This window comes from Cyrtonyx montezumae, unplaced genomic scaffold, assembly GCF_038088225.1.
Source record: "Cyrtonyx montezumae isolate F1298 unplaced genomic scaffold, pur_monq_1.0 scaffold_8, whole genome shotgun sequence".
Taxonomy (NCBI): domain Eukaryota; kingdom Metazoa; phylum Chordata; class Aves; order Galliformes; family Odontophoridae; genus Cyrtonyx; species Cyrtonyx montezumae.
Window position 1 is genome coordinate 35,999,808 of NW_027072089.1, and position 101,543 is coordinate 36,101,350.

The 101,543-nt window shown below is 40.7% G+C and overlaps 4 protein-coding genes and 1 non-coding gene across 9 annotated transcripts; 4 read left to right on the top strand and 1 right to left on the bottom strand.

Annotated features, from left to right (window-relative positions):
• The first annotated feature begins 7,113 nt into the window (after nt 1-7,113).
• On the top strand, nt 7,114-8,311 carry MOS (MOS proto-oncogene, serine/threonine kinase). The gene has a single exon (XM_065752540.1). It carries the CDS (start codon nt 7,156-7,158, stop codon nt 8,260-8,262), a length of 1,107 nt encoding a protein of 368 aa, XP_065608612.1. The 5' UTR covers nt 7,114-7,155; the 3' UTR covers nt 8,263-8,311.
• A 14,341-nt stretch (nt 8,312-22,652) lies between these two features.
• Nucleotides 22,653-25,261, top strand: RPS20 (ribosomal protein S20). Its single transcript, XM_065753295.1, has 4 exons — nt 22,653-22,758; nt 24,103-24,202; nt 24,723-24,796; nt 25,036-25,261. Exons 1-4 carry the CDS (start codon nt 22,756-22,758, stop codon nt 25,216-25,218), a joined length of 360 nt encoding a protein of 119 aa, XP_065609367.1. The 5' UTR covers nt 22,653-22,755; the 3' UTR covers nt 25,219-25,261.
• On the top strand, nt 24,586-24,652 carry LOC136059549 (small nucleolar RNA U54). Its single transcript, XR_010623245.1, has one exon. It is a non-coding gene; the product is annotated as a small nucleolar RNA U54 (small nucleolar RNA).
• Nucleotides 25,262-26,718: 1,457 nt separating the features above from the next.
• On the top strand, nt 26,719-44,303 carry LOC136059241 (kinesin-like protein KIF20A). 4 transcript variants are annotated; one of them, XM_065753272.1, is made up of 18 exons: nt 26,719-26,855; nt 27,264-27,338; nt 28,978-29,157; nt 29,684-29,822; nt 29,918-30,102; nt 33,406-33,502; nt 33,946-34,140; nt 34,216-34,327; nt 36,011-36,082; nt 36,642-36,788; nt 37,431-37,596; nt 37,855-38,025; nt 38,487-38,626; nt 40,345-40,510; nt 41,273-41,390; nt 41,470-41,537; nt 43,110-43,229; nt 43,809-44,303. In XM_065753272.1, exons 1-18 carry the CDS (start codon nt 26,781-26,783, stop codon nt 44,079-44,081), a joined length of 2,499 nt encoding a protein of 832 aa, XP_065609344.1. In that variant the 5' UTR covers nt 26,719-26,780; the 3' UTR covers nt 44,082-44,303. The 4 variants fall into 4 exon arrangements, with proteins under 4 accessions (XP_065609344.1, XP_065609345.1, XP_065609342.1 ...); XM_065753273.1 differs by having other exon boundaries at nt 29,038-29,157; nt 33,949-34,140; XM_065753270.1 differs by having other exon boundaries at nt 26,734-26,855; nt 33,949-34,140.
• Nucleotides 44,304-47,094: 2,791 nt separating this feature from the next.
• On the bottom strand, nt 47,095-90,827 carry LYN (LYN proto-oncogene, Src family tyrosine kinase). 2 transcript variants are annotated; one of them, XM_065753283.1, is made up of 13 exons: nt 90,677-90,827; nt 70,843-70,979; nt 69,676-69,724; nt 69,475-69,580; nt 69,053-69,151; nt 68,847-68,950; nt 67,079-67,228; nt 65,731-65,883; nt 58,865-59,047; nt 58,125-58,201; nt 51,128-51,281; nt 49,220-49,351; nt 47,095-47,681 (listed from the first exon to the last, which is right to left on the bottom strand). In XM_065753283.1, exons 2-13 carry the CDS (start codon nt 70,972-70,974, stop codon nt 47,479-47,481), a joined length of 1,542 nt encoding a protein of 513 aa, XP_065609355.1. In that variant the 5' UTR covers nt 70,975-70,979; nt 90,677-90,827; the 3' UTR covers nt 47,095-47,478. The 2 variants fall into 2 exon arrangements, with proteins under 2 accessions (XP_065609355.1, XP_065609354.1); XM_065753282.1 differs by having other exon boundaries at nt 70,906-70,979; nt 90,677-90,754.
• Between the last annotated feature and the right edge of the window lie 10,716 nt (nt 90,828-101,543).

Genomic DNA, 101,543 nt, shown 5'->3' on the forward strand with positions numbered 1-101,543 from the left:
CCACTCTTTGTGCAACTTCGAAACTTCTAGTGAGGTTTGTTGGTTTTTTGTTTTGTTTTATTTTGTTTTGTTGTTTTTTTTTTTGTTGTTGTTGTTTTTTTTAATATATATATTTTTGTGTACTTGTTGCTTGTGCTTAATTTAGTAGTAAATTGTGGAATAGAGTGATTTATTGTTCATTTGGCAGTAGCGGTTTTTAAAAACCATATACTGACTGAAACATGAGCCAGAGCTGATTGCTTTATTAAGCTAATAATGAATGTTAAGAGTACATATTTTCAGGATCATTTGCCTAGTGAGCTAAACATGTATTATAGGCCAATATTTTTTAAAATAAAGCTTGGTCAACCTCTATGTTACACATATTACAAGATATAGCACTTTCAAAAAGAAAACCTAAACCTTTTAAGAAAGTTTCTTACAGGTTATGCTTTTTATTATAAAACCTTTTATTATAATTTGTTTCAAGTGCCATTAGATTACATATATGTAGGCCTTTGGTATAATGCTTTGTGTACAAAATGGTAGACATTGTAATTTTAAACAGGTACATTTTTACAGTGTTTTCTTATCAATTTGCTATATTGCACAGAACCAGTGTGTCTTTCTTAAGGGTTTTACAATGGTTTTTACTAGGTTTACATGTTTCAAACTACACTGTCTTCTACTGCCATTTTGAATATCGGTCAGGAAAAAAAAGAAAAAAAGAAAAAAAAAGAAAAAAAATAGAAAAAAATTAAGAGTTTGTCCTCACCAATTGTAAATCGTGTCCTCTGGAGTTCTGGATGGTAACTGTTGCAAAAATATTTAACACGCAGTATTTGATGCAGATTTTTTTACCATATGCTATCGACGCTATGCTGCTGTCTGAAGTCGACTTAGGGCCTGATCCTGCAGCCGTCAACGTCAAGGGGAGCAGGGCTGCATCCTTCGTTATGTCTGTCTCATACACTGGTTTAGCAGCTCATCCTGTATTCTTCTCAGTCTATAGATAAGCCTCCGAAATAAAACGTACTTACCTGGTATGTAGTAAACTGTATAGACTTAGCTGCCCATCCTGCATCTTCCCAGTGTACAATTAAAACCATAGGCATTAGCATTACACTCAGCGTACAGATAATGCCACAGTAGTTCAAAATGTGTTTGGATAGTCCCAAAGCTTTATGTAATAAGGGTGTCTTACTTTGTTGGAAGGCAGTGTCTTTTGATAACAGTTATCTAGCCCTGGAAGTGACACAGAACTATTGCTAATCATATGTAAACACTTTTCAGTATAAGCTTCAGTGGTACAGTTGAACCAGAGTGAATGTTTATCTTCTCAGAAACACTCCTGCAATATTGTTATATTGGATCATGCTGCTAATGTAACTTGGGATACAACTCCTCTCATGGTGCTACAAACCTCCCTGTCTCATTCAGATGTATTTTTACCCATAGAAAAAAAAAAAAAAGGACTATACTAGACCTATAGTTGTATGATATATTTTTATACTGTGACTTAATTTGTCATTAATGAACTTTGTACAACACCACAATGTATTCATATGCACTTGCAAAAGTAAAATGTTGGACATGCAAATTTAAACGCTGACAAGCCCAGCTCTCGTTCACAAAGATAGATGATTTAGTTAAAATTAAATGTGGGCTTTTTATATGGTGTGGAGTGAAGAACATACTATATATTACTAAAATCTTCTGAATTCAGACAAAAACTGGGAAAGAGTATATTGGGGAATGATGGCACACCCAAACCTGACTCGGATTGCTGAAATTATATTTTTTAGCTAGTGGGAAAAACGTTTGGACTCGAATGCTAAAATGTATTAATGATAAATTTTTTTTGAGACAAAAATAGAGAAAAAAAGAACACAGAAAACCCTGCATTCCAGACTGAATTTGTGTATGTTTCTTGCATTTAAAATTTGCTATCCTGTGATATGGGAAATTGAGTTGCTTATCATGTATATGTACTTTAAAATGTATTCACAAACTACTGTTGTATTTGTATAAAATATAGACAAAAAGATTGCGTATATATTTTTGTGTATAAGCTCTGTAAAATAGCAATCACATTATGAAGCTGCAGCAGAACTTCATTTTAAACATTCACATCCAAAGAAACAGACTATTTATTGTCCACATACCCTGATTATAAAATATACCTTGCTGCTATTAAACAATAGTGCTGCAGCTTCTTGTGGCCTACAGTGTTATGTTTGCTGTACAAAAATATGTGAACTCCACAAAATATATCAATAAAATTACAGAATGGTTTTAGTTAATGAAAAACTGATGCCTGGCATTTCAATAGATAACCTCAGTCTGCATGCTCGGGATCGCAACAAGTAATTTTACAGCCCGTTTTCCTGGGTGTAGTTGTTCTGTTTTTGCATAGGTGTAACTGTGTTTGTGGCTGATGACTGGAAAAAAAGAAAACAGTTTTTCAGAAAAGCTGAAAAGCATAAGTTACTGTGATTCATGGTTTTACCGAGGAACAGGTCGGGTGATGCTCCTGTGTCTGTGACAAGACAGCCTGAATGAAGAAAGCAATTGCCATCAAACTGCCCTGGAAACCCTGTGAGAAGCTGGAAGGTGAGTTTGGGGTTCTCGTGTGGGAGAAGCAGGGGAGTGATTCTCCCCATCGCTTCGGATGAACATGAGTAATAACAATTTGATTGTTGTAGCTTGTAGGATAAACTGTGAGACTGTGGCATGTGCTACGGGCGTAGTGTGTGGGCTGCCTCCCTGACATGCTTCCAGGAGAAACTTCGCTGTTAGATACCACACACCTCCTGTCTGCCTGTGGCACTGCTGTGGAAGTGGAATTAAAACTTTAATTTTTGGATTTCCTCCTGTTCACTGGTCTGAAAGAAGGGATCTTTCCAGAGTCATTGACTGTGTCGTGCACAGACACTTGTGCTTTCTTGTGACTCCCACCTGTTTCCTCCGAACTGACTTATCACTTCTGTGTCACAGGTTTCTAACTGGCTTGAGAGAGATGGTATGGTAAGAGTCAACAGCTCTACAGACCGAGGAAGAAGCGGTTCCTGCCTTCAACTGCTTCTTGTCCAAATTTGCTTGAAATGTGTAGAAGGAAGATGAAAACTTAACCCATAGTACACCACTGAACTGTCTGATACCCTGCAAAGTCCCAAGAGATCTCCACCCCATCTCACCCTGGTAGATGGTGTCATCCACCAGGACAGAATTAAGGTGTTCTCCTTCTAAACCGATACCCTCTGTGAGAAGTGGGAGGTGGTTGCATGGATGGTATCCGTGTTACAGTCAGATACCTCTTCCCAAAGTCTCTCCAGAGCTTTCCCTGTTAAATTCAGGAGATTCTTCCAAGACTTGGAGGAGTTGGGTGTAAGGTTGAAAACCCGCAACATGACAAGAACCTTTGTTCTTATGCCTGGCATGTCTTCAACTGGGAAGGGGACTTCTTGTACTTTCTTTTTGAAAATTTCTTATTTCTTGAGGGAGTAAATTCTTTCTTCTGTAGTAACAAAGTGGGGAAAAAGCCCAGGTATCCATCTCAATTCCTGGAATGCTAGAGCTAGGCAAAAGGGTGAAAGTTCAGGATTTTACCAATGTACTGAGGGGCTTTCAAGCTCAGTGAATTCTTTTTCACGTCTTGCATCTTCCTTTGGCAAGAAAAGAAACTATGTTTTGTTAAAAGGGACGTTCAGAAAGATGACCAGAGTTATACAAAACCTCAGCCATCCTTCCCTTCCTTCTCTCTCCTATAGAACTTCCATTGGACTCAACAAGAACTGAGCAACTACATGCTGTTGGCTTCCCTCCTTTGCAAATCAAAACATGGTATTATGCTGGATAGGAATTTGGTTTTCTGAAGTGGTGGTTGCTGTCGTTGGCACAGCAGGGGCATGCAATCCCAAACAGGCAGCAAGTAGGCCAGCAAGATAAGCTGGATTATAACATTTAGTCTGTGCTTACAAGTTTGAGAAACGCAGTGGAGGATTAAATGCTGCTTATCACTACTGGCTAGTGCCCTTGGCAAGTAGACAGCAATGCCTTACTTCCATTTGTTGAACAACAGAGAAGACAGTGATGTTGGAAAAGACAGCCCACAGTGGTGTGAAGTAACGAGTTCCTGGTCATGTGTTATATACCAGGTAATTCATCTGTGCTGCTTTTCACTGTTGCACTGCACAAAGAAGAAATATTTAGTGTCATTTCATATAAAGCAGTCAGAGCTCTGCTTGATGGGTAGATAATAAAGCAGAGTACCAAAACAGTTTCTGAAAATCAGTATATTGCCTAAGCTTTTGCTTATATATATGTACACAAGTGTGTGTGTATGTGTGTGTGTCTGTATGTGTACATGTATGCATGCATGGGAAAACCTGGAAAAGCTGAGGGATGTGTTTTGTATCACTTTGAAGAATTTAAGTGTAGAACTTTGGTGTTCTCCAAGTGCCAAGTGAATCACGCAGTTGGTAAACGCATCTCCTAGTTAATGCAGTGCTTGGTTTCCCAGACACACTGGAAGAGTTTCTTCCAATTAGTCCATTTATCTATGGGAGACAGCAGCTTATCTGCAGGGTGCACAGCCTCCTGTGAGGAAGGTGTTTGTCAGCTCTCCCTGTATAGCATTAGATAGAAATTTGGTAGAAGAGTTTTGCGGGCAGTGCCTTTGAATTTAAGGTCAGCTCTGCTTATTTTTATTAAATGAGTTCTTCAGTTGTGATGTTAACCCACTGCACCAGGGTCCCAGTTGTTATCCCTGCTCCATTTGCAAAGAGGCCATGGTGAATAGGCCATGAACCCTCCTCTGCTCTCCTTCAGGTGCCTCCAGGTAACACCTCAGAGCACTGCAGCAGGGACTGCCTTCGCTTGGTGCTCTGAAACACAGAGTAACCTTTCTGGGAAGAAAATAAAAAGTATCAAGCAACTGTTTGGCAGTGTGTGTTTGAAACTTGATCTCATTGCTTATAAACCAGGAATTAACCTTTTAAAATGTTTATTATTACGGCTTTATTCTAAAGAAGCGCTGTAAGATTGCATCACAGCTCCCACAGATGCACCTGTTCTTGGCTTTCCAGTTTACCTCCGAGCATTCGGATGAAAACTTGTCTGCATTTGTTACTACGAAACAGCCAAACTCTAAAGTACAAGCTGTATTCACTTCTGGTTCGTCCTTGCAGTCGCATAAGCGGTCAGCCGCGGCCTGTCCTCAGAGCAGGCTCTGTGTATGGACTGGCATCAAATGGCAATATTGCTTACACCTTGGTAGCAGAGTTGTCCTCTGTTTTGCCCACCTATGAACAGCAGTAGTAACTAACAGCACTGGCAGGTGGAGTTCTTGGGGTACAGCTGAGATACCCACAGGTGATGCTGAAGCACAGCCAGGGCTGGGAAGCTGCTGCAGCACCAGACGTACATTTTACTGTAGAAGCATGTCACAGATGTGTGGAGTATCAAGATCCTGACACAAGTTATTGGCACTGCCATGCATTACAGCCCTCAGGACACAGGCTGTATGCTTTGCTGTTGTTACTACTAGAAGTTCTTGTAACACATTTGTTCTTAATGACACTTAGCAGCAGCCAGAGCTCAAGTCATGCTGCAGTTCACCGCTGGTAAGCACTGGTTCACACAGCTTCCTTTTTCTTTACATTGCTGTGGATATCACAGCAACATGGGAACAGCATGGCTGAAGGCCTCCCTGGATGCCCAGTCTGGGTCCTCCTGTGGAAGGCACTGGGATGAGGAGGGCTACCAGCCCTGCACCCTGCTCCCAGGCAGGAACAACAGAGCTGAAGGTGGTTGGGAGGCATGGCAAGGACGTCCTGCAGTGGTTGTGTCTCAAGGGAAACAACTGGGCACATTGCTCATTGGAGCACAGGGAAATTTGTTCCGTGAAGGATAAAAGCTTTGCTGGTTTTAAATTAGCTATAACTGCATTTACAATCAAATAAATCAGATGGCCCCCCCGTTCCAGCCCTCAGCTTGAGAAAGTTCACCATACTATTCTGAGTGAGACCGCAGGCTAAGAAGTTAGGGAGAAGTCCTGATACTAACCCTCTTTTTTTTATTACTGTGTTCTGCATCTCATAGAATCACACTCCTCTAATCGCTGAGCAGGTCTGCGCACAGACCCTTCATTCACACCTTCTCCCACTGACTCCTCTTCCTCACCCAGCCTTCCCTGTTCAGCTTCTCCAGGACCTTAACACAGGAGAAAGAGATTGCAGCATGTATACTTTTCCCATAAGAAGAGATGAAATTCTTGAGGAATTAAAACCTTTATGGGTCACTTACCAAAAACGCATTTCTTCTGGTGGTTTTACACAGAGACACCTTCATGCTGGCATACAACCCCAGTGCTGCTGGGACCTGATGTCTGTACTGGTTGCTTCAGGGTGTATTTAAAGCTGCAGTGAAGTTCCTTGCTGGCATCCTCCACTGCCCCCAGGTGACCCAGCGTGACTGATGTCAGAGCAGGGCCCTATCCCTGTGAGAGCCTCTTGCATCCCTAGCTCTCCCGATCTCTATCTCAATAACAACTCCCACTGTACACTAGCACCTATTTATCTAAAGCTCCCCCAGCTGATTTGTTTCACATGGCTGGGTGTTAACCCAGGTTTTCCATCCTCATTCATCTCTTGTTGACATCCAGATGGAGGACCTGAAGGATAAGGAGATGGGAAATGGGGACAAAACTTTCCAAGGTATTTGTCTACCCCTCCTGTCACACGTGAGTTGCAGGTCCCTTTTAAACTCACTTTTAAATTGAGTTAAGCCTGCCATAAGCTTACCAAGTGCCAGTGCTTCCCATTTCAGCTATGTCCTCTGAGAATGACCGAGTTATCCAGTGAATCTGACAATCATCATTGTTGTTTACAACCCCAGCAAAAGTGTATTCACTTTATTTAGTACCACAGCATTTTGCTGGAGATATGCAATGAGCAAAGTATCTTTCTCATCCCTTGTGATTAAAAATCATGTGAAATGCATGTGAACTAATATATTTTAATTTAAAAGCCTTTACTTTCTAGAGTCTGACTTAAGGGTGGAAGAAGAATGTTCTCAGGTGGGCCTGATAATGGGGTCATTTCATTGAGACAGATGCAGATCATTTGGGAGCGGGAGGGGAAAGTTGTGCAGAGAGGATAAAAGAGCCTTTGGGAAATGCCACAAGGACGCTTTCCAGTCTCTTGTCCTAGTAACTGCTTCTGGCATCTTATTATGCCATCACCTATTCCTTTTAATAGCTTTATTCCTTTGGAGCTCTCCCCATCTGCAGACTTGAGACCTTGCAGCAGCCCTGTAGTTATCCCTGGCAAAGATGGGAAGGCCTTCCTAGGAGGGACCCCCTCACCCAGGACACGCCGCCTGCCCCCGCGCTTGTCCTGGTGCTCCATTGACTGGGATCGGCTCTGCCTCCTGCAGCCCCTGGGCTCTGGGGGCTTTGGGGCTGTCTACAAGGCCACCTACCATGGTGTGACTGTGGCTGTGAAGCAGGTAAAGAAGAGCAGCAAAAACCGGCTGGCGTCCCGACAGAGCTTCTGGGCTGAGCTGAACGTAGCCCGACTGCAGCATGATAATGTAGTGCGTGTGGTGGCTGCCAGCACGTGTGCCCCTGCCAGCCTGAACAGCCTGGGCACCATCATCATGGAATACGTGGGCAACGTCACCCTGCACCACGTCATCTACGGCACTAGAGATGTGTGGAGGCAGAGCGAGGAGGAGGAAGGAGGATGTGGGAGGAAGGCTCCGAGCATGGAGGAGGCTGTGTGCTACTCGTGTGACATTGTGACCGGCTTAGCCTTCCTTCACTCGCAGGGCATCGTGCACCTCGACCTGAAGCCTGCCAACATCCTCATCACTGAGCAGGGGGCGTGCAAGATCGGAGACTTTGGCTGCTCCCAGAGACTGGAGGACGGCATGTCCCAGAGCTACCATGTTTTCCAGCAAGGGGGCACCTACACCCACCGCGCCCCTGAGCTCCTCAAGGGCGAGAGAGTCACTGCCAAAGCAGACATCTACTCCTTCGCCATCACCCTCTGGCAGATTGTCATGCGGGAGCAGCCCTACCTGGGTGAGCGGCAGCATGTGCTCTATGCTGTGGTAGCCTACAACTTGCGCCCTTCTCTGGCAGCCGCCATCTTCCATGAGTCACCGGTGGGACAGAGGCTTCAGGGCATCATCAGCTGCTGCTGGAAGGCCAACGTAGAGGAGCGCCTCAGTGCAGCCCAGCTGCTCCCCAGCCTCACGGCCCTAAAGGGGAGCCTCTAGGGGAGCTCAAGGTTGCCTTCATCTTCTTTTCTTCCGCTTTTCCTTCGAAATAATGAATGTGGACTCTTTGACTTTGGTATTTTTTATATTAAAAAAAAATGTTTTGTTATAAGAAAATAAAGACATTGAACAAAATCTTTTTTTAAACAGTAGGAGGGGATAGAGGTGTGAGGATCAAGGTGTTGGTGAGAATATAGCTTTTTTTTGTGTCTCTTTTTAGTTGATCTCTGGTATGCCACCTCATGTAGAACGAAAACTGGGGACAAAGAGAAAAAGTCTTTTCAAGTACAAAAGAGTGCTGTTTCTGGATGGCGTTTTGTACGTAATATTTTCTGGTATTTCCAAATTTGAGACGTGTAGTTCTTTAGATTAACTAGGCCCATGCATCTGAGCTTTTTGTAAACCAATTCAGAGTGCTGATGTTTATTGTTGTCAATTCTTTCCCTGTTCTTATATCTAAGTGTATCGTTTCTAAAGTGGAAGGTGTAAAATATCTTATCTCCCTATGGGAAGAAGGGGCTTTCTTACATTGAATAGCCTCTGACTGACAAGAAGGTGAACGTATTAACAATCTGTTCTTTTTCCAACTTCTAGTCTTTCTGTGCTACCAGGTGTTTGTTGAAACTTGCTAGTTGATTGTGGACTGTTATCTGAAGAATTACTAGAGCATGTTGTGGGGAACAGAAAGTTCCTAGATCTTGCAGATAGAGGAAATTAAATATATATATGAACTGTCAGGGGGATGCATAGATGCAGAAACCTCAAACTGTGGAAAGAGGGCAAGAAATTACTTTCCCTTCTTAATACGTGGGTCAGTACCAGATAAGATACCAAAGGGACTGAAAAGGAAGATTGTTTAATGCAGTAACGATGATACTTTGCCAGTGCTTAAAATGTACATTGTTGAACAAACCTCTGCTCACGACTGCACTGTTTCTTATCTACTGCCTTTCCTAATCAGGTTGTAACGTGTCTGGGAAAGGAACTGCTCTAGGCTATGCTATAGACAGAGAGCTCTGGTTTTTGATTTATCAAAGCTAATCATGTAGATCTGTCTAGAGTTCAGCCCTTATCTGGAATTACAAAGATCTGGCTGCTGTAGCTGATATTGTCTTAGAAAGGAAGCACAGTTTGAGAATGACAGGAGAGCAGGGGAGATGATTTGATCCAATTGTTTTCTTTCTCTTTCCTTCTACTTTCTTCTATTCTGGGGGAAAAAAAAATCCCAGAGGAACTGAGCCATTTTTCATGGTTTCTGACACACATCTGTTCTCGGCCACATGAGATCCTGGAAATGAGCAACTACATGAATTTGAGATGATTCTGTAGGTCTTTATGGCGTTTGAGTTGGTCCTTGAAAATGAATGCTTTATAAAGCAGCGCTAAGCTTAACTCTTTCTTTCTTTCCTGTCCCTCCTAAGTGGAACTAAAAATGCCTGTTGGAATTGAGGAAATGTTGTAATTTCTTTTGTTTTCTCTGTTGAAATAATTATGCTATAAAGCCAGAACTTGTTTTTCATGTTGCATAACTTTTCCTAATGAATGGTTACTATCTTACAGGCGTTATCATAATAAGTCAGTTCCTCTCTAAAATGATTAGCTTAGGGCACATAAAATAAACTGTCAGATAAAACCATTGGTACATCTCATGTTAACTTCAAGCTGTAGACAGAAAGTTTACCCCAGTCTTCAAGAGCACCAATTACCAGTCACTAAGAACGCTGTTAAAAATAAAGTTTTCAGTAGTTTCTAGATGTTTGTGTGTTGTATTTAATGAGTTTGATGTCTCAGCTGACAAAATAAACTGCTAGGAACTTGGTGTTTTGTGCTCATTGATGTTATTGGATCTTGTTGAAAAACACAGTTCCTTTCAAATTGCCTTGACAGAAGAATGTGGTCAAGGCCTACTCCTAAAGCATAACTTACACTACAAGTGCCTCTGTCCTCTGCAATGGTGCGTGGGGACTGCTGAGTCACAGCCTGAACCACTGATTGAGCATGTGAAGGAAAGGCCAGGTCAGCTGCACACGAGAAGGCAATTCACCTGTGTGGCCAGAAGGCTCCACCCCTCTTAGACTTCATTTAAGGGCTGGCTCCCTATTGGAGGTCTTTCCTTTTGGAGTTCTTCCCCTGCAAGCCTAGATCCTTAGAGAAAGATCCTTCCTTTTGTCACATCTTGTTTCTGCTGCTCCTTTAAAAGTGGATTTTCTTTCAGGATTGAGTGAGAGCTCTGCACTGTACTTAATGTTTACGTACATTGTAATATGTTGTCATAACAATGTGGCTAGGTTGCTTTTTTTAATGGTCTTTTCCCAGAAGGAGTACAGAGACCTGTCAGAGCATGCAGAGATAGGCCTTCACTTCTCTAACCCATCTGAGATTAAGGAAAATTCAGACAAAACAGGTCACACACAAGTTCTTGTGCAGGCCCTGATTGAGTGCACCCACATATGCAGAGGGATCCAGCTGATGTCATTGTTAGGCCACTCCAATCTTGGAAGGCCGTGGCAAGTAAAAAAGGCTCTGGCAGGCTCACAGAAGGTAATGTCACTGCTATCTGCAAATCATCAAAATGGAGGATCTGGGAAACAGCTAATCAATCAAACTGCGCATCACTCCCAAAGTAAGTGGTGAAACAACGGATCCTGGAAACAACTCCAAGCATAGGAAGGAGAAGAAAGCAATTGGGTCAGTATGGATTTACTGAGTTCAGCTGGAGGTCATTCACCAGTGGTGTACCCTGAATGCTAGTACCGGAGATAGTACAGTTTAAAATTTCTATTTATAATGTGGATGATGGGTTGGTGTGTACCATCAGTAAGTTTGCAGGTAATACTAAGTTGGTAGGAGCAGTTGATATAGCAGATGGTTGTGCTGCTGCTGAGTGGGACCTTGCAGAGTTGGAGAAATCCATTGGTGGTGATCAGTGGAGGGAAATGTAAAGTCCAGCACCTGGGGAAGAAGAGGCCCAGACACCATTATAGGCTCTGGGCCGACTCTCTGGGAAGCAGCTTTTCAGGAAAGTACCCGTTGTTCCACGTGCCAACTTGACACCAAGTTGAACGTGAGCCAGCAATGCGCCCTTGTGGCAAAAGAGGCCAACAGCATCTTGGGCTGCACTGTGAAGAGCATTTCGAGCTCCTCCACAGCAGCACCAGATGTGATTATTCTGCTGTGCTCAGAGCTGGTGAGATGTGTTTGGGGTGCTGTGGGCAGTGCAGGACTCCAATGGGACAAGAACATGAGTATACTGGAACAACTGCAACAATAGACCATTAAGCTGATACAGGGTTTGGATGCTGAGAGCAGGGAACATTTAGCCTGATAAAGAGAAGAATCAAATAATGGTTTGGGTTGGAGGGGACCTTAGAGGTCATTCTGTTATATCCCCTTGCACCCTTTTGTAGTTTAAAACCATTTCCCCTTGTTCTCTTACTATATGCCCAAGTAAAAAGTTGGTCTCCCTCCTGTTTTGAATCTCTTTTTATGTTTGGAAAGATGCAATGAGGTCTCCTTGGAGCCTCATCTTCTCCAGACTGACCAAGCCCAGCTCCCTCAGCTTGTCTTCTTAAGAGAGGTGCTCCAGCACTCTGACCATCTCTGTGTCCCTTTTCTGGAGCCACTGCAACAGCTCCACATCCTTCTTGTGCTGGGGGCCCCAGGCCTGGACACAGTACTCCAAATGAAGCCTCATGAGGGCAGAGTAGAGGTGGCCAGTCATCCCACAAGGATCACTGAGTCCAACTGTTTGTTCCTCACAGGATCACTGGGAATTCAAACCATGCTCATGGTTATAAGTCAGAATAAATGTTAAGGGCTCCTCACCCTTAGCTTATTTTGTGCATTCCTGAAACTGATCACCAGCAGCTGATGAATCCAAACACAGTTTTTACTGAAGGCCTGGAGAATGTGCTACAACCAGGTAATTGTGGTTTATCAACACCTTTCTATAGTTTCTGAGCATGAAATGCTTATGAAGCTAGTGCTGACGATCCTTCCAATTCCAGTTTGCCCTCCAGCTATCTGCCAGCCGGTGTGCTCTGTTCAGGGAATGAGATTGATGATGCTAAGAGTGGGCCAGACCTCCTTAAGCAAGAGTGGACACATCATGTAGGCTGTGCTTTTTGGAAGGAACAGAGACTCATTTGTTCCGATTGGTAAATGCTAGATCTCTCATGTCTTACCATCAACTAAGTTCCACCATTTGATATAGATATTTTTCTTGGAGGCTAAAATATTCTCCTGTTGATTTAATAGCATAAGTTTTGGCACAGCAAAGTGCCATTTCTGGGATCCTGGGACTGCTATGCCATGCCACAGTGGCTATCTTCTTACTGTGAGCTCTTTTTGTTTATGTTCCCTGTTCATTAGTGGGACTCCAGCACAGGCTGCCTTCCTAGATTCCAGCTCTGCAGCACTGAGTTAACTAGACCAAATAAGCTGGGTTAGCTGCTGCCTCATAGCAGCCCTGGGTAGCCACAGCCTGCATGAAAACTTCAGCTAGTTCCCATCAACACCACAGTGCCTAACTCCCAAATCTGGCTGCCTTTACTCATAATAAGTATATACATATAATACTCAGACAGCTCATATTAAAAAGGATATTGTGAAATGCTTTCATTCTCTTGCACAGTCATCAGCAGCAGTAGAGCAGTAGCTTTAGACATATTAATCATATCAGAGCATTACATTTTGGGCTCCTTTGATCACTGTCAACAGATCATACAGATCATATTGTCTACTATGGGAATGCATGAACTAAATATTTTATTTCCAGCCTTTTTTTTTTTTTTTCTTCAGTAGTAAATGGCATCCTATCCTTTGCACCAAAATGACACACTCAGCACTGGTGAGGCCACACCTCAGGTACTGTGTTCAGTTTTGGGCCTCTCATTACAAGACACTGAAGCTCTGAAGCGTGTCCACAGAAGGGCAGTGACGCTGTGTGGGGTCTGGAGCACAGGTCTGATGGTGAACGGCTGAGGGAGCTGGGATTGTTCAGTCTGGAGAAGAGGAGGCTCAGGGGAGACCTCATAACTCAACTTGAAAGGACAACTTGAAAGGAGGTTGTGGTGAGGTGGAGGTCAGCCTCTTCTCCCTGGTAACAGCAATAGGATGAGAGGTAATGACGTCCAGTTGCACTGTGGGTGCTCAGGGCAGTGGTGGAGTCACTGTCCCTGGAAGCATTCAAGAAACATGTGGCTGTGGCACTGAGGGACATGGTGAGTGGGCATGGTGGGGATGTTGGACTAGTTATTGTTAGTGGACTTGTTTTCCTTAGTGTTTCTTTCCAACCTTAATGATTCTGATTCCACAACTTTATCTAAATTTATCTAATCTTAATCTTCACAACAGCCAATACTAGGGAGCACTGAAATGGTTTCAGATCAAAATTAAAGACTTTTGTCCACGATGAAAAGCAATTTCCATGTACTCTCTTGGGCTCTGTAAAGCTCCAAGATTTGACAAAGAAGTCAAGAAAAATGGGTAGAAACATGGGTACCATGCAATTGTAATGAACAGCTTATAGGAAGAATGAGAAAAGAAATAGGATGGGAGTAGAGTTTTATGTTTTACTCTTTTTTTTTTTGTGGGCGTGGGAGGGGGTGAGAGGTGGAAACATTACTGTTAAATTAAGCAGCAATGGTTATTTATTTCACTTTTACATACCTTCTGGCTTCCCATCAGTGGGTTGCCTCTGGAAGTCTGCTTTTGGTTTGTTCTGCTGTTTGCTTCTCTTTCCTTGGAGGCTTCTTCTGTGTCACCTTATTTCATGTTTCCTCCACACCCTCTTAACCTTCTTATCAGAGAACCCAAACACAAACAATTTCAGCAATCACGATCCAGTTACTTTAAACTCCCTATTTTTACATTCTACGATTATAATATAAACACAGGCACCTAGTTTTATTCTCTGCAGCAAAGAAAAAGAAAAGAGCTGTTTCACAGAACACCACAAATATTTGCACATTTAATGAGGCTTAAGTGGAAGCTTCAGTTTTTGACTTGTCTATCTTATTTTTTTTCCCACCACTTTTACCTACGTTTATAAATCCATCCTCTACAGCAAAGACAAAAACAGAGGTAGAAAACGAATGGCTATTTTTTAATATTAGCTATACTTTGGGTATTTTATGTATATTTTATTTTAGCTATTCATCTGCTACAAGTATCTTACACAGTGTTCAAAGAGCCTCTTTCTATGCTTCAGTTAGCCCAGCTGCCAAATATTTGTCTGCCTGTCAAACGAGCAGCCTTAAAACCATTTAAAGAAAGAAAACGGAACACACACACACAAAAAAAAAGCCTCCTGGCTTCTGTCCCAGTATGCCATCAGCTCAGGATGCCATGGGACAATTTGATAGCAGAGGCACCATTGGACCTGGACTTCCCAGCGCACGAGGCTGAGCTGCCGTGCTCCCTACTCAGGCTGAAGTTCAATAGCTCGAGTGTTCAGCAGAGCAGGGAGGTGACTGCATTTGCCTTTGCAGGGCACCTGGGATAATAGGGTAATTCATAACTTAATAAATATTCTACTGCACATGTGCCAGGCTACAAAGAGTGAAGTAGGCTGAATATTGGAAATGTAAATGTCCCTCTCTTTTTAAATTACTCTCCCCCAAAAGGGGCGGAAGGAAAGGCAGTTTTATTTTCAAGCCATGTGTTGTTTTCAGCCACTTCAAAAATGGTGAAAGGGTTTTGATTCACGTGCCACCGGTGCAACTGGTCCCAGAGACAAGTATGGAAAGCTGCACCTTAACGGGGGTGTTAAAACAGCTGACTGTAAATACGGGAAATGATACACTGGGCAGGCTGCATTTTCTTAGTGGCAGATAATAACATGTAATACAGAAAGTTTAGACGGTCTGATACCATACGCTTTGGCCACCTCCTTGTTTCTCTAATCCAATGATATGCAGACAACACGAAAGCCACACACAGAGAGTTCAAAGGAATGTATCAGACAGAGCTCAGGTCCCCTGAGCTTTTCTCTGCATAAAAAGTGACAGAACTTCTCCAGACCTCCAGACACCCACAGCTGTCATTCCCTGTGTATCCCTGGGGACTCAAGTGACTGCTCTAAGTCGTTTTCTGACTTAACAGGGAGAAAATGGATGTTCTTTACATTTAGTTACTCAATTCATTCAATGAATTCATGACTGTCAGAGGAAAATCAGTAATTGGTTATGAAAATATTTTTTCGCTCTGCATACTTTAATATTACGTATTTTATTTTACAAACTCGTGTGTTGAATTGCAAACAGTGTTTGTAAAAGTGCCGTAGTGGTAAAGATTAGTGCATTGAAACATCAGCCTATGGCAGTGCATGGATCAAATGATCAAATGATTGGATCTAAGAGTCTTGAAACAGTGTTTAAATTTGGGCAAGACCATAAACTCGGTTCAGACAGGTCACCGGAGACCGTGGGCCACAGCAGTCTGGTTCAGCTGAAAGCAGCACTGCCTTCCGCCCATCCCCACACTCCAAAACCCAACTAACCCCGATCATCAGAAAAAAAACAAAACTGACCAACTGGACTCCTTCTGCCTACCACTACCAAGCCCCGAGCTACGCGAGAGGTTTTCTTCTTTCTAACCCTGACGATTGCACTAATTAGCATGACAAGTTACTGCTATACTTCAAGGGGATAACTCGAATGGCTTAGCGGAGTATACAAGCACACCAATAATGGTGGATTCTTCACTGAGAAAGATATTTCTTTTATATTACAGAAAAGAGTAAGTCTAAAGAGTTCAATTTCTATATCAAAGATGTTATTATTATTTTTTTCCTTCAGGAAATGGGAGAAGCAGTCCCTGGATATTAGCATATACATTTGTGCCACCCAGAACAAAGTGATTGGCTTTACCTCACACCAAGAATATTTCACAAGAGTATATTTGAAGCAGTTTTTCCTCTGAACACATCAGGGACTTTCAAAAAGGAAATATACCTGCTGCAAGTTCATGGAAAGGGGGTCATTGATAGAATGAAGTACAGGCTGGGTGGTCTCAGAAATATCTTCGTACAGTCATAATTATTGAAAGATTATGTTGTAATGTAAGTATTTTATCCTTAAAATAAAAGCATGAGATCATAATGCTGGAAAATCTACAGGTATTGGTATTTATTTTATGTTTTAAGGGGGTATGGCTACAATACTCAAAACCACCTTCTATGTATAGCACAAAATTTAACTTGTGCTGCATAAAAATTGAATATATTTGACCACAGCCCTCTTATGTTATACTACCTGTTCCTCAGTTTTCAGCATACTGCTCCCCTTGATCCACAGATGGAAGACCTGTTGCTGGAGTTTTCACTCCACACGGGAGTGGTGATGTTTGGAACAGATGCGTGATTGATGGAAGGGAATCCACCCAAAGGGACCGGGACAAGCTGGAAAAGTGGGTCCACCCGAAATTCACCACCCGCTACTCTGCCCTCACGAGGCCCCTCTGGGGTACTGCGTCCTGGCCTTGGGCCTCCAGCACAAGAAGGATGTGGAGAGATGATCAGAGTGCTGGAGCACCTCTCCTATGAAGACAAGCTGAGGGAGCTGGGCTCGGTCAGTCTGGAAAAGATGAGGCTCCAAGGAGACCTCATTGCATCTTTCCAAACATAAAAAGAGATTCAAAACAGGAGGGAGACCAACTTTTTACTTGGGCATATAGTAAAAGGACAAGGGGAAATGGCTTAAAAACACAATAGGGGAGATTAGAATTAGTTGTTATGAGGAAATTCTTTACAGTGCCAGTGCACAGGCCCACGGGGAAGCTCTGGGTGCCCCATCCCTGGAGGTGCCCACGGCCAGGTAGGACACGGCCCTGGGCAGCCTGAGCTGGTGGGATTTTAGCAGCCCTGCCCAAGGAACTAGATTGTCTTTAATGTCCCTTCCAACCCAAACCATTCTATGAGTTGTGTGCACCCAAGTATAGTTGCTCTTAAAACCATTTAATGTATTGTTGCAGGGGAAAATATATTTTTTTACTTTCTAGTAATTTTAATAGTACATTTCCAGGGACACCAACAAAACTATATTCCTTACTTGTAATGATAATGTTTTACAGACCACATTTTCACTACAAGGCAAGTAGGAACTTCTGCTGTGTATTTAGGTGAAAGACATGTTTATTATAATAGAGTTCCCTTTGGCTACACTGAGTTCTTAACAGAACAGACTCCTCTATGGAACAACATTACAAACTCTACAGTTGTTCCTACCCCCCAGCTACAACCTCATAATGTCTAAGTAGTAGGCTGCAGCTGCCACTTTGCCACATTAGCTTTTGAGAAGTTAGCAAGCCCTTTGAAACCAAAACTTCTTAATCTCTGATGCCTCTTGGATCACTTTCATGTTACACTGTGGATCTGACCATCTGTTCTGAACAATCACAGTGTAATGATTTCCTCGGTAGCTACTAATTCTTGTCTCTAAAGCACAACTTTTACACCGAAGTACCCTGTTTAGCTCCAGATCCTAAGTTTTATGTTATTATTCCTGTTTCTGTCCGTTTTTGAATAATTTAACTTTGCTAATTCACACAGCATCAGGCCACAATAGAAGAAGTGTTACTGAATTGGCTTTAGTTTTCATTTACAGATGGGAGGGTTGGGAAGGGCATCTCTTCACAAGTCCCACAGAACTCAGCCTGACACCGGAATACAGCCTCAATGAAATTGTGATATACAACAGATCTGCTGATCTGACCGTGAAACAATTCCCTCCTACTCTGTCTCAACATGGAATTAGATTAGATTAATCTGGTCTTTGAGGGAAAAAATGTCATCGGTCACTTCATAACGGGATTCTAATACAAAAAACATCATGAGCAAAATGTGTGGTACATACATTGGTAAACATAATTACTACAAAAGCATCAATGCTTTCTTCCTCAAGGACAAAACCCAACCACGCAAATCCTCTGCCACCAGTAGCTTTCCACAGCCTTTGCAGGAGGCAGACATTAGGATGAAAAACAATTGCTATAGTCCTTCATTAGCACAAAAAGCATTGTGGGAGCTCGTACACACTGCACATGCTGCTAATTCCTCAGTCCTCTGAGTACAGAACCTGTTGAAAAGCCAGTGAGGCAAGCAGCAAACCAAGACCTGCACTGGAAGCCACTTCCAGTTCAGTCAGACCAGCTTGCTGAGGTTATGTCAGTATGAGGTGAAAAGGAGCAGCTCTTCATGACATGCTACAAACCATTGCAGTCTTCCTGCACGGACTGCTTTTTCACACAAACCGTGACAAACAGTGCCAAATGGTAGAGCCAGAAGCAGAATTGAAAAGATTTGTGTTGTTTGGAATTTTGTTTTTACACTTGACCTTTCCGCAGATTGATTTCTAAAATGAAAACTGAGTTCTGTTTCTGTGTCCACTAGATCTGCTTTTACTGGACTGGTGCTAGGAGTTTTCTGTACAGGAACGGCAGGGCTCCCTCCCTTGTGGTAAGGTGGCCTGGATAACAACAGATGGCATGGCAGGAATGCAAGTGTCAATAGTGCGTGTGAACAGAATACCCAAATCTGGCCGTTCTGAGAGGATGTTTGCCCAAAAACTGATAACACTAAGGGGAAATTGACAATAACAAAGTTTGCTTAAGGCAACGATCACCCAGATTAAACAGTAACCAGGGGATTAGCCAGAGAAAAGAAGTTAACTCGAAAGGAGGTATCCTCCCCATTGCACACTGCACCTCACTGCCAACCCACCCTAATACAGGGGTATGGGTGAGAGGATGGCCAGCCTGAGGCCACAGCTGAACCTATGCTTTCACCAGCACGTGGAGTGGCTGCGCAGGTATGCATGCCTGCATCTCCAGCTAGCACTTAGAAACTTCTTGCTCTCTTACTTCCATCCTGAGTGTTCAAAGACATGCTGTGGTGACATAACACAGATTCAGCGTGACCAGAAATGCTAAGTGTATTGGCTGGTAAGCATTTCTACTGCTATAATTTGTAACTGAAGAACAAGGCAACACAGGCTGACAGAGAAGCTTGAGGGAAGTCAGCTCAACGATACTGGAAGCCAACTACATTCTTTATCAGCAGTAAAGTACTTATCTGCAAGGAACGAGCTCGTGATAGTTATGAATCTCACATTGCCCATTTGAAAGTCCCATTATCATCATCAGTATTTATGGCAACATTTATCACCTGAAAAGGACTCCATCAAAGCACAATTGCTCTTTTTCCAAGTCATAGATCTAGATCACATTCTCCTCAAACAAGAAATTAAAGAAAAGAGTGCCTGACTCCTGCTACATTTTATGCCAAGCTTTATACCAGAAGTGACTGAAGAAATGGGTAGGCTAGGTATGATGTAGAATTCCAGCTGAGGGCTTGTGCTGAAGCATCTAGCTACCCACCTGCATACATCAGTCTTTAGAAAGCAAGGCTGTTGTCAGTTCTGGCAGGTTTTCTGGAAGAGTTCCAGTAGCTGATGCAGCTGTGGACACTGTAAACATATATATTCAGTCTACACCGGGATATTAACAGGTTCTATCTAAATGCCAAGCAAAGAACCCATACACTTCTCAGATAAGACATAATTAAATAACTTGAAGTCAAGACAAGAGCATCTACAGATATTTGCAAGTAAAACCAAGCAGATGCTGAAGGCTCTCCTAAAACCCTTGAAAATTGCTTTTATTGGATTACTGCACTGGTTGAAGTACCCCACAACCTACTGATGATTTCCTGAGAAGCCTCAAGTACGATCCTGTTTCACAGGTATTTTATGATCAGAAGTTCAAACAAAATCCCCAAGAATTTGTTCCATTTTCAAAGAACTTGGAGAAGGAAGTCATTTTCAAAGTAAACATGAATATATTTTGGCAATAAGTTCATCACCATTGAAAGTTAACAACTACAGGCTTAGGCAGGAGTAATCCAGGCCCTGCTTCCAGTGAGCTGCCAGCATCATATCATCACTATGAAAAACAACACAGCAAATTTAAGGAAGCTACTGTGCACACTGTCAAAAAGGGTAGGAAATTAGAGCAAATCTAGCCCAAAGGAGCAGTGCTGTTAACAAGCCAGTCTGCAAAACCTGCAGAGTACATCTGTCCTCTGAACCACCCTAAAGTGCAGTCAGACTTCAGAGATAGCACTCACCAGAAGGCAGCAGAAGCCTTCACTTCAAGAACAGTTGCTGTAGTCCTTTTAGAGGGTGTTGAGTGCCAGCACATGCTGCTTGTTCATGGACACCAGAGCTATGACCACCCTAGCACTGCCTGGGACATACAGGAACTCTCCTTAAAGATTCTTTCTGTCACACAAGCGAAGGAAGATAGAAGGTCAGCTGATGTCTAGACTAAGCCATTTAGATTTGTAGAATACTGGGACATCTTTTTAGGATAAAAGTCTATGATTTAGCCCCAGTCACAGAGAAAAAAAATCTGAGGCTAAACCTGGCAAGATTAAATTCAGCAGCAACAAACAGCTGAAAAATGGGATGACCATTCATCACAAGGATGTTCAAGTTAAATTAAGCAAAAGACAACAAATGATGTCAAGAAACCTATTCCCAACACACACATAGTTAATTAACAGGAGTAACTGATTTATTAATTTGCAAGCATCACTTGAGTTTATTGGGTTTTACTGTAAGAGAAATAAGTGTAGTACAATACGTGAATTAGGAGCCAAAAACCGCCAAATATTCAGGAGGCAAGCAAAAATTATTTTGATAATGGATATTTATTTTCCCACGAGAAGAGCAGGAAGGAGTAATTTCTATTCTTTTCTTCATTAATGTATTTCAGAGAAAGCAGAAACTTTTTATGAATTGCTGTTCTACTTTTTTTTTTTTTTTTGGAGAAAAGCAACTAATATCACACAGTTCTAACAATAACTAAGGAAAGCCTTAAACACAGGAACCGAAGGAAGACGTTTTTTAAATCAGCAGCTCCAGATAGCTCACATCCAAGAATTTTAAGAGCTGGCAAAGGAGACGTGTGTGCTGTTAATGTGGATTTTCCATAAGCTTTGACTTTGAGAAATAGGAAGCTCAGGAAAAAAAAAAGTCTAACAGAAAGCTGAGATTGTGCCTATATATATATATATATATATCTGTATATATTATATGCTCAACCTTGCAGTAATCCCAGGGGGAAAACATAAAACAAAAGAAAACTAAATAAAATGAATCCTTGGTATAGGAACAAAAACAAATGACAAAGTTTTACTTCAGTTGTACAGCTTAAAAATATGGAACATACATTTTAAAACTGAATGTATTTCTCATGTGATTACAGCACATGTCTGGTAGGCAATAGGAGCAGTGCTGGTGTAACACATCTATACATTGATTTATTCAGTATAGCACCAAGAAAGTGGCATAGCTGTACACATATACCATGTTGCTAGTAAATAAAAACCAAGGATACAGATCTGTGTTGAAAGTGAGGAACTGGTCACAAGTCTTTCTAATTCAGTCCCACTGGAATTAGTTGTGGGCACTAAGCTCTTTAATATTTTATCAGTTTATCATCAGGAAATAAAGTTCAGGACTAACATTCATCAAAGTTGCAATTAAACAGCACAGCAAGACAGCTGACTGAGAACCACTTGAATTACTGGAAAATTGTTTCAGCACGGTCAGTGTGTGGTTATGCACTTAAGAATGACAAATACAGAACACTTGTAGGATGGAAAACTTCCTCAGAAAATTGGAATAGCTGATAATGGGGTAAACGTGGATTCTTTATGCATAACTGGGTTCAGAATTGTCAATATAATTGTTGAAATGATCAGAAAACAAATGATCAGAAACAAAAGCTGCTTTTGCTGCAGGGAAGAAGAGAAACAGGACTGTCACCGGAGGTTTTTGAAGCAGGGACCTCCGCTGGCAAAGGACACAGCAGCCTTGCAGGGAGCTGTGACGGGGTGCTGTATTCTGTTCTAGTATTTATTGAAGCTGCTTTATCAGGACGGGAGTACTGAGTTCAAAACTGATGTATTAGCGAGAGACGGCGGCAAGCAAGTGCAGGTGCACAACAAGCCCACAGCTGAGCATCGCAGCGCAACACTGGCATACAGAAGTTATCTTTAGCAGAGGGTCGGACTAGATGATCCCTTCCATCTCCCACAGCTCTGTGATGACGAGGAGACGCACGCAGCGCGGACACGTGAAGACTCTAACCAACAAAACGATTTCAAGTGAACGAAATGCACGAAACCGGCGTCCTTCCTTCCCGCTGCTCAGGACTCGGGCGGCAGCAGCACCACACGGGCTGCAAGCATCCCCGCCCACCCCGCGAGCGGAGGAGCACTCCACACCACCGCCGTTCCCGCCCCTTCCGTGCGCCAGCCCCGAGGTGAAAGGTCCCGCAGCTCCCGGATGGAGGCGGTGCCGCCCGCCCTATATAAGCCGCCCGCCGCCTCAGCTCCCTCCTCTCGCCGCCTCCTCCTGGCTCACCGCTGTTCGCTGGGCTCGGCGCCCCGCCCGGGAATAAGTCGGCCAGGAAGGCCCCGCTGCCGCCATGGTGAGGCGGGGGGCGAAGGGCTGTGCCGGGGGGAGCGGGTCGAGGGGGGAGGGTGGGGTCTGCACCGCGTGGCTGTGAGCGGGCCCGGCCGGCCGCGTGCCGCCCGCTGTGCCCGAAGCGCGGCGTTGGGGCGGAGCGCTGTGCGGCGGCCGCGCGCATCCGGATCCGAGCGGGGCCGGGCCGGGGCAGCGCTGCGCCCGCCCTGAAAGTGGGCGCTTATGTGGGGAGGGTGGTCAGCTAGCGGGGCGCCGGTCGGAGAAACGCGGTGTCTGTCGCTTGCTTTAAAACGCTTCTTTCTTCGGTGCTTCCTCATTCTTTCGTAGTTTCGGGCTTGTCCACTTTAATACAGTTCTTTACAAACGTTTAATCGCGTGAAGCTCTTCAGATGAGTCGATCTTCCCGGCCAGGTGCGGCTTTTTGCTCCAAGTTGCAGCCGTTTGGCTGATACCCTTGCTACTTTATTTATGGTGGGGCTGTTGGAATGATAGAATTATACGGGTGTTTGGACACAAGGGCATCACAGAACCACACGGGTCGGAAGGTATCTCTGAGACCATCTGGCCTAGCTCTCTGCTAAGGCAAGATCCCTAGAGTAGGTCACACAGGAAAGCGTCCAGGTGAGTTTTGAGCAGTCTCCATGAGGAGACTGCACAGCCTCGGTGGACAGCCTGTTCCAGTGCTCCATTACTCTGGTGGTAACAAAGTTCTTCCTTCTGCTTGTATGAAACTTCCTGTGCTCCAGTTTTTGACCATAGCACCATTGCTGCACACCATAGTCATGCCCCCCACCAGCTTGGTTCCTGTGCTTTAGGTATTTACAGACAATAGTGAGATTCCCCCCAGAGGAATCTCAGACAGAGGTCTTCTGTGAGATGAACAGCCCCAGGTCTCAGCCTTTCCGTATAAGGGAGGTGCTTCAGGCCTCTGATTATCTTTGTAGCCTCCCACTGGGCTTTCTGCAGTAGTTCCCTGCTTTTCTTGAACTGAAGAGCTCACAGCTGCACACAGTACTGCCTCACCAGGGCACACCGGTAGGGAAGGAGGAGAGTTGGGCACAGTCAGTACCTGGACAAGCTGCTTTATACACAATCAAATTTGGCAGGGGTGTTCTCAAAGCTTTCCACCCTGAAAAGCAGTTACTCTTCACACTGCTCCTCCCAGCAATGACAGATCTGCTCATCCTTTGTTCCTGCTGTTTGGGCCATGCCATTGTACGTGCCCGATCATGTCAGGCAAATAACATAGTCCCAAAGCCAAGCTGTTCTTTACATTCTGTAAACATGTTTTCAGTAGTGTTAGTTGGTGTTGACTGTAGTGTTTGATATCTGAACTTTCACATTTTAGGCATTTAAAGATACTGGTAAGGCACCTGTGGAGCAAGAGGTAGCAATTCATCGCATTAGAATTACTTTGACCAGTCGCAATGTAAAATCACTTGAGAAAGGTGAGTGATACTTATTTTCTTTTCTTTAAATGAGAGCAGCAGTAAAAGAAAGCTTCTGTGCTTCTGTTTCTTGGGGGGATTTTAGATGTTACTGTTGATGTGTGAGAACTGAAAGGCTTTGGTTTCTTGTTTGATACTTTGTCATGCTTGTCATTAAGGGGTCAGTCAGAAGTTCAACGTTCAGTAAGGCATTACTTAATCTCATTTAGGAACTGACTTGGGCAGCATTTTAATCAAATGCTGTAAAAATTGTAGAAGCAGTGCTTGGTGCCTGATCTTTGGGTTGCTAGTGGCTCGAATGTGGGTTAAATGGTAATAACAGCTTCCTGCTGCTGTTGTGATTTTTGCTGACTGTGGGGTAAGTCATTTTGTTTTGATGTCGTTGGCTATGAGGATCAACTCATAAACCTGAATTGCAGTGATCATTTTATACGCTATTCTGAGCCAACATATCTTTTTAAAATCTTCACTTAAAGCAACGAACAAGATTCAAGTGCCTAAAACTGTTCTGTCTTTTCAGTCTGTGCTGACTTGATCAGAGGTGCTAAGGAGAAAAACCTGAAAGTGAAAGGACCTGTGCGCATGCCCACCAAGGTATTTAAACTTTCAGGACTGGAAAAACCATGTTGTTTTTCTGTAAATAAGCACCTAAAATGTATTAAAAAAAAAAAAAGCAGAAAAGCTGTACTGCTAAGTGGAGAGGGATCCTATAAACAGATAATGACTTACCAGTGTTCTTTAATGCCTGGACAACTGTCGTGTGACTGTTGAAAGCAGACAGGGCTTCTTGTGTGCATCAGCTTGATCACCCCGTGTTCATGGTTTTGCTCCAGACTCTGCGGATCACTACCAGGAAGACACCTTGTGGTGAAGGCTCCAAGACCTGGGATCGTTTCCAAATGCGCATCCATAAGCGACTCATTGACTTGCACAGCCCTTCTGAGATCGTGAAGCAGATCACTTCCATCAGCATTGAGCCAGGTGTAGAAGTGGAAGTTACTATTGCAGATGCCTAAATGGTAGTCTTCTACTTTGAATAAAGCTGGTTTACAGATTTTCCTCGCTGTCTGTTTCTGTATTTGTGCTGAGAGTCTTTGGTAGTTCTCTGATTTTCCTGAAGGACAGCAGAATTCATAACCTAAATGCTATGTGGTAAGAACACTTTCCTGGTGTTTTTATTTTTTCGGGAAGAATACATCAAGCATAAATGAGAGGAAGATGAAATTTGGGTGCCATAGTTTGATTAGAGATTGGTGGCTATATGGACATGCAGCACTTGAATCCTTCATGGGAAATATTAACGCAGATAGCCTTGAGCTCTTAAATAAGGCTTCTAATAGGTCTCCTGCATTTAAGGTGATACTGCCATTCTGGCTTTTCATCCAAGCATTAAGTAAATTTCAAAAAAAAGCAAAAGCAGAAATGAGGGCATGTGCTTGTGTGGAGCCTGATGCCTTGTTTGCCTTCTCCAAAATCTCAACCAGGGTGAAATCTTCAGCCACCTTTGACAGGGGACTTGGGTGTCCCTCAACTGCATACTTGTCATTACATTAACCTTCAAGCTTTAGAAGGATTCTCTGTATGGAAAGTTCCATACGAAGATGAGGAAGAACTTCTTTTCTGTGAGGATGATGGAGCACTGGAATGAGCTGCACAGGTGGCAGTTTCCTCTGGGTGTGTTTAAGACCTGCTTGAATGCTCTTCTGTGGGAACTGCTTCAGCAGGGGTTGGGTGACCTCTAGAAGTCCCTCCTAACCCCCGTGATTTTGTGATGGGCATCCCTAGATTCATCCCAACAAGTTGTAGGGGAGGGGAGAAGCCTCGTCCCATTTACACTTGGCTATGTACCTGCTGTTGGGAAGCTGGTAGGAGTAGCTTTGCCCTCAAGGAAGTGCATCAACAAGGGGTGAGAGGAAAAAAAAGTGGTGCATCTAAAGATCAGTTTCTGGCAATATATGAACAATGAGCTGCCTGACAAATATTTTCAGTCTTGTTATTAAGATCAGGTGTGTGCCGTTGGAGTGCTTTGAGAAGTGCAGCGAGGACGCGATGGCACCAGTCAGGGCAGAGGGGGTGGGCTGGGGCAGACAGCAGATGAGGCTGGTAGCTCTCATCCTTCATCCTAAGGCCCGACCTAGGGCAATCTCCACCTTCCAGATTCCTTTTTTAACGCCTCCAAACATACGGCGCGGTATCGAGCGGTCACGCAACAGCCGCCGTAAGTGAGTAGGTTTTGATGGAGATATTAACACAGCTGTACCTCACTCCCTCGGGGTCGCTCAGCCCCCAGCCCTCCCCCCGCTCCTGACAGAGCCCATCACACCCCCGGGGGCGGCGCCGTGCGTTCAAGTCCTGCGCTGTGCGGCAGCGCCCCCTGCTGGCCGGAGGGGGCGACGCCGAGCTGTGCCGGCACAGCCCCCGCCCGTCGGCCAATCAGCGCCCGCCGTCCCGCTGCCCAAAGCGCTCCCGCGCCCGCCTCGTTTTGCGGTCCTTCCTTTGCTGCGGAGCGGCTGAGGGAGCGCTCCTTGCTTTTCTTTCTGCGTGTTCCGCGAGAAAACGAGCTCCTTTGCGCGGAGCAATGGACGATGAGGGGAAGAGCCGCGTCTCCGCGGAGCTGTCCGACGCGTCGGAGGCGGATTCCTTCCTGGACCCGGTGGGTGAACCCTCATCCCGGAGCCAGCATTGCTGTGCGGTGCAGAGGAGCAGGAGATGCGGATCGGTTTTGTAGCGCACCTGCTGGATAAAGGAACAGGGTGGAAGAGCGCGCTGCAGCCGTGCTGACCGCGGTGTTGTCGGTTTTCACCTCCCGGCGCGTGCTTTTATAAAGAGCCGCGACCTTGGCATCCTAAAACAAACAAGCACCAAGTTAGAGGATGCCGCTTTAGGACGTGGGAACGTCAGGAAGCAAATAACAGCTCGGACTCTGGGCCTCGCAACGACAGAGAGGGAAGCAGTGAGAGCAGCAAACAGCACTTCAGAGATGTGTTGTGATGCGATTTGGGATGTGCTCTGTTTAAAAGGTGACCATCGTAACAGCGTATCTTTCTTTTTCTGTGAATAGGCCTACCAACCTTTGAAAGTTTTCTTGAGGGTGAGGCCCTTTTCTGTAGCAGAACTGGAAAACCACGAACCTCAGGTTAGTTGTAGGATTAAGAAATAAGTGTTTATTCTCTCCCGCAGAACTCCTAGTACTGTCAGCTGGGACTTCTTGTTTGTTTTTAAAGCCATGTACTTATTTCAAACAGAATTAATGGGTGCTTGCATAAATATGACCTTACCACCATTTTTAATCATGTACATACCTCTGTGAAACTCCAGGGGTACGTTATTTCAAAGCAGCTGTCACTCTTATCTCTGCCCATGACTCATGAAATGAAGGCATTTCATGAAAGCTATCAAGCATCTCTAGGAGTAATGCACGTATTTGACCCTTGAGTTGCTTGAGAATGGCCTGGTCCTGCTTGACCTTGCTGCTCTTCCCATCAACTTTTTCTTTAACTTCTTCAATTTATTCTGGCATTTTTAGTTGTTGCAGTGTTTTACGTGTTCACATATGCGTGTGTATAACCACACCAGGGTCATATTGCTCTTTCTCCACCCCTTTATTGTTAACACTGATGCAGATAATGCATTAAGCTGTCCCTGGAGGGTGAGGTCTCTGCTGTCTGTCTGTCAGCCCTGATTTTTGCAAAGCCCTGTGGGTTTCATTTAGACCTCTTGTTCCTGACCTGTTTGAAGAAGGGTTTAATATTTGCCCATCTTTGCTCCTTAAGATTTGCTACTTTATTTTATTGTTGTGTGTGTTCTAGTATTGAATCTGCTGGAAGGTTCAACTACTGTAGGGTTTCTACTCACAAGCTCCTATGGGGCGGGAGGCATTTGCTGCTGGTGTAGGACTTTTCTGTAGTTCATGAAGGGATTTAGTACGTGTGGCCTGCCTTCCAGACAATGTGAAGGGGATGTTAGAGAGTGTAGGAGGTTGGAGCCTGGTGCAGTAAGTGGCTGGTCTGAGTTCAGTACCCAGCTTCTTAGTGCTGGTAAACCAATTGAAAATGAGTTGTTAATTGAGACTCCTGGGGAAAAGCAGTATGGCCTAGGTGTGTGCTACAGTGGATAATTTATGTGGCCAGCTCTGGCCAACCTCTGAATGCAGATGCCAGGTTTAGCTACAAATGGTAATCCTTACTACTGATACTTCAAAACACTGCCAAGCTGTATTGATGGATGAGTGTAAGCTCCAATCACAAAATACCAGGGTTTAGAAAAGATGAGTTGAGGGTACAAAGGAGAAGATGCAGCAGGGAGGAGAGGACAGAGGGAAAGTGAAAGGAAAAAAGAGAGAAAGAGAGGAGGAAAGGAAAAAGAGAGAAGATGAGGAGGGAGGAGATGGAGGAAGAGAAAAGGAAATAAGACAAGGATGTGGAGGGGGAGGAGGGAGAAAGGCAGAAAATGAAGGAAGCGTGGGGGAAGTAAGGAGAAAAGGGAAAAGAGAAGAGGGAAGGTGAAAGGAGGGAGAGAGAGGTGGAGGGAGGAAGTGGGAGAAAGGAAGAAGGGAAGAAAAAGGGGGAGAGAGAAGGAGGAGGCAGGGAACTAGAAGTTGCTGGAAATAATCCAAGTAAAAATTTAAACCTCTCAGAAGGCTCCAGGCAATTGCCTTAATTTTATCTATGTTCTGGCCTTCATGTGAAGTAAATATCTCCATTGTTGTTACATACCTCAAGAGAGACTATCTGTGAACTTTGCAAGTGTTCATAGCTCTTTTTTTTCCTCTCCAGATAGGCTTCAACCTGAACAATTTAGTGGGATGTTTTAGTTCATATTTTCTTGTTTTTAAGGGTTGTGTAACTATTGAAGATCCCCAGACTGTAATTCTTCACGCACCCAAAGAATCTCCTGCAATGAAAAACTGTGAGAGAGGAATTGGTCACTCTGTACATAAATTCACCTTTTCTCAGGCAAGCAGGCCTTTTCTTATTTTTAGTTATTTTTAGTTGCATTTTTTCAATTTTTCAATTGCATTTTTCAATTGAAGACTTTCTATGATAACTGTGTAATTTCATTTTTTCTTCTTGGAATTACATTTGGTACTTTTTAACTTAGGAAACTGAACTGCTTACATTTAGGCAATTGTAACTGCTGATCTTGTCAATTACAGTTGGCACAGAGCAGGAGTGAGTTGTGCATTGCTAACAGAGCTGCTGAAAGTATCCATTGAACAGTATGTTTAATAGGGAGAATTCTCAGAGCCTAAGAAGTAAAAAAAAAAAAAACCTGTAAAAAAATAAAAATAAAAATGCAAGTCTGAGTACCTCTTTGAATTAAGCAGGAATCTTGTAAGAACCCAGCAGAAAATGCTGAATTCATTTTTAGGCAAGGCAGAAGACTCATCTGTTCTCTCATAGGTGTTACAATTCAGTACTGTTATATGTTGAACTTCTTTGTGTTTATTGCTTTTCTTTTTTTTTGATTCCCTTCTCCAAGGTCTTTGGGCCAGAAACTACTCAAAGCAAATTTTTTGAAGGCTCAACAAAAGAGATTGTAAGAGCATACATTAATGGAGTGAATGGACTGGTATTTACTTACGGAGTTACAAATGCAGGCAAGACATACACTATCCAAGGTATTATTTAAGTACTAAAAAGCATCCGTAACAACTAAGCCAGGACTCCACAAGAGGCTTGTACAGATACCTAAATTTTCCTTATCTATTTTAAGGAACTTCAAAAGACTTTGGTATTTTACCTCGCTCACTTGACATGATTTTTAACCACATAAGGGGCAGACAGTATCTGAAGATGAATTTTAAACCATGTTTGAGTAATGATGTTAAGAAACTGGAAGATGCACAAGTTAAACAAGAAGAAGCCATAAAAACCACTCTTCTGGCATCGCTGAAAGAGGTCAGTGACTGTGTGCTTCCTTATTACTGAGTGGAGTTTAAAAAATCCACAATAGAATAGTCTTGTAAATGTTTTACTGTTGGGTCTTCAGATTTATCTTCATTTACAGTATGGATTCTTTGCCAACTTTGGAGTAGTAAGGCAGCTGGCTGTGTTCAAGACCAAAGGTAAACTGGAAGAGCTTTCTGCAGAAGGCTGCTCACAGTTCAATGCAAGAAATGTAGCAAAGCCTTCCATCAGTTCTGACACTGATGACACCAGCCCTTGTAAAGTCTCTGAGAGATCCAACCTGTCTAAAACCTTCTTGTTGTTGCAAAGTGAATCTTCTTTTGGGTCATGTCTGCATACTGCAGGGCAGCTGTTCCAATTCCAGTCCTAGTTCAGAAGTGTTGATGGTGACTTCTCCTCAGGCAGAGCAAAGAGGAGTCTTCTTTTTTAGTGAAAGACTGTCTTCAGGCAGGTTAAAAGTTTGTAAGTCTGATTTATGTAGGTTTGTATAAAAAATAATTTTCTGATAGCAGCAAGTAAAATGAGATGCCACAGTCATTTTCCTAGAAGGATTACAGCCTACTTAGGGGATTTTATGCTTCTTGCTATATAACTCTGTTCCTCAAGTTGATCATAGAATGCTTTGAGGGTGGAAGAGACCTGTAAAGATATTAAATCCAGCACCAAGCCTATAGGCAGAACAGAGATGTTTCTACTATAGCAGCTAACGTGAGTGTGTTCTCTTATTTGCAGTGTAAGAAGCAGCTCCCACCTGAAAATGGGTGCCCTGGTATATTTGATTGCTCTATAATCCAATCATCAGTTTTCACAGGATGTCTGTTCCTTTTTTTTTTCTTATATCCTGATTTCTTACTTCTGGTAAATCAGAATTATAATTCCATATATTAATGCCAGAGTTCAGTCATTTCAGCTGGTTATGATTCAAAGCAAGTCTAAAAGAATTCTGAGAAGTTTAGAAGTAACAGTAGCCTGGGTTTTCTTTATTCAGTGGTCATTAATACCAACATTGTAACTCCAGTTATCTCTGAAAGAATATCCTTTTGTGACTCAATTCCTATGTAAAATTCCACTCTAAAATCTACTGCTTAAATTAAGTTCAACAAACTGAACTCGAGACAGTCTAGTTAACTTTTGAGGTAAGACCTCAGAAGAAAAGCCTAAAAGGTGCTAGAGATGGCATTTAAGAGAGTCTTAAAAGCTCTCCCAACTCTGTGTACACAAGTTTGGAGGGGGTGAGGAAAAACTGAGATTATCAGGATAGTGGGTGACCATTTTTAGCATCTATATGGAATCTATAAGCTTGCAAGAAGGAACAAGCAGGAATACGAGGTCTAGAACAGGAGGTCAGGTACTGCATTTGCAAGAGAACTTGATACTTCACAAACATTCTTTTCTGTTAAATCACCTTCTGACTTTGCTAATAGTTTAGTTACAGTAGATGATCTAGATGCTGATGCACTACTGTGAGAAACAAGCAAGACTCCACCATCAAGAAAGGAAGGTAAAAATGCATCTAGAAAATAATGCATGACAAGAACTTGCTTATGTGTTGTGATATGTCCTCACTGATAGCTCAGCTGTCCCCCCCCCCAGCTGCAGGCATGCTGCTTTGTAGCTTGTGAATAGCATTGCTGTTTGAATGCTCACTCAAGCTTGTAATCTGAGAGCAGATACGGTTTGGTGAGCTTGGTTTTGGTTTACATGGATTTCTGTAGGCTTTTTTCCCAGGCTCAGTTTACATGTCATGCAGAAAGAATCTGCTGTTGCTTTCATTCTCTGTTGAAACTGCTCTGAATTATTGTAATACACTTGTATTTAATGTTCTCCTCTTTGTTTGTTATGTGGTATTGGTGCAAAAAATATGCTTGGCATACTTCCACCCTCCTTGCTTCCCTTCCCTTTGTTTTTTTTCCCCACTGGATTAACTATTGCTTTTTATGGGATTAAAAGCTGCTTTACTTGCACTCCCATTTCCACCTGTCCTCTTGCTACTAATTATTAGTTTCTGTAACTGGCGAGCAATGCGAGTCCCAGTTCCTGCTTGTGTTCAGATAGTCTTCATGTTCTTTTCTGTGATCTTATGATCTGAATAATAATATATAATACAGCGTATAATTAACTTAACTTTGTTGAAATCTCATAGCAAAAATGTAGTCACCATAGAAAGCAATATCTATGCATATGACATTCGATTTTTTGATGTACACACATGTACCACACCATCAAGTCCCATATCCTGCTGTAGAATGTTGCTTTGTCCTTGATAAAGTGTCAGTGACTAGAGTCCCTTCTTGTAACTACTCAAGCAGTGTGAGCACACTGACTACACAGTCTTTGTAAGAAGATCTTCTAAAATAGATGGGAATGAAATAGTGTATTTATGTTTAAAATGCAAGATCCTGTGTTTTACTTGTCTGTAGGAATCCTACATTATATATACAAAGGGAGTTACACAGGCATCAGTAGGCATTCCATAATAAGCTTACCCCTGTGTTCTGATAGCTGGAACATTGCATTGCTTTTTTGCATCTGTTCCCTTCTTCTACTGTAAGGTGAACCTCTACGAGGCCTGGATTTTGGAAGTCGTTGTGAATGGTTTACTGAGAGTTTATACTAGTGTATAAGATAGAGGTGGGGCTGTCAGGAAGGGAGGTAGAGCCTGAAGATGTAGGAATCCCTAAGTAGTAGGGACTGCTGTTTTGTTACCCCTGTTGTCCTAGAGGTATTTTGATGCCTGTGTCTTGATAAGCCTTGGTCAGTTTTTAAATGAGTTTGTTGATGTGAAGAAATTCAGCAAGGGTATGTATTCAAACTGTACCATCACCTATACAGGACTTTTTTAATGGCCTTTCAAATTAGTTATAGGCTGTATTTTATCAGATCTTTGAGTCCTTTATGAAGATCTCACTTATGTGAGGTCTTAAAAACAAAGTTTGACTCAAACACTCACAGACATAATAGAAGTCTAATTTACTTATGTTTGTAAGTGACGTCTGCTGCTTTAATCTGTCCTCTGCCCCATGTCCTGCCCTCTGCCCCTTGAAGAGACTTGCTTCTCCAGTCTGGTTGGTTGACCAAAATACTGGTCAGACTTAAACAGCAGTTCATAAACGCATTCTGTGTTGTCAGCCCAGTATTTTTAAAAACATTTCATTTACAGCTTGAGTAAAGTTAGCTTAACAGTTTGTTACTTCAGTATTTAAACCATTTAAATACTAGAATTACTGTCATGTTTCACTTCTGCTAGTCTCATAATCTGTTCGTTTGGATGTAACAGTCTTTTATTTCCTCAAGGAGACAGAAAGCATCTCAAATGCTATTGCAAGCATGTGTCATGTGGAGTCAACTTCTTCCAAATGCACTTCAAAAAATCTGCCTTCTGATTCACTAGGTAAAGTGGAAAACTGATTTGGAAAGAATAGTTAGAAACTCTGGAACTTAGAAGTATAAGTGGGTAATTATTGGTGGATTTGAAAAGCTCGGTGTTAGTTACATCTTTACCAAATTTAAATAGCTGAACTCAGGAGGAAGAATAACAGAATAACCTTCTGTGGGAGGAGGGAGAACTCGTTCTGCAAAGCTTATGAGTGAAATACTGGAATATTTGCAATAGAGGGGGGGTAGCTTAGAACCTGTGTGTGTTCTGGGTTCAGTTGGCTGCTGTGAATATCCTTAGGGTACAGTCAGTTATCCAGTACTACATATCTCATTGTAAAACACATATAAATGCCACCTTATTGTAGAAGCTTCTATATATTACCTTGGCTGCTCAAACTATTTAAGGTCCATCAGTTTTGTTGTTTGACCACTGAACTAGTTTTCCTTTTTGGTTAGCAGAAAATTTTGTTCCAGTTGACGCATACTGGACCAATATACACCAAAGAACACAAGCATCTGTGTGGATTTCGTTTTGTGAGATCTATAATGAATATGTGTATGACCTCTTAAACATATTATCTACATTAAAAAATCAGAAGCGAAGAGTCTTAAGAATTTGTGAGGATCAAGGAGGAAACTCTTACATTAAAGGTAACAATGCTGTTTTATGACTTTGGCAGTTTCTTAGAATGTCTTTGATCAGAAGTATAAGGTCTCTTTTTGCAGACTTAAAGTGGATTAACATTCAGAGCACTGAAGAAGGCTGCAAAATACTAAAAATAGGAAACAAGAACCGAAGCTTTGCTTGCACTAGAATGAATGAGCAATCAAGCAGGAGGTTTGTTCCTCTAATTATAAGCATGCTCTGTCTCTTTTCTTTTAAGGAGAGGAGGAGGGGGAGGGAGGGGGAAACTTTGGAGTGCCTATTAATTGACCCAATCTTCAGTAATTTCTTAAGACTTTTGTTGATTACTCTGGTTCTGTTATGACATTCTGAAAGACAGCTTGGATAAGTGTGGAGAGGCTCTAGAACTGTAACAGTAGCAGGAGCTGAGATGCTATTCAATGCCTTTGACCAACCAAACCGATCACATCTTTTTTTGAGTGCCAACAGGCAAGTGTTAACCACTCTGAGCAGGGATGGCTGTGCAAGGGCTTTGAAGGGAAAAGATGGGTGTATAATTCCTGGAAACCTAGAGCCTGTCAATAGGAAATGCAAGAAGGAATGAGTCTTGCAGTGCATTTTGATGTTGCTAGGTTATCTAGATGCTGTTCTATTGCATTTTTGTCGCTGAGTTTACTCAGTCTCTTAAGAATTCAGACACCAGCTCTTAGTCTCTCTGTGAGAGAGGGATCAGGAAGAATCTGATTTGACTGAGTGGGAGAGAATGTATGAGAAAGGTGGTGTACTTGCTATTGACACTGTCTTCCTTTTTTTAAAGTCCTCTTGATAATTTGTTCTTCAACTGTGGAAGGGCATGCTGTATATTTAATTACTATAGTCATAGTGTTACTGAGCATGCCTCTTCTCTAAAAAGCAAATTATACAATTATGTTTTCTTTTAGCTAAAGACAGCTTCCTTCAAATTTAAAGTGGTGCTTCCATATGAATTTCACTCCAGATTAAAGTAGTGCAGAAAATAAATGAGTGCTTGTCTGCTGGAGTTTTGTGCCTAGAATATTATTATGTATTATTACTTTTGCTCCAGGGATTACCCTGACTTTCACTTAACTTGTTCCCAGACTTAGCTGCATGTACTTCTGGTTTGTGTTGCTGTTGTTGAGTATTTATTTATTTATTTATTTTTAAGAAACTTTACTCTTGAACTGTGGGTTGGTGATGAGGAGTAAAGCACTGCTTTAAATCTACCCTGGAGAATTTTTTCTTCTATAGTATGTGTTTCCTGATTTACTGGATAAACTGGGGGACAGAGCTTATACAGTTCTTCAATTTTCTCTTTGGTTTCAGATAACAGGTCTATTATTTTGTCTTTGTAGCCTGATGTCTAAAACAGAACAGCAGCAGCTTTTCAATTATTAGAAATCTGATCTTTCTGGAAATCGGAGAATAATTTTGACAGTCAATGAATAAGTGCATGCTATGAAGTAGGCAGAATTGCAGAACTATTGAACCTTTTTCCTCAACCTTTTCATTTCTAAGTTCATTCTTAAAATTTAATGAGTTCACATACTGTCTACATTTTGTACACTAAGTGGCTATGTGAGTATTCATCTTCTGATGAGTAAACTTCAGGGAACTAGCTTGTCCTTTCTGCAAGACAGCTTGTAGGTTTGATGTGGTATTTTTTCCCCTCTCCTTTTATTGGAAGAAATGAGAAGTCACAAAATACAACTCATATTGCTGCTCGTTGGGTGAATGCACTGCGAAGGTAACTAATGCAAATTGGTGGGGTTGTTTTTGGCACAGAATTTTCTGTAGCATACAGATATTACTTTGCTTCCCTGACTGCCTAATTCTTGTAATTCTAGTTTATTGAAAAGGTCTTCTTTTGTGTTCCAGTCACAGTATATTTTCAATCCGGCTGCTGATTCTAACTGATGAACATCAACCACATGTTCTTGGAGTTTCAGAGTAAGTAAATGCTTCAGCTGACAACCAGGATGCAGATACTTTAGGAAAAAGCTGATGAGGTGTAAGCATGCTCAAGTGGAGAACGTCCTTGTTGTTTTTTCATTTTAAAAATGAAAGAAATCATCCGAGACCTGAGAATGAAATCTGAACTGCCCTGATTGCATAAAACTGGCTGGGAACCTGATAGGTACCAGAGTAGAAATATTTCTTTGTATCTTACTCTAACGTTTAGCTGAAGGAACCTTTATTATAAGAATGCCTATGAAGTTCTAAATGAAACCTACCAGCAGACTTCTTTAAATGTGCTGAACAGAGCAGCAATCTCATTCAAGAATCTTCATACACACTGGGAAGATAGCTCAGTGCTGTTAACGCTTAATACTTTGCATAGTGCCTTCCAGATGAGATACCCAAGAACAACTCTCTCTGCAATCTAGATAGGCTGAAATGAGTCACATGTTTACACTTCTGAGATCTGAAGAAACAAGACTTACAATTCTGTTTTCATACTGTTTAGTAACATGCTTGTTTACGTGTTCTGGATAATTCTTTCGCTCAGGTTGACTTTCTGTGACCTAGCTGGATCAGAGAGGTGCAATAAAACACAAGCTTTTGGAGACAGACTAAAAGAAGCAGGGAACATTAATAATTCTCTTCACATCCTTGGAAAATGCATTGCAGCACTGAAACAGAATCAAAATCCGAAGTAAGTAACAAGTTGTAAGCAACATATGCTGAGTGTTAGGTGGAAAACCTAAGAATCCCTTTATGCTTCTGTGAAAGGTTCATGTGGTAAGAGGAAAATGTGAATTTTCAGGATCTTGTAAGCCTTCTGTATTCCACATATCACCAGAGTACCTGAAATTAACACTTTCTTTAAAACTGCATTGTGAGGGGGATAGGTAATTAGAAGGGAAAAAAGCCAATTAGCAGCGAAACTGCATTGCTTTTTCCTTATTGTTTGCATTTAAGCCATACACTTAGTGTGCAGAGCTTCTGTTTGTCCTCTTCCCTTCAACCTCCAAGTTATACAGGTGGACTCATTAGACAATCAACAGATTTTCTGTAATAAAAGACTGGAACAAGACAACAGCTGTTTTCTAACACTAAGCAACAGTGATACTGACAACTTATATTCACTACTTTTAAATACTTGATGAAGAGTTTATTAGATCTAGGTAAGACCTTGCTCTTTGAGGTGAAATAGGATGCTCATATTTGAAACTAAACTACTTCAAGTGCTTCCTTTAAAGAGAAACAGTTATGCCAATCTACAGTATTGTACAGGCCTTTTCACATATTTTTTTTTCTTCTGTTTCACAATTTCACTATTCTTCTTTTCCATGAGGATGAAGCCAAGCTATATTCCGTTCAGAGAGAGCAAATTGACTCGTCTGTTTCAGCCATTCTTCTGTGGAAAAGGCAAAGCTTGTATGATTGTAAATATCAATCAGCATGCTTCTATGTATGATGAAACGCTGCACGTAATGAAATTTTCAGCTATAGCCAAACAGGTAAGGGCACATCTATGTTTTTGCCTTTGTCTTTTTAACAGCTTTTCATGAAAATATGCCAAACCTTGGTATTATTTTAGGGGAAGGGAAAACATCTTTGTATACAACCCCACTATGTCTTTCTAGTAGATCTTCCCCATTTCTACTTTGTTACACTACTGAAGTGATGATGCATTTCTGCTACTTCTTCCTGCTATTCTGATATCTGCAGTATTGATGACATTGATAAATCAGTGTGTTCAACTGTGGGTTATCCAGGTTATCCAGACTGTCCTACCAAAGAGTTTGGGTTTCTTTCCACCAAAGTTAGTTGGAGGCGATGGCAAACCTATTGTACACTTTGATGCTAACACATCTGTGGATGACTTTCCTGACAGTAATGAAACCTCTGCAGAAGAGGAAGTGGACATCACCATTCTGAGTCATGAGGTAGATAAACATCAGTGGCCTCGGGTATAGTTTTCAGTAGATATTAGCTGTGATATTAGTAATGTCCTATAAGAGGTATACTGGAAGTTGTTTCAAACGAAAACTGTAAACTTGTGTTTAAAAAAGCAGTGTTATTTAGCTGCTCATGCTCTTCTGAGAACAGCAACAAGATGAGATGCAGCATTTTAGAAACAAAGCTATGCAATCTAATGGGAGTAAACTACTAGTTGATATCTGAATGCCAACAGATACCAACAGTAAATTTATTTTGATAGCATAAACAATTAAGATGGAAAAAAGTTCAAGAAGAAATTCAAATTTGAAAGCATTTAATCCTTGGTACAGCCTCCCAGAAAAGAGACATGCATAAAGGCCTTCTCTGAATGTCTTATCTGTATTAATACATGCAAATTGAAATGCATATCTAGCTTATTTTCTCAACTGAATTATGTTAACTTTAGGATCTCTTGAGAACTGCGGAGAACTTGAAAGAGAAGCTACTTGCAGAAAGGCAAAGTAAACTCCTTCTGGAGGTGAACATACGCAGAGAGATGGCAGAAGCAATGTTCCGACAGCTGCTGGAAACAGAGGAAGCCTGGAGGCAAGTCGTATTACAATCCTACTAGAGACTGAAACAATTCCACATTTATGAATACAGACACTTATGTGTACATATGTGCATGTGTATACGTAAGGTATGCACGCTTATGCTGTTCTGAGAAGGTAGGGCTGGCTGATTTCAAAACTTTGGATGGAAAGGGAAGAAGGAACTTCAAACTGTGTAATGAGTCAGCTTCTTTCTGTGTAGAATGAAAAAAACTAATGCTGCTTTCTGTTTAATTTTATTTTAATTTGTAATTACGAGAGATTGTCCTGTCTTGTTATTAATATTTAGCAGATTCTTATTTGAGCTTGAGACACGTGATCCCTGTCAAACAGGCACTTGGTCATTACATGCTAATATATATATATATATATATGCATGTGCTTCAGGTGATTTGAACTCCATCTCTTCAGACTCTCCTGGCTTCTTGCTCCTGGACGATTTACAAAGTTTTCTCATTGTAGCATCTTAATGCAGGCAGCCACAGTAATTTATTACTAACTTGGGGATTTCTTCAAGTGTTTTCAGATTGCTCAAGCTGAATTCACTTCCTCTTAGCTCTTCTCTCCTTGAAATCAGTTTCCTGCTGTTTGAGTTACTAACAAATGCTTACACAAAGTTAAGTTGCAAACTGCACTCTCTATGGTTTAACACTTGTGCTGACTTCAAAGTTATTGGGGACCTTTGGCCAAACGCAAAACTATTAGCAGTGTTTTTTATCTGTTAGACTGATGATGCTCTGCTTCTGCTGCACCAGTTTGTTTTATTTTTTAATGGTGGCAAGACTAATGAGTGCCTTCTGTAACCTGAAATAATAAAACATGGTGAGTTTGCCATTTATCTTTCATTAAAGAACAAACCATGGAAGATATCTGCCCCTTCTATCCAGCTTCCCCAGAAAAATGCTTTAAATACCAGTCATAATTGGGTGTAATGATATCTACCATTACATGCTGCTGGATTATTAAAATCTCTGTTTCACTGATCTTCCAATACATGACCTAAAGCCTCTAGTTTAAAATATTATGCAGGCATTTGACTTTCTAACAGTCATGGAAATGGTAGAGACTTCCAGGAGTAGTGTAGCTGCAGGTACATATGTGTCACTGATATATCAACAGAGTTCAACAGTTTGATTTCAGACTGAGTTTTTTTAACCTTATCATAAGGGTTATCAATCACTTGAGCATTTGCAATTCTAACTGGTTGTAGTTTGGAGGAGGGAAAGAGGAGTGTGGGGAAGGGGAGCTGTTATCTGTGTATGTGAGATAAAGTTTGTGTGATGTAGTTTGTGCTGAGATCTGTGGCTGTGTTTAACAGGCATATTTCTGTTGAAGAGAAGGGATCAGAATAGCCACGGCAGGGCTGAGTTCTGGGATTAAATGCACATTCTCCTATAGTGTTCTTTTTGAGGTACTCAAGTATTATGCCAATATACAACATATTATGTTTAAGTATTATGCCAATATACAACATATTAACATATACATATTATAACAATATACATATTATGCCAATATATACTCAAGTATATGATGCAAATCTATAGGATCTTTGAGAATTAAAATGACAAGAGGCAGAAAAGTACTTCTTGGTCTCTTATGTTCACTGTCTATGATTAGATAAATAACTGGTACTGCAATTTGGTCATGCGTGGTCAAGTTGTAATAGTTGGAATGCTAATATATTAAATAAGACTGATATTTCCTTCTCAGCAACCGCTTGGAAGATATGAAAGACAGTTATGAAGAAAAACTGGAGAGCAAATTTGAAATGTACAAAGAAGCCATCAAGAAGCATGCATACATGTGTGCGATGGAACAAATTGAAGACCATTATGTTCCCATAGAAGAATTTATTGCTGAACAAGAGAAAGTTGAGGTACGACTTGACTACTGCTAAAAAAAACAGCAACTGTGTGCTGATAAACTAACTATAAAATGTTCAGGAATTGTACGTTAACACTGAACATTCAAAGTAACTGCAGTAGTTCAGCCTTGCTATTCTGGTACCTAAGTCTAACCATAGGGATAGAGATTTTTGTCTAACATTACCTATCATGTATATCTAAATTTCCCAGTCTTTGAGAGCAAAGTCCAGTTAAATCCAAGTCATATTTATCTCTGTGATGCAATGATTACAGCACCTCGAGGGCCATTGTACACAAGTCTGGCTGTGTGAATATTCTTGGAATTGGAGGCTGTAGAGTAAAAAACTGGTCTTGAAAGGGCTGGTGGGGTGATTCAGTACAGGATAGCTGCTTTATTTATAATGGTTCTCTGGTCCGAAGTTCTAGTGATAAGAAACAATGATGAGAAATAAAACCTTATGCAGGAGAGAACTTAATCTGAATGTGCTCACAGCTAGGACTGGCCAATAGTTGGTGCCAGTGAGTTGCTATTCCTTTGCAAAGATCCTCAGATCTATGCAAGTATCCTGTGTAAATAACTTCCTCCTAGAAGTTCTTGTGATCAGAGTGACATTCCTTAACACAGTGATTTCTTATCCCCGATCATCACGGCTTCCACCCAAAATAATTTGTGAACTGTATATGTGTATGTAATATAATTAAATGACAGGGTGTAGTGCATGGAGTTGAGTGGAAATTTAGACAAATTCTGATATGTTCTCTTCTTTTTTCAGGATAGAGAGAATAAAATATTGCAATTGGAAAGGCAACTTCATGAACAGTCAGGAAGGCTGTTGACTCTGGGAAGTCCGTGTTCAGATATACTGACTACTGAAAACAGTGTGGAACCAGGTGGGAATCCAACCTGGATATTTGTCGTTCAAATTACTTTTTGTTTTATATATAAAAATCAAACTTCTTTTGTCTGTAGATCTTACAGACAAGATGATGAAGAGAGACAATGAAGTCCTACAGAAACAATGCATGGAGAAAGACGAGGTAGCTCTTGCTTACTCTTTAGCAAATCTGGGAGCAGCAGTCCTAAACTCTGACAGGGTTTCAAGACTTTAAGAACTGCACTGTAAGGGGGGAAAAAACATGAAAATTCCTGCATGTGGGTGTCAAGCTTACAAAAGAGCCCTTTATTTGGTTGTGGATGATTTGTGCCAGAGGCTGCCTGTGTTCTGACTTTAGTTTGTAGAGGTATCTACTACACTAAGTCATGTGGCAATCATAATGTGAGGTGGAAGTAGGGGAAAATGGGGACTTATGTTGGAATGCGTTGTAAAAATTGCCATGGCCTCAGTGCTCTCATTTTGGAAATGCTGCCTGCTCACGCACAGGGGAGTAGTTAAAGAATCTGGTGGCAGTTTAGATCTAGAGCCAAAATACTGCCTTGAACCAGCACGGAATTCCACCATTCACTTAGGTTTAGATAATGGGTGAGGTCTCTCTGTAAGCAAACAAGATTCCCCCCCAGTTCTGAATAGCATGTAGACATTGAAGTCACGGGCTTCAGTCTGTGTTATGGAGAACAATATTAGTTGTTTTCAGAAAGATATTTCTAGACTGCACATCACACATTTTTTGTAAGGCTGTAGCTAGTTTCCCATTTTTAAAGAAGATGGAGGGGAGGAAAATGATGAAGCTTGTTTCTTTCACTAATAACAAATAGGAGTAGGGTTTGGAGAAACAGTTCCAGCTGGTCCTCATATACCATGTAAATGGAAAGTGACCTTAAATCCATTCCTACTGAAAAAATATAGTCCAGAAATAACTCTTCCTTACCAAGTTTAATGTCTCATTCTGCATTCCCTGGCATTTGTTTTCACTCCTGGTTTTGAGAGCTGTGCAACATTTTCCTATGTCAATTTCAAATTTTGGTGCTAGGAAGGAAATCTGGCTTCAGTGCTTGATAAAAGCATCCAATACTGGCTCTTTAGTTGCCTTGCTGCCTGGCAGTAACTGGAATGAACGTAGTTCAAAGCAGCTACTTTGATTGCTGCCCTTCTGCTGCTTTGCCTCACAGTATCTGTGCATGTGTGAGTTATGGACTACTTTTGTTCCTTCCCAGTCACCTTGGTCTGTGTTTAACAGATTTTATTTAGCAACCTAGAAGTTTTTCCTGCAACCGTGTTGATGTCAATCTATATAATACGTATTCTCTCTGAAGACTGTCTCTAATCTGTCCATGTTCAAATCCATCTTCCCATCAGAAAGGAGAGGTTTTCTCTTTAACTGCACTCTAGAGTATGAGGCAAGAGAGAATTCTTCTAACTACCCTTACTGAGAAGGAGCAGATCCTTCTAGAAGTCTGTACTGCTGTTCTTCAGTCTGTGCAATCCGTTAGCTTTTGCACAATGGCATTTGGATACTCTATGTCTTTCATTAGAAATAATGGATTCTGAAGTGAGGATTTAGGAGTCTTCATCTTGGTTGCTTTGATCTTAGTTTGCACTATCCAGCATTAATCAGATACGCCTACCTTGTCTGTATCAGTTCTAGTCGTGAAGCAAACTTCTATGAAATATGGTGTCATTAAACTTGAGTGTGTATGGGTTCTATTTTCAGCTCATAAAATCTCTGAAGCTTAAAATACAGAAATTAAATGAAACGCTGCTAGAAGCTAATGAAGGCTACAGAAAAATGGCAGAAGAGAACAGCAGGCTGAAGCATACAGTCATGCTTAAGGTTTGTCAACCTTTTGAAAACAGCTCTAATATGGCTTGTTTATTTTTGTAGTTATATTGATTGCTTCTACATGCTCACACACGTAAAAGAACTGTTCAGTCTTACTAATTGTTTTAGAGCTTACAGCCCTCAAGTTTCACACCTTGGCTGTCTGGTGTTAGAAGGACTATGGTAATAGGGAAACTGAGTGTGTGCTGACAACTCTTGCTGATTGAAAGATGCCCAAACCTGTTGTCAAGCACAGGCAATACAACTAAGAACTCCTGCAGAATCCTCTCTAATCCTGAAGTGCCTTGCTGAAGGCAAGTGTTGGTGCAACAAGACCTGATGGTTTTGGCTTGAAAGCTGTCCTGCCCCTCCTGCAGAGGTGGCCGAGCTTCAGTGAGACACTAAGTAGGTCTGTTGGCCCAATGGTTTGAAATTCTCTTAATTACATAAAAGTGATCCAGAAGAAATGGGTGCTGAGTAGCCATTTGACATAGTAATCATAGGGTTGTCTCCTGAAAACATTACAATTGTCTGAATGTATGAAAAAGACTTTGGAGTGTTCATGTGGCTGATGAAGCCTTATGCTCATAGGACCAAGAAATGAATAGTCTCCAGAACTGGGCTAAACGTGTTCTTGAGCTTGAAGAAACAGTGTCTTCCCTACAGAAAGAACTCGATGATCGCAAAAAACTTTTCTCTACTGAGGACTCCAAACAGCAGAAACCCAGGAGAGGTTTGTTGTCCAACCTGAAATCCACAGTAGCAGGTGCTGCTAGTACACCTCTTGGTAGAGGCTGGGGGAAGCATGAAGAGGCTTCATCCTCAAGAAAACATGTACTGTTCACTCATAAAGCAAAGGAATAATATTAATTAATAAAATTTGCAGTTACTGGGCTCCTTTATCAATCTTATACTGTTGGTAGGTACTTTGTTTTCTACTCTTAGCTGTCATCTTCACTGATATTTTATTAAACATTTGTCAGTTAAGTTTCATTAAGTAGAATTTAGAGCTGTGTAAGTATGGACCCAAACTTCTGCTCTTATGGTTGATATGGGGCTGTTATTTGAGATGGATCAGTATTAAAAATCAGTGTATATTATAATTTTAAATTCTTATGTTACTGCTGTCAAGATCTTTGTACTAATATGTGATTCACACTAAGTGTTATATTCTTCATCTGTTGCTCGATGCCTTTATGAATTAAGTATTTTGCTTTTGTTATTGATTGCTAGAAATGAGATGGCTTTTAAGTTTATCTCAAGTAGCTAAAATAGCTTGCTTCTTCAAAAATACTGTAACTCTGACCTGAGAACTAGCCTTGTGGGACTAAACTGACCAAGTGGTTAAATGTAAGACCTCATAAAAGAGACAAAACAAGCTCCTATCTGGCTTGCTGTTTGTCAGCTAACTTGCTTTGTAAAGGAATTTGTTTTAATAGCATTTTAATTTCCACTAAGCATATACATTTAACTTGAAAACTCTATTATAAATAAAACTTTCAATTACTGCATTAAGCTTTGTTCATTTTATAAAGGTTACATTCAGTAAAGCTGAAGATTAGGAAAGATTGTAAACTGAGGTTGAACTGCCATAGTGATTGACACAGGACGGTCTCGAGTTTAAAGAATCATAGCTCTGGTTGTAACTTCCCTGTATCTACCAACTCAATGTAATAGCAGACTGGAGCGTGGTAGATTGGAAGATAGCTTTCATGCAGCCAATTTCAGTCTGTGAGAGTGACTTTTTTTGTAATTACTGAGAAAGTACTATGCTTATAGGAGTTAAGAATTGCTCTACAAAGAAGCAGACCATTTAACTTAATTGGGATAACTGATGTTTGTGCTGTTTCTCACGATGGAGGGGGACCCAGTTGGGAGTGAAACCTCCCCTTCACACTGGAGTCGCTAGGTGGTGCAGCCTTCCTGCATGACACAGCAGCCCGTCGCTGACGTGAATGCTCCTACAGGTTCTTTGGGGCAGGCTGGTCAAATACGGTGATAAGTGATTGCTCTGGTGAGTCTTCAGCCTGGCTGAAGAGATGGGACTTGAGCCAGTGCTGGTATCGTGTGCTGAACGGTTTCTGTTAAATATGGGTTATCAGGCTGCAGTAGTTCTAGAAGCCTACACTCCCTACCTGGTAGGATTTCTAAAATACTATTCTTCTCCCTCATAAGGTATTCCAGCTACTGAAAAACATTTTGGTGTTGTGCTACAATACACTGAGTGCTGATCCCTTGAATGAGAAGGTTAAGTACAGGTTGCCCTACGACCAGCAATTGTCAAACAGTAGATGTAATATTTCACATGACCTCATGCTGTGCCTTGACACTCTTGGCACTGGTCTGAGATTTTACATGAGCAGATTTGCTCACACTAGCAATAATCTCTTATTCTCTGAGCAAAGGTTGTCCCTATGCATGCTCTGACTTCCCAGAGTACTTCTGTTGACTATAGGAAATGGTTTGAAAAACAAAGTTGTGGTGTCTATTTTTTTGTTTCCCCTCCTTCCCTTAAATTAAAACAAACCCTTTAGTGAAGTTCTTACCAATTCTTATCTGTAACCTTTTCCACAGTGTCACAGAATGAACAGTTAACATTAAAGGATTTTGAGAAGCTGTTTTGAAGGACAACTGAAGACTAAATATCCTCCTGCTCTCCAAAAAGAAACACAAACAAAGATCCAGAAATGCTGAAGCAACCAGCCTTCTTCAGGCTGATATGAGGCAAGCAGAATCCACTAATATTTACCACTGTAAAATGAACTTGTTAACAGTAATGAACAGATGCTCCTCTGCTTCATGTGAAGCTGCTGCTATGGATAGACTATCACACATTTATTTTGTTCCAAATTACTGCTGTGCAACTTGTTTCAGACTAAGTGTTTATTAAAATTAAAAATCACAATATAATAGAAACAATATTTACATATTTGAATGCTAGTCTGCTGAAACATCATGGTTTGACTGAAGGAAACCAATGGAGAAAAAGCAATGATTGTTGATGCTGCTGAACTTCAGCTGCTGGCACACCAAAGCTTTATGAAAAGAGTCTGAAGCTTCTGCAGAGTACCATTTGCCCGAATAACTGGGGTGAGGTGAGGGGTGGCAAAGATGTCCTGGGTTTCAGTGGTGAGAGCCAGTGTCACCAACAGGAAAAAAAACCCAAACATCTGTACTGTAGGTGCACTGTAATTGCACTAGCTCATCTGTTTGGTTGTTTTGAGGAAAATATAAAAAGTTGTAATATATAGAGCATAGCAAACTGCATTTCCTTTCTAAGAGCTACAGATTTATATACGAGCAAAGTTATAGTGACTCTGCAATTTAACTTAATATCCCATTGCATCTTTCCACAAATTGGTTTGGGCTGTGCTTGAGCTGGTTTCAGCTTTAAAACAGCTTTAAGGTTAGTTGATTAAAGCAGCAAAAAATTAAGGAATATTCTTGAATAATCACAGATGATTAAAAATTAATCTTAAAGTATTCTCATGGGTAACAGTGACTTCAATGAATGTATCAACTTCCTTCACCATCCTGTGCTCTCCCATTGACTTCAGGTGATGATTTAGGCCTTGTGGGAAACTGTAGGTTGAATACAGAGCTGGGCACTGCCAAGTCTGCCTTCATGGATGCTCTTGCATTGCTTTGAGATGGATTTTAAGTTTCGTGAGTAATAGCAGTAAAACAATCATCTTCAGTATAAAGAGTTACATGCATAGCCCTTCCTTAAAAGAAAGCATTACGCCACTTAGAAAGTCTGACAAGAGGTGATGGTATTCCAACTGCCAGTGTGAAATAACAAGGACACAGCAACAATTTTAATCATATGCTGAGTTTGTCATGACTTCATCACGAAGGAGAACTTAAACATGACTTCTGCTTGTTCCTTTTGCTCTGGAAAACTGCTGATTGTGTATGCCTTTTATAAAGGGATCCTTGTAACGTATTCCGTGGCTTCGAGCCTAAGAAGGCTTTGAAGAACTGTGCAGGGTAAATGATTGCTTTCCTTCTGTGTCCCTTCCCACTCCAAAAGGCCTGCTCTGTTTGGGATATTCTGCAGCTGCAAAATGCAAAGCATTCAAAGAGAACTTGAACCAAAAACCAAAAAAGCACAATTATTTTGCTGCAGTTACTCTTTCAGCTTCCACACTTGGTTAAGATATCCAAACTTGAAGTAATTGGTTACAGCAGTCCGTCCAAGAAATAGTCTGTGCCAACAATCCATGTCAACAGGAAAAAAAAGTGTTCATGTTTTTTTTTATTATGGCTGCTGTTGATATTGCCCTTCTGTTGCTGTGTAGAAGTCATCAAGTACACTCTGTAGGTAATCAAATGTGGGCCTCTCTTCTGCTTTGTCTTTCCAGCATGTTTTCATGATATCATAAAGCTCAGCTGGACAGGTTTCCATACGTGGCATTCGGTACCCACGCTGAAGAGCAACCATCACATCTGAATTGCTCATACCTTTAAAAAAACAAAAAGAAAAGTTTTGGTGATCTGATTTCCTAGCTCCCAAAGAACCTATTCGCTATTTCACTTGACTTTTCTTTTATTTGCATCCCTCTAAAGAAAGATATTCACCCATTGAACCCAATGAGCTAAAACTGCTATATTCAACCAGGTACCTACCTATTAATTATTATTTATTAATGTCTTTACTTCCAGGTCTAACATGGCTGCTGTCTCTCTCCAGCATCAACTCCCTTTTGTTCCTATGATCCATCCTGCCACTGTTTTCTCTGCTTTCAGAGGTGCTGAGATCCACAGCCAGATGCTCACCCTGCTGTATCACTCTCCCCTCTGTGTCCCTGGGTGCAGAAGTTCCAGCCTGCTTGCTCCAGAACACAGCATAACTGCCTCAGCCCAGGTCCAGTCCCTCACGTTCATGCAACCTTCATGTGTTAAGAAGCTTTCAGATTTTTTTTTTCCTACATTGCCTTTTGCATAACTTGCTGATTGCAAGATAGTGGACATCACTGATACTGTTACATCTATAAGGCAATTTCCTCTCCCCTCTTCCTCATCCTATCTGTGCTGTGAAAAACATCAGCTGTGATGAGCCTTGTTTGGTTTCCCAATTATTGTTCTCCTTCTGAGAAAAGGAGAAAAGAACTACCAGCAGTGCAGCTTCTGTCTCATATACCTCTCAAGAACCAGACCTGTGAATGAGGCCTGCCAGCTGTATTCTCCTCCTCTTGTTTCCTTCTCATTTTCCTCCTTTCAAATCACTGAGTGATTTCAACACTTACTCTCAGAAGGCAGTCCTTCATAGGCCTGGGCCAGTGAGAGAACCACTTCCTGCCTTTCAGCTGTCCCTTCCTCTGTACAGCTTGTGCAACACAATGGAGTAACTGTGCCAGGACCACCTTCTCTAAGACATGGACTCTAAGCTTTCTGTGTTTCAGGGAATGCCATTTTTTTCCCCTTTCAGTGCCTGGAAGAAGCACCTGTGTTTTTCAGCCTGAGTTATTTGCCTCTATCAGTGAGAACTGCATCTATACTGAGAAGTGTAGTGCTGAGAACAGTGATCTGAGTCTGACAAATGGATCCGCAGTGTAAGACTTATTTATGATGCTCATAAAAATGTTTCCATACTTAAAAAAAGAAGAATTTTCCCATGATAGTATGGCAGTACAGCGTTTGTTCTATTGATTGATTTTTCTCTTCAACTAAACTAGAAATAAGAGAGATTTTACAGTGCTGAAGAGACAGCAGGCTTAGCTGCAGAATTAAGAATTGGTTTGGCTTTTGCATTTTCGTAGTGCAGGTTTCCAGGTGAACTTGTAGCTTTGCTCAGGGAAGGACAATTTTCAAGAGCAGTGTCTGGATACATGGGCATGTGCTAATGGGAAATGAAGCATTCCACCTACTTCGAACCTACTTGATGTTTTCCACACCACTGGTGTTGCTACTGTCAATGCCAGCTCTTTCCCTGGGTACTTTATTTGCCTTTTAACACTGAAGTGTAAATGCAGAGAAACAGTATAAACATATGTCCATACCTGGATAAGGAATCTTTCCATAGGTAACGATTTCATACAGGAGAATCCCAAATGACCACACATCGGACTTAATAGTGAAAGATCCATAGTTAATCGCCTCTGGTGCTGTCCATTTAATAGGGAACTTTGCTCCTAAAAAACAATGCATTTTCAGTTAGTCAAATGGAAATATAAATAGTCTCTGGAAAGTTTTAAGAGTCTTGTCTATGGTATCTTAGATCAGCAAAGTTACCAGCAACTCCTTCTGCCTAAGAGTTACCAAGACACATTGTCACGCTGTCTGTCCTTCATTAAAGGTGCAAATAAAGTGAAGAAAGTTATGTAGGTCTTTCTAAAAGTAACACCTCCCATTTACGTCCATGAAAACTACAACAGATAGAAGGAAAATAATAACACTGCTTGATAGAGGAAATTCTGATGAGCAAGAGCGCGCTGCCATGCTCCTGCAGAACTGTACCAGTAACATGAGCCAGTGTGTCATAGCTGCTACAGTGGTGGTGTTGCTAGAAAAATGTTGCCAATGTAGCCTATCTATCTTTCATTGGCCTGAGCAGGTGGAAGTTAGAAGGCATCAAATCTGGTCTACTCGGTGTGGTAGGACTGCACAGCCAAGATTGGCAGTGTGCTCCATGGTCTTCAAACTGGTATGAAACCTGGTGTTACTGTGTTGTAAGTGAAAAAAATTTGTCTTCTCTGGCCTTACTCCAGAAGTTTGAGCCTTCTGCTTAGTCAGCATCATGATGGAGGAGTCACAGTTGATGGTTTGTCTGAGTTCCAGTAAATCAGAAGGATCACCCCTCTCTTATCTCAAAAGACAGCACACATCACTTTATGTGCTGAGGGATGCATCTTGAACTTCTTAATCGATGGAGGATTCACAATTCACCACCACTTCATGGACTGACATTTTGAGACTGGCTTGTGTTGGTGACATCACAATTTGTCACTGGTAACGATGCGAACCAGGAAACTGTCACCTTCAGCCTCCTACTGGTTCAATAGGTCATGACACACTTGCATGTGCTCTTTTTGCTCCTATGTGAGCACTCATGGGATCCACATGGTGCAAAATTTGCAATATTCTGATGTTGTCACCATCATTCCCAATGCACTGAAGCTGATATCCATGCCGTGTGAAGATATGATGTAGCATCTGTTTAACAGTATGCTTCCCTTTCTCACCAGTCGTGCCCCTGCTGCAGTGCTACCTCCCAACCCAGCTTTGAACAATCACTCAGCCTTTGAGTGTCTCCCCGCCTGCTGGAGGAGCAGATAACAGAATCAGAATTGTTTGAGTTGGAAGAGACCCTTAAAGGCCATCTGGTCCAACTCTTTTACAATGAACAGGGACACCTACAGCTGTCGGTTTGCTCGGAGCCCCATCCAGCCTGACCTGCAATGTCTCCAGGGATGGGACATCCACTGCTTCTCTGGGCAACCGCAGCTCCGAAAGAGAACCAGTTTTGCAAAAGGTTCTCCCAGCCACTGCAACTACTGGGGCTGCTTCCTTTCCATGAGGGAAAGCTGGTGCATATGGCACTAACAACGTGAAGAGAAAATAATCCATCATTTTTCACCATTTAATTCAGTGCGATGGAAGCTGTGGATGTATAATTAATTTGTTCAACTTAGAAAAAAAAATGCGTGCAGCTAAGCACTCTTTCTTTCCTTTAAAATGAAGAAATTCTATATATATATGTGAGTTCGTGTGTGTGTGTGTATTTGTAAATAAAGTTTTCCACAAGCCTGGGGAGCACAGAAACAGAATTTGTTTCCGTATTCTTTTAACAAGTTTAAAGTGCTGCCACTAGGAAGTTGTTTTTTCTGTCCTTGGTGACTAATTATTTTTAGATGCAGTCTCACTAGCTCCCAGAGGCTGAAGTTTTAAGGGCAAACATATAAATATACCTTCTCTTGCTGTATATTCGTTGTCTTCGATGACTCTAGCTAGTCCAAAATCAGCAATCTTGCACATCAGTAAGTCTGAAACCAGAACATTAGCTGCTCTCAAATCTCGATGGATGTAATTTTTTCTTTCTATGTATGCCATCCCTTCTGCAATCTGTAACAAAAGGAACAAATACTTTGGTATTTCAACACCATACAGTACCCTCAGCAGCTTGGCCCCTCCTTCTTTCAATTACTCAGCAAAGTCACGTTCATTAATTCATTACCAGTAGAGAGACAGACGTTCTTTTAAAGTTTGATTAAGCAGCAATGCAAATAGTTAAAAAAAAAAAAGAAAACAAACAAACAAAAATCCACACCAACTTTCTCATCATTTGCTATCAGCCTGGGCAATTACAAAACAGTTACTGAGATAAGTCAAACAGCTTATGTTTATCTTCTGCAACATCAACTACTTGCTCACATGTGAGGAGTGTTTGGCATCAGCAAGCATTCAGATACAATCACAGGCAAATTTCATTTGTGTTTCATCAACCCAAGTTATTTTCCTAATCAAATTAAAAGTGATTAATGACCTCAAAATATACTTTGGGACGATTATTTCAGTGCTTGTCCAGACTGCTCTTTATAAATCCACTGAAGAAAAATGCACTGCTTTTCAGAAAAAGAAAAAGAAACTAAAACAAATAGTTTCTCAACTCAGAGCAGTAAATCTTACATGTAGTTAGTATTATGTCTAAAAGCTTGATAAGTTCTAGGAAAAAAGAAAAGCGTTCGGGAGTATTTCTCTTCCTTGTGAGACTGCTGTAGGCTTTTCCCAAGCAAGGCCTGCAGCCTAACCTGTGCTAAGGATCCTACCCCAGAATGACTGGAGGCAACAGGTCTTTGCCATCCACACAGCTTGGGGAACTCAAAAGCTCTTAAATTTCATATAATCACAGAATTGTTTTAGTTGGAAGGGACCCTTAAAATCATCTAGTTCCAACCCCCTGCTACAGGCAGGAACACCTCCCTCTGAACCAGGTTGCTCACAGCCCCATCCAGCCTGGCCTCGAATGCTTCCAGGGAGGGGTATCCACAACCTCACTGGGCAACCTGCTCCACTGTCTCGCCACTCTCACAGTAAAGAATACCTAATATCTAGTCCAAATCTACCCTCTTCTGGTTTAAACCAATTTCCACTCATCTAATTGCTACACGCCCTTATAAAAAGACCCTCCCCAGCTTTCCTGTAGGCCTCCTTCAAGTACTTCATTTGTTATTGAAGCAGTAGCAAACCAAGATTGCTTTTCCAGTCCTGGTCCCTACTGTACTCATACATGAGCTCCATGACACCACTTCTGCTTATCCATTGTCCAAAAGTCCCTGAGGGGTACAACATACGCACACACTGCTACCACTGACGACACTGAAACCACACTGTCTTCATTCCTCTTTTTCAGTTGAAGCAGAGGAAAATAGAGCCACTTTCCCTCCCAGCTTCCACTGCGATGGCTTTCTTACGTGCCAATAGTTGGCCACTTCTGCAGGGCAGGCTTTAATTTCACTGATAGAACACAAAGGGGTTCTCACACTAAACCAGGAAGTAACTCTGATGGTGAAGAGTGAAGAACATCTGCATTTCTTCTTTTCTAGAAATAAGTAAAAGGTATTTCATCATGAAGGAAGTAGCTACTTGTGAATAACTGCTGCAGCGTGTCCTGCTAGAGGCATAAGGACTGCTCACAAAATGGAAGAGCAGTGTTTGCTTCTCTCCTCCTAAGGCCTTGGGTCTGGGGAGGAAGGAGAGGCAAAAGTGAAGGTTTTGCTTTAAGATCTATTCTGAAATAGGACCAGCCAGCTTGGCAGGTAGAACTGAAACGCAAACAGGTGTGCCAACAGCAGTGTGAAAATACAGCAACCATCGTGAAGGAATTGACTTTCCTCATGCTTCCCTGCACAGATGCAACATCTGGACTGGCTGCTGGCTGGGGAATAAAGAACCACCTCATGAAAGAGAAGGTGGTGACGGTGGTGGTGAGTTCCACACCCAGCCAAGCAAAGCCATCAGAAAGCCTGTTCTGTTTCTCCTCTTTGTGCCAGAACAATTGAAGACATTATCTGATTAGTCGCAAACTAAGAATGTGATAGCGAACAATTAATTACATTTTCAGCAAATACAAATCATGCTTCTGTGAAATTCCAGGGCAACAGTTTTGACTGTATGCAATCAGAGAAATGCAAAGAAGCCATGGATGTACAAACTTTGTAGGAAAATAATAACGGGCAGGGAGTTCTGAATGACAGAAGGAGGGGAAGCACAGCGATGCAACAGCTGAATACAAACATCTGGGTCATGCTTAAGCCTTTCTGAGTGACAAATAATAAAACAAACATCAAAACCCAAAGCACAGCAAAATGACCCATACACAAGAGGACTTTCTTTGATGAAGGAGATGGGTGACAAAGGCCATGCGATAACTCCTTACAATAACTATTGGTTTTTCGTTGTTAAGATGTAGAGAAATTTATGGGAACCAAAGAAAGTGCTCTTTTCCCCTCCTTTAACAACCATTTGTACTTGTGCAGGATACTGGGCTCCATGTGGCTACTACTTAGCAGCAGCACAGGAAAGCTAACTCGGGCTTGCAGGATATTCTTTGTAGCCTTTAGGATTCCTTAATACTTCAGTCTCTCAATTCAAAGATGCACCATTTCAATCGCCATTCCAAGGTCTGTGATTCTCTTTTGCAAGATTTATTGCTAACAGTGCATGTTTCCTACGTTGTTTGCAGTTGTTCATTAATGCAGCACAAGAGTTCTAGTAACACCTGTAACAGATTCCACATGTAAAATCTTCATTCCCCTGCAGAACAGGGAAGTAAAATGTGGACAACCAAAAAAGCAATGAATCAGTATTCATTCATGACGGGCACTGGAACAGGCTGTCCAGAGAGGTTGTGGAGCCTCATTCTACAGAGACACTTAAGACCCATCAGGATGCCTACCTGTTTTAGCAGGACGGGTACCCACCCTGCTTTAGCACGGGGGTTGGACTCAATGATCTCTTGAAGCCCCTTCCACCCCCTACAATTCTGTGATTCTGTAACTCAAAGCTGTGCCCAGATTGTGTTTGGTTGCAAATGAAGTCAATCCCAGGAGAAAAAAAACCACAAGAACAAACAAACAAACAACACAAAGGGCATGACCTGCAGTTAGTAAACTGAGAAATGCTAGGATAAAGCATCTTGACCTTCTCCAGCTCTATCTCATCAGTGACTTTAAAACAGAACTCATCTAGAAGTGATTACCCTGAGATGCTTTGGGCACCCTTTTAAAAGGCTTTGCTTTGTATTAACTGTATTAACAGATGGGGCTTCTTTTTCTTTTCAGGACATGTACATGTGACAGCTACAGGTGGAAGCACACCCAGCAGAAGCCGGGGAGTGGAGAATAAATGCAGCCTCAAAATACCTTCCATGCTGCTGCTGCTGGGCTTTCACCTTTTGGTAAACAAGAGAAGAACATAACTTGGTTCAAAAGGTTCAATGAATTTGCTTCATACTGTTTTAGTTGACCTCATAAAACAGAGACGAGCAGGATTTCGATAACTGAAAGAAAAAACTTTCTCTGGGCAAGTTAGCTTTGGGGCAAGACAGAAAATAGCTAGTAAAATCTAGTGTGGCAGTCTGTCTGGTCATGCAATCACCAGGCTACTGCCCGTAAATGAGTTCGGTCTGCACGTTCTGGCTGCTGCATTAGCAAGATTTGGCAGCGTAGCTTGTGGACAAAGTGATGAAATCCACTGACGCTCCAGCTCAGAACTGGGAAGCAGCAGCTAGGAGCATTTCCTCAGCCCGCTCACTGAGCTGAGAAGCAGCAGGAAGTGGAAGTGCCTGTGAGCTGTGTCAGCTCATGGCGGTGGGGCGGAGGAAGCTGTGAGGACAGCCCATGAGGCCGCTGTGCTGCCCAGCTGCCGCGATGGGAGAGAGGTTCTCATGTTGGTTCCTGGCTTTGGTTCTGGCATACACTACAAATTCATGCTGAATTCTGCAGGTGATGCCACTGCCCTGTTCTGTATCAATTGTAGGCTGAAGGTTTGCCAAACTCAGCTTCTTTTAAAACGCTCATTACAGAGACTGCCAAGACATTTCTAGGGGCCAAATGTATTTTCACAAAGACTGTGAATTCAGGGAGCACAGCACTGTCCAGCTGTTGGCAATGGAACACCAGCCCACTGCACAGTGAAAAATCAGATTCAGAACTGGGTTCACATTTAGGGGCACTACATTGTTCAGCTGCCTGTTAGTCACACAGACACTTCATCCTCTTATCCTCAATCCTTCCTTATCCAACAAGGCCAGTGTAATGTGACAAAGGCCATTCCTCTAGATAAAAAGGCATCATATTAAGTGGAAACACGTCCTGTCCCTTTTCCTACTGCTGACTCACAAGTCCATTGCTGATGTATTTCTCCACAATGAGTAATGTCCTTTCAGAACTTTTTCTTGCAACAAACTTCCACGTGCACATACACGGATGCAAGCGAGCAAGCCAACTGCATAGCATGGCTGTGAGCATCTCAGCCTTGTGCAATACCACAGACTCACAAGGGGAGAAAAGACAATCTTCTCCTATCCCTTGTTATGTTTTCAGTCTCCCCAAGAAGCTGGGATAGGCTGGTAAAGTGCCTTACTGGAAAAGCACGGTCACAGAGCCACGCATGGCTCACGTGTGTGCCACCAAGGGAAAACATATTCCTGATCTCATTTTAGTTCACTGTGCTCTCTTTCCACGCCTCTTCTGAAACACAGCTCACAGAATTTCTTTCCCCTTAGGCTGTTCAGAGAGGTTAACATCACTGCTGTAAGAACAAACTAACAATCCTTTTAGACAAGCCGAAGTGCTACCAAAACTAACCACATACAGATGATGTTCTCATTTATATAATACAGCCTACATTCTTGTAGTGTGTGAGCTATGAGGAGTCTGCAGCAAAATTACCATTAGTAATAGGGCAACATAGTTTGAAAATACATTAGTCTGATTTTTGTCCTAAGGAACAGGCAACTGAACAGCCAGAATTAGACAGGACTAATGGAACATCTTTGTCGTTCAAAGTGAAATCCCTGGTCTGAGAACCAAATGCAGCCTGCAAATCTACCCCCTGCAGTCCTGTTTTTAGTTGGCAGTGTTAAAAGCCTCTAACAAACGTGCTCAAAATACCCACAGAGTCTTTCCATAGGAAAAATCCCTGTTCCAGTTGGATTTTGTCCCCTGTTCCCAAGTTTTGTTTGGGCTGCAGCTGGAAATCCTTTGAAAGTGTTTCCTGAACATCCCTTTAAAACAACTCTGCAACCCAGCGCATGGCTTGATCTCAGAAGTTTCTCTGAATAATCTACATCTTATGTGAAGAGAAGCACTACACATACCTCCTGCACTGTCTAAGGTCCTGCCCTCTGAGGCCAAGGGCAGGAAGGGGAATGTTATGGCAGATCAGGATGACCAGTCACCTCCATTTCAAACAACACTACCTTCATAGCTTCCTAAATGAACCCTGCCACAGTGGAAACGATTTACGCAAATTTTACGCAGTCGCCTTTTCTTATCCTCTGATTTGTTAAGCTTTTTTATGTTTGAATTTCTGAAAATGGTAAGTTCTTTTAGCCAGCACAACATCGTTGTGCTCCAACAAAAAGGTGTACTGCACAACCACGCATGCTGACCTTCAGTCTGCCCTCGTATCACTCACTGACCACAGATGTTCTGTGCCTTGAATTTTGCCCACTATTTTCAAAGCTACTTAATATTAATAGCTTACTATTTTTATTTTTTCAATATTTTACAGCCACTGTTGCTCATCTCTCCAAACCAGGACGTGGAATTAAATGAGTTTTCCACATATACAAAGCTTTCACCTCCACTAAATTCTCAAGGATGAATTACCTAAATAGTTCAGAATACTTAACATGTAGCTACAGAGAACCAGTAATTACAGTAAATGCAGCTCCTGTATTGAGTCTGTTACACAAAATATGTATTTGAGATATCAAATGCCTACATAAAAGTGTCATATAATATACAGTGATTTAACAATTGTATAATGATCTTATATTGAATGTTTTTGTATAACTCACTAATATTTTATTAAATCTTTTTAGGGCTTTCTCATCTTTCCTCATGACTTTGAGCAAGTTAGTATAGCAGTGTGTAACAGTCCGTAAACTATAATGCATTAAAAACAAACAAACAAACAAACAAACCACTGGTGAAAGAAAAACCTACCAGAAATGTCTTCATTACATATTAGTAACATGAAGTACAACTTTATGTAAATTGTGACTGTGAAAACCCACAATTCTTACCCTATTTTCTATATGCCCCCTGGACATCTGAAGTTTGTAACTGTCAGAGGCAGAACACCAGACTATAGGCACCTGACACAGACCTGGACATACAAGTAACTCTGGGCTATGATAGATACGAGTTAACGTGCCATTGCTGGTTCGTAAGTCAGCCTCTAGTACCTGAAACACCATTGGATTAGATTTTATTAATTTCACAGTCATTTATATAAGAATTTGAAACCAACAATACTCTGCAGAAGTGAACAGAGATGTTTGACTAATTGACCTAATTTAAGACAATAACACTTCTATTAATGAATCTTCTAAGTGCTGACTCTGTAGAACTTGCACTTAAACTTCCATCTCACAGCTGCTGTAAGTGAAAACTCCCTTCCCACAAAGGGAAGTGACTGTGAACCACAGCCATCTAGGCAGCTCACTGGCAGTACTGAAGAGGGAGGCCTACTGTCACATATTCCCATTGAAACACTTTTTTCCTCAGTTCCCTTATTTCAAATAACTCAATCTATTCAGACCAAAACATACTTGAAAATTACATTCTCTTCTAACGAAAAAAGAAAAAAAAATACAATAAATGATTTCCATCCCGAGTTTCAGTCTTGGAGACAAAACAGTCCCCCTCAATTTTTAGCATATGTCTTAACTCTTACCTGAGCAGAGAAGTCAATTAGCTTTGGAAGCATCAATTTACTTCCTTCATCACTCTTCAGAAAATCCAGCAAGCTTCCTGTTACAACAGAGAACGAGTAAGTCAGTGCAGCTTGCTATCAGAATAAACATCTCAGTGGGTACCCGATTTCCCAGGTTACAGATATTTTGTAGAGAATTGTTTTGATTTATTTTGAAGTTGATTGCAGTAAGATTGCCTCCTTACATAATCAATTAACAGTAAGAATCTCAGGCATCCAAGTTTTGCAATTTTCCTGGGTGTTGGAAACTACTAGAGTATACCTTCATTCAGTGGTGAATTTGACAATCACTCTATTATACGGGCTCTCAAGAAAGTTCTCTAGGAGAATCACACTTATCCTTTCAAAATCATAAAGAATAAGTTCCTGAATTTTAGCTGGTGTTTATGAAGTCATCATTAGTACTGCTTGAAAACAGAACAAAACAAATAAATTAAAAACCACTACTAAGATGATCTGAGAAGGAAACCTCACTTATCTTGTGTCGTGATGTTCTCCTACAGGTTGTCATTTTCTAGTAGTGCAACAAAACGTGCACACATCACTCACTTTATTACCCAAACACTTATCAATTCGAGGGCTACACAAGGCTATTTCTAACATTTTCATTGAGTGCCTCATTACGAAACCAGACACAAAAGTTAGATATTAGAACTCACAGGAAGCAGATTTATTTGACACTGATCCTATGTCATTCTCACCTTTTGCCATGAATTCTGTTATTATATAAATAGGTTCTTCTTTGGTCACTACAGCATAAAGCCTAACTAGCTTGTCATGCTGAAGTGTCTTCATGAGGTTGGCTTCCTCCAGAAAGGCTTGCACAGACATCGTTCCAGGCTTCAGAGTCTTCACAGCCACTTTTGTACTATTATGATAGTAACCTAAAAGGAGGAAGCATGTTCAGTCACCCTGTATGGCACAGCACCCTGACTTGTAGGAATCCACAATGCAGGTGAGGATAGATTTCACTAACAGCTACAAGCCAATGATCAGGTATAGCATGAGTATTTACACTAAAATTTTGTTTTGCTATCATGTTTTAGTAAAAACTAATCAATTCCCTACTTTTTGGCATTACTTATTTAAAAACACCTGAAGAAAAGTTACCTTACTTTGTGCCAAGTTTTCTTTTATGAGGAGCCCATGAGAAAATATTAAAACAGTTGAGATGTTTTATTCAATGTTCATATAAATTGCCTCAAACTCTAACAGAGGCAATGGACTGCTTACAGAATCATGGAATGTCTTTAAATGCCATGATTAGATCCATTTTATGCCTGCCTGTTTCATGCTTTTAATTTTTTCTTAAACCCTTGGTACTCAAAACTGAATGCTTTCGTGAAGTACAATCAAAAGAACATTCTCATGACCAACAAAGATATGCTGGCAGGACTGCAGCCCTGCAGTGTTCAGAGCCAGATTTAAAACACAGTAATTCCTTTCCAGCAAAGCATTGCCAAGAGCAGAAACGACTGTGGATGTTCCCTTTCTCCATTTAACAAACCTTCTGATGTAATGCTCAACTGATATACAACACAATACTAAATAAGAAAGTAGTAAATTATTTTCTGAGCCAAATACTCATTAGATGTTAAAACAGCATTTTAAAATAATCAGTAGAATAGCAATAATTGATCCTCAAGTTTATCTTGTAAAGCCTTTTACTTTGGAAAAGAAGACTAGAGAAAAAAATTGGGGGACAGAGGGGGATATAAATGCAATTTCTTCCTAATGTTCCAGCCTTTTGTCCCCTACTGCCCGTATTTCAACACTGCAAAAATGCATCTCGGAAGAGGCAAAGCTTCCATGACACAACAAAACAGCTGCACTTCTTTATTCAATGACAATCTGGATGGTATTCACAGGATCACAGAACTGTAGGGGTTGGAAGGGACCTCTAGAGATCATCGAGTCCAATGCCCCTGCCAAAGCAGCTCCCTAGCCCAGGTTGCACACCACACATTGAGCCCACCATTTCTTTATACTATATTTCTTTATATTCTTTATGGCTTAAGCAAAGCAAAGAATCAACTCCAAGATCTTAAATTGTTGCTCTAATCAATACATATTTTATCACCTTTTGAAAAGAGAGATCATTACCTGACAAAAGCAACTATATCTGTGACAAAATATTTTCCTGCAGGATTATTAAATGCATTTTTTCCAAGCACAGTGAGATCAAAGTATAACATAGACATGCCTCCATATGGTCTAATAATTAGAAATGACAATGACAGGTCAAATTCTGCCATTGAAGCTCAGATACTTTCCTTCCACCAAAAAAAAAAAAAAAAAAAAAAGTTAAATCTCTTTCAGCTCAAAAACCAGAAAGCTTCTTTATATAGCTTGTAATATCAAGCTTATAATTCCATATCCTGAATGAGAGCACTAGTTCCATTCTACCTTTGTGGAATAATCTGCTAAACATACTAGTTAATACCATTACTTCTGAAGTGATCTACACCCTTGACATTAACTACACAGAAGTATTTCACATTCACTAAAGAGGTCCATCAGATGATGCTGGTGCTTACAGAAAGTTCATGTTACTAACAACAAAAACCTCACCCAACACTGATGTTTTCTGCAGGAAAGCAGTCTATCCTGGTCCTATGGGGGTAACAGAAAGCAAAGAAGCATGAGGGCATTAGAGATGTTTGATTCTAGCCTGTCTCTCATTTGTTGCACCAGATATTGGGACACACACACAAATTCCAAAATGATAGGTAAGCAATTATGTTCTTACTCACAACTAAGACATCTGACAGGAAATTCACATTCTTTGCAAGTAATATTCAGATCCTGTGTGCGCTGTAAAAATATACTTGTGATGCCGATGAGATGTACACGCCAGTTTTCATAGTTCCTTTGGTACATCTTTGTGTTAATAACAGTATTTCTGCAGTATGGTTTACTCTGATTTTAATAGCAGTTGCATAAGAAAACATACCTCAACATGTTTATTATTTATATTCTAATTTGGGGTTTAAGAAATGAAGGTTTTGCAACTGAGATTCAAGCAAAATGTGTCTCATTAATAAAATACAATATAATGGCTCCATTTGTGTTAACTTTTCTCTTACCCCTACTCAAGAATTCTATGCATGGATTATTAATGTCACAGAGCATTATGGTTCACATCATATCAGTGCACACTAGGAACAAAAATGCATAAAACATAGGTTCTACTCTCACAGTGCTACTCTAGTTCATCCCTTCACTAAGGGAGCTGCCCAAATGCACTAACCTTCACAACTGAAAAGCTTTTCATGCCATGGCAGGAAGCGAGTCTCTCAGCAGTTCAGGCTTTTTTAAAACACTGTATGCGGTGCAAGCAATAACACACAAGTCCTGGACAGCCAGGTTGCCTCCAGATTCTTGCATGGGCTTAGTCAGACCAAGCTGTGATATGAATTCATGACAGTAATAAAGCATTTCTGACCGCATTTGACTGAAGATGAACAGTTTATCTTGTGAACAAGATGCAGCATTCTCCTTCTTCTGCCTTCACAGTAATTCCCTATTAGGTTACACAGTGAACAACCTGAGCTACAGAAATATGACAGCATTAGAAGCCAGATAATGTCTTGGGCCATCATAGTTCCAAGAGGTACATTTTATCCAGGATGCTGTCTGAGAAACAGCAGCTTCTTGACATCCTATTGCAATTTGGCTCATCACTCCTTCCTCAACAACTACAGGCACAGAAACATAGATTGGAAGGGACATGAAGAACCATCTAGTCCAACCCCCTGCCATGGGCGGGGGCACCGTCCATTAGACAAAGTTGCTCAAATCCCCATCCAGCCTGGCCTTGAACACTATTTTCATCTTAATTCCAAATCAAAAATAGGACATCCTCCCTTGACATGTGCTAGCTTCCTCCAAGACTGAAAAGTAAACCTGCAAAAGGTACAAGTCAACTTGTAACTAAGCTGAACTAAAAAGAAAAGATTACAAAAGAATTCACAAAATTCACATTACAGTAATGGTATTGTCTCTATCTTCCCATGTATCATTTAATCAGAGCATGGTTGAGGTTGGGCCATCATGCTCAACCCCTGCTCCACCAGGGACACCCAGAGCAGGGACCCAGGCCCACATCCAGGCAGCTACTGATGGTCCCCATGGAGAAGACCCCACACACAGCCTCTGGGCAGCCTGCACTGGTGCTTTGTCACCTGCACAGCACAGAAGTGCTCCTGGTATTCTGAGGCAACCTCCTATGTTCCAGTTTGTGCCCACTGCCTCCCATCCTGACACTGGGCAACACTGAAAGAAGCCTGGCTCTTTTTCCTTTGCACCCTCTCTTCTGGCATTTATGGACATTGGCAAGATTGCCTCCGAGACTCCTCTTCTACAGGTTGAAGAGTCCCAGCTCTATGAGCCTTTCCTCACAGAAGAAGTGCTTCAGTCCTTTCATCATCTTTGTGGCCCTTTGTTGGGCTCTCTCCAGTAGTTCCATCTCTCTCATATATTGGGAAGCCTAGAACTAGATACAGTTCCTTTGAATTGCATGCTCTTCCCCCTGAAACCAAAATTCTAGCTACCCTTTAGCAAGCAGAAATGTATGTGGTAATTAAGACATGGAGTGGTATTTCTCATTCATACAGTGGCCTAAAAATCACTTTGCTTCAGATGAACTATGTAACTGGGACGGTGTAACAAGTAGCTCACTTCTCAGCACCTCTACATAACACCCAATGCCTGTTGTTGGTCATCATCACAATAAACAGTTTATTGGCATTTTGTGGAGATCACCTATTATGTCTTTCTCAGCTTGAACTTTACCCATGCTCCTGATTTGAAAGGGTCTAGACCAAGCAAATCAGCTTCTCTTGCTTCAGAAAGGAAGCAGAGAAGAGGAAACACAATGAATCATTTCACAGTACATTAATTTTTCTCGCAGCACAGCAATTCAGATATAAGGGCTAGACCCAACTGAGGTGTCAAAATAAGGACACAAACAAGAGGAAGCACCTTGAAACAGAAACACCTTTTTAAAGTTTAATCCTTTTGTGTGTGTATGTAGAATTAGTCACTTCCCAAAATGATTTACATTTTCAAGTGGGTGATAATGTTTGGGCATGAAGTTTTCCACAGCACTTCAGTGTCACTTCATTATTTCTTGCCACGATTTATTAGGCAGAGAAAAATGGTACAATGGCAAACGCTTGTCTCAACTACCACAAAAATTGTTGTTCAAGCTAGAGGCTTTCTTAAGCCTTCTCTTATGAAGGCAGATAAAAGGCTGAACCCGGTTATGTCACATCATACAGATGTGTTGCTGGCATTTTTACATGATTTATACAAGAAGATTGCACCTACAATTCAATTAGACCTTTCTGATTGACTATAAACACATGTGGAACTTGCTACTGAAATAGCATCATTCTGTGCTTCGCTCTTCCTAAGGAAAGCACCTCTTCAAAACAATGACATTTCAAGACTTTGTGACTGGCCCAGGGGCTCCATGTACACTCGGTATTGATTACCTTAGAAGGAGGTATTTTAAGGATCCCAAAGGGTGTCGATGAGCTTTTGGAATAGCTGCTGTAGACACAGATGACATTAAGCAGCTGTCTGTTTTGCCTGGCCTATCGGAAGATCCATCTGTTGTGGGGTTGCTATGTGTGGAAGAACAACAGGTACCTACTGCTACAAAAAATGGAGGCTGACAGTAGATTACCGTGGCCTGAATGAAGTCACACCCCCATGGAGTACTGCTGTGCCAGACACACTACAACTCCAGTATGAAGTCAAAAGCAGCCAAGTGGTATGCCACCACTGACACTGCTAATGTCACTGCTAAAAATTATTCTGAATATATATTAAGCATGATGTAGTGATGTGGAATAAGGGGTGGAATGTCATGGTTTTATGATTTTTGGTATTGGTATTCCACATCATAACATTATGTGGTGCAGTGGGAGTTAAAGAATTAATGCTCCAGCTCTGTGGATCATCAATAGCTCCAGGTATACCTGTCTCAGAAGAGAAGAACTAAGTACCCCAGAGGACTTTGCGCTGTTTTGCATTTTTCTGTTTTCTGTTCAAAGGGAAAGATAAAAACTGTGTGTCACAAGACACAGTGTCTCTTCCCTTTGGGATCAACCCAGCAGTGGGTGCTCACTGCCATCTCGTCTTCACTGTTTAGCGTATGGCCTTTAGTTTATCGGACACTCTCTCTTGCTCATTTTATTTGATTTATTACTTCAATTCCAATTATATTGTATTATATTGTGTTATTTTGCATTCCAATATCTCACCTAGTAAATTAGCTTTCCTCCTCAGATCGTTGCTGCTGTTTTGTATTTAGCCCCATCTCCCTTTTCCCTTTCCCCCTTCCCCTTTCCCGGGGCGTGGGTCTGTGGGTTCCCTGCCCCAGTCATCGTGGAACTGGGTCAAACCAGCCCGTAAACCATGGACATCCTGTTAAGACTGCTGCACTCCTGTGGGTCAACAAATCACCCTTTGCATTTTCTAATAAGCTTTGGGATACACTTGTAAGTTTCTTATAAATGCCCTACCTATAGAATCTTGATTATACTGTTAACAAATTGTTGTATTAGTATTAAAACAGTTTTATTACTGTTTAAATATAACCTCTAAAAAAAAGTTTCATGGAAGAGTCAGGACAGTGAATTGACCTTAACAAGCAACTTAATTAAGACTTTGAAAGGAAGGTATATTAACTTGATTAAGTCAAGTACAATAGTAGCCATTAACCTGTGTGTGAGTAAAGAACAGCACACAGAACACGTAACATGAGACCAAAAGAATACTCAGATCCTCAAATAGGCAGCGTTTCAAAAGCAAGAGAATTAAATCATGATCAGACTGTGATTAGAGAACAGTTGTACCTCTTTGCTACAGGAAGTCAGTGAAGCTAAGAAAATGTTTTTAAACAACCAAGGCTAATTATGATTATTATAACTAACACTGTCATTTTTGCTGGATGCATGTTAACACTGATGGCTTGCAAATCTTATGATGCTTTCGTTATTGGAGACCTGCATGATAACCTCCAATATTAATCTCTAACCTTCTACCTATGAAAGTCACCTACTTCCTGAGCAACAAGTTCAGACAATCTTGGATTAAACAGCCCCTTTTTCTCATGCATTATGGTAGACCCATACACTATACTTCAGTCTTTCCTTTACCAGCAGATAATAAAAATTACACATAAATCACTAAAAGACAATATATATTTCTTTGCCACAATCTGATTTGACTTAAAGTTCTGAGAAGCCAATCAATTTTGAGAATTGGGAGTCACATCCAAGTAAAACCTTCTACTTTACACCGTAAAGCACAACCAAAAAAACCCAAATTGTATTAGACACCTTCAATTACAGTGCTTACTCCTAAGAATTTGTTCCATGCCTGTGTCAGATACCTTACCCTTCACAAATCCTCTCTCCTATTATTTTTCCTCGTGGAAGTTATATTCAAGGTCTGACAAGTACATCAGACCAAGCTTGTGTCCACTGTTATTCAGATTAATTCTTAAATGCTACTACTTTCAGCTGATGCACTCTTTCCAAAGAAATAAGCTTACCCATCCAGACTTCTCCAAACTGACCAGCTCCGAGTTTCTTCACTAATTTAATTGATTCCCGTGGAATTTCCCATGCATCTTTATCCCACGGCTTTTGAGGCTTTGGACTAATACAAGCTTTTTCCAATTTTCTGCATAAGCCATCTGATTGTTCTGTTTTCCAAAAGAAACACAAACTATAAAATCCATTACATTTCAGTGTCATACATATTTTTAGACAAAGACCATTTAATTTAGACGTGCATTAACCAGTTCAAAACTGTTTCAAAGCAGCTGAAGTTCACTGATGAAAGTATAACCTTTTCACACTTAATAATAATAAAACTTAAATAAATAATGTCACATAAATCTGGCTACCATTGTTGATTGTTTTACTGTTTGCTTTTTATTAATTAACAATTTGTAACAAATAAATTTAAGATTTTATTGATAACAGTACATTGATGAAGATTCACATTTGTGTCAGGCCTGGAACCTGTATTTGGAATTTGTCAAGTATTCTTACAGTATGTTTCAAATGTGTGTACACATAGGAATGCAAGCATAAGTAGGTCACAACTGCCTTTTTCTCCAGCCACGTACCAGCTATAACTTTAACACAAATGTAAAATAATTATCAGGTTTACAAGCTGTGCAGAAAAATTACCACATATATCTAACAACTTAAAGAAATGTCCCGGCCAGGTTCTCAGCATGGCTTTGAAAAACTGGTATGATTTACATCTTTCTTCTCTGTCTCCCCAATGACAAGACAAATATATATATCGAGCTACTCACCAAGAAGTTGCACAAAATAAAAAGCCATTTTTGTAGCTAAAATATAAGTGGAAACTCAATCCTACCCTCCTCTTTCTGTTAATAATAAAAGTAGGTGTAATTTTATTTCTTTGAAGTCAATGGAATTTTACCTCCTTCAAAACTTTACTGACAAAATAAACTAAGTCAATTTATAGGGGAAAAAACACTAACTCTCATCATATATAAAATGTCATTAAGTCTATTCCTATTTTGACTGATTATGAAAACAAATCTACTCCCAAAGATGGAACTTATTTGCTTCCAATGCAGTCAACCCTGACTATAGTTTCATATCATCATCACTATAATAAGACATTTTATAAAGCTGTTCTGTATTCTACAATTGCATGCAACAGAGCATGTATTAGGCCTGATTATATAGCAGTCTTACTATGGTTCCAACCATTTTTACTATACCTTCAATAACATGCATGTCCGAGTTATTTAGAAATAAAAGATGAAAAGTTTTGAAAGAAGAAATTATTTATTTTTCTTCACAGGAAATAATAGCTGTATTCTATTCAACAATCCACAAACACATTTAACTTACTTTGATAATGTTTGATCATATCATTGATGCTGGGAAAAGTTATTCTTGGAGAGATGTAAAATCCTCCATTGTCAAGACTCCTAATTTTGTAGTGCTTAATGACGTCACCATGTTGGGGATCATAGTCTCTTATGGACAGAGAATAGCTGCCTGAGGAGAAAAAAAAGAATGATTATTAAATACAGCAATTTTGGGTTGCTCATGCATGCAGTTGAGTTCAATAAAAATACCTATTTTATTTTATTTTCACTTCTCTCCTTCCTCAAAAAATCCTATTGCAAGCAACACGAAGAATTTAGTCAGTAGCTAGCTCTGAACTGGTCACCAAAGTGCCTATAGTCAGACTTTCTCTTTCAATCTTATTCAATAAATTTAAGAGTTCCATAATCCAGACATCCATGACTAATGTGCACTTCTGCATAAAGTCACACTGACTTGAGCAGAAACATCTGGGAAAGCAACTCAAGGGTCATCAAAACAGTGAGATAGAAACTAAAATTTGGAGATCAGCATGTTGGAAAAGGAACTAGCTAGATGTCATAGGCCAGCTAGAAAAAGGATTGTTAGGAAATGGCCTGAGGTGTGCAAGAGGACAAGAAAATCTTTTAATATTTAGGATCCTAACCTCAGCTAGGATTAAAGATGGGGCAGCATAGTATTGATCCTAAACTACAGAATTCTTAATTCATTTCTCTTACACAATTCTCATCATTCTTTTTCAAAGGACAAGAAACCACCTCAGTTCCTTCTCTTTCTTTCCACACGCATATACAATGACAGGAGACAGAAATAAATATTTAGCTGGTACTTTGCCTTACTTCCACCAGCCTCTGTTGAATCTAGATCCCTGTCTTTATTTGAGAGCACAGAGATAGTGATGTGGATCTGTTATGGAAAGCTTTCTAAGCAATCATCATAGAATCATTTAGGTTGGATCATCAGGTTCAACCACTAACCTAACCTAAGTCCCATCACTAAATCATGTCCCTCAGTGCCACGTCCACATTCCTCTCCAGGTATGGTGTCTCCACCACTACCCTAAGAAGCCAGTTCTGATGGTTGGCCACCTGCAGTGTTAAGGCCAAAAAAACCCTACCCCTCTGAAGAGGACAGACATATGATCCACTGAAGGGATTAGCATGTTTTCCTTCTGGATGATCTAGTGTTAGAGTATCCAATTAGGTCACACTGTTAGAATCAAGATATTGGAGCAGAACCATCTTATGCTCTTCTATAAATCTCAATTGAAACATCTGGAGAATTTACTAAACATTTTAGTACAAAGAGCTGTGTCTGTAGTAGAAATCTTTACTAAAATGTTTCTTTGTTTGTGTTTCAAATGATGCTACAAGGCAGAAGAGTAGACTCATATGTATTAACTATACTTTAAAACTTGTAGTGATAGGTACAGATATAAAAACAGAAGACTTAATAAAATACAGCTTCTACTATTTATAACTAAAATCGTCCTTTAACAAAAGAATCGTGAACACAATTAAGGTAAAAGATCTTTTCATTCATTGCTGTTTCTTATCAGTGTAATAAGTCATATGTACACACATCCACACACTTTTTCCCCCATTTCAACCTAATAATTTGTAGCTTTCACCTATTTCCCTGGTGATTTTCTCATTCTTCTTACTCCTAAGTAGCTGCAGTTAGTTCAAAATGGCCAGACAGGTATAATTCCACACCACTTGATGCTAATTTTTGTGACAGATTGCATATTTTTAATATCAATTTCAAAATCAGCCACCCCAAAGCCTACCTTTTAATGTTTCACTTTCTCTGATAAGGAATGCTCCAGGGCCATTTCCAGGAGCCAGGAGTTGCCTTTCAGCATCTTTTCGAGTTATGTCTTTGAAGAACCACCTGAAAAGTATTTCAGAGAGTTAGAATTTTCCCCCACCCACAAAGGATACAAGGGCAGGTTGAAAAAGAAGTCTGGCAGTGTTTAGACAGAGAAGAACTTACTCTTCTGTTTCCAAGGTGTTTACTTTTGCTACATAATTGCTGGGAATGAAACCTTCTTTCTTTGTTGTGAGAGATTTAGCTCTCCACCATTCTCCTAGCCTGAAAAACAGAAACAGAAGTAGTACACACAGGAAAGTCGTACAGGGTTGTTCAGTTTCTCTTGTGCCAAAGTGAGAAAAAACACCTATCTTCTTTATTCAGGCTTCACTTAAAAGCCATTAGCCCCATCAGATCTAAGTTTGGTTACCACTACCAAGGACAGCTGCCAAGCCGTATCCACATTTATATTTTCTCATATAAGGTATCTTCCTTAACATTAGCACACTCATATTATGAGTAGCATATCAAAAAATTATTAAGGGATTTTAAAAGCCCCCCCCCCAAAAAAAAAAAAAAACAACAGTTAAAACTATCATACTCACTCCTCAATAACTTTCATTTTTTCTCCTTTTTTGAAGGACAAGTCATCTTCATGAAGGCCATCGTAAGGGTACAGAGCAACTACAATGACTCCATGCTCTTCTGGTTCTACAAATACAGAAAGGCAAAGGAATATTCTCATCATTTCCATGAACTGACAATGACATAGCACATAGGCAGCAAGATTCCTTAGGAAAACATACCTTCTTTGGCAAATATCTGTCCTGGTAGAAGGTGTGCATCTGTATTTGCCTACAATAAAATATGCCTTTAATTAAGCAGTTTTAGATCTTTGAGATAATTCTACATTACAGTTACATATTATTCAGTTGCTTTGGTATTATCTTATGTCTTAGGAAGCATCTCACAGTCACTTTCAAAAGCAAATTACAACAAAGAAAATACAGTCAAACCCAACTAGACTTTGAATTGAGCAGCTCAGATCCCAGGAAGCTATTTAACAAGCTGTGGGAAAGTTCACATTTTGCAACTTCTGCTTAACAGGGTTTACACAGGCTAGTTTAACTGGACAGTTAGTATCACCTTGGCAGTGTGAGGAACAGTCATGCTAAAGAACTACAAACATCTATATTTTTAAAGTTCTGTGAGAGGAAAAAAAAAAAAACTAATTAAAAGCAATGCAAACAGTAATACACAATAAAAGGGTGCAATTAATATTCACAGAAAATATGGTCCCTGAATAAGGACAGTTAAATACTCCTTCAGAAGAAGAGGGAATGATGAGGTGTGAGTAAATCTGCAAAGTAGCAGACCTACTTACTAAGCATGGGAATCCCCTTCCCAGCACTCCTTCTTGCTAGATAGCACACAAAGGAACTTCCCTTAGCTTGTTCCTCTTTCACCACAGTACTGCCTACTTCCGAACAGCACCCATCCTGCTCCTCTCCCTTACATACACATGTTGTGCAAGGTCAAATATTGGCCCTCAGTGAAGAAAAGGGTCGAGTAGAACTGGTAAAGACTCTCATTTCAGCCTTTTTAAACAGAAGTAATCATCACCTGGACCTCACGGCAATTAATATCCAAAACCGATGTCTCTAAAGTTTCCTAGCATTCTTATACAAACATACCTACATTTAGGTCAAAAGTCTCCCAAGGATTACTGATTCCACGCAGAAAACAATGTAAATTACAACACATAAAACACTGTAACTTAGCAAACAGTAACTTTTTTTTTTTTTTTTTAAGTATGTACTCTTTGAGTGGGAACTGCACAACACTAAAAGCCGAGTTGCGGACTAATGATCGATTTGAATTTCTTCATGCATGTGTTTTGGATTGAAATTTAAGCTATGCCAGTCATGCTTTGATCTTGCTAGTGGAATTCTCCCCTGAGACTATCTACTTACTGGCCTTTGCTGTTTATTGGACGTTGGATCCCTCACATAAATAGTTCGTTCAGTTTTACGTACTGGTTGATTCTTCAAATCTAGCCCATCTCCATGCAGATTCTCTTTCCTTTTTGATTTTATACATCCCATATTTCCTGTTGGAATAAAAAAGGTATTAAACAAAACATTATGCCATAAACCAAGCAGTTTCCCATAGAGTCATCTGGTTTATGTAGCAAAAATTTACTTTCTTTTCATATGCAACAGTTCACTGGAAGAACAACTTCACGTTAGAACATATGCCAAAAGATTTTTTTTTTTTTTGTGATGCAAAGGGAAAAAAGAATGATTTATTGTCTCAATCAACAGAAGTAAATGTTTCAAAAATTTATTTCCCATTCCAACATTTTCAGATTTATCATCTCTTCTCCTGAACCAGCCAGCCCCTCTCCATCTCCATCTTTCTGATTCTTCCATGAACTTCAAAGTAAATATAAGAGCAAATATAATTACTGTAGTGAAAATCTGCTTCAGTATTTTAGAGAAGGCTGCTCTGAAGCTGTAAGAAACACTGCAGAGGCTCTAGTGTAGCAGATCTTCAGGAAACAAAGAAATAATCCAGTCTGAATGACGAGAACTGCAGCTGGAGTTAGCCATGCCTGTATCTCCCCACTTTATTTTGCATCTGCCAGTCTAGCAGGGAGCTCAGCTGGATTCAAATCCCTGTCTCACACCGGGCTGATGATTTGTGCAGTCCCAGCTCCAGGGCAGATATGCTGCTACTGTGACCTTCAGCAATGAATCTCCTTGTTCAGATAAGCCTGTTATAACAGTTTAAAACAGAAAGTAGGTGTATCAGTGATGAAAAATCACCACACAAGTATTTCTTCTCCAACACAAATGAGAAGGCTAATCCTTCTCTCAGGATGTGCATCCATGCTCAGTCAGATGAGATACAGCTGCCAGCATCTGCATGGCTGGAACCTGACTGCTAATCCCATGATGTAATTACAGAGCACTTCAGCAAGCACATATACAATGTTATCTCTATATTCCTTCCCCAGAGGATAGCAATTTTACTTACTCTTGAAAGAACCCAATAGGAACGTTTTTTCAAGCCTCTTCTTCCTTACTCTCTCCCTCCTTTCAGGTCAGTGCTCTGACTAGGTTCACGGTCATATTTTCTCTTGCAGGCACATACTCTCACTCCCCCTGCCCTAATTAATCATTAAAGCCAGTTCTTTGAAGAACAATGTAAAACATAATAAGAGCTCAGCACACATGAAGGGCTCAAATAAGCCAGCAGTGAACAAAATGCAGCTTGAGAAGGCAGAGCAGATTGCCGTGCCCTACACTACATCTTTCACCTCCATCCCTCTGAAGAAGAGGCTCCCCATCCTGTACACCAACATTCCCACAACCCATTCCTGTCTGAAGGCACTGGGGGGCACTTTCAGCCAGGAGCTTCCCTTAGAAGCACACATCTGTAATGCCTAATATTTGTTTGTGAAAAAGTCCACTGGAAGATTTTCCAAATGTTCAGTTCTGCGTGGGTTATGTGCAAGCTGTTCTGGAGGGGGGGGAGGGGGGGGGGGAATAAAAAGAGAGAGAGAGGAATTGTATTTCTTTTTAATAATTGTGGATGTGCAAATGATTTTTGTTCTACTGTAAAATGATCTACAGGGAATTTCTGTACACCCGTAAGCAAGTTGCTGTTTGCAAGCTCACACTAGACTGCTGGAAGCCCAGTGTTTAATTACTTGCTGTATCTGCAAGATGAGATACTTAGCCAACAAAGCGCTAACCTTTTTGCTCTTGAGTAATTCTGCTTCTACAGAACAAACTGCTGAAATTGAGGACATAAGATAATTTGATCCAAATTGCCTTTGTCTATTGCTGTAAGAAACTTGAAGATATATTTGGGAACTGCAACTCACCCAGCACCAATGTAAAGTCACAGGAAAGCATTTTTACTAAGGCTTTTTTTTTTTTTTTCCAGCTAAAAGCACATGAGCAGTGAGCTTTGTTGTGAGGTCCTGCTGCAAACTCAAGGTTAACATTTGTTCATGACAATAACAACAATGGAAGAGCAATATCAATGTGCAGGTGCTATCTAATCCCACTGCAGTACACTCAATATCATGTAAAATTGCACAAACAGCGTGTGAAATAACACGTGTGATGGCACCAGAGAAGATCCCATGCCTTATCACTTATCACAAAGAGCTGTTTTTTACCTCTGGGAGATGAAAACCCCTAGCCCACAGAGAACCTAGATATATCTACATGCACAAAACAGAATTAGCAAATAGCTCCAAGCTGGTGCTGAAGACAACACATGCTTCAATGGGGAGTTACTGTTTCCTTCCCTCCAGTACAGCTCCAAGGACTGAAAATTTAGTAACAGCAAGAGGGTAGTGATGCTTTATTTAAAGGTAAGACCTGCACTTCAAGCTGCTCCAAGCAGTGCACTTCAAGTCTGCTCCACGATGCAAACTGAAGCCTAGAAAGTGAGGCCAGCTGCTTCAGAAGTGGGATCCTGATCCAACCGAAATGCCAGTGTATATCCACCCTGAGACCTTTCAGCTTCTTTACTAAACAAGCCTCATAATTCTTGTAGAAGAAAGTTTGAAGATAATTAATTCTTGTAGAAGAAAGTAACAAGAGTGTTTAGTACTTAATATACATATCAATGCAGTTAAGCCTCTGCTCAGTGACTGAGTGCAGTATGTGAGCTAAAGGGTATATATATACTCAGTGCATGTCATCTGCATTGTCAGTATCATAAAGCACAGCATTATACATTTGTACTGAGATATGAAGATTTTCCCCAGGGTTTTGAGAGTGGTATTAATGTAAAGATTTGTAGAGCTAGTATTAATAGCAGGCACTGAAAGGAGAATTTCAATCAAAGCACATTAAATAATGAATTTCAAAAAAGTGCAACATAAAGACCAAAGTTAATCACAACCTTTGCCTATGCCCTAGCATATTTCCCACTCAACTAAACAGATATGAAACATAAAAGTGTTCGCAGAGTGCATCTTTTGTAGTCTACAGAGTACTCACAAGGAAATTCTGAAGGAGGAAAGTTAAATCATGCATAAATAAAATATTTTACTTAGTATCAAGTGTTTATTTGCATAGCTCTCTCTTCCTGTATCACAATGAATATCAAGGAAGTGTTTTGAGAAGATATAAAAGGAAAGCAAAAAAACAACGCAGGAGTACAGTATCATTACATACGACACTACGTTATTGTTCTTCAGAGATAAAAATAATTCAGACACCAGAGCAGATACTAACAGCCCCTGCTCAGGCATTTCCCACCCAATAGCTTTTCAATACAGAAAGCATCACTTTTCATCCACGCTTTTGATGCACTGTGCTGTCCACACTTCTAGATGCAAAAGACATAATTAAAATCAACTCCAAAGAGCAGAGCAGCTAAATTTAAAAACATTTTTAAAAGTGACAGATTCTTTCATAACAGAAAACATCATATCACAGGGCTGAAAGGTAAAGAATGAATACCCACAGCATGGTGACAGCAATCCAAGTTCAGGCATCCTTTGAAAACACAGAGAACTGTCCCTAGCAACACAGGGCCTCTTCACTGTCGTTTCACAGACAACAGTTTTGATGTCTACAGAGACATTTGCCTTAAAATTCCCCACCGAATCTCTTGTTATCATCCCTGTTTCATCTTGCTACAGCAGCACATGGGTCTTAATTTCAAAGCAGATTTTTGGAGTATCAAAAGCAGCACAACATTTCTTGAAGGTTAAAAGCTGCTCTCTACCCTAGAAGTGCTGTTGCTCTATCTGCCTTTTGCTGCTTCCAGCAGTCAGAGACTGTGACCACAGTCTGTCCATCGGCCACTGTTAGCATTTGAGGTTTCATTTCCTCCCAGTGTATAAAAGCTGATCTTACTTTTCTCTTTGGTCACAGTCAAAGCCATTGGCATCCTTGTGATTCACACAGTATTTACAGTGCGAATAGGAAATGGTTCCCTGGTAAGTTCGGGCCTTTCTTGAGTTAAGTCATGTAGCAATGTAAGCGATTCTCAAATCCTCACAGATTTTTCAATTCTTTAGAGCAGATTAAATAAATCTTTACCTGTGATAATAGCTTTCAGTAAACAACTGACATAGGTACTTTGTTGGGTTGGTTTTTCTTCTTCCAATAATAAAGTACTTTTCGAAGAATTTCAACTGTGACAGTGAGTACATGGACAACTAAGTTTTATTCAATAAATATTTGTTTATCCAAAGAACAGCTATCAAGTATGTAAATAGCAATTTTGTGTGTAGCTTTGTCTTTTAACACTTACATACATTTGTGCTTAAACAGAAACATAAAGTGAATTTGTATTCAATTGTAAGGTTCATCAGCATTAAACCTTTCAATAAAGCCACCGACTCCATTATGCATATATACAGAAGTGTGCCTTCGCAGTGCAAATGAGAGAGGGATGGTGCACTGAGAAGACAAATCAACAAAGACCCTCAAATTATTCTGATCTTAACACCACTTTCTGTCTTCGGAATTCCAAGTTAAAGAACTGGAAACAATTACTGTCACTATATAAAAACATTTTTAAAGCCAGAACATTAAAATAGCTTGGAGAGCAGAGGGGTAAATCTTTTCATTCATTTAAACACCTCTTTCAAAAATTGAAAAACACATCCCTTCCCCCTGCAGTTTTTCCCTAGTTTAATTCCTTTTTGTCTTAGTGTAGCCTTTAATGCCTGTCTTTTTTTTCCCTGCTATTTCACAAGTTCTGAAACCAGAAGGTAAGATTCTGATGTTTTCATCACATTTTCTGAATAATAAAGCTTGTGAGACTGCTCTGCATTATGTTCAAGGTCAAGGCCAAGGCAATGGAGTCTTGAGAAAAGAAAAACTCACTCAGGGTCTGAAAAACAAACTAACTTGGGTGTAAAACCACTCAGGAGGAAGAATTGTAAGCCAACCCTGTCCAAGGACAACACCAGCTTTCTCAGTACTGTCACCCAACTTCATATGTTGCTTCCTTCAACTGCTTAAGTTACCCATTCTAGGAAAATACATAATTCCTTAAACTTTGAGGATTGCTCTTAATTTATCTTAAACTTCTTTGCTGACTTGTTGCTGTAAATCTTGACTGCCTGGTAACTTTCATTAAATTAGACTATGGAGAGCAGGGAAAACCTGGGTGAGCTTTTATTTGTGGGCCTGTTTCACTTCCTACGTCTTGTTTTTGCACCAGAGACCAGTTAGGGGAACTTCAGCAGCTTGTTCTTCCCTTGCCTTTCTGCTGAAATGGCTATGTGCATCTCAGCCGCTCCTCACCTCATGTATTTTAAACTCTTTTTCATTCAGTACTTTTCTACTGTACCTCATCACCTCACCTCTGTGTCTCTCAGACTGAATCAATCCCTTAGATGACACAGGGACATGAGTCATGAAGTATGCCCTGAATGCCTATAAGAAAGAGCAAGAATAGCCTCCATCTACCCAGTGTTTAACTATGACAGGACTCTACTTTTATCTGTAATGTAAGAAACTGTACTCCAGCTGGCAGCATTTCTAAAAACAAATAAAAAATAAAAATAAAAATAAATCAGGGAGTCCCTAAACTTCTTTCATCTCTTTCTGGGAAAGGGTGAGACAAAACTAAAATAATATTTTGATATGCGCATATACAAAAAAAGGAAAAGACAACAAACAATTTAACTAACAGGGTAACCTTCAAAAAACAAATATCTCTGTAGTGTATGGGATATCCTCAAACATGTAAGTTAAACCAAAACATTTTCCAAGGGTGCACTTTTATAACAGCCATCTACTTTATTACCACAATTAGAGCGCTGTGCTAACAATTACTTTCTGGGAAAGGCAGCTCAATTGCATTACATAAGCTTTGAAACAAGGTTATAAAGCTCCGATTATAGAGAGGTTACTGCACGGTGGTGCATTCTCAGGGGCCAATAACGGCATTGAGCCTAAATGGCTCTTCACCTGCTCAAGTGATTGGGACGAAGTCACATCTCTCACTCTCTAGGTTTTAAGGACCAAGCCCTTGCAGTCTTTTCTATTTCCACCAGTCATCTCAGGAGCCTGTCTCCATTCCACATCAGCTTGAACTCATCCCTCCTAAGGGCAGGAGGCTGGAGCCGGTCATGTGCTCCAAGATGACTTTCAGCAATGCCTTGCAACAAACAGCACTTCTGTTTCTTCCAAAGGTAGAAATACATTCCCCAGGAAATTCCAGCAATGCATTTACTGTTTTCAAACTTTCATCACACTGGCCTTTTGTAATCACCTTGTGATCAGCTAGAACATCCAGGCTTGTCTCATTTTTCATAACGACAAACTCTCATGAGAGCAGGTTTTCCTATCTCCGGAAGCATGTCCTTACACCCTGGTATTAAATTTCTCCATGTTATTTTGCCACACTATTCTTTCTGCACAATATTCTCAGCTGTCTGCGTGTTTCTAATGCCTCTGAGTATCTCAAGTGTTCTTTTTTTTTTTTTAATATATATATTTTTTCATTAGCAATGAAAAACAGTCTCAAAGCAACACAAACACAAAACTAGACAGGAGTTTGGGGAAGTGCAGCAGACAGGCACCACGATAGTATTCAGCATCTTACTCAGTTCCTTCCTAAGTCATTATGAAAAAGAAAATTTGTCTTTGTTCATGCTCTTTTTTCTTCTTTTTTAACCATTTTCCTTTATCAGTATCAAGCATCACCCTAACACCTTAATATTTTCCAACATTTGCACTCCCATTACAGTTCCAGATCTATCACGTTTACTTCTGCAACATTTGTTTTTTCTGTCCTACACCAGTATTTCTGACCCTCCCCTTCAGAACCCAATTCCCCAAATGAGCACACAAATATCTCATCCTGACCACACCAATCTGGGCTGACAAAATAATTTACTGAACTTATTACATTTTTGACATCCATTCTTCCACTCTTTGGCGATGTTGTTCTGTTGTTCTTTTTTTCTTTTTTTCTTTTTTTCTTTTTTTTTTTTTCCCCATATTGGTCTGCATATTGAAATCAGCAGAAGGACTACATAACATTCCTAGTTTAAGCCAACTTCTTAAAGATTTCTTTCTTCTTCTTCTTTTTTAAATCAAAATTCAAGTTAGAATGGGGAAAAAATAAAACATGCTGCTATCTGACTATGGTGAAAGTGTACGGTGTATTAGACCATACAGAAAACAACCCCCCAGAGAGCAGATATAAGAACAGGAAACCTATGGTGTGACAAAATACCTGCAGTGGCTGTAATGATGTGTTTTGCTGCACAGAAGAGAAGCCTTTTATTCTATTTCCCTCCTCCTTTCTTTCTTTTTTTTCTTTTTTAACTTATAAATGCAGCATTGTAGCTATGTGGTGCCTAATATGAACTAACAAATTGCTTTAACAAACAGAAAGTATGTGATGTTAAGTCACATCTCAAACTTCCAAGCATGAAAAAGTCAAATATGGCTAAGTAGAAATTATGTGTGGTCAAGCTTTGCACTTCCCTCCACAACCACTGCAATAGTGTTTATTAAGTGCTTTGGCAAAACTGTTTTCAGTTCATGTAAAAAGTTTCCTACATTCAACTGATACTAATCCACAGTTCAGTCTTCCTTTGTTAAGTCTTTAAGCTACAGGGTTAAGATACATTCAGTCAGTGCTCAGCTCCTTGATCTTTATGGGAACTCATGAATGACACGGTAACAAATACAATGGTTGTCAGCATAATGAAAGACCTGAAAGCGGCAGTTCTAGCAGGGATAGAGGATGGGGTGGGGACTAAGCGAGGACCAAGGAAGAAGTGCTATCTCTTTTCTATGAATCCACCATAGCTTCCTCCTAAATGTCTTGGGTTAGTGTAAGAAATTTGCCTGTAGTTAAAAATAACTAAACAAGAGAAATCAAGAAGAAACACTGAAAATAACTAATGCCACTGTGGTAGCACAACAGTGTTATTATGCTTGTAAAAGGATAAAAATAAAATTCTGAAGTCAAACATTACTTTGAAATTATGTAGAATACGATTACACAAATTACTGATTCTTTTCCTTGTTTATTCAATTGAATAAAAATACCTAAGCACAAGAAAGTTAATCCACACTAGACCGTAATTTTGTTAACATTGCATAATAGACTTAATGTATTATGGAATCGTTCCAGGTTCATGTAGTCAGTACCTTTGGCACTGATTTTAAATCAAGTCTTATATTAAACTAACATCTGGTTTCTGACCTTATAACACTTGCTTCATTTTATTACGGTCATTTGCCTCAACTGCATCCTCGAGACTTTTGAATCAGTATCAACAATGAATTAATTCATTTTGCCAGCCTTCAGACAACCGCATCTTCCATTTCCTCAACTTCTCTTTCACTGAACTTTGCCTTTTGAAGATAGGGGGAAAGGTCAAACAACATCTTAATTTGTCATAACAGAATAAGTACTTTCATCAAATTCTTCAAAAGGGTCATATGAAACTGTACAGGGAAAGAAGAGTGCCAACATGTTAACTGTGTTAAATGGAAGGTTCATAAGTACTTAACAAATTTAAGTGTTGGGCAAACTATAAAAATATCAAACAAAATAAAATATAATTTTATGTATAATTTATAGATATATTTTCTTTTGAAAATATCATTTTCTTTACTAGTAAGTAACCTCTACTAATGAGAAACAGCAATATTGTTTAAGCAAATCTCCATTTCCAAATGAAAATTTGGCCAAACTACTACACCACAGAGAATCAAAAAGTTTCCTAAGTATTCGGAAGTGTTACACTCACTTGAGCAAACTCAAAAGATCATGTCCACATGGCAATCTGAGCATGTCTGTGATTCACGTACATTTTGTTCATCTTTAAATTCATCACTTTGGCCAAAGGTTTAGTAGTCCAGTATTTCCCCCAAGCCTTACAGATGTCAGTGATTACAAGTAGTAGGAGGATCCTTCTCCTCTCCATTGTAAATGACTACTACAGTCACTGCAGCATAGGAAAATGGGACACCACCCACAAAATTAATAAGGTTCTGGGGCAAAGTCCAGAGATAGTCTCTACATGTAGACAACATAGAAATCTGTGGATACAAGGTGACAAAACTGAAGGACAGAGAGACAATGTTTTAACAATTTCTTTACAGAACACTGTTCAAATAGTTGCAGCATACCACACACGTCTCAGCTCTTTCACTGTTGTGGGTCTTGCCAATTTGCAGACCTGTGTCCTGCTCCTTGCTCTGGTACTACTTACCTACCTCCTTGCTCTCTCCTCCCTCACATCTACACTTTGTCTCCCAAACAAGGCATAATTTGAGGTGTACAACAAAGATTTCTGCATCTCACACACTCAGTGGTTTTACTCTGATACTGTTGAACATACCTGTCAATTTACTTGAAGACAAAAGTGTAGCCACATGAATTATACCAGGCAACCAGTTGCTCTGTATGAGCTTCTTTGCAGTATCAAATGTCTGCATTTACTATGTAATACATGAGAGAGAAATTAGTGAGCTTCTCCCATTTTCACTGAGTTTCAGAATAACACACTGGACAAAGCGAGCAGCTTGTTTACATTTAATGAAGTGCATCAGAATTTGTCTGTCTCCTAAATATCATCATCAGGCTGTGCTCCAGGTAGCTCTTCAGCAGAAATCTGTCATTCCGTCTGCACCCTCCAGAAGCTGCATTGAAAGATATATTTGCCTTCCTTCATCCCTTCTTAATAAGGTAGTTCTTATTACTCAGCCACAACACAACATGCGTGGACAAACGTATGAACAAGATATCGGTTAGGGAGATCCATCAATAGCTGCTATGACTAAGGGGAGGTGGTGGTTACTAATAAACATGGCCTTCAACCAGTTAAGGATGTTGCTGGCAATAAAAAGTCCTTTGTAGATATAATCTCATGTCTTGAGATATACCTGTAACTCAAATCCACTGCCATACTGTAAACAGAGAACTCAAAGACAATGAAATTATCACAACATGTCCTTGAAAACAGTCAAAAAGTCCGTGGTGAAGGTTTTGAGGGTGGCCTCATAAAAAGTATACCACTTCTCCTTTAAGTTTATCTTCTATTTTCAGTGTATTACACTGACAGAAAGGGGAACAGATCAACAATGTATATTAGCTTTTGTTCTCCAAAATTCAGGTAACCTTAACCCCATGGAATAAATCAAGTTATAAGAACTCCTACAACTTATTTTCAGCACTAATTATATTAATTCAAATTAAAGTAATGATGAGTGATTTCTGTATCAACAGATCTTAATTCTCTACTTGCCTGGTCATTTTCCATCCCATATTACTTCGCATCATGCTTTTACTATCCTCCTCCATTGGTCAGAGGTCTCAATCTGCTATCACCTCCATGTTTAAATACTGACTCATATGAACAAACTTGCCATTGAAACATAGCAATCTTGTTACAGCGGTGTAACAATATCTCTTGGGCAGCTGTCTGAAACACTGATTTTCACAAATAACTCACAAAACAGGTATTTTTTCCACCCACTTTAAAAGCTAGCATCTAATGCAGTTGCAAAAATGATCTACTTCTCCAGCAGACTATTTAGTGTTCCATTAGCTGTACTGCCCTCAACATTTCATACACACAGAGAAACCCTTCCCAAACACAGTCCACTCCATGTAATTATGAACTATGAGATATTATGAGGTATGTAATTATGAACTATGAACTCGGATGAAAATCTGGGGTTAAATCATTTGTGCTGACACGTACTAACACACTCACCCAGACTGCAGTTCCTCTCAGAACTTTGCAAACCCTGGGCAAGTTTTCTTCAGTTGCAAAAGGAAGTTGCAATAGTTCTATAAAAATTAGTGTTGAATCCGGTGTCAGTAAATTACAGTAGCAGAAACGATGTCTGGTGCTATCCAACCTTTACAGTAATACCAGAAGAACATTTAGTGCTAACTGTGTTAGCATTCATGACAGGAACCACCCAACTGGTGTAATTAGCAGAACATCCCTTAACTTCAAAGGTGTAATCCTTATGCTGGCACTGGTCCATTTATAATTCATCCATTTAACATAAACTCTGTGTTAATTCTATTTCTCTGAGTGCATCGAACCAAAAATGCACACATTGTAGATGACTTTCCTACCTCAGTGAACAGTTTCAAGCAAATGCTTTAATTTGGGGTGCATGTGTATGTGCCAGAGGATATTTTTCTGAGCAACAGTTTGCTACAAATATTGAAAATACAACTAGAAGAGCTATAGCATAAGCAATTTCTGGAGGTTTTTTTTTTTCTTTTAGATGACATCATTGCGATCAGGACTTTGTGAACAGATACAAATACACAGAAATGTACCAAACTATCCTGAACACATAGGAGTTCAGGCCTGAAAGCCCAACACAGAAAGGTAGAAGCACACTTCACAAAAAATCTCGTGGAACAATATGCTCAAGCTGAGGTGACAATAAAACCACGGAAGAATACATGTCACTGATCAAACATGGAGTAAGAATGGATACACAAGTTTCTAAGCATTCTTTTCACATCTGTTGCACGCATGAGCATGCATAAGTAGTTTCTCAAATGTTAACCAAAATTAAATATTTCACATTCTTCCAGCTTTCAGAGAGGAATGAGAATGGGAATTAGGAAACTCTCGAGGAAGGATTGAGAAGCACTGGCATGCCAGCTTGGCTGGCTGTCCCTAGTTCAAACACTCTAAGGAATAACTATGCACCTCAGATTGTAACCATGTGTGTGTGTCTTTGCAGAGGACCTTTCTCAAAAGCAAAAATGAGAAAGGGGGAAAAAAAAGTTCTCAAAATCTTGTAATAGCAGCTATGCAACAACATTAACTTGATTCAAATCCATTTATATCTGAGATAAGCTGCACTACACTAAGCAGAAGTTCTAAGTGGAGGACAACACTTCCGTTTTGTTCAGACTTGAAGAATCACACCACGTTTGCTTAAAATTTCCATTTCTTTCATTTTCAGAAGCTCATTAATACTTTGACCACTGCTACTATTTTGGCTGTGCCTGGACATCTTATTTTCTCTCTCGCAAATGAACAGTGGTGTCTTCACAAAGTATCACTACTTGACTGTATAGTATTTAATGTTTTCTGTTGTTTCTAGCCCTGCTTAACGCTCAGGAGCTTAGCAATTGATGGCAGATGCCAACCTAGCAATTACAACCAGAGCCACTTCCACTGATTTAAGCTATGATCTTATAATTGACATCTCAGAGGAGCTCTACAGACTCTGAGAGACTCAGGCCAGGTCTTTCTAAACAAAGCAGGTCTTAATGAGCACAAAAACACATATGACAACTTCAGCAGTTTTAGAGTCGTGGTAAAAGTGAAGTCCCTAAGAAGAATTATTTTCACACTCATACTGAAGATTGCAATAATTTTACAGCTTTCTTATTACAACTGTACTGGATGCTTGTTAAAATTTATAATCTTAGTCATTTCAAACATGAAATACAGAGTTCACAGGCAAGCTCATAGGTTCATAGGTACATTAGGTTGGAAAGGACCTACAAGATCATCTAGTCCAACCATCCTCCTATCACCATCCCTACCCACTAAACTACTAAATCAAATCCCTTAGCACCTCATCTAAACTACAAGCTACATGATTATAAATTAATCATAAAAAAAACCCAAAAACACAGGCAGTGCACAAGCTCCATTGTTTATATACAACTTTAACACTCACAATGTGTTCAGCACTGAGCTAACTTTCCAAGCAAGAACTAAGATATAACATTTATAGCATTTGCTCACAATTGTTACCTAAGACTTGATCAGGAAAACTGTAAAGATTCCACAACAATCTTACATTTGTATCTCATAGAATTAAGTGCTGAGCAACAAAGACACTTTAATATTGCGGGAATGCACAGGAAGTTCTCAGGACTATACGAACCATATGAGAAAAGGTGAAGGGGAAACCTCTGAAAGGTCAGAAATGGGGTTGATACTAAGAAATAAATGAAGAGGGAAGTCCAGAGAAACAAAGAGATAAAAGGAGAACAAATTATCAACAGCAAAGAATAACTAATGGGGTAGAAAACTGAAGACCCTAGGAAAGCACACTTTCTCAATGGATATGACAAGATACAGAATGTATGTTAAACACAACGGTTGTATTGCTGCTCACAGGAGCAATGACTTTTCCATGTCATATCATACCAAACATCTTGATATTTTTATTTTTGCCAAAGAAGCAAGAGAATCATAGCAGGAAAAGACTTTGGTTGCCAATAGTCAAATCCATTACAGAAAACAGCAATGATCACAGCTCCAATTCAAATAAGCTATTTAAAAGCTGAATATTCCATTTTATGATACATGTATCCAACACTTTCAGGCTTGCTTAGATGTTCCACCTAAAACAGAAATACCTCATTTGAAAGACCTTCTTCCCTCACTTAACCAGTCCTTCAGCCAAAACACTTTCCTATTGGTGCCTGCTCCACATAAGTTGGTTTTTCAAAGCTTGTACTGATCTCTCAAGGCTAACTCCATTACGTTTCACTACCCAAGGGGACAGGGTATCTGGGGCATGTTGCCACCAGAGCACAGCCCAGAAGTCCTGGAGCTTTAGCACCACATACTCAGTGTGAAGCCTTGGTTTCCTCTTCCAGGCCAGCACTTATGCTGATAAATTCACACTGCTACACTGATACAAGGTGGGTTTACAGGGATGGTGAACATGGGCTGCAAAACTCTTCATACACGGCACAGAAAATCTTCCTGCATACAAGAGAAACAAAACTTGACCAAGAGAGCTAGAAACAACATCACAGACAGCTGATAGCAGGCAAAGGGGTAGCAGCAACTCACAGATTGCATTTTAGAAGGAAATCAGCCTATTTCAAGTTAAGCTAAGAACATTCTTAAATCAAATGTGACTAACAGCTTTCTCTAAAGACAGACTGTATCTATACATAATCCCAATTCTAAATTGAGGAGTCTTCCTGGCCATCTATAGAACAACAGATCTGCCCTATAAGGAGGCATAGGCTTCTGAAAACATTGTGAAGACCATATCAGTACTGCTGAGCCAGACACTCTGGGACTTCAGAGCCCTGCAAGAGGCTAGAGGTACATATTTCTGGGCACTTATTCCCTAATAAGGCAGCACACGTAGATTACAAAAGACAACCAGATTATGCAAGGCACTGAGGCTTATTTTGTGATAGGGAAAAAAGAAAAAGTTACTGCACAGAGATCCAAATCAAGAAATGAAAGAAATGACCTGTATCACTGACATTCACAAAAACAAAGCAGGACAGAAACAGATTAACGCTGAAATAAAATGATGTGGGATTTGAAAAATTTCTTTTACAGCAGTAGGAAGAGAGTATTGTTATAGCAGGAAAAAGATTGAAATACTGCTTTTTCCAGGAAATGGGGAAAAAAAGGAGGACAGCACATTGTTATTAACGAAATCATTCAAAGCGGTGTGACTCTAATGCTTTCTTGACACTCCAGTAAGCAGTAGAAGGATGGGAGCTGCTACCAAACTAATTAAGAGGGGGATTTTCAAAGGAAGTAAGCTCTCCTGGTCAGGCCCAGTTGCAGCACTGCTGTCTCTTGCCTCCCCAGCAGAAGCTATCAATCAGGTCATCTATGTGCCAGCGGGCTTACCATTCACCTTAATATGGCACAGTGCTTCTTCACTGACAACAGGATAGCTGCTTCAGTATCCTGCTCAGCTAGTGCAAGCACAGCTGGTAAGTGGTGACAGTACAGAGACCTTGAGGGACAGAGAAAGGAAGACAAAGTGCCACGCTAGCAATAAAGCAAGAGAGTTGCTTAAAGGGCAAGTTCTTCCATACACCTATACAGCTGTAACACTCCTCCTCAGCCTTTCTATAGGTTAGCAAACCTTTGGCAATGTAAAAATGTCCTTTAAATCCCATTTGTATGCTTTGCTACCCCATAACTACATGTTCAAATGCCTCTTGCAATGCCTTTAGAACAAACTAAACACAGAACATCCAACATCGGATTTCCCCTTTCTCCTACCCATCCCCTTCCTGTGTGTTTGCCAAAAACTTTCACTTCCTCAGTGTCACTGACACCAGCACTGACCATCATTTCAATTGTGTTCTCCAGCTCTCATCTGCCCAGACTTAAAACATAGTCACACTATTCACCAACTAAACAGGTTCAGATATCACATCAAAACATGGCAGGGCTGGGGTTGCCATGGAAAAAAGGAGTTTCTATCCACTGGATCTAATGAATAAAAGACTGATGATGCTGGAGCTGGCAATTTCAATAAATGCAATAGTTGTACTACTTTTTAGAATATTTATCAACCCAATGACAATACTGGGAAATATTTTCGTTATCAAGATAGAGTAAAATTTAGACATAGGTCAGACTAACTTACAAATACGTTAGCATAATGTAGGAACTGACTTCTAATGTTAAAACTGTTGCAAGAACCTAGTATAGTCATATATGGAAAGAACAGATCAGTTTATCAGCCAAATATACTCATGGCTGCACTAACTTCTATAATAACGTACAGTTTCAGTTCATGCCCAAGAAACAGCTTGAATGAAAGATATCATTAAATAAATAAATAAATAAATAAATAAAAACTAACAAAGCAGTCTGTATATACTTATCTTACAAACTAAAGAAGCTAATATAAAATAAGGCAATATGCTATAGAAACTACACCAGTAAATCCACTTAGCAGACCGTGAACTTGGTGACGAGCTTCCCAGAATGGCTTTCTGTTGAGCCAACCAATGAGCAGTTAGGAAACTGCAGATAGAGAAAAGTTTGGAAGGAATGGACTCAGTTTTAGCAGACAGAGTTTGCTAAAAAAGAAAACTCCAAAAACTTTCATTCCAGAAGAAAAGATATATCCTGTACTTCTATCCATACTGTGAGCTACCACATATTTAGCTCTAAGATCTCGCAGTTGGCTATCATGGGATCTTTTATATGATCTTTGTATGGCTTGGTTAATTGAATGTATAAAGTAAAAAACAAACCTTTGCAAATGAAGTAACAAATTCTTTAACATATTGACCATAATTTAGACAGGAAGAACTAGCCTCTCCTCATGCAACAGAGAACATAGAGGAAGAAGGTCACACTGTACAGAGCGTTTATCTTCCAGTACTTTGAACTGACCAAGTAAGATAGTGTTGAGCAAACACAGGAATCAATTGTAGATACTTAAGATGCCAACGCTTTGAATCAGATAGGCAATGTTCTCCTAAGGTAAAGGAGATTTTGGCCTGAGTAGTGTTGGTTTTCCATTTTTTTCCCCCCAAGAAATGAGATCTACTCATATCTTACTCATATCTACACCTTCTCTTCATGTCCTCTTCTCTCCAGCAGTGTTTGTCAGGATATCTTCTCTCTTCTGATGTTCAGCTGACAAAAACAACTAATTAACTCACCTCGATGAGTAGTTCTTCAGGGTATGCTATGAATACAAGTATTTCTTAAGTACTTGGAGCAAATACTTCCAGCACAAGATGCAATTCTGCCTTAAGTTCTGTACCATGAACCCACATCTTCAGAAAAGATGCTGAATGCCAATGTGAGTGATTCAGCCTCAGAAATGACACCATTTAATGACAACATCAACAGGAAATGTATTTGCATCACACAAAAATAAATAAGAAAGCACAGACCTTTACATCCTTCCCTGAAGGACAATTACCATTTATATTTAAACTAGGAACATAAACAACATGGGCAGTTATTTCATATCTGTTTTCTGTTCATATAAACTAATTTCTTTGAGAAAGTATTGTTGCTTCTTGTAGTAGGGCAGTCTCCTCCTACTTGCATGCATCACTACAGGCTGTTTTCATAGCAATGTAATTTTATATTGCTTATCTGCACAGTTTCCTGTGGCATGGCTTGGTAAGTTACGAAGTCTTTCTCTCTTCAGCACTCCTACACTCATATGAATGAGAGAACACAAATAAATGAGAGAAATAAAGCAGCAGGGAACTAACAGAAGTAGGAACACAGCCTGCAAGAAAAACTGGGCAATATTTATTCCTCAAAATGAAGCTGCTACTCATAGAGATAGAAATGCTTTAAGAATGAAATAACAGTCTGCTTAACAGATTTGCATGATTTTGTGCTATTATTTATAAACTCAGCTCCATAGCTCCACTAGGAAGTATCACCAGCTGCACACTAAGCTCACATAGCTTCGAGGATTCCCAGTGAAGAGATTCTCCTCTCATCCCCAGCATTATCACGTGACATCTTACATCCTTTAGGGATCACTGGTGCTGTGGAAATGCAACTCTGCACAGAAGTGCTGCTGTAAGCAGAGTGCGAGGAATCCTATTCCATATCTACCGTTCCTTCACTCGTTTCTTTTTTAAAACCTTCATGCTGTTCCTCATCTGCTTGTTGTCTGTGTTCATCCAGTTTTGCAAAGAACTGCCTTTACAAAGAACTCTGTGGACCCCAAGAGTAAAACTGGCTCTACACTTCCCTGAACACAAGAAATAAAGTCACAGCTGCCCTTTGCTCCGAACACGCATGTATGAAGAGGAAGAAAGACCTCGCTCCCTCCTCAGATCTCCCAGTCCTTCAACAAAAGCAAAAGTTGGCTGATGGCCAGTAAGTTTCCTCTCAAAAACCTCAGAGATGTTCACCAAGATTCCAATTAACATGTCAAATACAGATAGGAAATGGAATCACATCTCAGATTAAACACTGCAGTTCTTAAATGCTCCTGAATAGCTATAGATAGGTCAATGGCTTCTCTCCGACATGCAACACAAGAAAGGCCAGGTGTCGTATCTCTGGTGCTGGGAGTCGCCACCCCACAGCTCAGCTCAGCTCCTAGGGCCTTGGACTATCTGCATGACATGTTTTAGGAATTCCTTCCCACAACACCTGCTGCTGCCTGATGCTATTTATCTTAGAAGAGCCAACAAAGTCATAGGAAAGGAGCTCACTTTAATTACATTGATAAAACAGAGGAAAACAGTGCATGAGAGATGCTTATAAGTTCCCAAATACAAGCAAGAGAAAACATCATATTCATGGAAATACTCTTGAAAGAGTAACATTAAAAGCTGGGGATATTAAACATCTAAAAGGCAATAGGTTTTTATTTCATACATACAAGTTTTGTAATTCATTGCACTGCCAGTAAAAGTCATTGCACAATTCTGCTGGTCAAATGCACTTACAAGAGTAAGTGCACTTACAGAAACAAACAGGAAAACATACATACACACACACATATATGTATATAAACAACCTCATCCTTATTTACTCAACAGACTGCAGGAGAAAAGCAGACCAACTTCAAGTCAGCCAACTACTGTACTGACAAGAAAGTTCATTCTACACCACTATGATTAAATATATATATATATATATATATATATATATATCTCAACAGCACGCAACTAACACTGAACTCCATGTTATTAAATCAATTCATTTCTAGCTAGTCTGTAGCTCACAAAGCTGAAAAGGAGAGTGAAAAACACAAATCTCATGAGAGAGAAACAGAATGAGAAATCTGTTGATCACAGAATTCATTAATTTTTAATCCTTGCCCAAGACTTTATAACATCCAATTAACAGTATCAAAGTGATTTCTGCGTCAGCCTGTTGCTGGTTTTTTTCTTTTTTTTCAGACAAAACTATGATTTTTCTCACATGTACTTTCGGTGTTGGTGGCTGTACCCAGTGTAAAGATATGAAGTCCTATAACACCTTCTCTGCACTCAGCACTGGGTTTGAAACAATTCCCACAATTTGACTCTCTTTGGTAAAACTGAGCTGTTTCCCCAACATAACTTAATCATTCACCAACAACAATAAACAAATATTTTTTATAAGGAAAAAAAAAAAAGTCTTTCGTAGTACTGTGATCAGTATAGAATTACCCATCTATTCATTCCTGCAACTAACATTAAGCTATCTAGATCACAAAACTTTTTCGGGTCGTTTCCAATTGGCATTAGGATGTGTTAAGGACTTGTCAGACTGGGCTTTTTTTAAAGGTGTGAATGAAGGGCAAGGGATGAAGTACCGAACAGGGGGTTAAGGTGAAACAATAGAATAAGAAGTACACACAGGGAGGGAATTCGTATCCGTATGGGGATATACAGGATATCTCCTGTATATATACGGATACACGTAGCTAAGCAAATTTTAAGTGTTAATCTCTTCAGTCTCTGGTGCCAACAGAGGTCAGTGGAGCAGGAGGATGAGTTCTCGTGAACGCATTCAGTTGCCAGCACGGAGGAGATGCAATTTCAACAGAAATGTCAAACGCAGAACTACACAGAGCTAGCCTGACATTCAGATCCGAAATCAAAATCAGGAGAATCCCCCCCCCACCCCCCGGGCGACCACCCCTTGGGCACACAGGATCACCAAGGGCGGCAGCCAGCAGGAAACACCGCTATAAGAAACACCACGACGCCGCTTTCTTTTAAGCCGAAGTACGTCTGAGCACACAGCGAAGAGGAAGCAGCTTTAACCTGGGCGATGCTCCAGGAGCTATTCCCCTGGGAAAAGCAATTAACGAGGAATACCCGGGAGCCACCCCCTCTCCTGAGGCTGCTGCTCTGCCTTCACACACCCCGGCTAGCCCAGCCGCCTGACACAGCCCGACACAAGCAGGGCAAGAAGCAAAGCGCTCTTCTGAGACCCCAAATGCCCCAAGAGCAGCCGGACTCCGCCAACCCCGCGCCCACGGAGCACCCCGGGCAGGATCTCCACGAGCCGCCCCACTGCCCCACTCCTCCTCCTCCTCCAGCTCCAACCCCCGCCCGCGGAGCACTCCCTGAGCGGCGGAGGCCCTTACTTACTTTCCCTGGTGCGAAAGTTGAGAGGCAGCGAGGAAACTCGGCGGCTCCCTGGGGCTGCCGGCTGGAGAGCTGCGGAGCGCGGCGCTGCTGCCCCGCCGGCCGGGAGACGGGCGCAGCCGGCGGAGGAACTTCGCTCCGCTTCAGGCGGTTGGCTGGCAGCTCTCAGCCTACTTCCTGGTGCCGGGCTGCGATTTGCATGCGGACGGCTGAGGGGAAAGAGCTCTCCGTGGGAAGGTGTCGGCAGCGGGTGTTTTCGCGGCCGGGCTCGAGGTGTAACAGTTGGAGCCCAAGACAGAAAACTGAAGAGGTGAACTGTTCCACCACCAGCCCTAAAAACCATGGCGAAATTTTCTCAACGCCGTGGGCTGGAAGAACAACTGTATCTTAGGCTGCATCACAAATGGGGTGGCCAGTAGGGAGAGGGAGGGGATTGTCCCCCTCTGCTTTGCCCTTGTGAGGCCCCATCTGGAGTAGTGTGTCCAAGCCTGCGGACCCCAGCACAAGAAGGACACGGAACTGCTGGAGTGAGTCCTGACAGTAATCATGAAGATAATCAGAGGGCTGGAGCACCTCTCCCTTGAAGAAAAACTTAGGGAGTTAGGCTTCTTTATATCTTGGAGAAGAAAGGAGAGAGCTCATTGCAGACTTTCAGTGCTCAATAGAAGCTTATAAGCAGGAGGGGGACCAATTTTTTACTTCAGCAGATAGTGATAGGGCAAGGGAGAATGGCTTTAAAAGTGGGAAGATTTAGATTAGATGTTAGGATAAAATTCTTTACTCGGAGGGCGGTGAGGCCCTGGCACAGGCTGCCTAGAGAAGCTATGAATGCTCCATCCCTGGAGGCATTCAAGGCCAGGTTGGGTGGGGCCCTAGGCAGCCTGATCTGGCAACCCTGGCCAGGGCAAGGAGGCTGGAACTAGATAATCTTTATGGTCCTTTCCAACCTAAGCCATTCTATGATTCTACAAAGACCGTCAAAGCTGGAAAGCTAGCTTGGAAGAAAACAAGTAAATAACGTCATTTTCATTTATTTTTAAAGAATGACTTACTAGCCAGTTGAAAAGTGAAATAAAATCTCATAGCTCAACAAAACTCCAAACAGGAAATAAAGGGTGTGTAGACATACTGCCTAGAAGTTGCAGCTGACCAGCACAACAAGACCTGGAATCAGGACATCATGTGCATACTGCTAGGCCACCCAGGCAAGTTCAAGTCATGGGGATTTCAAAGGCAGAAATTCAAAAGAAAAGCTTTTAAGCTTTCCACATGAATTGCTGAAGACAGTGGAACAAGTTTGCAGAACAGTCAGAATGGTAGTAGTCACGAGATGCTCTGGAGTATCTCTGCATCCTTTTTTACTACAGCCACCAATAAGGCCCAACTAGGAGTAGAGCTGGCAAGGACTTCCATCCGAGCATCTCAACAACTGAAAATATCCCAGTGCACCTCACACCCTCCGAGTTTAAGAGACGAACCCAAATTGTTTTCAGAAAAAGCAAACTGTGAATGAATCATACAGATCTTGGGCACTGATCCGAAGGCCTGCCACGCACAGTGAAGTGCAGTTGGCACAATCACTCAACTAGAATGTGCTGCAGTCCTCCCTTTAGACTGTGGCTTGAGCACACTTCCCTGATCCCACAGAAAACTGTGTTTTTAGAAGCAGTCAGAACATGATTTGCCATGTTTCTAAACCAGTCCCACATGTCCTATTGCTAGTGCCTCATGCTTCCCTTTTCCTTTACAGGATAAGTTCCTTGGTCTTGTATCTTGGAGAGGAAAAGTGGTGAACAGAGCCCACATCTGTATTGTCCATTCTTTCTTTCCCATTTTCTCTCTCTGCTTGGTTTAAAATCCACTTTCTCCCACAAAAGCATTAGTGCAAATAAAACAGAACTGAGTTTTATAAATGTATAATAGAGTCTAGAGATGTAGTAAAATACAATCTCGCCTACATTGTGAATAATTCAAAAGAATCAAAAAAGTTCAGAACTATCCTCAGTGGGCTGTTATCCAGTATTAGATCAGCAGGCACAGCAGAAACTAATCTGTTCTGCCCTGAAAGAGCTAATAATAAGAAGAGTTGAAGTAGAATAAATATATTGTACTTTCTGAGCAGAAAAAGACAGGTTGTTGGTATCACTTGAAACAACTTGATGCATCTTAATTCCCTCTGGTGAGACAGATACGCACCAAATGTACCTTGTACAGCATAAGCAGGAAAGGAAATCTCTCAAATTAAATACTCACCAAGAGGGAAAAATGAAGACTTGGTTCAGCCTCCCTACATCTTTAAAACTACTATTAGTCACATATGTTACAATGTCTTTGTGTTTAGAACAAGAAAGTTGGTGGGCATGGGGAACGTAAAATGGAGTGTGAAGGAAACTTCAAGCCTATCACTGCAGTGAAAGTCCTCATAGATAGGTCTTGAGTTGCATTAGCCAGCTAGGGTTTATACTTGGCAATTTATTTTCTGCTTTGGGCAGGCTTGATTCACAGACTATGTTGCTACTACTGAATTAAACATGGCTGTAAGACAATTCTGTACTAAGGCCAGCTGGCACTGGAACAGCCCATTGTGTCCACGCTGTTAAATTCTCTTGGCATCTCAAATAAGGGGACAACATGCAAACTCCTGTTTGAATAGTCTCTGGCCCATGTAAACTTCCAGATGAGCACTGGAAATTTTTGGAGAGTGATAATTGACCTGAGTCAGGAATGGAGCTAACCAGTATTCTTGGAGCTCAAAGGTCCAGGAATGTTTCCTCAGGTACTGTTAATTAGTGACATATACATAGCCTATAGACTCTGTAACAGTCCCATTATTCGTTCAGAGTGGCTACTGTTCCAGTCATTGTTTGGGTTGTGTCCAGGAGAATGTGTTAGCACAAAATGTAGGGGACAATATCTCTGACAGTAAATTAAACTTTATCACAGACAATGCCACAGCAGGCTTTAAAGAATTGTGCCTCTCTGTGTTTTTGTATATTTCCTGCTTCCACAGCTTCTGGTTACTTCATATGCTGTACCTGAACGCAAAAGCAGAGCAGTGATAGAAGAATGCTAGTTAGTTGTGAAACCATAATTGCAGCATCCAGAGCAGACATTTGAGAGAGATCTCAAGGAACACTCAGGTTCAATCAATGCAGAAAAACACAGAAAAGATCACTTTGTTCAAAAATAAGTTTACAAAGATTTAAATTCTTTGTAGAATGATGGGAAGAGAGATCAAAGATGCATGCAAAGCTAAAACAATAAACAATCTGGCTTTGTACACCGAGACAGCTCTGGAAACTTGTTCTCATTTTGTTGACAACAAAATGTATTTTCTTCAGAAATTCCAGCATTTACATGGTCACTGCTTGCATTGTTTTTCTGTATTTTATTTCTTCCTCAAGGGATTGTCATTAAGTATCAGCACAGAATTTTAGAATCATAGAATCATAGAATCACAGAATCATAGAATGGCCTGGGTTGAAAAAGACCTCAAAGATCCTCTAGTTTCAGCCCCCTGCCATGGGCAGGGTCACCAACCACTAGAGCAGGCTGCCCAGAGCCACATCCAGCCTTGCCTTGAGTGCCTCCAGGGATGGGGCACCCACAGCCTCTCTGGGCAACCTGTTCCAGTGCATCACTACCCTCTGTGTGAAAAACTTCCTCCTAAATATCTAACCTAAATTTCCCCTGTGTTAGTTTAAAATCATTCTCCCTTGTCCTATCACTATCAACCTATGTAAACAGTTGTTCCCCATCCTGTTTATACGCACCGTTCAAGAACTGGAAGGCCACAGTGAGGTCTCCCCTCAGTAGTTAAAGCCCAAACAGTTTCCCCTCTTAGTGATTTTTTAAAGATTTTTAAAATTTAAAATCAATTTTTAAAATAGTGATTTTTAAAGAAGCAGTGAAAAGTGGGTTATAAAAAAATGAGATCCAAGTCACATGGATCTTTGCAAAACTTTGGGGGACAAAAAGAAAAAGACCAAAAAACCCCACCAAAAACAGAAAATAAAAGCAATACATTTTGGTATTCATTTTGCAATGCCTCCTTCCTTATTGTGCTTGGTGTTTGTAGAGGAAGATACACTACACTAAACTATGCAAGAAGAGTATTTTCAGATTTTGTTCTAAGAAATGTGCTTCTCTTGATGAAGACTTTTAAAAGAAAGTTAATGGACTCATATTTCTGGATATTATTCCACAAGTTCCTGTTCTCATTTACAGTTTGAAGCTGGAGAGGGGGGGGTAGGGGGGGAAGGAAGAAAGCAAATAAAAAAACTTCCTAATTTTAATTTCAGTTCCACTGTGACAATTTGAAATATAACCAGTCTTACTTTATGATCAGATTTGCATGCTGAATTTTCTGGATGATTTAAAAACACTTTGGGGAATAATGGGCAGATCCCTATTCATCTTGTCCTGCATTTGACCTGTCATTCAAGCTAACAGACACCTACTCAGTAGATCCAAAGAGGGGAATCTTTCCTGTGTTTAATGCACAAAATGCATTTTTGGGTCATTAATCCTAAATGTACCCTTTTTTATGTCATCTTGTTAATTCAAATTCCCATGAATGAGCCATAGTAATACTGCATATAGGAAAAGTTCTTACCTTGAGATGCTCTAATTCTTGAAGATAAGAAAAAGCTGCTGCTTCTGTTTCTTTCTTGATCTTAAATATCTTATTCACCCACTATTACCTTTTTATTTAAATACACGTGAATCCTTCCTTTTTTCCCCCACTGCTTTCATGGCTGTGAGTAAAAGAATTGCTCATTAGTGAATCAAAGCATGTTCAGCAACTAGCAAGTGTGAGAACTGGCTGCAATGAGCTAAGTTGTGCTTGTGGCACAGCACTCAAGAGTATCCTGATGAAGACTGAAAATGGCCTATGTGTATTCTGTACACTGTCCAGATTGTCTTCCTCCAGAAGTGACAGATCAAGCAAAAGGTCTCCTTGATTCTCATGAATGTCATTAGTGCAGAGGCAACATGGTGCTTCCAGAGTGAGCTGCTACAGAAGGGTATCTTTCCAAGATCATCCAGTTTTCATGGAAACCTTTCTCACAGAAGTGCATTGCACCACCATCAGCATTTCTGCTGTGCAAAAACAACATAATGTTTATGCCACTCTTGGAACAGCTGCAACAGCAGTAGGAAAGCAGTCATTTTCCTGGCCACAGCCATGCAGTGATATGAAGCATCCCTTCACAGTGCAGCTTTTGTTTTCCTCTGGGATAGCAGATAGCATCGAGCAACATATGTGGACACTGAGTTAATGAAGTCAGTCGGTAGCACTGCTGAAAACATTTGCTACTGATTAAAATTACCATCCCCATCCCCTCGTTCCCCAGGGTTTGTGAGAGCAGCTCTTGTCTGGGACAGAAGACAGAGTGCCACTGTGCATCAAGAAGATTGTCTTGGATATTTGAAACCTAAAAACACTAATTTTTTGCTGGTATGTTGACAACTGGCATTGGGCTTGGGAAGGTGACAGCTTCCTGTGTGAGTGAGAAGGTGCCACCCATGAAGGTCTCAGCCTGAGGTACTCTGTGGCCAAAGAAGACGTGCGCACAAGTTGTTCTGCCTGTAGTGGCAACACACTGAGGGTAATTTCTTCATTCCTTGTCTCCCAGCCTCACAAATTGTTCATCATGAGGGCAGATGAAATGAGCCATCATGACTCTACTGCTGTCCATTTGAGCTGGCTGATTTGGCAAAGCATATGGCACTCACATCTTCCATCTCTCCTGCTCATCAGATGACATGTAGCCAGGCAGAGTGCAAACCTGCTTCTGAGCCTGTTTAGAGCAGTAAAGTTGCTCAATCACTTTAATACTGGACAACTGCACATCTTGCATTTAGCAGCGTTCCAGCTGTTGCATTGCCACCTCAGAACAAGGCTTCAGCAAGGCTGTGCAGTGTGACTAAGAGGAAGCTGGAGGGTTGTTGAACTGCCCTTCCTAACTGGGCTCCAGTTTGCACACTACTTCCTTCACATAAGAGTGTCAAAAGAGCAGATGGTGGCAGGGCATGAGTGCAAGAAGTGAAACTACAGCTAGTCCCTCCACCAGCTGCAGCTTGTTCCTGTCCTGTGAAAACTGGAAGGGTCATGTTGTCAGGGACAACCTGACTAATTGTTTTCTGCTGAGTGGTTGACAGCTGTTTGCTATAACTTGAAATCACACATATGTTGGACATGAGCAGTAAATCAGCTTTTCTCCGATTTTCCTGATCCCATTTGCTGTTTCCCCCTGAAGCCCTTTGTTTCCCATTCCTGGAGCCAGGCCCTGCTGACTCTGAAATCCCAGCTGTACTGTCCCATCCACTGCAGCTCTTTGCAGCAGGGTTTCAAATGCTTGAGATGTCAACCCTTAATAACTCTGATGCCATCCATCCCTGCTGCGAAAGCCCCCAGATAAATCTCTCAGCTGAAAACAAGTGTTCAGGAAGCTTTTGAAAAATGAATACAAAAATAAAATCAAATCTTGAACAAAAGGGGACATAGCAGCTATTTCCAGACATACTTGAATTGTAGATGAGGAAGATGGGAACTTCTCGAGTTCTTGCCCAGGATCAGCTGCCAGAACTTTTCAGATTTGTCTTTTGCTCTTCGCTTTTCCAGATCCCTTTGATGTCCACACTGAAGCATCTGTGGGAAATGGTGAACTGTATCTTGTTATCTATTGCCCACAGATGTCTGCAGCGGTATTTGAGGAGTGGGGTTGAGATGAACTGTTTCCAAGGAGCAACAGGTATTTTTTTTGCTTGCATAGTTTTAGAGCTTGACTTTTGTCTGCTTGGCTCTGAGTCTGTGACAGTGCTGTACCGTCACACTTGTATGAATGCCAAGACAAAGGCAAGGGTTAAGCAACAGGCAGGTTAGCTGCAAGGCAGGAAAATAGGATGAAATCTGTGACAAAGAGGCCTGACTGTGGTGAGCATCTGCAAACATCAGAGATGGCCAATGCATGCAAGACTGTAGGCTTGCAGATGACATCTAAGAACCTTTATCTTTGAATAAGATGAACAGAGTGGAGATAAGAGGGATGCGTCTGATTGTGGGAAAGGCACTGAACTTATGCCACAGCAAAGCCAACTTAAAATCTATTATTACAAAGTTAATCCGTGAGAACTTTCTAATATATGTTTCAGGTCTGTGCACTCTATTACAGGGCCACTGCAATTTTAGTCCAGTAGGGTTTAGAATGAGATTTACTTTGTGTTGAACCTCTGACCTAGAGGGTAGAGTGGCAATATAAATACAACTCAAATGCCAAAAGCAACTTAAAATTGAGCTGTATGGGTTAGGGTAGCCTAGTAGATGGCTTGCATGTTAAGAGCAGTCTGGTTAAGTTCGTTTATATTTATACAAATTAAAATGTTAAGCATAAGGACCTTTTTTTATTCCCCACAAGCCACACTGTAACAGAAACATTTATTAAACACCGTCTATGAACAAGTCAAATACTTCACAACTAACAGTTCAGGAAACTACATCCACAACTCAATTCCACACCTGTATGCACTCTGCTCTCACTAAGCCAGCCCTCTTGCTCACAAAAGGTTAAAATTTGTCAGCTTGTACACATAGATAAGCCAAGTTTGTTTCCAAAAATAAACAAACAGAATTATGATTCTGTGATTGTGTGAAACGTGCACTGTGTAGTGCCCCAACAGACACAAATGTGTGTGTTGCATTTGGTATACAAATTGCATAATGATAAGTGTGGCTAATTTGCTGTTTGCATCAGCGTTTCTTCAGCTTGTGAAATGTGCAATCTTAGAGATAAAACAAATGAACCCATCTTTAAAATTTTTAACCAAAATATGTAAAACACATTATATTCTAATCTAATTCTAATCTGCTACCTTAACAACCAGACAGACAGATTGTCCTGCCTTACAGTTTATGTTAAATAATTCTGGTGAAAGCAGACAGGAAAAAAAAAGGTACTGTTTTGTGCCTGAACATTTTTTTGAATGCTGAGAAGTTGATAGAACATTTTTTCCAAGTTTCTTAACTCCCACAAGGTATACCACTAAATAGGGAGATACAGGGATAATGGAGAGTGTCAGTACCATCCTGTACGTGGTGAGGAATTGCCAGTACCTTGGATATCCTCACTGAATTAACTCAACTGGATTCCATCTCTTTCAGACTCTTAAACAGGCTCAAATGGGACATAGTTGACAAGATAAACTGACTCCGTGTGTTCCCAATCTTTTCTTTTGACTTCTGGTTTTTGCTTGTGATTTAGACTTAGTACAGTGCTGTTTTTAGCTCTTTTTGTAAATGTTATGCTTTTTATTAATAACTCAATTCTTTCAGTGTAAGTCTGTTTTTTGTTAACATTTTTTTCATATCATAGAATCATAGAATCATAGGGGTTGGAAGGGACCTCAAGAGATCATCGAGTCCAACCCCCTGCCAAAGCAGTTCCCTACACCAGGTCGCACAGGTAGGCATCCAGGCAGGTCTTAAATTAAAATTAATTAGATTTTTAGTAAGCCAGTTTTGAAATAAATGCATCTTGACACTGACTTGTGAAGTGAAGCAGTGGAACAACAGATATCTCAGATTAAAGCATTTTGAGCCAGATTCTTGAGATGCTCTAGTAACACAGCTACTACAGGTCACAGCTGGAATTATGTGTCTTGTTTCCTCATGTTGTTTTTTCACTTTCCCATCTTTCACTTTCTTTTGCATACGCTGTTCTAACTGGTCTTGGCTTTACTTTTTGCAGGTTTACCTCCACATCTTCTTTTGCCCCATACCTTTTCTCCTATCTGCTATAAAAAGAGTTTTCTCCTCTTCCTCATCAGGGGTCAATTTGCAAATTGGAGCAGGTTCAGCAGAGTGCCATAAGGACGATTAAGAAACAGTACTGCATGATGTTTGAGGTGTACCTGAGACCCATGTTTGTAGTACAGAAGAGCTGGCTTGGCAGAGGCCTAATTATAGTTTTCATCTACTTGAAAATGAGTTACTGAGAAGGAGGTGTCAGATTCTTGGAGGTGCAAAGTGAAATGACAAAAGGCAATGGACAAATAATATCAATAAAAGCTCCAGCTGGATCTGGGGAAAAGTATTCTCGCCATGAGAATGGCTAAACCTGGAACAGGTGCACAGAAAGCCTGCAAGATCTCCATCCTTTGAGAAACTCAAGACTAGTAGGCAGGGCCCTCAGCTACCTGATCTGACTTAGTGAGCCACAATCTGAGTGGGCAGTGGGAGAATAACCTATATTATTCTGTTTTTCTGTCCTTGCTTCTTTTTGGTATGCTAGTCTCAGTTTTCTTAAGACTTTCTTTTCAAATAAGCTTCCTTTTAGCTCACACCCACTCAAGCCACATGCTATTTGGTCTTCAGTAAGCAACACTGGCCCTGAAGTGAGATCACACTTTTGGTTGATGCAAACCCTTTTCTCTCAGCAGTTCTTCATCTTGCTCTCCCTGGTGTCCAGTTGTCTTCGAACTGGAAGAAATTACTTCAGCTTTTAGGTAACTTTACCTCCTGCAGCTGGCAGATAGAAGTAATCTACTGAACAGTGAAAGAACTGCTAAGAGTCAGAACCAGCTTGTTTTGTACAAGGTTGAGCCCCACCATCCAGATTGTATCCAGATACTGTATCCAGTGTTCTCTTAGGACACCACTATGTGCAGATATTTCACTGCTTAGTATTTGAAAACTGAATTTAGAAATAAGGTTCTTTACAATCAATTTAGTAGCATATCAAGAACAGCAAAATTCTGATGAAAAAAAACCAAAACATAAAAATATGGCAAAGATGTTAAGATGCATCTCTTCTCATCATCATATTGTTCTTCCATTATTTAAAGGGAGTTTGTAAACATGGGGGAAATCAACTTTTTACACGGGTAAATAGTGATAGGACAAAAGGGAACGATTTTAAACTAAAGGAAGGGAGATTTAGATTAGATGTCAGGGGGAAGTTTTGTACTGACGGAGTGGTGAGGTGCTGGAACAGGTTGCCCAGAGGTTGTAGAAGTTCCGTCCCTGGAGGTGTTTAAAGGCAGGTTGGCTGGGGCTCAGTCTAGTACTTGATCTATCAATTGGCAATCCTGCCTGTGGCAGGGAGGTTGGAACTTGATGATCTTTGAGATCCCTTCCAACTCAAGCCATTCTATGATTCTGTGGTTCTGTGATCCATATAAATATGCCACTAAGGCAAAGTGGATGAGAAAAAAAAAGGTTTCCATTAATGACATAGGTACAACCTTATCCACCACAGCACAATTTCTGTGCTCCATTTAAAGGCTGAATGGCATTTAACACTCAAACTAACAAATGTCTGAGATTTACATGGTATCTACTATAGTCAGTATTAGACTGGCTCTTGAAAAGCAAGTTACAAATAGTTTTGGCAAAAGTCTGGTTTGGTCTGACAGCAATGATATTAACTTGCTCTTACAGCACATGGCAATGCTAAGGCTATTTGCTAACTGTAAACAGGCAGTGAAACCTAGCAATCTGATGCTTCCTTAATGCGTTAGCTCTGAATAGATAGCACTCAGAATGATGAAAACATCAAATTATTGCACTCAGAAATGATGATAACCAAGCAGAACCCTCAGGCATGTCAGGTAAAATCTTATTCAGTGACTTCAAATCTTCAAAAGTAGCTCTGACAGTGATGCTTTTCAGCTAGACTGATATAGGCTAGCTGTGGTCAACTCACAGAATGATGCACTTTCATGCAAAACCAGCGTGCAGCTTCTGAATGCAGTACTGTGAATGCTTCTGCACAAGCTTTCTGAGTACTGCCCATAACTCACTTCGTGAGTACAGCAGCACAACAAACTCCTCCCCCTGCCAGCTTCACTGTTTGTTTTTTTTTTTTTT

Bases quoted from the DNA above. Each gene is read 5' to 3' on its own strand.
- MOS (XM_065752540.1), top strand. From the start codon at position 7,156: ATGCCACAAGGACGCTTTCCAGTCTCTTGTCCTAGTAACTGCTTCTGG.
- RPS20 (XM_065753295.1), top strand. The intron at 24,203-24,722 runs GTGAGTGATACT...CTGTCTTTTCAG, and splicing joins TGTAAAATCACTTGAGAAAG to TCTGTGCTGACTTGATCAGA. The intron at 24,797-25,035 runs GTATTTAAACTT...GTTTTGCTCCAG, and splicing joins CTGTGCGCATGCCCACCAAG to ACTCTGCGGATCACTACCAG.
- LOC136059241 (XM_065753272.1), top strand. From the start codon at position 26,781: ATGGACGATGAGGGGAAGAGCCGCGTCTCCGCGGAGCTGTCCGACGCG. The intron at 34,328-36,010 runs GTTTGTTCCTCT...TTTGTGTTCCAG, and splicing joins AATGAGCAATCAAGCAGGAG to TCACAGTATATTTTCAATCC. The intron at 36,083-36,641 runs GTAAGTAAATGC...TCTTTCGCTCAG, and splicing joins CATGTTCTTGGAGTTTCAGA to GTTGACTTTCTGTGACCTAG.
- LYN (XM_065753283.1), bottom strand. From the start codon at position 70,974: ATGGGATGTATAAAATCAAAAAGGAAAGAGAATCTGCATGGAGATGGG. The intron at 69,725-70,842 runs GTAAGTAGATAG...ATTTTATTGTAG, and splicing joins CCAATAAACAGCAAAGGCCA to GCAAATACAGATGCACACCT. The intron at 69,152-69,474 runs GTGAGTATGATA...TCTGTTTTTCAG, and splicing joins AAAATGAAAGTTATTGAGGA to GCTAGGAGAATGGTGGAGAG.